Below are 135636 nucleotides of genomic sequence, written 5' to 3' on the forward strand. Positions count from 1 at the left end.
GTCATTGGGATACTGCTTCAATTTACTGAAAGAGTATGACAACGATAAAACCAAGATTCGCATCTGCACGCAGTGCCATCTTAACGCATGGACCCACCCGGGCACGGCCCGGGAGCCTCAGGAGATGAGGGGCCCTCACAAAAATGAGATCCGGCTAAAATTTTCTACAATTTACAAGGTAGGGTCTCAGAAATACCACTTGGCCCAGGAGCCCATGATGCTCTTAAGACGACCCTGTCTGCACGTTTCACGCGGACCAGTACCGCAACTGGATTTGAAAATTTACTTTTTCGCCTGCGGCCAGTGTCTATTTTGGTGCCCCCTCCTCCTCGTAATTTTAAACGAAAAAACAGTAAACTCAGCGTCAGGCACACCAGACCTCTCTGTGCTTCCCCTAGTCTCGCGCAGCTCACGGGCGGATACAGAAAATGTTTATTTGTTATTATTTTATATTAAAAAAATTTCAATCGTCGGGGTTCACACATATCGTGGCTGTTATTCCCGTATTTCGGGATCTGCACGCAATTATTTCGAGAGAGCGGAGGTTAATCCAAGTTTTATACGAAGGTTTTTTTAACTGACTGTGTGAAGATGAATTTTTGGAAAGAGAGAAAATTCAACTGCCTTTGCGGGGAATCGAACCCACGTCCTTTCACTTACCGAGTGAACGCACTTGACTACAGAGGAAACGAATATCTTAATCTTTCCTTGGAGCTCGTGTGCACTGTAAGGAACCGTACATGGACGGCCGGACCTGACAAAGATTGAGAGACTCATTTCCTTTGTAGTCTAGTGCGTTCACCTGGAAAGTGAAAGAACGTGGGTTCGATTCCTTGCAAAGGCAGTTGAATTTTCTCTTTCTAAACTTCATCTTCGCAACAGCCAGTTGTTAAAAACCTTAAATTTTTTATAAAATTTTTATAAAATTTAAGTAACACCCCTTTTCCTCTCGACCTCAGTATACGACAACTGTTGGTGAACAACAAAATATTATAAAAGTGGATGTTGCGGTTTTGTTCTTCCAGAGCTGTTTTTCGGACTGTCTTCATGTTACACAGGGCAATTTGGATCGTGTGTGGTTCTTGATCGCTATATATCGATCCTTTCAGGTGGGACTTCAGGCTCCCGCCGTTCCAGACACTTGTAATTTTCCCGCCTGTATGAGATGCTCTTATGTTTCATTTCTTAATTTTTTCCCCCGAAAAATCATGCCCTACCTCCCCTTACCTTTCAATTTTCAAAATGAAGTCATCTGTTTACTGTTTCTTCAGTGATTGTAGTACAAGTGATTTTTCTGAGTGATTTTTCTGATTTACCCTACCAGACAAATATACATGCCTACTCAAAAATTTCAACTATATCTATTTTTAGTGAAGCCCCCCTCTTCACTTGAGCCCCAGGGCAGTGCCCGGTTGGGCCCATGCGTTAAGACGGCACTGCATGAATGCAGCACGTAAATCTTCGGTAACTTGTAAGCTGGAACGGGAAAAATCTCATCTCAAATTTATTAGTGATGCTTTATTCATTTAAACGAGACAAATCAAACGAACACAGACATTGTGCAACTTTGATCAAAGCAATTATTGCATTATTTACACATTATTTATTGCATTATTTACGCATTATTTATTCCAACAAAAGACCCAATTATGTTCTAAATATTTTTAATTTTGGGTAATTTTTACGATTGGCAAAAATTTGAAAATGCGCACGCACAAGAGAGGAAGAAAAACTGGCGTTTTCCTTTTTCTCGATTTCTTTGTAGGGTTATACCATTGCTATCCATTTCCAAAAACGCCAAGTTGTACATTTGGTTGCATTCGGTAAATTTGGAAGGATTTAGGATTTGGAAGTGACGTAATCAATTTTTGAAGCGTTATAACTCATTATAATACGATAGTTAAAAAGAAATACGATAAACATGTTGGGGTAAATCGAGAAGCTATCCAAATAACTAGCATCTGCAACGAAAGACACGATTTGTTTCAGACAGACACATTTTATACTATGAAATAAATAATCGGTTTAAGGTTTGATTGGCATACATGAACGTACACGTAAATGTCAAACGCAAATAGATACGAGGTGTATAGTAGGTGTGTATAGTGAAATATAACATTTCTCGCTTCTTAGATGGCTCCTAACATCATGAGGAAGTGAAAGGTTTCAATGTGCGATATCTTGACGATTAAACTTCCTTTAGGCCGGGATTATACTATAAAAGTTTTGTAAAAGCTCTTTGATAAAAATTGAAAAATTCATCTAATATGATCACCGTTTGCATTTGCTCGAATGTAACCGATGCGCTTATAGGTGGTTTTTTTTAGGTTCTGTAAAAGATCTTTTATCAAACTATTATACTGTAATCCCGGCCTTAGAAACGTTGGAGATGTTTTGTTTCACTCATTAAATGCGGAACTAAAAGTTTCTTGGTATAAGTTGTAGATCAAGAGAATTATTAAAAGGAAAATTATTGCATAAAGAAAATAAAGATTGCATAAAAAATAAATTTTGTATTATATAATACACACCACACACACATACCTAGGTATACAGCCTTTAAAACAATAAAATACAAGATATATAGACAATATCTTCACAACATCCAGTCTTCTGTATATCTTGTAATAAAATACAAATTTGTGATCAAAATTTTATTTTAATACTTTTTATTGGATATATGTTTCTATGATCAACGGCTTCAAAGCTAAAGAATGAACAGGATTTATAAGTTTGCACCCTGTACAGCTGTACAGCAGTGGTTCCAAAACTTTTTGAACCGCTGCTCCCCTTCCCCCCCCCCCCATTTAACAAAAATTTTATTAGCGACCTTTCCCCCCCCCCCCCCCACATAAAATGACCATATATCTCGTTTTCCCAGGACATTCTTGGTTTTTTGGTTAAATTGGTAGAACTGTTTTATTATGTGATTTCAAACTGACCACATGCTTTTTAGCTTTGAATCCTGAGGACGGTATCATCAAGAGAGTCGCAAGTTATGACGGAATGCGTATTTTGCGCATCGTAATGGTGCAGTGCAGAGCGGATAACTTTTAACCAAAGTGAGGGTCACCATTACCAAACACAGGGCCCCGTGCGGAAATATTTTCGGGTTCCTTTTGTAGGAATAATAATTTCAGTTGATTTCTTTTATATTATTTTGAATAGTCATAACATTTTCGTAGTTGTGGCACAGCCACCCCTTGCTTCATTATGCAAAATTATTTTTTAACTACAGAAGTACTGTATTTTCTATTATACCGAGTACCCGGTGCACTCCGCACAATATTTTCAACTCCCGCCCTCTTTTTTCCCGATATTTTTAATCCCTCCCACAATGTTTTCAATGACTTCACTTCGTCATCAAAAGAGCTTCGCAAACGACACGCTAGCGTTATTAATTAGTTCATAATCTAAAATGTAGACTTTTTCCCTCTTACATTCACATACTAACTCATCGTTCTGTGTTTTTAATTTTTTAAAATATATGAAATATGTTAAAATCAGTTGATTTTTTCTTTCTGAATATACTCGTATATAATATACTTCTACAAATATTAACTCGATCTATTGATTACATTACTCTACACTAATTTTGTTTTCAAAGATATTTACGTGATTTTAGGATAATTTTGGGACGTTGATTTCAAATCTGGTGTTGGTTTTGTCAGATTAGCTCTAGTTTATAGATAAAGTGAAAATTAAATTTCAATGGTGATACCATAAGCAGTGAACAAATCACACTGAAACTATGCGTTATAAATAAATACAGTAAATCATTGGCAAAGATATTTCAGTGATTTTAGAACGCTGATTCCGAATCTGGCATTAGTTATGTCAGATTGGCTTTATAAGTTTTTCAGATAAAGGGAAGCAGCATACACAAATCACATTGTTGAGACTGCAGTATCTCACAAGTTACAGCCAATTCGGCAAAACCAACACCAGTTTTGAAATTATCAGCCTCAATGTACCCTAAAACCATTAAAATTTCCTTACGAACATGAAATTTTTGATGTTGTTGAGTATAGTGTTATTGTAGGTGTGTAGAGAATTTGATAAAATTATATTATATGATACATGTATATATATGGTAAGTAGCTGTTCAGCTGAGAAGAGAGAGAGAGAATTGAGGTAGTTTTTTTTAGTTTTGTCATATTTTTACTTACGTTGCGAGAAATTAAAATAAATTTCTTATTCGGACCTTTTCATTTCCGCAAATCTCTCGTGACTCCTCTGAATCATTAACGAAACTCCCCTCCCCGCCCACACTTTGGAAACCACTGCTGTAAAGTATATAAAAGCCAATAAATACGTCTTGGCAGGTGAGAGGTTAGTGCACCAACCTCCCTTTAAATCGGTCTGAGTTTGAAACCTGGTTAATGGACATCATGTGCTTAAAATCAGCGTTGGTCGACATTAATGAGCAATTTATTAAAAGGCGTTACGAGTCGAATACAGATGTCAATTTCATGAACGAGTGAAATGAAATATTTAGCGTGAGAATCCTTTAATCGCTGATGTGGTTTTTGATGGTTGAACGAACTGAGGCGGAGTAACGCAAATCGTTATCTCGCTTTCTCTCATTAAGGAAAAATATTATTTTCACTGGATAACCCTTCACAAAACACTACCGGAAGTTTTTTTTTTCAGTTCAATTATATACTGCCATTACTCTTTCACAGCTTTTCCTTTCCACCCGCCAAGGTCACTTTGTCTAGGTAAATAGATCAAGGTTTGTTAGTGCTACACTGCCAGCCTGTGCAATTTATTTACTTTATGCGTGCAGTATTTTCTGTATATTCAACTGATTTTAAATTTATGATATGGGATGTAGAAGTTCCACGTTCCTCCGAGTTTTGTCACGTGAAAGTCGCTGGGTGAATAATACTTGTGTATAAGTACAGTAGCTATAAAATAATCAGAATGAAAATAAATGTTAAAATTTAAAATATCGGTGAAAATATTGAGAAAGACTCAATTTCAGTGCTTGAGAATAAGGTTATTTCTTTATGTATTTTTTAAAAGTATGATAAATAAGTATTGTTTAGTAATTCTGGTGAAAAAAACAATTTAGAATTTTTTTTGAAATGAAGTAAGTGTACAAGATTCATTGAAAGACTGGTTATTTGTGGAGATGAAGATCACAAGGAAGAAAATTCATCACTGCCCCCACGAGGACACGAACTCCGCTCTCTCGCTTGCCGGACGAGTGCTCCACCATCTAAGCTATGGAAGCAGATAGATTATTCTTCCTTGTAATCTTCATCTCCACAAATAACCAGTCTTTCAATGAATCTTGTATTGACAAGTGGAGAGGACTTTTCTAAATGCATGAAGTGTAGTTTTTATTTCAAACTTTGTTGTTGATCACAGGTATTTATTGCATTATTTACTTCATTATTTATTCCAACAAAAGATCCAATTATGTTCTAGGTTTTAATAGATTTATAAAACATAATTGACGTAAAAGGATGAATCCGAAACAATAACGAAGTTGTATTGAAAGTGTAGAATATAATCATTAGTTATAAGTGTTGTTTATTCTTTTTTAAGGGCAAATTATTCGACGAAACATGGTCACTATCTCAATTAGCAGGACGATGTAACAGTAGTGACTAGGTTGACAGAGTTGACATTCCGAAAAGAACAGAAAACAAATTGGACACTTAATAATGTGCTAAGCCGGTACCGTCTACAATAGGTGGAACGATTACAGGGAATATACAAGTTTCCTGCCATAAATTCCGTTTTCCTGCGATCAAAATATAAATAGCATAGTATTTGCTAGCGAAAAAAAATAAAAATGGAAAATGAATTCTAGGTGAAAGTATGGTAAACCCTCAGTCGATATAGAAATATATCTGGATAAATACAAATATTTTGCCTGTTCAGAAAATCTAGCTATATCATCTTACTTTTACGGACTAGACTAAATAATATAATTGTATTTCGTACCGTGATATGGACGCAATATTTACCCCGAGAAACCGAGGCTCTCAAGATTCAGTAATCAACTCAAGTGGGATTCCCGATCAGTTTAATGGTAGTATAATAATAATACATTTTTCCTTTGAAATCAACACTCCAAAACACGTCCGGATTTTGTGGTTTTTTATTTTTGCCTTTATAATTGATTTTTCTTTATTTTTTTAATAGCGACAGTATCCACGTCGGATATACAAGAAATAGATATAAAAAATTATGTCTATAGCAAAATATATCCTTGTATATTCTAAAGTAAATTCCGTGATAGAACGGATGTGAAAAATTTCATTTCTTGAATTTCAGAACCACTATCAGAACCAAACATCATTGGGAAATTTTTGTCACACCGAAAATCTGATTAACTGTACCATTTCAATTAATATTTAATTGAAAATTGAAAATTTTATTAATCTGCACATAAGTGCCAATCAGGGTTGGCATTGTGTTAAAAAAAAACGGAAATAACAAAATGACTGTTCGGAAAAGTGAATAAATGTTAAATACAGGGGAAAAATAAATACTCATAATATAACGTGAAGAGGAAACGGAGAAAATAAAAAAAAAATACAGTGAAACCTCGCTATAACGATATTCTGCAAGCCAAGAAAAAAGTTCGTGTTAGAGAAATTATCGTTATATCGACAGGCAACATTGTCATCACGTGACATCAGATTTATGTTGTTGTTAGTATCGTTTCTAAATCTGCATTGTTAGCATCATCAGAAAACACGCTTTAAAATATTTATTCGTCACGGAAAACTGTAATTGATTAGTTGATAAATGAAATTTATTCAGATCCATTGCCCCTTTAAAGATGTTTATCGTATTAAACTTTTGTTGTTGTACGGAAAAAGTGGTAATACCAACAGCTTTATCAACATTTTCGGTGATTATGCAGTGCAAAACACCGATGTTATTAGACGCTAATTGCGAAAATGAAAACAAGTGAAGAAGTTAAAATTAAATTCAAGCCGATTTTGAGTGAAATATAAAAAAATAAAGTTGTAGAGTGACTTCAAAATCTCTTTAAAAAATGTCGTTATGGAGGGATTTACCGTAGTAGAGGATATCGTTGTATCGAGAGGTGTTTAACATTAGACTATAGGCAATTCCAAACAATATTCGAAAAAATATCGTTTTAAATCAAATGTATCAAATTTATCAAATGTAGAGAGATTTATTGTTATATCTCTCGTTTAGCGATCGATTATTAGATTATCGTTTCAGTGAGGTTTGACTGTACTAGAACAGTAAATAAAATAGAGGAGAAAAAAACATATATATATAGATAAATAAATGCAAGGTAGAGAATTTTTATGGCAAGAGAGAGCACGAGACTTTCACATTTTAGCATGTGCATTGAATAAGGCCGGGATTACGCTATATAAGTTTGTTAGTCCATTCATAAATCTTGGAAAATGCCACCAATAAACGCATCGGCTACATTCGAGCGAACGTAATTGATACGATTATTAGTTGTGTTTTTTTTTAAGTTTTACAAAAGGATGTTTACCAAACTTCTATAGTGTAATCCCGGCCTGAGACATGATCTTGCATGAAATTTCAATTAATATAACTCATCAACTAAATCCTATAGAAGAACCATTTCCTTTCTTCATTACACAATTGCACTTGATAAATTCAAAATCAACAAACTGGCAAAAAATTATTTTTTTGTTTTGTCAATGATATTAGGTTTTATTTTCGTGCTTTCGTGTGTATTTCTCATGATAAATAGAATATTCCACGATTTACTGATGTGATGGGAAAAGCTGCAAAATATGACGTACACGATTATCCTGTTAACATACATATTTTTCTGAACCCCGTGGTGCCGCATACATTGATTTACATCTCCTCTTTCAATATAATATCTTTTTATTCCGCAACAACCTGCTGACAAAAGAGATCACATTTCAACAGCATGGGCTATGGAAAAAAATAGTGTTATGAAGGGAAAAAGAATTATAAAACGCAGGTGCAATCATATCCTAACCAACCTCTACCCGGACTGCGGAAGGTCGAACGCTATTCATCCTCCTTTTTGAACCACTGACAATCATTTCAGTATCCATATACACACCAGCTTGATCTCTGTCTCTTCAATCATGACAAACGGATACCTGCTGTAGTCATGCTTTGTTTGAATCATACCTGAAGGATTTCGATTTAACGACTACAATGGCATCCATTGCTCAATCTGTTTCTTTAAAATTTTAAAGAAATCAAATTTTGTTTCATCAAATGATCAAAGGGTAAGATGTGATATTTTATATATCTCGTTGACGAACTTACAGGAATAGTTTTAATTTTTGGTTTTTAATATTGAAAGTTTGAATTTATATTCATTTTAAAAATTTGCTTCTATATATATTCACGAAGAACAGAATGTTAATTTTCAGTTATAAGAAATAATAGGTTGTAAAATATTCAGTTGAAACGTGTTTCGATATACTCTTTCTATACATTTCAAATACATGCACGCACAATCATACAAAAGTACAAATACACACTTAACGTCAAAATACAAAAGAATAAAATATAGACAAAAATTACAAAGAGAAAAAAATAAACATACACTTTGTAGCCTATAAGGATTTTGCAATCCTTCCATCAGATCTAGATGAGATACAATTTGAAGTTGTACAATATGCAACAACGTTGGTTAGCAGAATATTCGTTATTATATAATAATGTTTTCATCAATCATATATCTAATATAAATACAAGGCCACAACAATCAAAATGCCCAACGAGGTGGCTGAGAAAAAGATGCCCATAACAAATATGGATGTCATATATTTCTAAAATATAGCAACCCAATTAAAAATGGGTACTACTTATGGTATATTATACAATGCACATAAAAAATATTTTTGGTTGTCTTATTCTAAGTACGGATAGCTTCTCGATTTACCCCACCATGTTTATCGAATTTTTTTTTAAAACTGCCAATTGTGTTAGAATTTACTAACCCCGGAGGTAAGCTATTTATTCCATTTATTAACAACCACCCTATTAGAGAAAAATTCCCTGCGACACCACAACTTAGAATTGACCCTTACCAATCGATACTGGTGTACCCTTGTCAAAGCAGTCGATTGACGACGCATTAATAATTCATGGCCCATCCTATCCATCCCATTGAAAATTTTGAACACTTCGATCATATCCCCCCCCCCGACACCTGCGTTCACATCCAATATAAGCATCTTTTAAAAATGAATTCTCTCTTCATAACTCAAGCCCCGTGTGCCAACAAGAACACGCGTAGCTTTTCTCTGCACCCTTTCAACCAAGTCTATGTCCCTGTGTATGTATGGTCTCGAAAACCTTGCATCATACTCTAGTCCAGGACAAACTAAGCCTCGGAAGAGTGACTTTGGGGAACGCGAGGAGACATTTTTGAAAATGAATCCGAGAAATATTCATTCGGAAGAGTGAGAGATAGAAGTTTTTTTTTTGTCTTTTGTATTTGATAGAATTCATTTTTTTAAACAGTAAATTTATTTCACTTACAGCACATCATAATTTAATTTCTTTTTTACAATTGAGAGAAGTGGAATTTGTAACATTAATCGTATTATTAACGCTATGGTAATAGCTCAATATTTTTGGGGCTGTATAGGGGTAATTTTTTTTTTAAAAAAAGGGTTTTATTTATTTTTCGGACGTGAATATTGTGATATTTTTATATATCTAGCTGAATTTCTATTTTGGTTTTTTATGCACCAATTATTATTCAGTAATTTAAATTTTACAATCCTGTACATATAATTTTGTCTAAGTTGTTATGTGACTAGAAATACAGTTGTTTTTTCATATTTTAGGGGGGGGGAGAATAATACACAAAGAATAGTTTTTTTAAATCCTTTTTTGTATATAATATTTAAAATAACTACCTTAATTTCCCGTTGTAAAAAGCCGCAGCTTATATTTTTTTAAAAGTTAATTATTAGCTTTAAAAGGTAATTTTAGTGGTTTCTGTCAATTCAAAGTCACAGCCTATTCAATTTCTGATATTCTGATTTCGAGAAGGTTCTAATAATTTTTTTTATATAAACATTACTTCTTATACACTTTAAAATTTTTTTTTTTTTACTTCTGGATGATGTCTAATGCTTATCAGTAATATATATTATGAAATTCTCAAAGGAAACTTAGAAGGTAAGTTAAACGTACAAAGTTTATTTTTATTTAAATGTTGTTCTTCCGTTTTTGATTACAAATTACTTGCAGCTTATAAGAATCTGTGGTGTGTAAAAAGCCGCGGCGTTTCTATCAAAAAAAGACAACCATATAATTTTTTTATGGGCAGTCAGGCCCGTTACTAGGCTGGGCACCCGGGGTACTGCCCCATGGCCCCAAGCCGAATGAGGGCCCCACAAAATATTGTATACTTATTTTTCATAGTAATAACACTAATAATTCTTTCATGGGGGGAGGGGATCCAAGAAAAAGTGTGCCCTGAAGCCCCGAGAAGGTAAGCTACGGCCTTGTGGGCAGTGTATTATTTATTTTATCATAATTACTTGTTTTTAATTCTCTTTGGGTTACTTTTGATATACTAGTTCAGATATATTTGACATCCATATATTTTTATGGGCATATTTTTTCAGCCAACTCGTTGGGCATTTTGCCTGTTGTATTTGTATTTCAAAAGTTTTCCCTCGTCATTTTCCTGGATGCGGCTTATTTTCCTGAAATCACATTAAATATATCATATTGTGTGTTCAATGAAACGCGTATTAAAATTAAAAAATTACTATGAAAATTTTTTGGTCAGTTATATAGAGTTTTTCTTATCATAAAAATTGCTGGTTTTCAACCTTTTCCACCTTGCGGCAATCTGCACAAAAAAAAACCACCATAATTTTCATTGGATTGCTATCGTTCGCTGTCGTCTTTTTCTAATTCACTATGTCACACATCTTTATACTCCGCAAGCGGTCAAAAAACCGAAAGTTTACCTTCTTATATAAATAAAAAAAATTTTTTACATCAATTGAATTCAACATTTTATTTGAAAAAATATGGTAAAGTAAAAGAAATTATAGTAATGTAAATTATATTAATATAAACAAAATTTATATAGTTACTACTATATTTAAGAATCGGAAAAATGAAACATGAGAAAAAAACTAACTCGCGTCATACATTACATTTCCTTGAAAGCAGATGTTACATTTATATATAATAATATTTTTTGTTATTTTTTTATTGTTATTATTATTATTATTAATTTTTTTATTGTTATCATTTTACTTCTCTATACTGAAAGTTCATAGACCTTTCTCTTTACTTGGAAATTACTTCATTACAGAATACTCTTATTATTCTAAAAAATGTATCGGTTGTTCTGAACAAACGTATACAGTCAGGGCAGCAACCAGATACCGTAAACTGGGGGTAACTTTAGGACAAGTACTGCACAACTTTAAATATGGTATCCGTACTGTAATTGTTAACAACATGATTTATGGAGGGGGGGGGGGGAGATATAGCTATAGCCTTCAGCTTGCTTACCATGTTCAATTATTTTAAATTATTTATAAAATAAATAGGGAGAGACATAATTCTCTGTTGTTCTAAAGTTACCCTGCATTACGAGATAATTTTAGGACAAGAATTTTTTTTCTACTCTGAAAGCCGTACTCGTACGGCTGATTGTTACTCCAAAACTAGCCTCTAGAAATTCTACAGGAGGAGTTTTACAATGAAAAATGGTAATTTCTTTAGTATTTCTTAAAAACATTTTTTTGTTTAGTTTTCTCCCAGTAAAGTTCTTTTTTGTTCTTTAAAAATTTCGGAAGAACTAGAAATTTTATTTTTATATGGCTTTTAACAAAACTTTGTAAAAAACATTAAATGAACCTGAAATAAAAAAGTAAATAATAATAACAAGTGAAGTTGTAAACTACTTTTTCTTGAAATACAGGTGATGGGAAGTTGTAAAAAAGGTAAAAAATTCTTCACTTATTTACAACATTTTATTGAAACACAAAGATAGTTGAAAATTGTACAAGTATTAATTAAGATTAAGTTAAACCTATTTCTTCGTGTCGTTTAGAAACAAATCACCTTTAATTTTTTTAGGTATAAGAATTTTTTTCGTAGCTGGGTACTGAAGTTTATCCTTTTCGTTTGGCCACTTCCAATATTTTCCTGCCTTCTGCATACAACTAACTTCGAATTCGAAGTCAGACATTTATTTTATTTGTTATGCCAGGATGGAATCTTATACCGTATTTCACATTTCCAATCTTACCAAGATTTGGAAAGCTGCGTTCTAATGTTACCCCATCACAAATATATTATGTTCACATTTGATTACGTAAAAAACTACTTAATTAATATACAGAAATAATTCAAAAAGAAACTAGTAATTATAAAATTATAAATTGAATAATTACTTGTTTGTTTTCATTTGATGTTCGATTTTGACTGATCAAAGTTTTAAAAGGCTTCGCGAAGTTATGACACTCACTAAATAGAGAAGAAACAATGCTCCAACAATCAGAAGCATCGCTCAGAATATATTTAAGCATCTCAGCTCATTTTACCAATTGGTGTAAAATGTCTAGATCAAGAACATGGCGATAGCATGAAAACTAAGCCCGTCAAATAATTTCAGATATGAAAATAATACATGTGCTAATGTAACTTCGCCTGTCTTAAAGTTACCTCAGTTTACGGTACTTTGTTAGCCGGGGCAAGCACGCATTTTGGCTCCCCCGTGTAATGTAGAAGGAACAGTGAAAAGGTGAATTCGAAATCCCCCCCCCCCCACGCAAGTGCGACCCTGTATACAATGAAGATTTTTAAAACATTTTACGGTATATTAAAATTAAAGAATATTCAAACGTTCAATAATATTTCGATTATTGAATAAATATGTTTGATCAATATAACTGGTTCAATACAAGTATTATTATTATTGTTGTTATAATATAGAAGTAACTTATAAGTACGTGCACTGAACCGTTTTTAACCGGATGCAATCTTTGATTCATATGTTTAAGGATATTTTTCAAAATACTATTTTCATAGGTCTTTATGGTTGCAAATTGTTACACGAGGTCGTCATTATAATTCGTATCAAAAGTGAAAGCCACATAATACAACAATTATATTTGCTGTGAAATTTATGACAATACTGTATGTGTGTAGGTCACTGGACCTGTTATTGCTTTTTGATGGTGATATTCCGGTGTGTTATTGTTCACTGCAATGCATTCATCTTTTTTATTTTACGTGATAGCGTGAAAAAGATGGTTTTTTCCCTCATTTTGATCACCATTTATTTATTCGAATACCATTTTTCTTTTGTATTGATTGTCTTATCACATTGTAATAGGAGAGAGTTGGTCTTTTTGACTTACACATAGCTAGTGAGTTATAACATTATACGGACATATGCTGTTCACGCGATTCCACTGACCTATTGAGAATAAAAAACTGACCAGGAAAACTTACTTCGTCATTAGACACTATCGACACATAAAAGTTTCTGCATATAAATTAGTCATTTACATTCTTCTAAATTCTTCTGGAATTTTGCGTTTAGCATGGACATATAGCATTTAATTTTATAGAAATTCAATTTATTTTAAATTTATTTCCGTCAGATTAAAAATTATTAGTTTGAGAGATAACAGAACATTTTTTGAATCATTTTCAGATGAAGCAGCTACAGCTCGTTTATATTGGTATCATTTTTTTTGCTTTGGACTTTGAAAGTGATCAATTTGTTAAGTGTGAAGAAGCCGACTACGATTTGTCGACTAATACGAGTGCTAGATTTGAAGCATACGTTGACGATGAGATCGACGAAGACAAGTCATGGTGCCCATCATCATCCCATATATATCCTTGTACCTGTGATGGCCCACAGAACTTTCGTCTTCTTAACTGTGACCGTATCGAAGATGTATACGTCATAACGAGAGTGACGCGATCTATTGATGGCCCTCGCGGCTTTGGAAAATTCAGCCTTACCAATTCAAGATTACCAAGTCTTGAAACTAACGTCCTAACGTTTCTGCATTTTGAATACATTTACGCGCGAAAAAATACAGTGAAATTGGTTGAATCAGTTTTTTTCGAGTCTTCACGAAATTTTCTAAAACGCATCGAAATAGTACACAACGATTTAGAAAAATTTCCTTTTAAAGAACTCGCAACGTTTCCGAAATTGGAATACCTAGATTTAAAGTATAACTCACTGAAAAAAATACCAGATGATGCTTTTGGAAAATTTATAAACAGAAAATTGAAAAAAGTTGACCTGTCATTCAATAAAATCAACTACGTCGGATCGAATGCTTTTAAATACCTAAGTAGTCTAGAGCTATTGGATCTTAGCTTTAATCGACTTACGGTCGTCAACAATCACGCATTCGCGGGAATGCTACAAAACCTTAATCTAGTGTTGAACGTTGCTCACAACAAAATAATTTATATCGCTGAAGGAGCTTTCAACAATCAATTTTTCAAGTGCTTAAACATAAGCAATAATAATATTGGAAAATTCAGAGATCAGATATTCCGAGTCACACTGAAGAGAATGGGGGAACGTCGCAGCGGCATAATATACGCTTACGGTAAGTTAAGAAATATATAAAATTTAAGAACTTTTAGAATTTTTAAAATTCAAGAATCTTAAGAATAAAATTTTAAGAGAGAATTTAGAGGCTTTTAAATTTATAAGAAATTTTTAGCCAAAAAAATATTTGTTTGTGGGAAAAAAAAATTATTACTAAAAAAAGTATTCAATTGTTATTATTTTATTTCAAATATATATTTCTGTATTACTCTTTATCTATACGGCGTTATTTTTTAAACTTTTAAAATATAACGAAACATTTATTATAAAAATATAACTGAACGTTTTTTTTATTTCGATATTCAAACCACCTGTCATTCAAAATAATGAAAAAAAAAACAGTTTCTGTTTCAGAAAATTTTTAATGAACCTTAAAAATTAATTAATAGAAAAGATCAGTCAATTAATCTTCACGGATATTACTCGATAAAGTAATTTAGAAAAAAATTTCGAATTTTCTAATGAGCTTTGCTTAATGAGCCTAAACTCATGTTTCTGACAATAATCAAGTATGTATGGTTAAAAGATTTTTTCTTTGTTATCTTATTTATTTAGAAGATTATTTGGTTCTTATATATATATATTTTTCTCGGAAAAAAAATGTATACAAATTTCTGTTTGCTTTTTGTTACATATTTTCTCTTTTATTTATTCTGCTGAATAAAAGAAAAATGATCGGTCAATATCCTTTTGATGTTTTGTGCCTTTTCTATACGCTTACATGAGCTCAGTTCTAAGAAATGAGAACAAAAATATACTTGAATGAAAGGAAACATAGAGAGATGAGATATGATGCTCAAAAAAGCTGAAATTGTGCCTGAGGTTTTCAATCTGGAGTACAATTTTCTTTGGAAAAATATAGTTTTTCATGGCATGGAAATTCATCTTCTAAGAATATTCATTCTAATACAAGTCCCTTTACCATTATGTCTAATAAGAATTTTTTTTCGGATACGTAGAATAAATTTATGGATATTCTAGTGATACCTGAATTTTGAGTCAATTTATCGCTTATGGTATTGTAGTATACAGTTGTCATTTCTTTAGAATAAATATTTCCATATGTGTCTATACGCATTATAACTTTATTTCGTATTTTACAGAAAATCGATTCGTTTGTAATTGCGAGAACATGGAATGGTTATTGCGAATGCCAATTTCGTATCAAGCTCGAGCTGTTGGAATAGAATGCGTTGATCATGACAATAAAAAGATTCAAGAACTAAATCTCATAGATATTGGGTGCGTTCCGGATTGATATGCAATTAAAATCTGACTTTGGACAAGTGATTTCTTTCCATTTCTTTATTTAAAATAAAAAGTTTCGTTACAATGAAATTAAATTTCCTTAGATGATTGGGAAAGGAATATATTGCATATAGTTTTTTTGTTACGGGCTTAGTGTATAAATAGATGTGGGAATATACTCGATTTAAGCTTACCGATGCATATGAATAAACTAGAACAAGCAGATGTTTCGCTTTGCTTTTGTATTTACTTAAAAATAATCAAAAATTAATCATAATAAGTTTACCCAATATATTTACATGGTGGAAAAATGTTTAAATCCCCCGTGAACATTTACGTGAAGAACATATCGGTGAACGTAAAAAAGGGCTACATTCTCATGATCGTCAACGATTTCCCACGTGTGTATGAACGTCTTGAATTACTTAAATTCCACGGAATGCTGTAGAACTTATGGATATTCCGCAACAACCGCATAGCATTAGCTAGTATTTAACCTCCTCAATCCCAAGAGCAACTTTAAAGCTTAAAGTTAAATGGATTTTTATGATAATTGACTCTACACACACCGGAAAGTATTGGAAAAATACTGTATTTCAAATTTTTTTGGGTGGAAAAATTGGTGTCTCCGATAATAGACATTGTTGCACATGGAGGTACACTAAAATAATTTAAAAATTATTGAGTTATTGCATCACATTTAATATGATGTTAGTGTAAAAAAAGGTTATAGTTTTGACGAATAGTTATAATTCATATACATTATAACTACATAAATTATAGGAAAGTAAGAATTATCACAGACAGGACCGAATTAAGACGTTTGAAGGCCATAATCCGGCCTTCTAAAATTTGAATGGTTTTAGTGCGCCCCCCCCCCCCGCTTCCTACAAGTAAATTTTATTGAATCTATAAATGAAAAATATACATGCAGCGTGTGCATAGCAAACGGGAGTATGGCATTTTACTGGCGAACCGTTGATCCTAGAGCAGTTTCCCAACCTTTTTTTGTCTCATCTCCCTCTTCTTCGGAAATTTTTTTCTCCCATCGCCCTCCAACGCAATCTAACCCATAGGATCCTATGTTATACCCGTAGCTTCTACCGCCCCCCTGGAACATTTCATCGCCCCCCAGGGGGGCGTTAACGCCCACGTTGAGAATCACTGTCCTAGAGGTATACTTCCAATTAGAAAAGTACTCAGATATGCCATTCATATTTCAAGAGGTTGCATAGTATTAAAATAAACCTATTAACTTACTATACAGTCCCCATGTGGCCCAAAACGCAATTAGAACGTTGTTGCTCTGTCTCTCGTAATGCCAACAAAAGAAATTCCACGTTTCTAAGTGCAATATTCCCTGAGGTATTCTCGAATTCCAAAAAACGGAGGAAAGTTGAGAAAAAACAACTCTAAATGCGAAAAAATCGGTTTACCCGCATTTAACGCTGTTTTTTTCCAAATTTTTTCCGTTTTTCGAATTCGAATATCGCAGTGAATATTGCACTTGGAAACGTGGAATTTTTTTCGTTGGCATCACGGGAGAAAGGGCAACAACTTTCTAACTGGGTTTTGGGGCTCACGCCGACTTGTATAAAAAATTATTATTTTTATTTTTTCATAACTATACAACCCCTGGAAAAATGGATGATATATCTCAGTACTACACGTTATTTAGAAACTTTTTTTAATTGGAAGTATACCTCTAGGATCAACGGTTCACCGGTAAAATGCCATACCCCCTGTTTGGCATGGGGATCCGGCAGTCTTAAGGGCATGGTGGGCCCCCGGCCCAAATGATTTTTCTGAGGCACTCCCTGACAAATTTACATGTTTACTCTCAAAAATTTCAACCAGATCTTCTTTTTCGACGCCCCTGGGCCGTGCCCGGTTGGGTCCATGCGTTAAGACGGCACTGGAAGGGAGTCAAAACTGTCTCGCACAGTTAATAATTAACGTTAATTAACGATAAAAAATCCTTGAAACCATGCAGTCAATTCCCTAATGACTCATAAAGATTTGTGAATTCGGCAGAACAATCTTACTCTTAATGCGTGGGTCTCACCCGAACACAGCCAACACCAGCTAGAGCAGAGCTCTAGTTGATATTAACACAGCCCGAGGACTTCATGACAATCAGATCTGTTTACAATTTGCGACAGTTAGTATTCAAATTTGTAGGCAGGTATTTTTAGCTAGGTAGGGGCCCCTCAGAAAAATCAGTTTTCCAAATTGTCCAAGTGTATCCTATGATACTGTTAAAAAGGCATTATAGAAATTTCACGAATTTTCATTGCAAAAACTCAGCATTACCGTGTGTGATCACTACTTTACAATATTATTAGTTTCTTTGCATTTGTGCCATCCTTTTGATGAAGGGCTTCAACTACGCAATCAGTTGAAAATTCTAGGATTTTCTGCCGGATGTTTGATGCTGAAAAATAAAATTGTACATAAAAAACACATTTTGATTACTTTTTGTGGTACCCTTTTCTTCTGATGCTCTAAGCACGTGCTTATTTTGCTTAATGGTTATTCGGGCCCTGATCACAAATGAGTTTCGACATCATGCATAATATAGCTTTGTTAAGAAAGAATGCATCACTTTGTTTTTGAAAACGCTATAACCAAAAATGAAGTAACAGGTGTTGGTTCTTAATTGCTTGTCGGTTCTTCTATTTGCTCATTTAGACGAATTCGATATAAAAATGTGGTGATGTGAATTTTTCAGCTAAAATACACATCTTTCCATACTTAGAAATTTCATACGTAAAATCTGTAGATTTTCATACATAATCATCAATATACCCCCCTTAAAGAAGCTAACACTACACCTTATATAAAATTAATTTTTTGTCATCTTTGTTGCACCGTGTTTTAGAAAATGCTCATTATATATATATAAAATAGTTTGTTTCAAGTCTCATAAATTTTTTGAGAATTCTTTAGTCTTCAAATGTTTAATTAATGACCAGATGGTTTCAGCTACTTTCGTTTGATTCAGCATATCCGTTGTTTATATCAGATAAATCTGCCGAATAATTATTTGGTTGTGTTCGATCTTTTGACGCAATAGAGCTTGTTTCGAAATGTGTTTTTCCCATTAGTTTCCACGAATCTGCAAAATTTAGTCACAATCTTTCAGAAAAAAAATAAAGAACAGTGGTGTCTAAACGGCTAGGCCAACAGATTTTGCTCCCTGAGCCTCAAGTCTAAAAAGGGCTTCCACAAATTATTGAAAACTGGCTAATTTTGAATTTATATAAAAATTCTGAATTTTCATTAATTCTTGAAATTATTTCTTTCATAAATTCTGAAATTATTTCTTTCATAAATTCTGAAATTATTTCTTTCATAAATTCTGAAATTATTTCTTTCATAAATTCTGAAATTATTTCTTTCATAAATTCTGAAATTATTTCTTTCATAAATTCTGAAATTATTTCTTTCATAAATTCTGAAATTATTTCTTTCATAAATTCTGAAATTATTTCTTTCATAAATTCCAAGCGTTCAGTCATTCCTGAAAAATCATTTGTTTCAATTATTCCCAAAATCATTTGTTTCAATTATTCCCAAAATTATTTATTTTGTTAATTCCTGAAATTATTTCTTATACTACCAATTTTGAAACTATTTCCTTTACTAATTTTGAAAATGTTTGTGACTTTGACATGACATCTGGCGCACTTTTATGAAAAGATGAAGGCAACCAAATTACACTGGGAGAAGGAAGGGGGGGGGGGGAAATGACACATTCTGTAAAAATGGGAAGAATGATCTACATGTTAAAATCTGAAGAGTGGCACGTGCGTTGAAAATGGTCTTTATTGTGGCACGGTTTGGCTGAAGTTTGGAAATCTCCTTCCCTCCAGGGGGTCATGACCCACACTTTGGGAACCGCTGTTTTACGGTTATGGTAACAGGTGAAGAAAGAAAACTTTTTCAGATGGTCGTATCATAAAAGCGGCAAAATTTGTAGGAACTGCCTTCATAAATTCTAAATTTTAATTCTGAAATTTTTTCGACTCAAAATTCTCATCAATTCTCAATTTATTTCTTTCATTAATTCTAAATTTCAAATAGTTTCTGTTCAATGGAAGCTTAAGGCAGAGCAGCCCTTAGGGCATAGGCGTAGATAGACGTGAAAGTCTGGGGGGTCACGATGATGATTGCTGGGGGGCATGGTGGTGATGATGTCAATTCATATGTACGCATATACATTAGATCAGTAGGCTCCACCTATGACGCGGGAGGGGGGCAATGCCCTCATGGCCCCCGTATCTCCGCCCATGCCTTAGGGGTGTGTGATAGTTGCGGTCGCACCGGGCCCGGCATTTTTGAGGGCCGGGGAGCCTGAATTTTCATCAATTACGGAATTCTGAATTTTCATCAATTCTGGAATTCTGGATCGGAAATATTTTTCTTTCATTTATTCTGTTCATCACGTTTGTAAATTATTTCTTTCATTTATTCTGAGTTTTCATGGGTGCGGAGTTATATCTCTGCTAATTATTTTTCTCATTTTTGATTCATCGATTCTGAATTAACATCAGTTCTCAGGCAATTTCTTTCATTAGGTCCCAATTTTATATATAATTGGTTTTGATATTATTTCTTTCATCAATTTGAATTTTTTTTCTGTGAGAAATTTCCATTAAATTTTCTACCCGTAACAAATTCCCATTAATTTTTTTTCGTTAATTCAATGTATATATATATTTTTTTTTTTGCATGGAAATTTTCAGGATTCTCTCTCTCTCTCCTGTATATTTTGTGAAAATGTATGAATTTTTTGCATGCGCCAATTCCCACTTTCCCACAGAATATATAAAATCGGAGCTAAGGAGCCCCGAAATTATTAAGGCACCTCCAGCCCCGTTATTATTTTCGCACCAGGCCCCACGTCTGGTAAAGTAAAGGTGGCCTCCACAAGGGGGAACGGGGCCCCATCCCTGCCACCCGGGACAAATACCATCTTTTTTTGTTCTTTCATGCTATAAATACACTACAGAAGGATTAGAAGGGCCCGTGAAAAGTCTGGCTTGGGGGCCCGCCAAAGATCCCAGTCTAGGGGCCCTGCTCCAGGATGTGGAGGCCATGGCCCTGACTCAAGGGCAGTGGCGTAGGAAGGCGGGTGCGGCCCGCACCAGGTACCAGCTCTGAGAGGTGACAAAAAACTGCCGATTTTGTGTTAATGCACCTTTTGTTACATAAAATAACGTAAAATAATTTACATGGGCCTTTACAGTCGCTAATTGCAGCAAATTGCGGGTGAACGATGTGATACTGTAAGAATTTAGTATTATTGTGTGGTGCGTAGAAGGGGGGGGGGGGGTAGTTATGTCTCGTTTCTTTGAACTGTGTTGGTGCTCAAGTTATCAAACAGCCGGTCCTGGTGACCCATCATTTCATCCTTCCCACAAATATTATTCGCCCCAAGTCGTTCTGTGCAGCAAGATCATATTTTTAACTTGAACATCATAATAATACTCAAAAAATCGTCAACGAATAAGGCAAAAATATTATAAATACTAAAAAATTTCTTATGCATTTCGACACGCTATGGGTGCCGTCTTCAGAGGATAAGAATATCACGCTGACCGAGTTTCCCACTTCATTGATTTCCAAATCTTCAATCTCGGTTGCTCAGCGGAAAGAAAAACTATACGCCTGTCCAAGTCAAACATCGCGTCGTGGCAAGAATGAAGCGAAGCTCCTGCGTGTAAGTGAACTCGGTCAGCGTGATATTCTTATCCTCTGAAGACGACACCCATAGCCAGGGACGGCTCAAGCGAGGGTGCAAGGGGGTGCGGCGCACCCGGGAGACAGGTTGTAAGGGGCGAAACACTGCGCCCCGAGGAGGCGAATGCTCGCGAAGCAGTTTCTGACATTTTTGTAAATAACTGTTAAAAATCATATTTGATGATGAAGAAATTCTGGAGAGGTAGGGCTTCGCTGGGTGGTGCGCATGTGCAACATCGGGAGCCACAGCTTGGTAAGGAGCCAGATGGCAGAATTGCATCAAATCAGGTCGGAACGAGCGGCCCACAGGGACACCACTAATGCTAAGCTGCTTGATGGGAAGGGGGGGGGGACTGGATAGTGCCCTCATCATGGGTAAAAAGAGGAAAGAGGGCTGGATGTGCCGGACCGGGTGGCCTTCGAATGTATCTCGAGGGCTTCCCGGTCGGACACCTTCAGCACTCTCCAGTACGGACCAACTCAGCCGAGTAAATGGCTAATATCCCTAGCGGGACAGAGCCAGGTCCCTGCCTGGTAAGAAGAAGAAGAAGAAGGTTGTAAGGGGCGGCAGCGCAGCCTTTAGTTAAGACCCCAAAATTTAACACAGTAAAAATTTACATGGCATCACGCTTTTGAGTCATACCTCGACAACGGAAACGTTGAGAACATAGACAGAGACTGTAATACCAGAAATAAGAATGTAAGCAATCGAAGCGCGGCTCGAGATAAAATCTGTACCCGTGCGGGACCTATTTTGTGCGCTTCCTGCCTATTGCCCTTACCCCATAGCTCCTACATCGTGCGTCAGGGCCCTCAGGCTGGAATCTTTCGCTTAACCCAAGACAGATTTTCCATGGGGGGGGGGGGGGCCTTCTACAGTTAATTTATAGTGTGAAAAAAATTATAAGGATTTAGTCCCGGGCTCCGAAGCTCGAACCCTGTCAGCCCTACCGTTGGGGGGGGGGGTCATCCCCTCCCTCGCGACTTATCAAAACAAAATTCCTACTCCGTTTCATCTCGGCTTTTGCGCCCCTCCAAAGCAGAAAGAAAATTTTCTTTGATTTTTTTTCGGCCAATGAAACTTCTACCTATTCATCTCGAATTTAGCACTTCTCTTGAACGGCACCCGTATAGCCGCAATGGGTCGCATGGCCAAGCGAAGCCACTGTATTCTTATCACAATGCGCAAGTGTGCATTTTGGTTCCATTTGGTCCCATGGCCCCCGACAAGGGCGGAACTGACAGAGCTCTAGCCCTGGGGCACGAAACAATTCTCATAATTTTTTGGCTTATTCACGCTATAAATTAACTATAGGATATCCCGTGATAAGACTGATTGAGAGAGGGGGCTCACAGAAGTTCCCAGCCTAGGGGACCCTGCTCTAGGATAAAGGGGAAGGGAGGTGCCATGCCCTCGCCCAGAATTTGTTCCAGAATAGTCAAATAAAAGTAAGTCTCTGGAGTACCAGAAACACCTTTGAAAAAAATTTCGAAGTAAAAATAATCTCGTTATATATCATCTTTACAGGGTAAGTGATGATAGCTTACAAAAATAAGTGCTGTTTCAAGGATTAAGTTATCTGGCATTATTAAGGATGGTAAAAGATAATTATGAAATTAAACAAAAATCTACTTCAAAAGCGGGACGTATGGTCACGTGTTTTGCACTGTAAACAATATGATGTGAGGCTTTCTTCTGGAAAAAAAAAATCAGGTTTATCTCGAGGTCCCTTTCACTGAAGCCCTGTCAGCCTCCTGCCAGGGTCACCATTAGAGGCGGCGTATGAAGCTTCGCACCCGGGCGGCAGGTAAGCTCGAGCCGCCCCTGCCCAAAGCGTGTCGAAATGCGTAAGGCATTTTTTAGTATTTCCTAGTATTTGCCTTTTATTTGTTGTCTTATTCAAAAATTACTTCCTCAATAAATTTCATTTTATATTTTGGTGGGTATGTGGGAGGTGACAAGTTAAAACTTCCGCACCGGGTGCCACCATACCTAGCTTGCTACGCCACTGCTCAAGAGAAGATATTCGGGACCTGGGGGTCCAAAACTCGTCAAGGAGACGGTCTTTAGGAGACTTGAAAACAAATGATAATCACATGAAAAATAAGTTTCACTTGATAAACGGAAGAATTAAAAAGTTCAACAGTTTGCGAATGATACCCATTAAAATGCAAAATTCAAATCACCAGACCTGAAATGAATGAAGCGTTTTTTGCCCGTTCTGCAGCACTGCTTGTAATGGCTGTTCTATGGGTCAAATACTCAAAGGAGTTTTGGATTGATCGAATTAATTTTTCCTACAAAATTATTTTCAAAAAATGGTTATTGCCGTTTAAGTTTGTATCAACGTACATTAGATGGCAGCACGTTACATCAGTATTCTAATTAAATTAGGGAAAAAACTATCCCCTCTGTACGACCTTCATTTTATTGGAAGCAGATTATACGTAAACCATACGTGCTGAACATCGAGCTTATATTACTGGAGGGAGTATGATGTCGGAGGTCTTCAACTTGGCAGTGCTGAGAACGTTGTCCGCAACGTCATTCGTCGGAAGATCACGTGACTCGGTGAAAACACACAAAATCCCCGTTATTTTCTTATGGCATAAATAGGATTTTAAAACAATAAATGAAAAAAATAATTTCAGCATCGATGAGATAATTCTGAAATTAATGAAAGAGATAATTTTAGCATCGATGAGATAATTCTAAAATTAATTAAAGATAATTGAAAAATTAAAGAAAGATAATTCCAATTAAGGAAAGAGATAATTTTCCAAGATTAATGAAAGATAATTCCAAAATTAATGAAAGATTGGAGGAAAATCTCAGAATTAATGAAGGGAAAATTTTTCAGCATTAACGAAAGAAATTATTCCAGTATTAATGAAATAAATAATTCAATATATTTTTTTTAATCTTTTTAGATGAGTTCTCTCCATCCTTTTTTTTTTAATCTTTAAAACCCAATGTTCAGTGACCGAACTCATAGGCGGAGATAGACTTAGAAGTCTGGGGGGGGGGGGGGGGACACAGTCATTAGTGATGGGGGGCACGATAATGATGATGACAATTCATATATACATTAGATCAGTCGACTCCACCTTTGACGCTGGGTGGGGGGGGGGGAGGCAATGCCCACCCCGCCCTCAGTATCTTCGCCCATGACCGAACTGTATATTTCCCAGCCTAGGGGCCCTGCTCCAAGATATAGGGGCTATGATGATGTCAGTTCATATATACGCATATACATTAGATCAGTAGGCTCCTCTTTTGACGATGGAGTATACTCTCCGTATCACTGCCCATGCACCCTTGACGTTAACTACAATGGTAACGATCAGGGACGGCTCAAGGCAAAATTTCCACCCATGCAAGCCACCTTTTCGGTGCCTCTCCGGTGTATAAGTCAAATGATCCGTAAAACCCGCATATTTTATCGCTATGCGCATCCATCGAAATTCACAATTTTCTCTGCAATTATTTTATCCGATAGCTACATTCATAACCTGAATTTTCTTTTATCAAAACCTTTTCTAAACTTTTTCTACAATTATTAATATTTTCCTTCCGCCTGATTTTGTGCCCCTTGCTGCTGCACGTGTCGCATAGTACTAAAAGCCGCCCGTTGTTAAAGATCATGCCCCAACATGAGGAAGCAGATTTTCGTCATGAACCCACAAAAAATCTTTGAGTGGGACCCTAAGGCTGACTTTCAGCGGGGCCTCCTGATATTGATCATCTAGAAATTTATAATACGTATCAAAAATTAAAAATATATAAGGTCGATCTCGGAATCTCAGAAAGGGCCGCCTTTACCAGTAGAAGGGCCCCTTTGCGAGATGTTAAGTTTTACTAATTCGTTACATTATTTAAATAATTCATGTAAACTTTTATAGTTGATGTATGGCCACCGTGTTTTATACTGTGATTACTAAAATATATCATTTCTTTTTTGTTAAACACTATACTTATAGCACGAGTGCGGAAGGGGGGGGGGGCTCCCACAGCCACGGGCCCCGTTGGGTCGCACCAGTCGTACGATCAAGGGATGCTTGGTTCTGGAAAATAATTTTAATCCTTAGTTTCAGTAAAGAATAAAAATTCAAGTGGGCTTCTTAGGAAAAAATAGGATATTTTAATAAGAAAGAGTCGGGATGATTGAAGTTGCGAGAGAACATCAGAATATCTTGGAATATCAGAATATCTACTTTTGTAGGAGGATTTCGAAGTTAACCATATGGTGGCAGATGGCAGCACTACACATAACAAGCATTACACAGAAACAAACTTCACGTCAGGTTCACAACACATACACACACATTCAAACATGTACCAACTCGTTAGAAGTTCCTCAGAGGAATATGGACGAAGTGCATGTGGGGTTTAGTAGTACAGTGGAATCTCGATATCTCGAAACGTGGGTAACTCGACTATCCAGATAACTCGACACACACATCTATAATACTATAATACTACTTTCAAAGTAGGGGAAAACTCTTCAACTCGATACACATTTGGCTCAACTCCGCTTAAGTCGACTACGATTTTTGTCCCTTACCGCGACTGGTTTTTAAAATTACCTGTGTGTTACCAGTTCTAAGAATTTTTTGACATTGTTCATGGGTATTTCGACAATTTTTCGTTTCTTTGTTCTCTATGATGGGTCCCTTTTACGCGTTGGGACGGGGGGGGGGGGGCATGCATATGAAGAATGAATGTTTGAAACCTGTTGGCTGGCTTATCATTTTAGTGATGCTTTGAGGAAAGGTCTTTCATTCTTTTCATGGTCAAAAAAAGTGTGGATATTGTCAACATCCAATAGAGATGAAAGTCTTATCTATTGGGAGTTTTGATATTGTCTGTTGCGGGAGAAGGTTTACGGCGGAACGATTTCTTAAAAAAGGAGTAAAAGGAAACAGCTAAAGCTTGGTTAGACGCTGAATATGCCATTTGGATTTCATCGTGAGTATCAACGACCGTGAATACAATGGCTCCACGAAAACTTCATACTTGAACTTTAAAATCAAAAGATGAAATTTTTAAAAAACTAGAATCGAGTAAAACTCAGAGTGAACTCACCAAAAAAATATGGAGTTGCTCGGAACATTATTTCAACATTTGAAAAAATTAAGGAAAAAAGTTTTGTCAGCATTTGCATCTCTTCTTATGAACCACAATGTAGACGAAGAAACTCTTTTGTGGTTCAAATCCGCTCGATCTCGCTCAATCCCATAATCAGGACCAATAATTCAAGAGAAAGCAAAAGATTTCGCAAAAAGTCTCAATCAAGGTGACTTCACTGTGAGCAGTGGAAGGGTTGACTCGATTCAAAGAGCGTCATGGCATTGTTTTTAGGAAAGTTTGTGGACAGCATATCTGCATCTCAAGAAACTGCTGAAAATTGGAAGAATGATATTCTCAAACCAATGATAGAAGGATATAAAGATGCAGATGTGTTTAAGTGTTTAATTGTGATGAGACAAATTTATTTTTTCGCCTTTTGAAACTGTTAGTTATCGGAAAATCAAAAACCCGCAATGCTTTAAAAAAATGTTAAAACTCTTCCTGTGGACTATGATAGCAACAAAAAGATATGGATGACATCAGAGATTTCTGAACAATGGTTGAGGAAGCTAGATACAAAATTTTCAAGTGAGAAGAGAAAAGTTTTATTTATTTTGGATTAAAAAAAAATTGCACCGCACTCACATCTAAAAATAATAGACCGTTCAGCAATCAAATTATACTTTTTACCAAGTAATTTTAGCTATCCCAACTTTTTTGTAAGAATGTCCCGGTTTATCAGGTATTTTCACCAAAGCCAATTTGATTTTTTATTCTTCGTTGAAATCATGGATGTAAATTCTTTTTTTACTCAGAAATTACATTATAATAATTTACAAGTATAATTAAGAATATTCACATCTGACATATTTGTCATGCTAACGTTTTATTCCGTTGAGTCCACTGCAATTCGCAGTAATGCTTCGTATTCTGCCATTGGCATTTTTTTGCTGGTTTTTGCAATTGTTGGCAAATTTTTCCGTTGTTGGAATCCCGATTTCCGTATTTGTTTCGAAGGAATATGGTCAGCCTAACCAGAAGGAAGCACACGAGTTCAAGTATTGTATTAGCGCCATCTGTTACCGACGAACACAAACGATTTTGCAGAATTTTAATTTTGCACAATTATAATGTCAGTAGGTGCTGCCATCTATCGTTCAAAATATCAGTTTCCCAAGAAGAACATGTCCCGATTTTAAATACTTCGAATTAAGGAGCAGCACTCACTATAGGACAATGCTGCGATTCGGCCTACAGAATCAATTCTTTTCTGGTCCAAAATTTTGCCCAACATATTAATTCACCTATATTTAGGGCAGAGGTCTTCAACCTTTTCGAAGTCACAAGCACTGGCTGTACCGATCATTAAAATCAGGATGATTTTAATCCTTGAATGCAATTTGTACAAGATGCTTAATCGGGGCGTTGATTAAGTGATCGCGGGCACGAAATCGGACATTAGTATGAGTGCTTTAGGGAGCACCGTGGTGTTCATAAGCGACATGTTGAAGATGCGTAGTTTAGGGTCTTGCCCGAAGGGCACTTTTTTTCTTCTTTTTTGAAAAAAAATTCGTCCCTGTAGAGAGGACGCCCTTAAGAGAGCAGCACTGTATATAAATTTCTCAACTACAGGATATACCATGACCATGGCCCACAATATGTTGGGGGTTCCCGGGGCGGTTCTCAATCGTTTAAGGCTGATGATATTGGTATGATGATTGAAGTAAAAAAAAATTAATACCACACACAGCAAGTGAAAATACAGAATTGAACATTTTATTAACTATGAAAACATTATATATAGCCTAATTCTTTACAACATTTTCGACAGAATTCCTCAAAATATAGTCATTTAGCGAGAGAAAGACTCTTATTAATATTATGGATTTTTAAATGAAAAACGTAAAAATTCAAAGCACACAATTTACGCTTTCTGTCGATAACAAACATAATCCAATGCATTTTTTTTCTGCAAGAATAAGAGTAAATATATATATATAACAGGGAAATACAAAAAAAACCAATTATTTGAAGTGTTAGGAGACATTTTATATGTACATAATAATCATTTGCAAATAACACGGATAATTTGCATGATTCAAAAAACAATCTCGATAAATCAAAACAAATAAGAAAATTTATTCCTTATTCAGTAACAAAATAATACTTAAAAAATACATAGTAATCGATACGTATTTTAAATGCAATATTTGAATACTTCCTGCTGGGTCTTTAATTTGGATAGTAAATACTTGTGTAACGTGTTGTAACACAGATTTTAGAGAGAGATTAGATCAAATTTCCATGGGTAACTATCCTAAGTATTATGATATGTTTTTGTTTTTTCCTTGTGATTATTGGAATGTAAAATAAAAATTCGTATTTATCCAGATATTATATTACTAACGAGTTTTATATCACATCAAATTCATTCGGAATTGTTTTTATTTTTGATATGGCATATAAAGGGTGGTTCGAAAATTTGTGTAAAATCCTCGAAGGGAGAGAGAGATTATCAAATTGAATCATTGGCAAAGCATGACCTGTAATGGACGATGTTCCCGGTTATGCTTTTGAATATGATTAATTTTAGTATTTTCAATCATCCTTCGAAGTTTTTGAATGGAATTTCGAACCAGTATATAGAGGTCTTCAATGTATGGCCCGCAGGCCGCATGTGTCACTCGGAGCTTTCTGCCGTGGCTCGTCAGCACTTTTATAAAATAGCTAAAAACATTGAAAGACGATCAAATAGAAAAAACTTCGATAAAGAAAGCAGAGGCCACTGAAAGTTATATACCGCGGTATTTTGAATCGTGAGGTCTACCAGTAATGCTGTGCATTTGATGCCTTACCAAAGCCGTATTAACAAGTTGGGAACTCCAGGGCTCAAACAGTTTTTGGAGGACTTACATATTTCGGGCGAAAAAGTCGGTATCTCCAAAAAGTTACGCATGTTTTCCAGAATTTATGTAAATTCTATAGGCTAAATTAGTCTAGAATTTACAGAAATTCTGAAAAACACTTCAGTAAAAAGAATTATTTCCTTATTATTATTTCATAAATAAAAATTAGTTTTGAAAGAAATAATTTCAGAGTTACTGATAGAAGTTATTCCGTAATCGATAAAAATTCATAATTAATAAAAAAATTATTCCATAATTATTGAAATAAATAACTTCAGAATTAGGCGGCTTTTTTTCTCAGCCCAATATATCAAGGAAACCGATATTTTCTAGACATTATAATATCCAGAAAGTTCTGTTTACTTAATTTTAGAATTGTTCAAAAAGATTATTTCAAAGTATGAATTGAAGGAAATAATTTCGGAATCCCTTAAGAATAGTTTCAGAATTAATAAAAAAAATAATCACAAATTTTTCCAGATTTTTTGAAAGAAATTACTTCATAATTAATCAAAATTCATAATTGATGAAATAAATAATTTCAGAATAAATCAGTTTTCACTTATTCGGAGGTCGCCTTTTTCAACTCGAAACCTCGTTGGCTCATCTAAGGAGATGCCATTGCGCATTATATTAAGCCAGTGGTTCTCGAACTGTGCACCGTCAACCTTTGTTAAGGGAACCTTGGAGCGGTGCTCCTGCCAAAGGTGCTTTGAAGCGATTGTTTGTTAGACTGCTGTGGGGAGCCGCACAGCAGTCAACAAGCGTTGATAAGGAAAAGGGATTTCACGGGTGAAAAAGGTTTGAGAACTACTGTATTGAGCCCTTGTCAATCTGGCTCTTATCTCACAATTCTAAATGACGCAGTATAAGTTAGGCGGCCTAGGCTTCATTAGAAGTTTTGATTTGGCCTGCCGGGTCAGTTGCACTGCTCGCAAAAACTCTCAATAAAATACGAGGGTCAATTGCACTGGGCTCCCTGTTATCAGATGGGTTGGTTGCACGGGAGCGGGATAGATAAGGTTCACCGAACCATCTTATCTTATTATCTTATCTATAGCAGATCAAAGCTGGTTAAATAAAGCGAAAATAACAAATTTTATAAAGAGTAGCGTACCTATGAAACTCAAGATGGCTGGATGTGGAGATACGTTAAACGTAATTGAGAAAAGTCGTGGGGGAGAACGCTTTCAGTGTAAAAAAAAAATCGAAATTATTGTTTTTGCGGTTTTGTATATCTCAGTACCGTCTGTATTTCATTCACAAGCTCAAATCACGAGACTGAGAAGAATTTGAATAGTCAAATTATTTTTAACAGTTGTGAAACGAAAAACTGTTAGTGATTTCAGCGAGCGACCCAAGAAGTTAATAAGGAAAGAAATTAGTGGCGAGTTTTCAGGTTATGCCGAAAAAACAAATGTGGAAGACATTTCATTCCCGCTTTAACGCAAGTGTGCCTCATCCCAATGTCTATGTATTTATAGAAGTTACCAAACAATTCCAAGTTGATGTCTATGCATTGAAAAACAGTGGTCATATCGTGAAGAATATGACAGACAAGAAATTTGAAAAGTAGATGAAAATTTATTCACACACTTTATTTTGCTTGGTTCTACTCACTTATTCAGTATGCTATATGTGTTTGGGGAAATAATTATGAGTCCAACTTGAATGTTTTAATAAGTTCTCTGAAAAAAACTATAAATATTATTTTCCTCTCGTAACCTTACACTATCTGCCTATAATTATAAATCAGACTATAGATTTAATATCGAAAAACTATGTATATACTGAAGTGTAATTTTTATTTATAAAAATCTTACTTGGTTTGAAATCAGGCAATGCCCAACAAACACATGTCTTCGTCGAGGTTTACAGTATAATATTATACAACCTAAAAAAAACTAACCCAAAAGTATTCAATTTATTTTAATAATCTGCCAAATGAAATAAAATATGAAAAGAATTAAGAGCTTTAAAAAAACGAATTATTAATTATAATAATATTTTACTACAATAGGAAGGTAATTCTTAGCCCCCAGTATACAGTGTTGTCACACCAAGGCCTCTGTAATATTTGTGTCTGTATATCTTGTTTGTACTTGCTATTATATGAAAGTGTTTGCCACCACAGAAATATTTGTTTGTATACTCTGGACGGATCCAGCGATCCCTTGAGTAGAATATTGCATGTACGTACAATGTATTTTTCTTTTCTCTTTTTTTTCTCAATAAAATTATTATTATTATTTTTAAAAAAAACCCCGACAAAAAATGAAACAGAAATATCAGAATAGAACTCACGAGATTCCAATATTTGAAAGCTATTTCATATTACGGATGCAATAACAACCCAAAGAAATTAGGATAAATGATAAGGAAATTGAATATCTCAGATAAATTAGACGAGGAAATTTTATCCTGACATAAAGCAAGAGAATTTAAACCTGTAAATTTTTTGAAACATGTCAGTAACTATACGCCACAAAATGGGGTGGGGGGGGGGAAGCATCCAGTGAAATATTCGGACATAGATATCAAAAGTAGAGCACCGCAATTCGGTAGCCACGCCTACCTCCCACTGCAACTGACCCATCTCCGGCCTGCCGTATCTTTTTTAAAGGTTGAAGACCCCTGACATATTACCTATATATGTATATTGGTAATTTTTTTCCCGTGATAAGTAATTAAATTTTCAGATAAAATCAATCGGTGTTTGATTCAGTATGGGTTAGAAATTCAGGAAAGGGTATGAATTGTTGAGCCAAGCTCTATACAGTAATTTAATTAGATAATTTTCAAAATAATTATGCGAGTTCAGTCCAAAAATGTTTGCCGTTAATGTTTGATTTTAGAAACACGTATATAACGTTCATTAATTATTTAGTATTAATATTCATTTATTAACACTTGTCGCACACCATTCCAGCTAGATATTTAAAAAAAAGTATTTAAAACATATAGAGATATGCTGGAAATTGAAAATATGCATTCATAAATTTTCTTACACTTTTTAGACTGAACCTCGTCATGCAGTAAAAAACATTGCTTAATCGCTCTAAATACATCTAAATAAAACTTTAATGATATATATCTACACCATGTTCCATTGTGCGTTAAGCAAAACACAACTCGATCGTTTTCCGATTCGCATGGAATGTCTTTTATTCTATTCGTAAACGTGGGGTTTGTTAGCAAACAAAAATTACATCGCGATCTCATAATGTTCATAAATTAACTATAAATTATGCTTTAATGATTGATTCAAAAATTAATCCTTTTATTGAGGGAAAACAAATATGAATCTAAATAGTTGTCATTTGGCACAAGAATTCCATACTGATTATTTAAGAAGCTATTTTATAGTACGTTTAAACAAAAACTTTGAGGTAGTATATTTATTTTTTGCTTTGGATCTTTCATCATTTTTATCATTTTTGATCATTGTCGCACCACGATCATTTTCTGCACACGAGGGCTAATTAGACCGGGACCTACAATTTAGAGCGATTCCGAACGTCATCTTTTTCATATACTCATCGAGAGGTTGGTGCTTTAGTCTCGGTAGTCTCGGTGTGGAACACCCTGCGAAGCAATTTTTTCTGTAGTCATATCGCCTTTTTATTATATTCCTGTTATACTTATATTTTTCATTTATTCAATTACTTTTTTAAAAATAACAATTATTATATGTATATTTTTCTTACATTTTCTGTGAATTTTTTTCAGTTAATAAAATTAATTTGTGTGTTGTTAATGTTCATTTCCTTACAGAGAAGTAACCATATAATCAATACATAGTTTTGGACATTATTTTAGTTTTTCATGATGTTCTGATTTTTTTAAACGAATTATTTTTAAATTATTGCTTATTTAATTACTTTTTAAAGACATTTGTGATGCAATTAACATTTTTATCGAGTGCTAACTTTTGGAAGATTTCACAATTTTAAAAACCTCGTATTAATCCAATAATGGTCAAATATGATTCATTTGTTTCATATAAGAATTGATAATATTATGTAGCTTTTTTCAAACACTCTGCATAAATTCTGTTGATCAAATCATATTGGACAAAAGACATTGATTAATGTATAACAAAGATGAACATGATTAGCCCCACGTTTACAAAAGAACGTTTACCGAACGAAATACTCGTAGTTTGCAAGTTTGATATGCAGTAAACAATACACGCGCGTTTACCCTTATATATATATTAATAACAACATATATTTTTCCTCTACTTAAATTAAATCTAGATTTTACATAACTATCCTCATTTTTTTTAAATTTCTCTACAATAATCACCACACAATGACATTCACTTGAAATTAAGTTAAGTAGCAGCCCATTGTTATTATTATTGTTATTATCGTCATCATCATCATAATTTTTTTTAATATTTCCAAAAAAAATCTTCTTTCACAGCTCATATTTAGTAGCACGAGTGATTTATATAATAACACTTCGAATCGGAACCAGGCTACGCGAAACAGGATTTACACAACGTCCAGCAATGAGTAGAAAAATATTTTACCACAGTCAGTTGTATAACGAAAAAAATGAATATGAGCAACAATAACGGTTTTATATTTTTTTTGTAAAAAGTCAAGACGAGCAAATACATTGATATGTATGTATTCAAGATATGTTTCATTTGATATGACTTATCATCGATCATCAAGATTTTATACAGCTACATAAAAGTACATCTAACACCATACCGCTGCTCATGCCTTTGTGGGAAAATGCGTTTTTCTCGAATTGATTGCTTTAGTAAAATGGAGTTTCCAAGTATATATGAATATATATATATATCTAGTATATTGATATGTATTTGAAGTTTCATTGATATGTATTTGAAATCTCAATGATATGTATTTGAAATCTCAATGATATGTATTTGAAATCTCAATATATGTATTTGAAATCTCAATGATATGTATTTGAAATCTCAATATATGTATTTGAAATCTCATTGATATGTATTTGAAATCTCATTGATATGTATTTGAAATCTCATTGATATGTATTTGGAATCTCATTGATATGTATTTAAAATCTCATTGATATGTAAACGAAATCTCATTGATAATATTCAGAATAAACTGTACTAATGTACATTTTTTGTTGACAGATAGATAGAAGTAGAATACGTCTCTTTATTATATTTGAAAGTACTTCACACCACACGAACACTCACAATAACACACGACAGTTTGGAAAAATAATGAAATGCAGCGAGGAGAAGTGAAAATTATATCTTTCACATACATATTTATGTATAGCAACCGGACAAAAACGTCCGATTGTAATCTTCAATATTTTAAAGTACAGAAAAAATTGTCGTGTATACATAAATATATGCAACAGCAGACCCTACATTTTCTAATTTTCTCGTTCAGTACGTAACTCGGAGAAACTGTCAACATACTTTCACATGGCAATTGGTAGAAGTAAAGAGACAAAGATGAAAGCATTGGAAAATTCTCATGAGTTTGAGACAAATCGTTTGAAAATCTAAGAGTTATTCAGAAAATATTGCCACTATAAATCTAAAAAATATTTGATATCAGATTTTTTTTTTCTCAATCAATTGATTGATTATCTCATTCTCTCTAAAAGCGCCGATCACTCCCATAAATTTTCTTATATGTATATACACATAATATGTTCTGTTTTAGAAGTTGAAATGGACACAAAACCACAGACACGTAGAAATACTATAAAAATGCGCTCCTCAAAACATTCATTTTAAGGCAGTAGTAATATTAAGCAATCGAGGTTTTTGGCAATTGCAAACGCTGATATGTCTTTGACTGTTCCTTTATTTTCTAAGGAGACTGAATGATGATATCAAGAAGGATATCTAATATGTTTCAATGATATGTTGAGATTTAGCATTCGAGTGTGCGTTCGATGAACGCGTTTTTGCGGACTTCGAAGGGAGCGACAGGAAGTTGTATATCACATGTATACAATCGAATAATAGTATATATATATATAGAAAGGTTCGAGTTATGTCGGACGCTGTGCTTCTAAGAAATTCATTTTTCCCGTATTGGATAATTAATTATAAGATTATGGTACGTCGACTTTCATAACAACATTGTCCGAGGGACGATGTTTTCATATTGTTTAATTAAGTTATTACATAAAATATTTAGTTAACGAGGAAAAACTAATTACAACAATAATTTTTCGTTTCGAGATTCAAATTCACATTATTGTATGAATTTATTATTTAGGTGTTCTCCGGACAAAAAAGTATCGAGCTCAAATTACCAATATTTATATGACTGTATACAATTGATAGGGCATTATATTTTCCAGAAAGCGCTCTGGGCGATTCAACGATAGATGAATATCAGTAAATCAATAAAAGTACGAGCAAACAGAATATTAACAGATATCTTATAATATTTAATCCTATAAATATTAAACTAATGCTTAATTAATTATTGACGAAGGGTAAGCAGATATTGAAAGATAAATTAATATCTTAGTTTATCAGTATCAAATAATAATTCCTTGGTTTTTGAACTATACGGTTTTGACATTTTTGTAAGGGAATGTGAAATTAGAGAGGAAGTGTTATTATGAGATGAAGTCATTTCTTAAAATAGTACTGTTTTTAAATTTATTTTTTTCGGTAGCACCAATAATATGAAAAATTATTCAATTTTCGAATGAAAATACGGTCGTCGATATTTTTCTCTCAATTTATTATTTACTCAGAACGACATGTACATTTTCAATTAAAATACAGTATAATTACTGGAAGGCGCTTCTGAATAATACTAGCAACATTCTTGATGATTTCAAGATGAGTGTAAATTCTCAGTGCGCATTTGCATTATACTTCAGGAATTGAGTAAATTTCATGTAAAAATCAACAACGAGTTTCGGACTTGACACAATGGCAGTACTGTTTTCGTTTCCCGAGCACACACAAGATGTTCAAATAGAAACACGCAATTTTATAATTCTGAGCATTATTTCTGATTTCTAGTGTTGACTGATATTTCGAAGTTTATATTCGATATTCGTGTGAAATATCTTATCAGCTTTCTTTCTGTTGAACGAGATAAATGCAATATCACCGAGAAAAAAATGTCACCGCGTAGGCTAATTATGAATTCAAGTAAATGTAAAGATGGACACTATACATTTGATAAATTATTTAAAAAAATTGAAGAACCTCTTGGAGCTTCTCACATACCAAGTTGACATATTCGTTGTTTATCAGAGGTTCACATATTAATTTACATAACACTTTTTTAATATCAGTGATCCCATTCAGCATGAGCAAGCGGTTCATCACACATTGACACTTTTATACCATCACAAAAAATTCACAGAAATCGGTAAGTGGATTAACAGCATATATAACACCACAGCGAGATTTTGCTTTTTATGTTTTCAAGTTCTTTCAAGATCTTTTTGCCTTTTATTTCGCCAATAACAATATCTATAATTAATCTATTTTGGCAGCAAGGTAACTTAAATCTATAATGAATCACATCCATTATTAAGTATAATCAAAGGTATTGTACGTGTTTCTTAAAAAATATTTGTATTCTTCTATTCATAGCAAATTTAAAGTTCAAGATCATGAATATTTTTTTTTTATTTGTTGAAGTTTTATGCCCTAATGACAATGTATCACAGTCTTAAACAGTTAGACATAGGTAAAAAGAATATGCGACAGTTAATGATGCACCATTGAATGTGCTGAATCACTAATGTAGGCAATTAATGATTGATATGTATTTTTCAGAGGATATCTTGAATTTCTTCTCCGCACTAGATAGTTTCTGATAATTTACAAGATAATGTTAGATTAGAAGTTGGTTTCATGCACTGTATATATTATTGCCAAAGCTCGAAAATGACCAGTTCGTGAATCGGCCAATTTCATTGTAAATTGACCGGACATTTGGCCAGCCAGTTCACGAAGTGGTCCGAGATCCTTGCGCAAAGATAACTATGTCCACGTTAGCTATGGCAACCCATTAAACTGCAGTCACGATGCGAGAATCATTTTATTAATCAAAATTCGAGAGGAAAAATTATCGTCTATATTATTATGTTTATAGCTATTTCTATCTCAAAAAAATTTCCTCTTTTTTTTCTTTCTCTTCACATGGAGCTAATTTCCCAATCCGATACAGCTACTATATATAGATCGCACGTTGGCAATGAAAAAAAAATGTATTTGGCGCCTATCGGACCGTCTTACATCGAACTTTGACCAGGGATCTCCGGCTACTTCACGAATTGACCGGCGGAAGCCCGAATCATTTCTGAAAATTGGACTTTGGACTCTCTGCCTATTCGCGAATCGGCCGCACTTCGGGCTTTGGCAGTAACATATACATACTTGAAGAATGACGATGGGCCACTCCATTTGCATGCAATCAGAGAATCCACACACAAGAAACGTCAGCAGACTTAAATTTCCCAAGAAACTAAATTCTTGAAGTTTTTCTTACGTGGAATAAAGAATTTAATGCATAGCTGTATTAACAGAAACAAAACAATTCGCTCTATTTAGGTGGTATCACGTTCAGTTTCAAGTAATTACCTAAATTTTCTGTATAAGGACACTATGTCGCTGACTATTATGAACCGAATCCGACTTTCTGGAAACCGCTCCGTGACATAAATATGCATTAAAGAATCTCGTACATCAAAATATAACAAAAATACATGCATACGCAAACATGCAATTGTTGCTTTTTGAGAAAAAAAAGTATTAATTTTTTTTTCAATATTCAAAAAATTATACTTTTTGTGCTATTATTTTTCTTACTCTAAATTAGTATTATTAATTCCTTCCGTATACCTCACGGTAGAACGGGAAACTTTCGCTGCATTTTATTTACGGTACTTCTTTTCAACAAATTGTCGACGGGATAAGGCATTTTTCATTTCTCAAGCACAGAAGTCTGTAAACATTGCTAGGGGGTATCGTTCAACCCCGCGTTATAACCTAACCGCAGTATAACGGGATGTATAAAATGGATTTTAGTAATTCAATAAAATAACGGGAACATGATGGTGGACGCGATGCATCCTATCCAGAAATACCGAGGTTCTACCGTATACCGAAAATATACGGGAACTGAGTATTGATTCGCTTAGCCTCGTGTGTTAATACAGAATGTGATACGTTATACCAGTCTCCACACACGTTGCATATGAGGCAATAACGCATTGCTTGAAGGAAATGTTCGGTGTGTCTAAGTTATTAGAACGGAATTTTCGCAATGTAATCAGGAAACGCAAACAAGGATACTTAGCCCTTGCTCTTGGGAAACGGTAGATTCAGAGTATTTCTCACCAATGCGCTGACTGCACAAATCTCATCAGATTAATAAAAAAAGTAGTTTATTAATAACTTAAATCGAGATGATTTTTATAAACTGCTGCTAGAAAATAATTTTTAATATCATAATTAATAATTAATTCATAATTAATATCACACGCTATATTAAATTCCACAAATGTATAAGTTCAGTTTCTTTTATTTGGAACGTCGGATATTATACTAGTCATATAGTCATATTCCCTCTCATGTTTTTCACATTTTGAAAAATTCGCAATAGAAGCTCTTATATCCTAAAAAACCAGAACCATCATTAGAATTCAATATAAGAGTTATATGGAGGGGGGGGGATATTCAATACAATATATCTAGAAGAATATCTTCAAGCACAGAAGTATTGATTTATTAAAAAATATTAACTTCTGTTCTTTACTCAGGTTGAAATTAATTATTTTAATAGGATTATCAAAAATATACCATATTTATCCAATACCAATATTTATCAATTTTTTTTCATTATTTTTGAAAGTTATCATGTGGGTGTGGTTTTTTGAAATACCTACTCAAACCAAAATAGTTATTTTTTTTATCGTTTGATGAATGCAACTGAAAAGTATTATAATAAAGCGTTTTGCAAAGCAGATATCTCGCTGTGGTTGGTATGTAAATATACGATAGATTCCGTAATATATATAAGGAAATAGCAAAAGATGCGGTTGATGTTTTGAACAACCATAACACTATTCATAAAAGACTTAGATAAATCTCAAGGGAACAACGACGTTGCACGAAACTCACAAGTTCAAGAAGATAGGACTATACAAATTACAACGATATGATAGTAATGTGGGGGGCTGCTGAGAGAGCTGGGATGGACTCGCTAAAAATCTTTGATATGTTGTTTGCACATTCCCGAGAATGTAATGCTTAGCTCGATTAAACATCGTTTGCCCGCCCCATCGGGATATAGCTTGCCACAAAAATAGCTCCATACAATAAAGTCTTTGGTAGAATTTCTTTAAAATTTGCACATCGTTACGAAGGGTCTACTGGTGAAAATAAAAATAATAAACTCTAGAAAACCTGTTCAAACGACAAACATGCACACAAGAACATCAAAACTTTGAATTATTTAGCCACTTACTTGACTCGTACATCTAATACGCTTTAAATTAACATATTTTCTGATCACGAAATAACTAAATAGATAAGAACTCTGTGGCCAACGGCTCCAAACTCGTTTGTTACCGTTGGCTGATATGTTGTTAGTTGGCCTCTGTGTGGAATCATTCCTCGGGCCAGCCGAAATCTCGGCCAGCTGCTCGGAAGAACATTCGGTTATAAGGGGCGTAGAACTGTCTCAGTTTGTGTATAACTTCAGCCGAGACAATAGGATGCCTCCTGCCTTTACTTTCATTCAAACATTTCTCAGTGGTTTCGTTGCGAACGCAATAAAACCCTTTAGTCTTATTATAGAAAAAATTATCTTTTGATATTCTATGCGCGAGTCCGAGGAATTCTTCTATTCTCTGCACTTCTGGGAAAGGATCCCTTATCAGATCATCACCGTCCACGATATGTATTTGTCTTCTTGGAAATACTCTATGCCATCGCTCGAAAAATATAGAATACATACTTATTCGTACAGCTTTATAAGCCGCATTCACTTGTCCATTTGGGTTCAAGACTAAATCTTCAAACGATGCTAAAACTTTGTCTTTCCTTGCTTTATTAGCGGCCAGCTGGGCATAATCAGATATTAACCTCGTCACGGGATCGCGCACTATCAGAAGAAGTCGGATGCTTTCGTTCATGGCTCGAATCCTTGCTGGAGCGGATTCTGTTATAAAATAAGCGGGACTCTTCTCAATCGTTATTTGATCAGGAAACGAGTAAGGCATTCGTCTTCGATACCACTCAAGACCGCGCCGGTATTTGTCATCTTCATCGAAGAAGTGAACCTGCAAAGATCATTGTCTATTATTAGTCGATAACTCTTAATATCTCTCATCTGTTATAACATTGTCTCTCATCTCATATCAATATTATTTCCCCCGCTTACGTTCGTAAAATACAGTTCATTCCGTAATTATTTCGGTTTATATTCAGCCTCAAAAACATTTAAATTCAAACGCAGGATTCAAGGAAATGGATGAACTAGAGGTAAACACACGTGGATAATGAATGAGATAAAAGACTTTTCCGGGTCACACTGTAGGGAAAATCACTATTATAAATGCATATGGTTGTTATTCTAAATACTGTTCATGTCAATGGTCCAACAAAATGTAACTCACATTTTTCTGAATTAAAATACAAATACAAAGGCCACAAACAGGCAAATTGTGCAACGAGGTGGCTGAAAAAAGATGTCCATAAAAATATGAATGTCAAATATAAATACAGCAACCCAATATAAAAGCATATATTACGAAAGAAAAACTTATAATTAATAATATATAATACACTGCACATAAAAAAAGATTATGGTTGTCTTATTTCCAAGTATGGATAGCTTCTCGATTTACATCAATATGTTTATCGCATTTCTGTTCAAAAGTGTCAGTTGTGTTAGAATTCACGACCTCCGCAGGTAAGCTATTCCATTTATTGACAACCATATATTAGAGGAAAAACTCCCTGCAACACCGCAACCCGATATTGTCCCTTATTAAACGATACTTGTGTCCCCTTGTCGAAGCGGTTGATTTATGGTGTATAAATAGCTCATGGTCCATCCTATCCGTCCCGATGAATATTTTAAACAACTCGATCATATTCATAGACTGCATATTAGCTTACCCCCCAGATATTGATTTCCTTAAAAACCTCATTGTCTTTTTTTTTAATATTCCCACAATACATGTATCTTGCACACACATATGTGTGTGTGTGTGTGTGTGTGTGTGTGTGTGTGTGTGTGTGTGTGTGTGTGTGTGTGTGTGTGTGTGTGAAATTTAAGTAGTGTACGTTTTGCATTCTTCGTTGACAGCAATAGTACATCGTCGCAATACATGATTTATATATATTCATTAAAACATACAGGGTGCATAGTAAAGTCCTTATACACCCTTCAACTTTTGAACCAATGATTTTAGAGTATCCAAATAACGTGTCTTTTTTGGATGTCATTTATTGAGTGTCATTTATGGAGCTGTTTTTTAAAATTAAGTTAAGCGTATATTACATCCCATAGAATTTATATGCTGTTCTTTCCCTTATTTTCAAGGGTTTTTTGCGCACAAATATCTCGGCTATTATTGCACTTGGAGACTTTTTTTGGCACAGGAGAGACAAGACAAGAACTTTTTAACTGAAATTCAGAGAACGACGGATTGTATGAAAAATTAAATTTTATATCTCAGTACAGACGTATAAAGCCCCTAGTAACAAAAATGACATATCTAAAATAGGCACGTTATTTGGATATTTTTTCTAGTTGAAAGTATGTTTCTATAACCAATGGCTCAAAAGTTAAAGGGGTTCATAAAATTTTTGCTATGCACCCTGTATATTTCATGTTTCTTAAACTTACCGAACTCTCTCTCTCTCTTTGTGTGGTATATATGTTACGGTAAATGTGATAGATGCGGTTTTTATGCATAATTACCAAGCATTTTGGTAAGTTTGATATGTTTCCCTAAATTTACCACTTTCACCGGCGATTATGCATAGTACCCAAGAGTGGTTGGTAAATTCGATATATTTCCCTAAAATTATCACTTTTACCGGCGATTATGCATAATTCCCAAGCGTCGCGTCGTTGGTAAACACGGTAAATCGTACTATATGATATACCATACATGATAATTCATAAATGTATTTTATCATTACACCGGTATAAGACCGTAAATTTGTTATCATTACATCGGGGTGTGATCGTAAAATTTGTTATCATTACATCGGCGTATGATAGTAAAATTTTATATCATTATATCGGGATACGATCGTAATATCATTATATCGGAGTTCGACTGTATTCATCACGCATACTAGACTCATTTGTAATTTTTTTTCATATTTATCAAATTCACCAATTACACTACGTATTATCCTTGACCACAGATAAAGGTTGATAAAGTTCAAGTATTTATCAAATTTGCCAACGACACTTGGTTATTATGCATATTCACCGATGAACTTATCAAACTTACCAAGACTATTAGACAGTACGCATACCAACCGGTTATTATGCACAACAACCGATTTAACATTTACTGCAATATATATAAGATTCCTTTGTAAAATATTCGTATGAAACATGGAAATCAATAACGAAATGAATCATATACATCTATACACTACCTTCCAAAGTTTTCTCCTTTGATTCCATTGTTGAAGTGAGAGTTGGACAATGAACAAACTGAATAATTTATATAACAAACTTGAAAGCAAATAAGGTATATCGTCACGGAAAATATGTTTACCATCCAAGTATAACTTGAATATTTTAGTCTGACATCGAAATTTGGTTGAAAAGAGCTAGCAGGTACAAAAATATTAGCACAATTTTTCGACTGGAAAAAAAAATTACCTCATCGGACGCTTTTTGGATGGATGGATGTAAATTGAGGAATTCCAGTAAAGCTCTGGTACCACATTTCCTGACGCCGATGATAATGCATTGAGGTAACCTCCTCTTAGTGCGTGGAAACCGGACCCTATCTTTGGCTGCCTCGTACTCAATAGCACCTCGTTCAGAATCTGGACCGCTTCCTTTGTATGAGTCGAGGCAAATTAGGGGAGCTCTTGGATAACCCAAATAGACCAAATGCAGTGCAAGAAAAAATGAAGTCAAGAAAGCTAAAAGACAGAGGCTGTACAGTCTGCTTCGAGACAGATGACAAGTTCTTTTAAAAGGAGATTCACGAGTTATATAGCCCCAAGAGTGAGGCGACTTCACAGCAAAACAGCAAGGTGGACATTGAATATCTTTCTTTGTTGTCATGCTGCATTCACCCCATCTGTAATGAGAAAGCGTGAACCTTAAGTTTCGATTCAAAATTAAGAAAAATGCAGTCAAAATTCGTAAGGTCACTTCAGGAGACCTGATGAAGCTGATTGCATGAACGGAATGACTAGAAGGATAACTAAATAAAAGAATTCAATTAGATGAAGGAATTTTCAACAATTTTTCTTCTAATTTGTTTAGTTTTGGAAATGTTATTCAAAATTAAAGCAATTTAAGTGATTAAAAAATCTTACACGTTTAAAACTTTTGAAAATCCTGCTTCCATTTCCACGAAAAGCAGAACCACTGCATCCTATTAAACTTTTCTTGGAAAATGACATCGTTTTTTCGCTATGAAGTCATGTAGCATTGGAAACCAACGAGAAGTAACAGGCTCTACACATCGTTGCTTATTTAAGCTCTCAAAATCTTAAGAAACCTCTCTAATCTCAATCTATTGTTCTCCAGGGATAGATTCGATTAAGGGATTGTTCAAAGAACTAGTGCAAAAGGTGTTAGTGGTAAAACCCAAAGGGCATACTAACCCCTATGTTGATGGTCCTCTGAATCTTTGCAGCTTACAATTGGTTTTTCAAAAATAAATTGAATGAAAATATACTCAACTTGTGGCAGGACTCCTCGACTTTACAAGTCTTTTTTATTATGAATGCTGTAATCGACCTTATAAATTGTTAAAGAATCTCTTACCTTACACTGTATGTAACTCCTATTTATTTAGCCGGGACTTTTGCGAAGTAACCTTATAAACATCTTTTGAGCGAACGACCTAACGTGTTTCCAGAAGAGGGTCGTGCGAAATACAATTAATGATTCCGTTGGAGTGCAGCGTGAGAGCGAGTATACAGCGATCGAAGCTCTTAAGACGTCATTATTGAAGAATTCATGATAATCATAATAGAATATTGATAAAATAAAATCGTATCACCGAGCTTGATGCTAATACTCAACTCGACTGATGACACTCATGGGCGGAGGTACGGGGGGGGGGCCATGGGGGGCAGTGCTCCCCAGCCTCAAAGGTGGATTCGACTGATATAATGTATATGTGTATATATATTAATTGACATCATCATCATGCAATAATGACCGTGCCTCCCCAGACTTTCAAGTCTATCTCCGCCTATGATGACGCTTATGTCCACCATCACTACAGTGATCCTTTCACTTATACGCCTCTCTCACTTATGCGTCTTTTTTTTGTCCCCTTGCACCGATGCAAAAGTGAGAGATTACTGTACTTGCAAAGAGTCAGTCTTTCAAGAGATCTATGTATTCGTATATTATATAAAGTTCTTCCTTTGCATTACAGACCACCCTTAATCGATGTTACCACATTTTGCTTTCTCGTGTTATTAAAAGTGCTGAGAGAATTATAATTTATTTACCTGTTAATCTTATGGTGTTGATAAACCGAAAATGGCTGACTGTGAGCTCCATCAGCTTCACGACCAATTATTTTGGTTGAGGCACGCTATCTGGCATGTGCGTGCCTTGGATGAGTTCTGTATCGATGAAGCTACCCTTATTTCCCAGTTACTTTGAGTTTAATGCTATAGCTGTGCACGTTGCGAATGTAATCCGGTGAATATTGGTTTTTACAATACCATTTGACTTGCTTTTTATAGAATATAGCCGCTATTCTTATTCTGTGCACCGAGACAAAATAAACACAGAGAATCTGGGTCTTATAAATCCAAATATTTTTCCTGTAGATGCAAATTGGGAAAAATATGCCTGTAAAATATTTTTTATACACGATGCCACTTTAATTTCAGTCACAAAAATATTTTTCTGAGAAAAGGGAATGCTGTAGGACAGCGGTTCTCCACCGGTGCTCCGCGGAGCCCTTGGGGCTCCGTGTGCACTTCACAGGGGCTCCGCGGCCACTCGAGGATAATAAAATAAATCAATACATTTGATGAACAAACAAAAAAAAAGTGGCCTAAATGGTACCGCCATATAAATAATATGCTAAAAAGGACTCCTCGAGTTAAACAGGGCTCCACCATAGAAATTATACACTGAAAAGGGCTCCGCTAGTCAGAAATGGTTGAGAACCGCTGCTGTAGGAAATATGAAACATTTAGAAAGAAATTTTTATGCCATCCTATATGTAAGAGAATAAATACCACGAGGTATTGTTAGATCTAACGACTCGTACATAACAAATATAATGAAGATGATAACATAGAAAATGAGCTTCGGCACCGCCCTAAACAAACGAGTTACATGAATGGATGAAAAAGTTTCAGCAATCAAATGTACTTATATTCAAAGGAAAAACTGCGGACGATACAATCGACACTTGGATTTTTCCTGTGACTTGGCGTCCTGCCTAAAGTAATTACTAGTCAAAGGAGGGCATTCATTGCTGACGCGAGATCTTTTTTTCTTGTCCGATATCTTCTCTTTTCACCTGCTGCGTAAATGAATGCAGTAAATCCAGCATTTTTGTTGAGACGTTGCATATATCTGTGTCACCGCTAGTCATTCCTGAATCATTTAGCAGTAAAGAAATTCATTGAGCCCCTATGAGGTAGGTTAATTGGCTTCGAGATCACGCAATATAGACATCAGCGATAAGGTTATGCAGCTGAACTTTGTTCTTAATGTATCTTCTCGGGGATTCACCAAATTGATGTATATTCCAGCATCCACAGAACCAGAATAATTTCCGGAAATATATATTACAGTTTTTTTTTTCTTTTTTAAAATAAAAATTAACCGATCATTTTGTCGAGTTTGTTTCGACTCAGAGTTGAAGTTCTAATAGTAAGTCGTTGATTTAAAATATGTATGTATGTTAATCACGATTGATCTCTTGATGGATTACTGTTGAAATTAGTAAATATCTTGTCATACAGCATGCGGAATATTGGGTATAAGAAAAGGAATCTGGAGGCGACAAACTATACAAGCGCTCTTCGACATACGTGCGTCTGAAGTTACTCAAACTTTTCATGGTGGTCTTAGCAAATCTTAGATTTACCTTAGTCATGACCCAAGTGCCATATGAGTCAGTTTATGAGTTGCTAGCGTTCTTTAGGGCAGCAAAATCCAAAAAGAGGGAAGGATCAGGTGAAATACTTGAATTATTGGAATAGCATCAAAGACGAAAATGATAACTGACTCACAGTAGGGAAATCTAACCCCCCCCCTCCTCGTTGTTTTGGCAGGGTGGCTTGGGAGCCAGCTAACGGGGAGGTGGTGCATAGTCGGCTCGTGAGTGATCGTGACGAATTGTGTAAAGATGCCTAAGGGTAAAATGACGAAAGCCGACATGAAAGTCGAATTGAATCAGTTGAAAAAAAAGTGCGGAGCTTTAAAGCGACAGGTAGAAGAAAAGAACACTTTGCTCTTTGAAGCTGAATTAGAAGTGCGACGCTATAAAGAATATAAAATAAAGCACGACTACAAGTCCCTACAAGAAAAGTGTGAGGATCTGGAACATGCCCATACGGAAAAGAAGCAGCCTAAGACTAGTTTGAACCACGATGTGGTTCTTAAAGAGTTAAAGAGTTCCTAATACCATAGATGAATGGAACAAACTGCCCTCCACTATTGTTGACATCCACACGATCTCTGGTTCCTTGTTAAATATTACTAAATATCTATGTGTAAATCAACCGCATCCTCTTGTATAGGCCTCTAGGCCACCAATATTGTATAAACAAGTAAATAAATGAATAAAGTTAGAAAATTAAGAACTAAAGAAGAAGTTTTCTCAGACGGAAGGAAGCTTCAAAACAGCTAAAGAAAAATCAAGAGAAGATGCTTCAGTGATCACTCAGCTAAAGGGTGAAATATCAAGACATAGTGCAGAAATAACACTGCTTGTAAGATTGAGGAACAACCATGCGAAATTCATAGATGACGTAAAAGCAGAAGTGTCTGAGCTAAGGGATATGCTCATCGACAAAGAAAAATAAAGACATGCTTTCAGAACTGACCAAAAGACACGAGGAAGAAGTGAAGCAGTTCACTCCAAAGAGTTGAAAAAGCTTAGAGGCCTTTGAGGCTCTCCAGTTGACGCAAAGACAAAAGAACGAGGGCTCATATAGAAGAAACTTAGGGTCAATCAGCAATTGAAGCTTGAAGTGGAAAGATTCACTAAGGTCAATGAGGAATTGCACGATCAAGTGGAGAAAGTTGATACATTGAGCAAATCCATACAATGTTTACGGGAAGACTTGGAGCTCGTCGTGCGAGAGAATGACTTTAGACGGCAATGTGAAGATGCCTTAGAAGAAAAATTGAACCAAACCCATTTGGAAGAGCTGCTAGAGTTCTCACGAAGCCATACTCCAGGAGAAGTGAAGTTGGTCAGGGGGGTGTCATCAAAGGGATTGCCTACAAAAAGTGGTGAAAAGATTCCAAAATGTGGAAACTAGAGAGGATGATGCTAGGATAGCTCAGACAGTGGAAGAAGCAAGTCAAGATCTGTTTGAGACCTGTCTGACATTGAGAAGTGTGGTCCTAGGTAAAAATGGGAAAGAACAAGTGGACAATAAAGAAAAAGAGGAGCCATCCTGGGATGGAACTAAAGCTCCGGCGAATTTAGTGCCTATTACAGGAAGTAGTGCCCGACCAAAAAGTGTTCGAGGACAAAGCCGCGTAATTTATTCGTCGTAACAAAGATCGGGGGGGGGGGGGGTAATGAAGATATCGTCTGCTCGCTAAAAAAACACTAAAACCCAGCTGAAGAAGGAATCTAGGTAAAAGATTTTTGGGTGACCAATAAAGGCGCCCTTACGGCGGAAATAAAGAAAAGAGAAAACGGAGCGAGACTTGAAAAGGGCCTCAAGCAGATTTCTGGAGAAAAAAACTTCACCTTTGAAGCGTTAAAAGTCAGAAGAGCTAACCCGAAACTGATAGTCTTTGAGATAGATACAGAAGTCCAAGAATACGACTTGAAAGAATCGTTTGAGATAAAGAGCAAGGCAAATTCCAGACTAGAAGAGGGAAACGGCTTTGGATTGTGCAGGTGCCTCCACTCTCCCACATGAAGGTTATGGGATACGGCATTAGTGTGGGCTGGAAAAGCTACCGGATTTAGGAATTTAACCGGTCCCTCCAATGCTTTAAGTGTTGGAGATTTGGGCATCTATCTAAGAAGGGTAAAAATGAAGAGTGCTGCAAGCATTGTGGCCAAGTTTGCGACAAGGCAATAGATTGCCAGGCTCAAGTGAAATGTGTGAACCGTTCACATACAAATGAATTGCATGACACCAGTTACAAAATGGAGTATTCCTGCTCCAATAAGGCTTACCCAGTACTAAAGAAAGAACTGGGTAAACAGAGAAAAAGTGTCAACTTCCTTTAGGAGGAGACTCCACGAACTGGCAGGAAGAGTTGACAGAATTGCCCTTGGACTTGGGCACTCAAGATAGAGCAGCTACTAACTTGCTTTGTTCACAGACAATAAGTGATAGATGTGTGTGACACGGACTTGGACTTAGTTTGTGCGTGTCCACTAAAGGGTGGGAGGGTACGCTACTCTTGGTCAGGCATCGTAAAGTAGGTAAGTTCGTATTAATGCGTCTTGAAGAAATAAGGCAAGTGGTCTCTTTACTGCGAATTGCAGGGCATTAAATTGTCACGAGTGTACAACATAGTTGTGCCCAAAGTTTATTATGTGGCAAATAGTCGGTATAAATGTCAACGTAAATGCTACTGGGGCGATGAAACACTAACGCTCCAGAAGATAAAAAAAAAAGCTTCCACTCGGGACGGAGTGGGGCTTTTCAAGTATTACGTCATCATTGATGGGGGGGAGGGGGTTTCCGATTTGCTGACTTTTGATGACAAGGGGGAGGAGGGGGGTTTGGATAATGCTTACGTAATCAACCACCCCTTATGAAAATATGAGTTAGGATTCAGAGGGGCAGAGCTGATGACGAAATTTTGCTGACAAGGGAGGGGAGGGGGGTCAAAAATGGCTTAAAATTTGCTTACGTAATACTTGAACGGCCCCCAAGAGGATGCGATTGAAAATGACAAAGATGTTTTTGATATTGGACAAAAAACTAGTGATAGTGGAGGATTCAACAATAGAGCTTAGGAATTTGTTCCATTCACCAATGGTATGAAGAAAGAAGCTGTATATAAAGCAGTCAATTTAGTGTAGGGGTTCATTCGAACTTGGGAGTGGAATTGCTTGGCACTGGAGCTACGGGATTTTCCGTGGCATCGGCTTCCTACCCTCGCATGGTTCTAAGACTGGGTCGGGGGAGCGCGTACTTATGCATTACCATTTTGCAACAATGGTTCAAATGTACCGTTCAAAACACGATAAAATTGTATTGCAATCCGATTTGTTTTCACTATATCAAGATAAAACGGCTATGGGAATCAACAAGATGATGAAATAAAAAACAGCCTGCATCACCTTGAATTATACTTCACTGCATTGTCAGTATGACAGTGTACGCAAGATTTCATAATACATTGATGCCATACTAATAAAGATCGCAGAATAAGGTGTGTATGAAAGGGGAAAAAATGTGAATTGTTTTTCATTGTTTTATAAGGGAGACCGGGACTAGCTGGCATAAGGAGTAAGTTGACATACAGCTTCTCTTTTCTCCCGTAGTGAGCACTGAGTTCTAGTATTGCCACTCTCAAACCACCTGAGGGTATTGCATCATCCATTGTAGTTTTAGTGTGATGGGAGCTTCCAGAGAGGAAGGACAGCAAGTTTCCTGATTTACTGCCAGAAAGGAATTATTTTCACTTAGAGCTTTTTTGTGTTCTGTGAAGTCCATGAATATGTTGTGATGGGTTATTTTCAATAGTTGTAATCGATAGAGTGGTCAATAACGTTTTCTATTTAAGTGTTTAAATGCTTCATGAAACTTTTGTGAAACAGTGAGGCAGCCCTCTTGTGTAAAGAGTCATATTGGGGCAAGTTGGCATCCCAGCTGAAAGGCATGTTGGCATAGAACACGTGTCATATACAAACTTACCGCGATTTGGTATAACCGCAGTAAAATTGTGCGAAAATTACAACTACACCAGCACAGGTGAGCGATCGACCTACTTTCTTGGTGCACATGGAGCTGTGAGTGATGACTTTGTCTTGTTCTTCTATGTTTTTCGTAACTTTTTTTTTTCATATTCGTTTTCTTCTTCTAAATATTGAGCGATTGATGCACATCATTCTTTTTGTATTTTTGTATTGAAATAAAAGTTTTGTTGTTACTAACTTACGTTTATTCTCCAAACATCCTATTAACCATCATGATATACCAACTTACCCTAGAGGTTGTGCCAACCTGCTTCACACACACATATATTTGGGGTAATTTGTCATAGTTTTTAACATTTTTTTAAACAAAGTTGGTGAAATTGGCATACAATTTAGAGTGATATTTCAATCATTAATTTTTTTTACCCAAGGAATATCGCTATCCGCAGCATTGGTCACATTTGCTCTAAATATTACAGGAAAAATTGAAAATCAAAAAGTAAAAACTATGCCAAATACCCTGTCTTCCCTACATATAATTTTATACAGTTTAATTTGTCTTATTATAGTTTCAGTAGTTATGGATAAATTTTGCCAAGGCCGTTTCGAGATTCCACAAGTAATATGCTTTAATGCTAGGAAAAGGCATGGACTGGCCTCAGTATTCACCCGACCTCAGCCCCTGAGACTACCTTCTGTGGGACACACTGAAGGAAATTGTTTACCGCAACAATCCTTTGACACTCGACGAGTTGGAGGAGGCTATTTGTCAAGCTTGTGTGTCGATTTCCAGTGACACACTACAGAGAGTCACTGAAAATTTCCTTCTTCGTTTGTGACATGTGTGTTGTGTGAAAGGTGCACATTTTGAATCGCTTTTCATGTGAATGCAACGAGGGCTGCTTGCATTACACACTGGGTACAGTCTACGTATAGTAATGCCGCCTGCAGCGCCATCTATCGGAGTAATTTCTAACTAAATATTTTAGGTTTCTTTATTAGATTTTTACGTTTTTTTTAATAAACATACCACTAGTTTCATGCTTCTATCTACTTCACCAAACACCAACTCTGGCCATATCGCTATATTGCAATTTGCTACCATTAGTGAGATGGGTTGGAAGTGAAGGCGCTGTCTATCGGTGGTCGCCTCGAGTTCTCGTTAGGGAAAATATCTTATCTATATCCTCCCTTGGGTTCGAACCCGGGACCCTGACAACAATCTTCACGATGGTAGACGAACATCTTACCACCATGCCACTCGGGCACCATGCTTCTATCTATCATCGTTTCCGAGTTATTTGTTTTCAAACTTAGGGGTCCTTCGTGAAACACCCGGTATGTAAACATCAAAACGTCTCGAACACTGATTGCAAATTGGTAATGACAGGCATTTGAATAAAAAACCAAATAGACTTGCCAGTAATAATTTCCTGCCAACTTCACCTCTGATACACGAATTAGAAAGTCTTCTACTGCTTGTTCCCGTGATCCAGCCCATCTAAAAATGAAAGAAAATCATATAATATCGAGCCTATCAATTTGTCTTAAACATACAATATTAATTTCGCTCAGTGATAATGTCCAGAAACAACTTCGTGAGAAATGAATGAACCCTTAGAGTGACCGCAACAAAAATCGAAAATACACATCGTGCTATATAAAATATCAAAATTTCTAAAAAATGGTTTATTTAGTAAACAATTTTCATGGCTCTTATTTGTCTTAAAGTGGAATAATGATGGGGTAGAATCAGGATATCAAGTCGAAGTTGATTCTATTCCGCACGCTAAGCGAATCTCGGTCTTTGTTCTTTCATGTGCCGAGGGATAACCAAAAAGCGTCAAGAGTGCTTCGAAAAACAACAACAACAAATGACTGGGACACTAAACAGCACATTAGGAAAGCTTAGCTATCATCAACGTTGTCCATTATATCTGTAAGTGCAGCATATCTCTTGGGCATTTATCCAATTTTATTATTTGTATGGCTTGTACCCCTAACTAGCTTGTCCTTTTTCTATGTTATTTATTAATCAGCATTATACGTATATATAAAGGTCCCTGGGATGAGAGTGAGAAGATAAAGAGTCGGAGAATACAATATACAGAGAATGAAGAAGGGATAAGGAACGAAATCTTTCTCTTATATTTTGTTTTCTCTCGCCCACAAAAATTTCTGAAACTACGAGTCGCTATTCTAGTCACGACGAATTTCTCTTTGAGACTCTTCTCACATGCTCTTGAGAAGCAAACGGAATAATAAGCGTTTGTTGTCAGGTGGTATTTGGTAGAAGATATAAAAAAAAGACCTAAAGCGGAAAACGTTTCTGGTTTTAGGAGAATCGTTTGAAAAAGGCTGACTGCCCTTTACTCTTCTTAACCTTTTTTGCTTTTGTTTTGTTTTTGTCTTATGTTTCTATCCTTTTCTTTTCCACTTTATTCTTTCATTCTATGAAGATTTAAAGTGAAAAATTGAGCACCGTGTGGGGAATGCAGTAATCAGTCATTCGTTCTCTGGAAACAAGAACGGAAACTAAAGATAAAACTATGGTAAAGCTCTAAAAAGAAAATACCAACGATTTTACTTTCATTGTACAGACATCGGTTTACCAAAATAAAACTTCATGGGCAATAATCGAACTTTTCAAAACGAAAAAAAAGAATTTCCCTTTTTCTCACGTTTTTTTTAAATTCATTTTTAATACAGTAAAATAGGTATCTCATTTTCATTTTTTTATAATGATGTTATATTATTTAATTGCGATATAATGATGTTATACCGCAAGTTTATAATACTGCTCAGCGAAGAAAGTGAAATTCGCAATATTTCTTATGTACATTTTTGATTTTATGGTACCAGAAGGTGCTGAAGTATAAAAATATACCATATCATTTTCTTCACGTATCTGCAGTGAATATGGAATATCCGATAAGATTTGTACACAGCGATTCCCTCATCAGTGTTCAGGTTCATAATAACTATTTTTCACCCTCGGCGCTCTTTGCTCCTATTCAATGCTTATCCACGAGCTCCACCGGCTCCCCAGAGCTGTTTAACAAAGAATATTTTTGTAAAACCTTTCTCAGGGTCACCGCTCCGCGGCACCCCTGACAAAGGTTGGAGACGCGCAGTTTGAGAACGCCTACACTAACAGATCATATATCTGTTTTTCTTTGCGCATTGCAAAACCACAACAGTGGTTCTCATGGTGGAAATAGAATACAATAATGTTTGGCATAATATATTTTTATGTATATATGACCCTTTTACAGTTCAGATTAATAACAACTTTATTCGTAACCGCAGATGCTAATGGATTTATGGAGGCAATTCATTAGCACAAAAAATAAACTATCACAGACATAATGGATCCTTTTGTGCAGAACACAGTCTCAGTTTGGCAATGCACAACACATAAATATGATACAGTGTCATATTTTTTATGCTTCTTTACACATTCAAAATTTAATATACTTCTTTCACTACGATGCGTCAGTGATATAATAAAACATCATACGCGGAGAAGAACGTTCTAATTCAATTTTTGAAAATCAAATTTTCAAGACGGTTTCTATCTTTCAAGGAAAACAAAAGAATCCCGTCATAAATAAATAAGCAAATATCGGAGAGTAATAGAATTATACACAGAATACGGAAATAAAGGTTTCTTTTCTGGCAAAATATCTGCCATGCCGACGAAAAACGTGTGAAATTTACGCGAATAATTTATTATTATTATTTTTTTGCTCGCAGGGCTCTGTTCATTTGGTATTTGGAATGATCTTGGCACCGAGCCCGTTCTGGGAGGGTCTCACTTTTTCTCCGGAGAGGAAGTAGGTACGTCCGGTGGGAAAACCTCACTGAAAAGAAGTTAGCCTACTTATTGAATCGAATTCGAGGCGCGAATTCTTCACACATTTCCGGGACAGGGCAAAGCAAGAATCACGATGCCCTTCTCTCTTCTTCAGCTCGCCACTCGTATTGATTTTGGAACGATGTAGAGCAAGCACATACACAGCTATACAAGGAGAACTTAAAACTCTTAAGCCACGTGACATATTATGCTGGCCCACGCGATATACTTTTTCAGAATGGGGTTCGGAACTTGTAGGTGCTGCGGCAGCCTACACGGAGAGAGAAATACAATATAATCAATTCTTAGTAACGCGAGCATAGGTGGATGTGGTAGACAAGATATGTGTGTGTATGTGTTCGCATCTCGTGCTTTGCGTAAATAACTCCTACGAAGTCACGCCATGGCGGGAAATCAATTCCAGCTGGAATCGTAAGATGGCGCAAGTTGCGCACTTCGATTCGCTCTTTTTTTTACGTTTCCGGATGTACGTTATAGTAAAAGCGTAAGTAATACGGTTTGTGTGGAACGTTACGAAATACGTTAGTTAAATGTGCATGCAACAGCAAAACTCGTATATTGGGTTCGAAGAAGCAGTTATGCATTATTTATAAACCATATCGATCCTTTTGCGTAGGACGACGGAAAACGTGAATGTAATGTCCGAATGTGACCGCTGCTTGATCTCGCACAGAGATGTCTTCGAGTTCATCTTTAAGAATTCGACATTAAATTTTGTTTCATCTAACCGTCTTCAACTTTTCGCTTTAATTTAAGCTCACCGGTATCATATAGGAAAGTGGTATTTCTCAATTTTCTTCAGAAACACCCAGCTTCCGAATTCTTCGGGAAATGGTGAAAAGCTGATAACGATCGGGTAAATTAGGTCACTTATATTGAACAGACTATACATAATTTGGCTTCATTGATGGGATTGAGAGCACATTCCGAACTCGAAATATGTACACACACCAAGCATCGGTAAGTGTCAAGACCAACTGAAAACATTCTGCAGTTGAGGTCATGCACTGAAAAATCGTGACGAAATATTAAAGAATTAAGGGTAAAAGTCTGAATACGGCGTGGAAAGCATTGCATTTTAATCATATAAAATTAGCCCTAACCTTTACGTTTACCAGTTGTTCCCGGTTATCATCAATATGAAATGACCTTCTCGCGAACAGTTCAACTTTTACGCATAAAAATATGACTTGATATGCAAATAAAAATATGACTTGATATGCAAATAAAAATATGACTTGATATGCAAATAAAAATATATGCGGAAAATACATATACGTTCTATGTTGAAATGCTGGTTTTTTTTTTTCAGATTTACGTATCAATAACGTATTTTCAATAAAGTTAAGAGACAGTCAGTAAAGTCTCGATAATTCGAATTTTGTAAGTTTGAGATTCTAGATAATAAGAGGTGCTGAAATTTTTCTCAAAATCCCTTCTCAAAACATGTCTTTCTACTCCCCCCCCCCCCCCGCCCTTCCCAAGAACATTTTCCGTTTCATTTTTCCCATGAATGCGCGTATTCAGTTTGATGAGGTTTTGATGGAAGACCTCTGGAAGGGATTGGTTCTCTTTGCTAAGATCTTCGGCTGACCCCTGGAAAGGATTTTTTAGAGGCCTCCACAAATATAAAAAAATAACATTCATCTAGGGTCCCGGGACCCCTGTCCAGGTCAGTCTCTACAGGAAAGCTTCTATAGGCCATGGGGTCTTGGCAGCGATAGTTCGCAATTAATTAATCAGTTGAATTAGAAACAAAACAGATAAGAGCAATTACAAATACATAAGTTTAAAGGAAACAAGTTAGAAAAATTTATCGTATTTCATCAAATAAAGAATAAGCTCTAATTTCAATTAGAATGACTAATAGTCTCCATGCAAATAAAGGCTATCGCGCAAGTGGGACGCTGGAAAGCACCAGCCCGGTGCTCCGAAACGGACATTGAATTTTCGTAATTTTTTCTGTAAATATATTCACCATAAAATCAATATAGAGATACCCTCCTCTGAAGGCCTAGGGGTAGACCAAGTATTTTTTATGGTCTTTTTTCAGTAAAACAAACATGTTAAGCGTTTGCTATAGTTTTTCGAATAATCGTTGATCTTGCTCTTGTTCACCTCGGATTATCGAGACTCTACCATATCCAAATTTCATCATTTTTACGATTGCTACATTGATTTCTTTACACCTTAATAAAAAACCGGGTTAATTCAACATTTTCCAAGCATTTTGCCGATTGTGTGGTTATGTAATATATCACAATAAATTTTTGAAACAAAAATGAATCAATGGATTCACCTTTCCCTTCAAGAAAAATTCCGTACCTATGTATAATTGCCAACATTATTTTAACTGCACTGCTATACAGCAAAATCTTCATCTGTGATACGGACAAAAAATGTGGTCGCTTTCTTGCAGCTTAACAACAATAAAAAAAATCATTACCGCGTTAAGGATGCTGAATGTCATCGTGAGAATGCAAATGAAAACACGTACCATGGATAGGTTAAATGGAATTGGTTATAGTACATTAAAAGCCACGCGATGAATATAACGAAAGCAGCATTAAATTGGACGATATTCATATCTCTTAGCTGTTATTAAGCTGCTAACGTCTAACGTTCGAAATGCCTGGATAATTGCCAAGAAACAGGAAATTCACGTTGTACTCTCAGGATCGTTGTCACGGTGGGCATTCACAGTGGAAACAGTGAAAAATAGAATATCACATGATTTTATTTTTTAACACATAAAAACTCTATTATACCATTACTAAACGAAATTACATTATATAGAAAATTACTGTAGTGAAGAGACTCCAGAAAATGTCAATTTCTTCTATTTCAGAAATGGAAAGAAAATTTACGCGAGAGAAATCACTCATTGGCCAAATTTGTATATATTTGTATAGAAACATAAAAATATATTATTTTATTTTTATTTATTTATTATAAATAAAAATTATTATTTATTATTATTATTTATTATTATTTATTATTATTATTTATTATTATTATTTATTATTATTATTTATTATTATTATTTATTATTATTATTTATTATTATTATTTATTATTATTATTTATTATTATTATTTATTATTATTATTTATTATTATTATTTATTATTTATTATTATTATTTATTATTATTTATTATTATTATTTATTATTATTTATTATTATTATTTATTTATTATTTATAGCAGACAGGGTCGGTGGGTCTGCCTAGTCGCATAGAGCCGCTCTTCACGATTAGAAATAGGAAGATTGTTCTCTTGAAAGATTGAATCTTTTTACGAGGTGATTCAAAACTCAACTTACAAACTTTTAGGGGAGGTAGAAAACACATAGGAATATATGACCGGAAACCACAACCTGATCAGCTGGAGGATAAACGAAGACGCAAGAAATTACAATAATGGGTGGAAAAACTCTTTATTTAGCGATGCTTTACACGAGGACAGTACGTGTACACGTTAAGTTTCATAACAAGTTCTCAAAGTTCTTACCACGCATGTTGCAAGAATCTCCATCGTAGCTGCAAATGTCCGCAAAATGCCGGGTATTTTTGGAAGGGTTTGATAATCAATGCGTAGTTTCATCACATATCACGTTCTGATCGAGTAAATCAATTCTTTACTTGATTTACACACTTAATAATCTCTACTATCTCTAATCATCCCGTGATTATGATTAAATTTCAGAAATGTAAAATTTTCACAGAAAATCACGTAACTCCGAAATCGCGCAACTTGGGGTAGCGTAAGTCGAGGTATTACTGTATTATAATCTGAATAAAACTATGTTCACTTTCATAAAAATGATTTAATTGAAAGTAAAAATGTGAAGATCAAGGAAACATTTATTTTCTGGATATTATGCTGAGGTGAACTCAGAAATAAAAGTCATCTTGTCTCCGCCGGGACTCGAACCCAGGCCCTCTTGCATGCTTGCCCGGTATGTAAAGGATTAAAACTTAACGCCGTTTAAGCTCAAATATCTCGTGAACCACGGCTATATAAACACTTTTAATTAGAAAAATATTCATTCAACGTGACTATTTTAGATATTTCATGCATTTTACTGGGAGCCGTATATATATGTACAAAAATTTACTTTTTTTCAACAGTCCCCTTCTGCAACTTCAAATTAAAAAAATTGCCCTATATTTTCAGAGCTCAACAAAACAATGTTTCTAAGTTTAATACAGTCTAATCCTGTTTTAACGAATATCGTTGTAGCGAAAAAATCTCGTTTTAACGAACACTTTTCTAATCCCCCAGATAAGTTTACATAGGGACATTTTTAAATAACCTGGAATTCCTTTATAACGAAGTGATTTCTACGGTATCTTGGAGGTCGTTGTAGCGGGATTCGACTGTATTCGCTGAGATGTTGTTGATTGAAAGTTAAGGGAACATCTCAGAATTTAGAAAAATTTCAACAAACTACAACACATGTTTCAAATTTTTCTCGAATTTGTCCTTCTGTTGTTTTTTCCTTAATTTTCAGCGAATTTCGAACTCAAACACCTCGGCTAATATTGCACTTAGAAACATGGAATTCAAATGAAACGGCAACAACTTAGTAACTGGAAGTTAGAGGACGGAGGAAAATTAAATTCTGTATCTCAGTTTATGTACGACTCCCTAGTAGAACAACTGACATGCCTGAAATAGACACGTTATTTCAATACTTTTTCTAATTATAATCTTCTAAATTTTCTATTTCTAATTATTTCTATCACCAAATGGTTCAAAAGATAAAGGTTGTAAAAGGATATGACCCCTATAAATAATTATCGGTGAATGTGATCAGTGCGGGATAAACAAAAATTCATCAGACTCATCGAAATGACTGGTAATTGTGCGTAATAACCGGATTTATCACTTTTACATGAGCATGTACTGTACATTGAAACTTATCCTCTTTGCGCTAGATATACACATATGTGTACCTTCATTTTTAATGGTTTTTAATGATTTCAAATGGTTTCAATGATTATTTTTTTCAAGTTAAGACTTGAGGTATGTGTGAGGGTACCTAAAGACAATGGTCTTAGTGAAGATATATTCACCCTAATTAATTAATTAACTAATTTTTTTCTAAAAAAAATTATAATGGTTAATTTTGACTCAGGTTTGAAGAAATTATATATTTGAGACTCACGAAAAATAAAATTTAAAATATAAAGAAGGCAAAAAGAATAAGTGAGAAAATCATAAATTTAATAAAAAATACATAATATTTAACAATACAGTACATATGTTACTGCCAACGCCTGAAGCGCGGCCAATTGGCGAAGTGGCTGGGAGTTTTGGACAAAGTCCGATTTTCAGAAATGTTTTAGGCTTTGCCTGGTTAATTCGTGGAGTGGCAGGAGATTCCTGGCCAAATTTCGATGTGCTGATGTAAGACGGTCCGGTAGGTGCCAGACCCATTCTTTTTTTCATTGCCAACGTGTTGTACATGGCTATATATAATAACTGTATTGTATTATCTGCATGTGACGAGAGAAAAAACTGAAAATAATAAAATATAGACATAGTTTTTCTGTCAAATTTTGAAAAAAGAAAAGAAATAATTTGCGCATCGTGACTGCAGTTTGATGTGTTGCCATAGTTAACGTGGACACAATTATCACGAAAAAATACTCCAACTTGGCGATGACCCTTGAATCATGCCTTTTGTTATCGGACTATGACCACTACCTCCTATGTATATAGGATAGGCCATAGCACTACCTCCTATGTATATAGGAGGTAGTGCTATCGCCCAGGGATCTCCAGCCACTTCGCGAATCGACTGGCTAAAGCTCGAAATTCGGACTTCATCAAGGTCAATTTACAACGAAATTGGCCAATTTCCGGCTTCGGCAGTAACATATATATTCAATATAATTTTTGAACAAAAAAAAGGGATTATTTTACAATGTAAATTCGGAAAAATAATTTCAATTCAATTTATAATCACGAAGTTTAAAATAATCACGAGTTAATAGTTTTTCTTTAAAAAGTTGAATTATTTCAAAATATTTCCAAAAATTAAAAAAAAAAAAAGTAAAAAGATTCATTATGCACATAAGTAAAACGGCCATTTATTATAAATAAGATTTATATCGTACATGCATCGGTAATGTTAAAAATGAAACATGGTTTAGAATAAGGAAGACTCGATCTTTTCTCGAGTATTTATATTCTTGTTATTGAAGGAAGGGAAAGTGGGCTGAATGAGGGAAAAAAATAACTGCATTCCGTTCCACCTGTTCAATTCCCATTCTGCAGATCAATAAGACATGAGAGAACGTTGGGTTATATTGGCTAAATGGCTATGTATGTTGGTGAACCATTCTTCTAAAAAAATAAAATAAAATAGAAGCGGTTTTTTGTTTTTTTTGAAGAAAACTTGAACTATATAAAAAGGAATCTAGATTTTTCTTTCTCTATCGCGTGCATTTTTGCCATCGACTACAACGTTTTACAAATCATGTTGAAACTACTAAAAGACGTTCATGAAAATCAATCTTATATAGGCTATACTTCACTGTCTAGCTTATAATGACTCAATATTATTATTAGTACGGGGGAAAAGTGTTATGAATTTTATAATTTCTAGACATTTTCAAGAGATTTCATACCTTTTAACATGGTGAAAAACTATGCTCTCTAGTAGAAATATAATTAAAAATACTAGTTAATGATTGATTTATTTCAAATTTTTTACACAAATTTTTGATTACATATATACACTATTTAATGTCAGTATAAAATTTTACATATCTCTAATACTCATTTTTTTTACAAATTTCCTAAAAAATTCATTAAAAACAGTTTGTGTGCATGATTCAATGTAATTGAATAAAAATTGATTCAAAATAAAGGAAACTGTTCGGTTCATGAAATGAAGCAAAAGATAGAGATTTCATTAACTCTATCTTATTTAAAATTAAATTTTAAATTTTAAATTCTGAAAGTCAAAAAATTCAAATTTTAAATAACATTGAGGCAATGAAATCTCAATCTTTTGCTTCATTTCAAGAACTGAACAGTGTCCTTTATAAATATTTTGAGTCAATTTTTATTCAACTTCATTGATGTCATGCTATTTTACAATGCGCGCAAGCTGTTTTTAATGCATTTTTTTCAAAATTTGAAAAAAAATTAAGTACTAGAGATATATGAAACTATACTCTTATGTCAGTTTAAAGATAGTATATATAATAAAAAATATGTGAAAAACATTTTAAATAAATCAATGGTTAAGTAATATTTTTAGTTATATTTCTACTATATAACATAGTTAAAACACATATTTTAAAAGGCATGAGACCACGTGCATTACTATGATTACTCTATTTCTTACTGCAGTAGAAAATTTCTCATTTAGAAAGAACGAGGCTGCACACATTTTGGAATAGAAAATTTTGGAATATGGGTAAATATATATCTTCGTAGAGTATTAAAAGTTACAAAATAAGAGGCTTTTAGCTGATATAAGTCTTGGTTGAATGATTACCCTGAACTGGTAACATCAATGTCCATTCATAATTTGTTTATAGTATTCTAGTTTTGTAGGATGCGTCGGTGCATTACCAATTAATACAAGGGTGCTCAAACTTATGGAGAGTGCGGGTAATTTCATTGGTTTGGAAGCGTGCCGTGGGCCATTTGAGTTATCTCGAAATGTGTCTTGAGCCACTCAGGTGATCTGAAAGTGCGCTGCGGGCAGCTTGAGATTATCTAGATATATGCAGTGGGCAGTTCAAGTGATCTGGAAATGCGCTTCGAGTGACTTAAATGATCGGAAATGTTCCAAGAGCAGCTAGTGATCTATAAAAATGCCGCGTGCCGCTTAAAAAATGTAAATGCATCTCACGGAACACTTAAGGTTGTGAGTTCGATTCCCTCTCATACACAGCTGAAATTTTGGACACGTTTAAAAAGAAATACGATAAACATATTGGGGGTAGATCGAGAAGCTATCCACACTTAGAATATGGCAACCATATATGGCAATATCATATCGTGTATATATATAGTTTTTAGTTTTTATAATTGCATTTTTAATTGGGGGGGGGGGGTTGCTGTATTTTAGAAGTATGGCATCCATATATTTCTAAAATACAGAAATATAGAAATATATGACATCCATATTTGTTATGGGCATCTTTTTCTCATCCAGCTCTTTGGGCTTTTGCTTGTTGCGGCCTTGTATTTGTATCTCATTAGTGATCTGTAAGTGTGCTGCGACCCACTCAAGTGATCTGGAATCATGCGGCAGGGCACTAGAGTAATCTGAGAATGTGCCGCCAGTCACTTGAGTAATCTGAGAATGTGCCGCCAGTCACTTGAGTAATCTGCAAATGTACCACGGGTCAAATAAGTGAACCGAAGGTGTGTCGCGGGGTCGATCAAGTAATGTGGAAATGTGCTCGGGGTCGCCTAAGTAATCTGGATATGTGCAGTTGACAGCTTGAATGATTTGTTTAGGGGTCATTGGCAGCTTTAATGATCTGGAATTGTTCAACGGGCCACTTGAATGATTTTAGAATCTTTCGAGGGGCCACACTTGAGTGGTTTGGTAATTTGTCACGGCTCACATTTGGCTCGTAAGCCATAGGTTGAACATGTATGAATACCACATTGTGTCGACCCGGAACGGGAAAGGGCGTTATTCATCTTTCAAGCACAGGAGAGAATAAACGGTGTTTTTGTCTTCCATATTTACCCTCTTATTATAACCAAACCATAATAAATAAATTATTATATATTATTTTTTGCATTCAGTATACATATTTTTGCATTCAGTATACATATTTTTGCATTCAGTATACATATTTTTGCATTCAGTATACATATTTTTGCATTCAGTATACATATTTTTGCATTCGTATATTCTTTTTTCTCTTCTAATTCACGCATTTTACACTTATTATTGATTTGCAAATTCATTCTCAAATGCTACGAATGTTATTATGCACAGTTTTTTGTTTGTACCGCATATCATGCATTATTTGCGCCGTATCACATATATTGTTTTTATATACATATATAAATGATTTGTATTATTTCTATAAAATAACTGGCATGATAGTGATAGCAATATATTCGATGCTGCGGGGTACAAAGTGGTTATATCTTATATCAAAAATGAGCGGGACTGCGGATCGATTCGTTTCGCAGCATACCGTCCACAATATGTTAACAATATCTTCTTTCTTAAAAAAAAATTCTGTTACGAAACAAGCACTGCTGGACGAACTATGGAGTATCCATTGGGTAGATGTTTCACATGACATCTCCAAACATTTTTTTTTTAACACACTGGAAGAACATTCGCCTCAACCTGTGATCCACGAAGACGACACAGGCGGTCTGCAGGCAGACATTGTAAATCAATTCCAACTGAACGAAAACTATTGAATTGATATAAGTTCAGTAGTACTTCCATGATTTAATATAGAAAATTAGACCTTCGTTCTTATGTATATATATATATAGGGTAACCATATCTGAACTCCTCTCACCTTTATTATTTTTGATTGATATAAACGATCTTCCTAATTCCATCAATTAAAATATCAGAGTCTTTGCAGACGATTGCGTCATCTACCAAACAGTGCACAACGAATCCGACCAAGCACCTCTCCAAAATAACCTTAACATTATATCAGAATGGTGCTCGTCCTGGCAATTACCCCTAAACTCTTCAAAAACAGTTTTTTTATGGAACTTACTCGCAAAAAAGACTTCCCCCCCCCCTTGATTTTTCTTAACTATAACTTTCTTATCAATAACTCTTTGATCACTGACGTTTCTTATTATAAATATCTGGGTGTAATTATTTCTGCCGACCTCCGTTGGAACCTCCATGTCGATTACGTGTTTCACAAGTGTCTCCAAAAACTCTTTTTTCTTCGTCGAAACCTTAAAACTCCACCCGTCACCTCAGATATCCCTGCTTTCAAACCTATATCCTTCCTGTACTCTCATATGCCTGTGAAATTTGGGACCCCTCCATACTCTCTCCAATATAGACAAATTAGAATCTATTAAAAATAAATCCACCCGCTTCATTTTAAACTGTTGGTCATCCTCCGCCTCGTTACTGAACTAACCATTCCAAAAAATTAAAACCCTTCTTTGCATCCACAGATTGTTTCAATTTTGGGACCGTTCAAGTATTACGTCAGCATTTATAGCAACTTTTGACCCCCCCCCTCCCCCCTCGTCAGCAAAACTCGGACCCACCCTTTCCCCCGCTTGTCAGCAAATTTTTGTCAGCACTTCCCCACCTCCTAATGCATATCGGGATCAGATAATTACGGGGGGGGGGGGTGTGGTGCGATCCCCGTTATGCCCCCCGATGATGAAAAAATATTTAAAAACAAATTAAAATAGCTTTATATGTGTTATTATAATCAATTTCTGTTAATTTCAGTGCTATTTGAAGGCTAAGAACACAAAATTTCTCTTTAAAAAATTCATTGTGACCCACCCTCTAAGTCACAAATGCTAAACTTAAGGCCCACGGGTCAAATGTGACCCCTCGGAGCTATCTGATGTGGGCCACCACCTCAAGCCTAATTTTGTGAAAATGAACTAAGCGTCACACTTACAGATCGCCTAAGTGACCCGTGACACAATTCCAGAGTATTTAAGTGGCCCGTGACGCATTTTCAGATCACTCAAGTAGGCCCGTGGCACGTTCACAGATCAGTTAAGTGACCCGCAACGCATTTACAGATCACTTGAGTGACCCGCAACGCATTTACAGATCACTTGAGTGACCCACGGCACAGTTCCAGAACACTTAAGCGGTCTGTGGCACATTTAGAGATCCCCTATGTGGCACAGTTTTGGAGCACTTAAGCGGCCCGCAGTGCAGTTCTACATAACTCAAGTTACCCACGGGACATTCCCAGATTATTTAAGTATAGCTACAGATCATTTGAGTGACGCGCGACACAGTTCCAGAGCACTTTAAGCAACCCGTGCACATTTCCAGCTCACTTGAAGGATAAGCGGGACATTTAGAGATCACTAAACTAGTTCTATAAGAATGTCAGTTCAGAGGGCCACAAACTAGCGAAAGATTCTTCTCATTTTTGATACATCCACTAAGATGCCATTAAGAATATCTCATATTTTTACAAAGGGTGATTGATGACGTAATCATTATTCAAACCCCCCCCCCCTTGTCATCAAAAGTAAGCAAACCCGAAAACCCTCGCCCCTCCCCTCCATATCGATGCTAACGTAATACTTGAATGACACCTTTAGTTTCTTTTCTCGAACAATAACCGATTGGAACAACCTCCCATCAAACATTATTGATGGTACAACAGTTTCCGATTTCTTTTTCAACATCAACCGTCTCCTCTATCAAATTTCACCATTGCATTCCGTTGTATAGGCCTCGGCCAAGCCATATTGAATAAATAAATAAAGAGCTGCTGTGTGTGTGCGTGCCAATCACAGTGAACAAGAATTTGTTTCAATGAAACATTCATCATGACTTGGGTGACCATATTCATTCAGGAAAATACAAGAAATTGGGAGCATAAAATACTGAGCGTCGGACATTTTCATCAAAAACGTTGCCGTAAGTCGAGAAAACCGTCAATTATCGCTTAAAAATTATCAATTGGTGAGTAAGGAAAAATTAATGGAAATCGCGTGAATTTTGAAAGTACTTCACGAAAATAACTTAAAACAAAACAAATATTATATACCTGAACTTAAATGTCTTTTATTTACTGTACAAGGCATATGGTCACACCACTCACGCTGTAAGTTAGTGGTTCATCGAATTGTTTCAGACATTTTACTGATCCTTAGGTTCAGAAAGGTTTAGAAACGCTGGCTATAATATACGGGAAGTCACGACCATTTCACCCGGTAAGTATTCTTAAATTTTGCACATGTAAAGAATCCTTTAAATTGTTCCGTTACATGGGAAATATTACCGTTTGAACTTTGAGTAATGTTATTATGGAGTTGTGTATTAAAATTACGAGAAACAAAATTAAGAGAATTCAGTCGCATACATACCCCGATTTACGTTACCCCGAGTTGCGAGATTTCGTAGTTACGTGATTTTCTGTGAAAATGCACATTTCTGAAATTCAAGCATAATCACGGGATTATTGCTGAGATAGTGGACATCATTACCGGCCGTATTCACCGACAGCGTTTAAACTACAATCGCAGGTAAAAGGATTAGCGATCATCACGGAGTGGTTAAAATCCTCAATTTAACCAATCCGTTTCGATCTTCAATCCTTTCATCGGCGATTGTAGTTAAAACCGTGTTGGTGAACACGGCCGTAAGTGATTATCAAGTAAAGAATTGTTTTATTCGATCATAATTAATTATATGTAATGAAATTACATTAATTTTTGTGAGGCTACACACAGCATGTAAAGATGAAAACTTTGCTGGGATTTAGAAATGGAATCGCATGGCTTCTTTGGTATCTGCAATTTTTTTTTTATTTTAAAGAGAAGGCTACAATTTTTATACCTCAAGTCCAACGCCAGTTTAAAAAATAATTTGTTTAATGTATTGCTCTTTGATGACAAAATGCACTTGGTCTGCAACTTTCAATCAACTTCAACACATGGCCGAAATTTTTTCCTTCACAATTCAAACACGAACATCTCATTTCTTTCGATTGGTCAAGGCGTTATTAAAACATTCAAAACGGGAAGAATCACATGATTTTCATCTGCCCACATTTTAGAGCGCAAATACAGATCTTAATGCAATATTTTTTGCCGGACCATATTGCAGTTACAACGCAATTTAAGTTTATTAAGAAGCTCCATAGAAGAGTGCTACAGCATTAAAGTCACAGTAAGAAAAAAAAAGATAGATATTCCTACAAATTTTGGTCCCAATCAACTAATATTTATATGCATTTTTATGAAATTCTCCGATTTTCGTGCTTTCGACTCACGCAATTATGACCGGTTTCACGTATTTCGGGGTATTACTGTACAAGATTCTAGCCTGAGAGATTGACAAAACTTTTTTCTATAAAACTGTTCATCGTATATCAGATCTCTACAACCTATGTATGCTAAAGTTATCCCCAATGGTAATCATAATGGGCATACTTTATTTTCAGTGACACAAAATTCAGTAAAACTTCGTTATAATGACAGTTCACAGTCAGAGAGAAAATTGTCGTTATAAAGGAATTTCAATTTTTTGCACTGTAGAAACATATAAAAGGGGAAAGAGAGAACACACAAACTAGATTAATTTACCTTTCTTTTTCCTTTTATTTTGAACTACTTTTGCCGAAATATGCAACTAGAGTTAACTGCTTATGCATATACACGATGTTAATTACATAACAAAACTTTGCACTTCGTGAAATGCAGCAGTTTCTGCAACTGGAGTATTCGTTACATTATAAAAGTGTCTAATAACACTTAAGGCAGAGAAAATGATTAAGACCTGCTTACCCTGTGTCCAATTTTGGAAGATTCGAAGAAAGGAAATAGCGGGGGAGGGAGGGGGAAAGAATTTTTCAAGGGAAATAACAACGATGTCAAAACCAGAGACCGTGCCCCACCTGCCCAGTCAACACACCTACAGATAAAATGAAGTTTTTTTCCATCTCCTATATAGATAATAAGATCAGATACAGCATGTGGTCTTATCCATGGGAAGGTGCTGACATGTCCCGTTTATAAATGCTTATGAATATTGTGAAGAGATTTTAAAAAAATGCCACTCTTTCCATTTTATGTATAATTCTTAAAGAAAGTGAAAGCAAAACATGCTTTACGAGAATTACCGTTGTCGTTATAACGAATGTGTTCTGAATGAAACGAATGTTTTCATTCATAAATACCTCGCTATAAGCGAATATTTTTGTATCTTTAACTCTTTGACAATCACTTGCGAATTACTCGTAATAGCGAGATTCTCGTTATAAGCCGTACTCGTTATAACGGATTTTTATTGTAACACAAAAAAGAAAATTTAGGAAATACATATTTGTTTCCACATTTGGAAGTCTATACGCATCGAACATTCATAAAAGAATTAATGAAAACATCAATCATATCGACAGCTTTCGCGGCCGATGAAGTTTTATGAAAAATAACCCTTGTTTTCGACCCTACGCCTACGGTGGCCCGAAAAACACTTAAATGCATCGAAATTCTTCAAAGAGTGTTCACTTTTAATGATCATTTTTGAATTCGATGACAAAAACCCCATAGCCGCGCTTCCATACCACCTACGCGTTAAATATATTCCAAATATTCATGTTTCCCTTAGCGATTGTTATAATGGAATTTTAACGAACTTCGGTTATCGTTAAAACAAAAGTCCTTATTCGTTCAACCAGCAAACTTCATACAGTTAAATCGAATAAGCAAATACTTTCTTTAGCGGTTCTAAATTAAAACGATATCGAAGATCGGAAAGCATTATTGGGTTCTATTCCAATTTCTTCCACAAGATAGTCGGTGGGTGAATATAGATTATGAAAAACTACGCATAACTCTAGAGAAATTTTAAGGTTTTGACTATACTAGAAACACATTTTTCATCTCTTTCTCTTGGTACATCAATTAAAAATAATCCCATATCAAAAATAATCCATAAAATTGTGTATTAAAATGAAAATGGATACACATAAATGAAAAGGTTTTTCCGCGATAACCAAGTAAGACCTTTTTCACGGAAAACGTTGAGGAAAAACCATGCTTTCCAGAAAACAATTTCCCGTAAAAATTGATCTTGGGTAATTTACCAGAAACACACAAACCATAAATTGGTAAAAAGAAAACCTACCGTTTTTTGAGCTAGAGCACGTGTCGACTCGGAAGCTTGTCGTGACTTGCACGTGCAACGTTTTTAGATAGACACTAACGTCGTCTAGGATGATACTGAGCAGCTGCTTTGGCACGATCGATTGCGGTATCTCCCTCGGATGGCGGTCTGCAAATCAACTGAAATGAGGTGGATGTTGTTTTTCCGATATTCTTTGCGTAAATTATCAGAAACAACTTTCGTCCAACCCTTTGAGGATCCATCGTAAAACAAAACTGACGGGGCTTTGAAACGAGAACGGCTCAAAATTAAAAGCAAGAGAATAGACTTCATCTTATCTTGCACGCCTTGCGTGTGTGTTTCTTGGGACGTGCATGAGAGCGGACGGAAGCCAGGAGGCGCTAAAAGCCAGTCGCCTCTCTCTTCTCACACACACACTCTCTCTCTCTCTCTCTCTCTCTTCTCTATATAAGCTTCGTTTTAAAGATTTATTTTAAAGAACGGAACGTAACGTGTTATTTTGCCTCTCGCAAAATAACAGCGAGTTGATTAGCTATGCGAGAACAGAGAACATTAAAGGACGGATATGAGGTTAGTGATGACAAAACCATCAAATAACCTATATGTTTTGCACCGCTGCGTGCTCGCGTTCCATCAGAACAGAAGTCTTTGCGAAGATGTAATTGTAATTTGGGAAATGTGTGTAATGAAGATTTCCGACGATATTACCGCCGCAATATGATCATACCTCAGCTAACGAACGCCTCGGCTTACGAATTTTTCAGCTAACGAACATTTTCGTTGATATGGATGCACGCGCTAACATAAAACAGTCCCTTTCGTGATCTGAATATTAACTCCAACCATCGTCAGAGAACTACTGTCACTCTAGACCGATTAACTCATGTCCACTTCGGAATCGTTTGCCAGATGTGCCTTCGCTCCTCTTTCTGTAAGTTTTTGAACCGTTTTATGAGAAATGAAGCATTCAGCTAATAGAAAATGCATTGAAAAAAAGGAGCTTATGTTTTTAGAGCACGCGCTCTTTCAGTGCGAAACTCTTAGCATCAAACTGAACAGTCTGAACATTCTAGGAGCGGTGTACAGACAGATCCGCTCATGGGGAATTTGGAGACACTTGCGCAAAACAGGGGTCCTTTTTGCCCTCTGAATACAGCCCCTATACAACTCCTATCCACTTCAGGAAAGGAATAAAAGAAAGGACAGGTAGAGAAAGAAAAAAAAAGAAATTTAAGAAGGGGGCTTGGTTGTGTATGTGCTCAAATGGTCCCCAAATTATACTTGTGCGGAAATGAAGTTGTGCGTATCTGTCACTAAGTCTGCGTGAATGGGGTAAAAAAATTTTCAGTACCTAATTTTTTCCTATAAATGAAAATTAATCCAATTTTGAAACTGTTCATTTTAGCCTTTCGCCAATTTTTGTCTTTTTTTAAAGCACTTCTTGGCGTTTTTAAAAAAACTATCTTTAAAATATTTGGCACTTGCTGGAACGAATCAAATGATTTTTCTTCGAACCTATTCGAAATCGTGTTTTTGTTTACGAAGATTTCGGCTGTCGAACTGGAATCCGGAACGAATTATCTTCGTTAGAAGAGTTAGAAAGAAAACTCATATTACAGTATCACTGCAATATGAAAGCATTCAAGCCTTTCACCACCCATCTCATTTCCTGTGTGCGTGTGTAGTGGAGTTTATTTTATTCTCCACAACAAGACCTCTTACGTAGTGTTAGACCTATATACAGTGAAACCTCGCTACTCGATACAACGATATTTTTTTAAATCGTATTTGAAATCGCGTATAGCTCCTCTCGATAGAACTATATCCTTTACTACGATAAATCCCTCCATAACAATTGTTGTGCTACAGGGGCAACTACTTTACATGGGCAATACCTAACCGAATATAAATTTAATTCAACATCATTTAATTCAATTTCATCAACTAATCAATTAAAATTTTTTGCTGTGAATAAATACTCAAAAATGCATTTTATGGTAGTACTAATAACGACAATTCAGAAGAGATGCTAACAGCTGCAAAAATTTGACGGCACCTGATGACAATGCTGCCTATGTGATAAGCTTTCTACAACAGTATTTTTTCTTGGTCCGCAGAGTATCGTTATATCAAGGTTTCACTGTACAGGCGTCTCTAGCTTTACACGATTAATTGGTTCCACAAAATAGTCGCGTAAGACGAAATCGCGTAAATTGTGTTGAATTTAACATGGGAAAGATAGGGATAGGGGAGTTGGTTTTCTACAGAAGGATTAAAAAAAATTGAACCCAACAACAAAGAAACTTTTTCTAATGAATTAATTATTCAAACCTATACTCAGCCACCTCGTTAGGCATTTTGCCTGTTGTGGCTTTGTATTTGTATTTCTATTTGAATAAATTTCGTGAATTTAGGCAATATGAATCAATTAAATTAATACTTTTTCCTGTCTTCACTACTTCCGAGTTATTCTAGTAAGTGTGGATGTTTTCTTTCCTGAAGAGCTCGGTATGATAGGCTGATAACTCTTTTTAATGAAACAGTCGATATTCGGTTGGCAAGCAGCATATTTCGTCGCCTTATGAAAACCTGAGTAGCAAAGACAAATAATTCCGCATATTTCTAGCAAATATGAAAATTAGTTTTGCTGGAATTGCTTTTTTCGATTAAATTTCTCATGGCATTGTCAACGTGTTACCAAACGTTTATCAGTGGATTTGGTGATTGGTATCTGGGATTTTCTCTTATATTTGTCTTACCTATGTGTCATCAAATCCAACATATTTCATCCTCAAAGGATTTAACTATGTTATATCTTCAATTTGAAGCCCATTTCTAGGATTAAAGTTAAACTCCAAGCCGAATTTTGCAGGTTGGAATTCCTAAAATCAATTTTAAAAAATCACGTTATAGCGAGGGATATCTGTAATATTAAAATTAATAACCATTCTCATATTTCGGAGATCGTTATTATTTTTTACGTTTATGACATTCATTGTAATGAATTTACACATGCAATGAGTGCTGCTATTTGATGAAAATAGAAGTAATGAAATCTAATAACATATCATGGATTGAAAGACAAATAGTAATCACCTGTATCATCGATCGCTGTTTAGGCAACAATGATCAACACACGAACAGGTATTATAGATTGCGGGTCAGGCCGCTTCGTTTCCTATCTCTTTCTCTGCTCAATGTTCATAGCCCTCTATTCATTCAAGATGAGACCGGGTCATTGTTAAGCAGGATTTCTGATAGGATTCATGAATCATCGCCCACATGCCGTTTCACACACAAAAAGGGGAACTTCATAGTATTCCCTCTTTTTTTTTTAGTTTGTTCCTTCCATTCCCTGCCGAGTTTTGCGTAACGAATTTTATATAAAAGAGGCTTTATACTGGATCATGGAAGGCTCCAATATGGACTCCACTCATGGAGTTTCATAATTTTTTTTATTTTGTTTCAGACTCATTGCACTAAAAGCGACAAGTTGAATTTTTGTATTGCAGTTTAATTCAGCTATAACACACACTCACGTCAATTGTCGACTACTGTAAATCCGTCGGAAAAATTAGACATGGCCGCTAGATTTGACGCCAAGTGATTTGACGAATAGTTTTTGTGCCTAGCCTCGCGTGGTAGGTACTGACTTCATGGCCCCCATAAGGGTGGGGCTCTCAGGGCTCTAGCCTGGGGACCCGGGGGCAGTTTTTGAATTTTTTTGTTTTTTCGCACTATAAATTACGAACCAAGGCAGCGAGCCTGGTGCCCAGATGGGGAGAGATATTAAAACCGAAGTCATATCATTGGATTTGTGTATTTACAATTTGTATCTGGCGATACCATTGCTTTTGAATTGCGCTGCGTACTTCCTGAGATATATCAGCGTTTAAATAATTTCGTCACGCAACTTTTTGCGAATGCTCCCAGTATCATCAGATGATATGAAAGACGTATTCACGTCAAAAATATGTTCAATAATGTGTTCAGCATTCAACATCATTAAAAATTTCATTGATATGTAGTATAACTACGGTCAGTCATAAAGCCACTTCCAGAAACTCATTTCAATCAAAATTACTAAAATCACGAAAAATCCGAACTTATGAAAATGACACAAAAGTAAATATTTAATACTGTATTTAGGTATAAATGAGATTCCATATTTTATTATGGGCATTAGTTTCTTAATTTTTTCCAGCCACCTCGTTGAATTTGCCGGTTGTTGCCTTTTAAGTTTGTATTTGTATTAAAATTTGAGACGACTACCTTCAAACGACATTTTTTTTTAAATTTTTGAAAGTTGTTTTATTAATTTATTTGAAAGCGTTTTGTAAAGAAAAAATTCAAAACTGTTTTATTCTTGTACCTACAACATGCAAAAACAAAGTTGTGGCTGAGTTAAATCACTTGGGGCAATGGTTCTAAAGCAACAAAAAATTTTCAAGCGACTTTTTTTTTTGGAGATTCGTTTTATCGTCATTTTATTTGCGTGCAAAACATAATTTGCGTGCAAAACACATGCAAGATATTTTTATGAAATTTTCAAAACCGTTTCAGATGATATTAGCCGTACAATGAACAAGAAAATACGGCTATATATTCAGAATTTAATATTTTATAGCTGTTCAAACCATTTATTTACCACATTACTAAAAGTCGTATAAGAATAAAATGATAATAAATATAAATAAAAATATCGTGATAATAATAAAAAAACTATCATGTAAATTATTTGGTGAGTCATTTTTGATTCTAATTAATGGCTAAAAATTGAAACTACTGTTTTTTCAAATAGTTAGTACATAACAAATTATCTAACCTGGTACTTTAAAGTACCGTCAGCAGATAAAGGATAAATATTTAATTTTTTTGCCAAAATTCACGTGTATTATTTCACGAAAATTTACATACTTCAAAGAATACTTAGTTTATCTCAAAACTTCAGTTCATTGCACAGCCATAGCAACATATAGCATCAAAACTATTCCAATACAGTTGTCAACGTGCAATATTTGTCGTAAGCACTGAAAATAAATTAATTTCGAGTAATTATATAAAATATCTCAATAAGTGATGAAAACATTTCTGAAATTTCACTGGAGATTTCCTAGTTATACTTACTTAATCATAAGATTTTACTCATTATACTTAAACCTCACATTTTTAGTGAAAACCGTACTATTTTATAGAAAAGTGCCTCGAGGGTAGTTAGTCGCCTGTATTTCAAATTTAATATGAAAATCCATCGAGTTCATTTCCGACAAAAGTATAGATACAGGTTTGCTTATATTCATCTAAAATTCATACATGAATCGTTTTCTTTCAAAATATATACTAAAGAATATATCCATACACGATATCCATTTTATTGTAAAGACTAAAATAAAAATGAATATGAAATGCACAACATGGTATGCGAAAACGTTACGGGTAATGGAGGGATTAGGTAGCTCGCTCCAATTCTTTTTGTTCATACATTCGGTTTTTTTTCGGTTTATTGAAATGAATATAAATCACAGCGCGGGTTTATTTATTTATTTATTTCAGCCGAGAGAGCATATAAAGAAAAACGTTTTTTCTCTCGAAAGTTTTGTGCCCAAACATTTCAAAATTCCAGCAGAGACTAATGGATGGGGCGAGAGAGATATGAATACAAGATTGATCCTATGTCACGTAACACTCTAACGCTTTTATATATACAGTAATGTAGAAATTTTTATTAGAATCGAAAGTTCAAAATTATCACGGGTGTTCTGTAAGTCTTAACGCGGCTTTTATCTCATCAACCGTTCGTCGTAGAAATATGGCTCTAACTTTATAAAAATGCTCGAAATATATTCAGAAATCACTCTGTACCAGTTTCGAGTGTGAAAATATAGTGTCATAAATAAAAAATATATAAATTTTTGTAAGGAAACCCTGAGCTAAAAAACCATAATTGAAAAGTTGTTGCCCTGTCTCTACCGAGGCCAACAAAAAAAATTCCACGTTTCTAAATACAATATTTGCTGAGATATGTGAATTCAAAAATTGGAGAAAAGTTAGGAAACAACAGCATAAACTAACGGCCAATGCTTCTTTCCCTCATTTTTGCTGTTCTTCCTATACTTTTCTCTTCGAATTTTGAATTCAAATATCTTAGCAATTACCGCCCTTAGAAACGTGGAGTTTTTTGTCTGCCTCAGAAAAGACAACAACTTTGTAATTGGAAGTTAGAGGACATGGGGACCTTCTAAAAATGTAGATTGTTTTTATTTTATTACACACTGTATTTTCACTCCCGAGACTGGCACAGAGTGATTTATAATAATAATAACGTGATCCTCACGTATTCCCAAGGGATCAGCATGATCCGTCCAGGGAATTTGTTAGTTTGTTTTCAACACATTTTGAGCATTTTTTAAATTTGAACCATACCTCTACGATAAACGGTTGATCAAATAAAGGCTGAATTAGGACTTACAGGACACCCTTTATAAAGTTGAATTGCATGTTTTTATCAAATGGAAAAGGAAGAAGGACAATGTCTGTTAAAGTTTGTGATATGCAGGTTTTTCTTTAAAATTTTAATTGAAAATGCAATTAAATATCACGCACACGGTGTTTCGCGGTATTGATAACAAGAATACTATAGAAAAAGAATCAAAGAAAAAACACCAAACATTCGAATCTCGAAATTTGTATTGAATAAAATGTGGGAAAAACGTGTTACGAATTCAAAAGAAATCCGGGTAAGAAAATCTTTTTTTTTAAGAAAAATGGAAACTAAAGAAATTCCTGAAATCGGAAAGCTTACGTATTATACTTTTAAATCTTGAAAAAAAAAATCCAAGCAATAAAACCATATAAAATAAAATAAAATGAATGTCTTCTCTATTACCACATCGAAATAAAGAGATATTTTGGAATTCTTTACAAAAATTTTTCTCTGTGTGTTTCAGGAAAATTCGATGGAAATGTTTTTTCCCCTCCTTATTCTGTATAAAAATATCTAACCGATTTTGTAAGATACGGTTAAACACATCCATGTAATTAAGCCAATAAATAATTTACCCCTGCATTATATATTGACATTTTTATGATTTAAATTTCATTCTACGTGGGATACGCTGATATCTACTTAAAATTCTAGCGATACCTGACCTAATACCATCTTTAGTGGTCACGATAGGTTTCGATATTTAACGGTGCCATGTTAACTAGCCACCATGTCGAAATAATACAGGTTGTATAAGCCAAAGGTTATCCAAAACTAACAGTTTATAGTGAGAGAACCACATGAGATTAGTTATACATAAATTCTACTTGAATTAAAGAGAAAACTGCTTAAGTTTATTTATACGTTAATGAAGTTCAATTTGAGAATCATCGGTGGCTTAAACGAATGGCCTAATCAGATGCATAAACGGTAGTTGATGTCTAGCCAAGTATTTAGTAGGATTTTAGAGGTGATATTAAACCAACTACTGCAGAGATGCAGGTACGCAAACATTTTAATGAGGCCCCAAACAAAAAATTTCAATTGCGTTATGTTCGGAGATCTGCGAGGCCAGACAGTGGGGCTTTCTCGCACGATCCAACGTCCGGGAAAGGTAGGTCTTATTCAAAAACTCGTAGCATCTCTATGAAAGTCTGGTGGAGCGCCGTCTTCCTGAAAGATGGAATTCGGAGGAATCTATGCAGCAGCAAAGTTCCCCAATATGTCAACATTGATGTGTCCTATCACTGGTATTTCTGCAAAAAAAATAAAATAAACCGATGATCCCATTTTGTGCATTCCCATGTATCCCTAACCCCATGCTGACTGGCAATTAGCGCGAATGCTGCGAAAGCGTCTCAAAGCAGTTGCCGCAAGTGCGCACATGTGCGACTTCAGTAGAAAACTTGGATAAAAAAACTTTGAGATCCTCTATCGACGACGCAGCACTTTCATCCCTTAAGTACGGTGGTTCTCTCAATATAAACCATTACTTTCGAACCACGACCATTAGTCCGGACACCCTGTAAATAGCAGTAAAATTTTATATAAGTCCCTGTTATGACACGCGCTACATAAACATCAAAGGACATAAATTCTGTGGTGTATGATATCTCGAAAAAATTGTTTTTTGATCTAGTAGTAAGTCTTGCTAATTATAACTAATTGGAAGTGAGATAAATGTGCAAATACGTGCGTACGGCTAAACAACATGCTGATGTATAATATTTTCCTTTGTATTTGTGTGTATGATTTATTTTTGATTTTTAAATGACAATGAAAATGTCATTTAAAAATCAATCATTTTTATCTCAAAAATGTGATTTTGGAGTTGTCATGTTCTGACCAAACACCACAGAATTATGACTCTAGAAATGGTATTACTTAGGTTCTCATGAGATTTCTTTCCTTACTGATAAAAACATCGCTTAATTCTTCCTATACGATACCTGAAACTTAGACATAGAACTATAAAAGCCATCATCACAGATTCATAATAGATAAATTTACTGTGCCGCACGTAGTTCTCAGGATCGTTTTTGTAAATGGAAGTTGAGAAAATATCTTCTCTCTTATTGATATTTCCTTTAAAGAAATCACTGTATGTACATCCCTATCATATACAATGCATGCATACGCGCGAGATACTGTAGCATAGCATCGATTGCTATTAAAACACAATAGAATTTCCGCATCGCAAGGCCACGAGAAAAGCAGCGGAAAGAGTGGAATCGATCTTTAACCAAAGTGAGGTTCTTCTAGTTAGTACTAGACCGACGACGTAAGAGCAACATAGTTCTTCTCTGACATTTATATAGCAAAGAAAGGTAGCGAGCAATAGAATCGACCAAAAATTAGCCTTCTTCTAGCATGTAATGTTCCAATCAGTCCGTTAAACAATCAGACGTACGGGCTCTGCTTCAATTACCTTGATTATCCAGCTCCCTCAAAATTACCTACTCTTTCGGGAACAAGGGATCGAGTACAAAATGAAATTCCTATTCTCTCGAGCTCCGAATAATACAGTCAGACCCGCTTATAACGAAAAGATCGTTTTCATCGAAAATACTCGCAAAATCCGTTTTCAAATAAAAAAAAGGTAAATTTCGGAAATTGAGTGATAATATTAAGTTTATATCAATACTTGATGTGTAAAATATATATTTATTTATTTCCCATTTTTTTTCTATTTGACTTTAAACTTTAAAGGGTAAAAACTTTGTTTTTTTTTATTTTTTCGTCAAAAAAATAAGAACATATCACATAGGAAAGGAATAATTACGCTGAAGATCTCCAAACAGAAAGAGTCTGTATTGGAAATGGATGTTTTTCTCGGCCTACGACACATCTATCTCTACAGTCGCCACCTGGTGGCCAATTGCTGAAGTTTAGAGAGGCTAAAATGTCTCTACTCAGCCAATCACGTGTTATGCATGATATGTGCGCTCACCCGGAGTGCAGAAGTCCCGGTTACAAATTCCGGTGGAGACAATCAACTTTTCTTACCCAAGTTCATTGCGGAATAATAGACAGAAAAATCTCTTGATTTGATCTGTATTGGAAGTTGAGTAAGGGCAAATTAGCCCTTTTGTCAATTCTGATTTGTCACTCTTTGTTTGATTCCCATGCTCATTCCTCCCTTCTAGACGAAATATTGCTGTTCCTGTGCATTGACAACAAACCTAAGGGGGTGAAAAACCTTTTGTCGGAACCATTTGATTGACAGCCGTTCCTCGTCAAGTGCATTAACCTTGTCAAACTACGTTGTTTCTATGTTATATTGAATGGTGAAATTTTTTTTCCTTTGGAAACACTCGTTAAATCCGAGCTACCGTAAAAACCCGCTCACTAAAAGTGACAGAATTGCTATAAAATTAGAATTGCACCAAACAAAATGCATTAATTTGCTTGTTAAATCCAGACTCTCGATAAAAACGGGTCCGACTGTATTCATCCACCCACATAAACCTTTCCTTTTCTCTCCTGACCATCGGAAACCATTGTCTTTTGCCATCAGATTCCACAACGATTCAATCACGTCATTTAATTAACATATTTATTAAGGGAGAGTAAGCATAATGGAGATGATAAATGTACATGGTAGGTAATTAAAAAACAAACCGGGGAGAAACAATTTATGAAATTAAGCAGCATGAAGACACAGTGTATAATCCAAGAGATTCGCGAGATCTAGAAAATTCGCATTCGTGTATTTAGATTAACTATAAAATAAGAAAAACCACTTGAAACACAAGAGAAAACCAGATGCTTTGTAGTAATATAATTAACCGTAAACTGCTTTACAAAATTAGAAAATATATCTTGGGTTACATTTTCTTCTTGTAACTTAATTACATTAGACATCTACGTAATGGAAGTTTTAATAATCTGATTTGAAAAATATTTTACCCCCAGTTATATTTTGCACGGAGAAACAAATGACAATAAATCATACAGAAACTGTGGTTCGAGTAGTAATGTTGGCGTTAATTTAGTTTTATTACTTAGTAAACATGCCTTACATCATTTTATGAAGGTTTTCGGTTAGAATGTGAGTGACGAAAGAAATTCATAAGGCTAACGAAAGTGCATCTAATTAAAAATAGTACCATCGAACTGTTGATGATGATAATGATGATGATATAACTAAAAACCATTTGCTTAATTAGCATGAAAGCAATTTGAAGGGAAAAAAATATTCTATCTTACAATAATCTATCATATAATGTCGTTGTAATGTTTTTTACGGACGCGTGCCTGGCTGTTTGCCCATTAAGCCATGGCCACACTCGTGTGTCAAGGCTGGCCCAATAGTCATTCGCAAATACAGTAGAACTTGGTTGAATCGAATTTTGGATAATTCGAACTTTTTACAATTCCCCTTGAGTTTTCTATCTAATTTAATATTGAAATTTCCTGTTTAATTCGAACTTTTTCCGAATTTTTTGGATGATTCGAAATTGGAGCAAAAAATTATAATTTTTGTATGAGCAAATTTAGTTTGGAAAAATTCTACAAGAACCCAGACTTTGTTTTTCTCGATCAATTCGTGAAACAACAAATTTTTAAAGACAAAATTTAAAAATGCTATATTTTTCTCTACTCTTTTTTTTTTTTATAATTTAATGCCCCAATTTAATTAAATTGTTCAGCTGGAGTACATCGAGACTGTGTACCACGTAATACTGATTGTACTTTTCAACCTATAAATCAAGGTGCAACATTTCGTTCAAAATCTGAATGTTTTTGTCGTCATTAAGAGCAGAGCCGTCTTAAGGGCATCATGGTCCCCCGGGCCAAGTGATTTTTCTGAAGCTCTGCCTGGCCAATTTTCGAAAATTTCAACCAGTTCGCGTTTTTGTGAGGCCCCCCTCTTCTCTTAAGGCCCCGGCCGTTCCCGGGTGGGCCCATGCGTTAAGACGGCACTGATTAAGAGTATGGAAAGTATCGAAATACGTTAATTAAAGTATATTTCCTTGGTAGCGTAAGAATAATAAGGAAAACAGTTTTGTAACGGATGATCATGAATTTTTTCCGTAAATCATGTGTTGAACATGGTCAAGAAATTCTGCAGTGATGCTGATTCTAGAACAACGAAATAATGTAGCAGCTGAGATCAATTATATATAGTAATTATAAACTATTAACATTTGGGAAACAGTTTCGTAACTGAAGGTAAAATTTTAATAATTGATAATTAATATCCCATGTGAATGTTGATTATTACAGTGTGCAATTTATAGTCATTTTACAGATCCAGCATATATTAATTGGATAATTCGAATTTTGAGTGATTCGAACATTTTTTCAGTGACTTTGGACTTCGAATTAGCCAAGTTCGACTGTATTTGCCTCCTGCTCTGTAATTGTCTTTACCTGATACAAAGAAACAGTATCGGCATAGACTGGCTACACACTGTCCCAGCTTGGCGTAATATTTCTTGGCAAATACTAGCAAAGAACAACAGAACCGGTTTTTCCAGAACACACTTCGCGTTGTGATTGTTGCCATTCTTCGACCAATGTGAGGCCATACAGATTGGAAGACGAGGAATGAAGGTCACTCCTTTGACTTAGGTTGGAAGCTGGAAGGTACTAGACCAGTCTTGCAATACCTACCATCCTCCAACATTTGACGATCATAGCCAATGATGGAGCGGCTACACTACTTGCCAGTGGCACGTATTGGGCCAGCATTGACATGAGTGTGCCTATGGCTGGGGTAGATTCATTTTAACTGACTAGGATGCACGAAGTGATTCACCATATTTTGAATGAAGAAATTCACAAATGGTGTACAAGCTGTGTTTAGCACCAGAGGTGGATTTAATGGTTTTGCCGCCTGTGGGCTACATAAATTTTGCCGCCTTTCTCTCATTCCAGTCTGATATTTTTGACCACTCATTCCTCAAATTCGTCGTGCTGGGCTATCACCCGCTTAGCTTTTCCCCTGTAAATACGCCTCTGTCTCTAAGTCACTCTTTTGGTCACTCACATGCTTCCACATTTTTTTTCACTCTTTTGGTTGCTCACATGCTTCCACACTTTCTTTGCCACTCTTTTAAAGGATCACTGACCTCGTTGTTTGCTCTCTAGGTCACCTCATGCATATGCGCATGCAGGATTTTCTCATGGGATGGAGATTCGTTTTTTACCTCAAAAAAAAAACCCATTAAAATCCCCGCCCTTGATAATCCCTCCCTCCCAACGCGTTCCAAATGCTCCCTCGTGATAACACACTCTGTAGGTCACTCTTTTTGCCACTCTAATGCTTACACGCTCTCTAGGTCACTCCCCTACTCACATACTTTCTAGGTCATTCTTATCACTACGCCCATGCTTGCACACGTTCTAAGTCACTCTTTGATTGTTCACCGACCTAATCCCTTTCTCTTTAGGTCACTCTTTTGATCATTAGCATTCTTACAAACTCTCTAGGTCGCTATTTTGTTCTCTCATTTTGTCTCTTGCTCTGTAGGTAATAACTCTTTTGGTCGCTCACTGACTTGATCCTTTGCTCTCTAGGTCACTGACTTGGTTCCTTGCTCTCTAGATCACTGACTTGATCCCTTGCTCTCTAGGTCACTGGTTTTTGTCCCTTGCTCTCTAGATCACTGACTTGATCCCTTGCTCTCTAGGTCACTGGTTTTTGTCCCTTGCTCTCTAGGTCACTATTTTAGTCAGTCACATGTTTGCAAACCATCTTGGGCATTCATTTGGTCACTCACTGCCCTGGTCCCACACTACTTGCCCAAGATCAGCCTTGGAACGCATTGGGCCAGCCTTGACGTGAGTGTGGCCCTGGCTTATCCGGAAAGTGTTTTCCCAATGATAACATGCTTTAAAATTCGTATGTAAATATAGGTAGGTCGTACAATGTGCATATTAAAATATAAGTTAACATGGTACATAAATAAATTTTATACATCCCTTGAATAACCATAACTTAACATTCGCGGTCGTAACTAAAATAGAGGAAGGAGGCTGATTAAAATATTTTTGCCAAACATTGCCAAGAGATTCAAATATTGTTCGTAATCGGGATAATGTGTATATAAGTCACACAAACGTTCGTAAGTCGAGGAGTGGCTCTATATGTATTGTATTGATTAAAAATTAAAAAAGCTAAATAATCGTCATTTTAATGAATTGTTTAGTTCTCTCGAATCAGGACGTAATTATTTTAGGAAACATTCAATCATCAAATGAATGTTGAATCAAAAAAAAAAAGCTTAAATATGATAATAATTTTAATGGTCAGAGAGAAAGGGTTAACAAACTTGGGGTCCTGTGAGAAAATATTCACAGGACCCCCTTCAAAAGACGAATAATTCTTGTTTATTCGTTGTATCATTTGAAATATCCATAAATATTTGCATAGTTACCTTGTTTTATTATTACAAAAAAAAGAGTAATTTTTGTGCACATTTATACTATACTGCATTTTTTCTTACATTAAGCATTATATTACTCTCTCTCATTTAATCCTTTATTTAGCGTGAAATATGGTATTGATATCTGGACTTGATGTTTCATGACACTGATAAAAACACCGAATACGTAACACTGAATGTTTTTCAATATGTAAAATACTAAAAAATATATAACTTGGTGTTACTTTTCTTTTGGCTCTAACGTAGGGATAGTACATTATCTGATGATGAGTATTCAGATGCCTCAATGTTTCAAGTTACCGGCTCATACCAGAGAAATAAATAACATGTGGATCTATATTCCACTTTCATCACAGCTGCCAGTCTCAAAAACGCTATCCACTAATTTTTGAAATGTTCTAACGTGAATAGCTCGGCCATTCTTGCAAGAGAGTTGGGACTATTTCTACGACACAGATTTGGTCATTTGGCACCTTTAGACTCACAGTCGAAAGGTGCTCAGTAGGATATAGGTCAGAGATATCTCCAGGCTAGTCTAATTCCCAGACATCCATTTGAAGATATCAGCCCGAGAAGTATGATATATTGACCGATTATATTGAAACAGAAATGGACTCTCACTAAATTGTTGCAACAGTGTGATCAGAGAAGAATTGCCCATGATGTCACCATATGATGCTGTGGTCCAAATGCTACGCAGAGGAATCAAAAAGCTGTGTTCATACTTGAAAAAAAACTACACAATATCAGATCCCCTAAATCCACTAATCAGATCCACTAAATTTCAGCAGTGTCCAGATAGCATATAAACAAACGCTACATTCCTAGCTACATTATAAAAATTTGGCGCATCGTAATTTGCCGGCATGAGTAATGAACCATTACTTCACTCATAATGAAATCTTTGCCGGGGACGTTTAACAATAGATATAATTTATTATATTTAAATCCAACATCCCCAGTTGGTGCTCGGGACACACGTGACGAAGGTTATGTGTTCGATTCCCTCTCAATCCTATAAGAGTTTTTCTTTCACCTTTGATTCACTAATAAATGCTTTCATTTCTCGTCAATGAACTTCGAAATTCAGTTTCACCATAAACTCTGCCCCTCGTGACGTTTTGTTATCTTTCTTGCTCGTAGTAACCAATCACCGGCGTGATAATGCTTCTTGTGTTACTATGAATGTAGGGACTGTAATTACGCGTCTGGATACACTCATAATCGTTGCGTGTAATGACTAGAAACTTCTCGCTGAATAGTGCGTATGATTGTTATAAGATTGGAATGAAGAAACATTTTGATTTAGATGATTAAAGAAACTGGAATAATACAGGGTGATTCATAATGAAATGTGCGATTACCCGATGCTGCAACAGCTACAGTTCTTGCAAGATACGGACCGTAATTGCAATCCATTAGGTAGATTTGCTCATAACGTTTGTGTCTCGCTACTTAGGGAAGTGGCATTGGCAATAGCACGTGACTTTTCAGTGAAAATGACAGCGTCTGCAGTGGAAGACGTTTTGCATTCTTGAATGGAGAAAAATTGAATCAGTAACTGTTATACAATGACATTTCCAATCCAAGTGAAAAATAAAGTTGTCACCGTCGTTCTGCAACTGCGGCATCAACTAAAGACTTGACATATCCAGGAAAGAGAAGTTCCCTCGTGTGAAAAAGGCTATACTTTGTGTTTTTTATAGACGCAGAACTAAAACAGACTAGTCACGTAACGCACGAAATCGTCTACGTCCCTTCCCTTGGTAGCGGCACACAAACTTTATGAGTACATATACCCAACGGATCGTAGTTATGGTCCTTGCCATCAACTGTTTTTAGATTACCACTGTTTACAGCATCTGCAGAGAGAAACTGCATACTTCTTTATAAATCACCCTATATAATGGACGACATGAATGGCGAAAATACCACCCTAGACTACACAGAAACATATTTTGTGGGAAACATGAACACAACGTTATATAGTTTATAATACACTTTCCATGGAAAGAAATATAAAAACAAAAAGCATATATCTATACGATTCTGAATTTTGTGAATGAATAAACAAGTTCCAACGTAGTTTATTCACATCGCAATATACCTGATTCCGCAAGAGAAAAAAAAAATAAGGTATGGAAATCAAAGAAAAATAAATGTTTATAAGAGCAGTAGCGGGGCAGCAGCACTATATCATTCTTCCCAAGAAGCTCCGTTCGTGCCCAAAAATAAGAAGAAACGTGCGCTGGAAAATACAGAAAACCCACCCCCTTCCCAAAATCATTTCCATAAAAGGTTCGCGAGAAGTTTCTTCGCTGATAACGTGGTAGTGTTTATACCCAAAATAGGCAGGAAAAAGATTTCTTCGAGCAGAAAAAAAAAAAAAAATCTCAGCTTATTTTTTGTTGCTTTTCTTGAATATACCTCAAAAAAAAAAAAAAAAAAAAAGGAAAGTGAAAATTTCTTTGATGGTATTTTTTTATCATCCAACAGTATATGAAGTAAAAGAAAACTAAGACTATATTTCGTGCATGCATTAAGTATAAGAGGGTGAAGTGGAGAAGAGAAATTGAACTCAACTCTGAAGCTATTCACGACCACCCGTTCCTGTAGCTGTAGAATATACACCTGCGATTTCTCACGGTTTATCGATATCTGCTTGAGCGAAATGGGGCGAGGTGACGCATACTTTAAGGACGGCCACTTTCATTCACACCTTCCTCTATTTTTACGTTTTTATATTATTTTTTTTTTCTTATATACTTTATTTCGTACCGGCTTATAACTGTACAAGTGTTGTGGGTGTATACTTAGTGAGAAAACTAAATTTTTTTCCTTTTACCTTAACTCTATTTTTTTGTTTTTTTTTTTGTTTTCTATAACATAAAGCTCGTAAAATACTTTTACAATAATCGAAGGAAGTGTCGGCGAAGAAAAAGCGAGAGACTAGAACCAACAAATAATAACCCTGGAAAAGCTTTTAGTCGGCTCAACGATTTAGTTCCAACAGAGTCCGTGAAACAATTTTATTATAGGGCGAAAATATGTTGCAGTATTTTTGTTGTTTTTTTTTTTTTTGGATTTGTTTGTGGATTTCGAGCGGAAAAAATGAAAGATTAATACACTTTTAAGAAGTCCTTCAGAAAACCGTCAGGCTAAATGTAGGAATGGTAGAGATCTCATACGTAGGAGATTCAAAACTCTTAGAACAAACTTTAAGAGATATGAAACTTTAAGAGAACGTAGAAGACACCTAAACAAACGCTTTTTGTCACACAATGTGCGGTCAGTGGCGTGTTCACGGTGGGCTAAGCGGGCTATGACAAAAGATGGTAAGTTCAGAGGGGTAGAAATTTTGAGGAATGAGTGGCCAAAAAAATTAGCAGAATGGAAGAAGGGCTACAAAACTTTTATAACCCTAAATAAATCCGCCTCTGCCGAGCAGTGCCGTCTTAACACATGGGCCCACCCGGGCACGGCCTGGAGATCCCAAGACCAGGGAAGGGGGCCTCATGGAAATAAGATCCGTCAAGAATTTTCGAGAGCAAGCGTGTAAATTGGTACGGACAAGCATTTCTAGCCAAGTAGGGCCACAAACATCAACATATCACTATGTCCAGGGACCCTACATTCTCGCAAGACGGCCCTGTTGCCGAGACAGTAAGGGCAGTAAGTTTGGTCAGAGAGTGACCTAGAAAAATTGCAAGCACGTGAGTGGTCAAAAGAGGGACTTGGAGCTTGAGTACGCACGTGAATGAACAAAAGAGGGACCTACAGAGCGAAGGGTCAGGTCAGTGAGTGAACTAGAGTGCATGAAAGCATGTGAATGACCAAAAGAATGTCCTAGAGCATGTGTAAACGTGTAAATGATCAAAGGAGTGACCTATAAAGCAAAAAACCCTGTCATTGAGATACCAAAAGTGTGACCTAGAGAATGTGTGCAAGTATGTGAGTCACCAAACAGTGTGCAAGCATGTGAGTTTCCGAAGCAGTGTGCAATCATGTTGAATGACTAAAAGAGTGACTTAGAGAGTGTGTGAGAATGGGAGTGACCAAAAGAGTGATTTAGAGACACAGGTGTACTTGCAGGAGTAAGGGGGCGAGGTCAAGCGGGTTATAGCACAGGGTGGTGAATTCGGGGAAAAAAGAGTAGTCAAGAAAATTAAACAAAATTCGTGTAGCTCACAGCCAGCAAAACCAAGTGCGTCTCTGTGTGTGTTCGAATCTCAATAGCAGAGGAGTATTTTACAAGCTTAGTTATAAGCAATCACACAATTGCAATTGGAATTTCGAAATGGATAGCTTAAAAATTTATCATGCGTTTGAGATTTAAATATATCTAATGCCGAACCCAGAGTGAGGCGACCACGAGGTACGGGAGTGCATAATAGAGACTAGCGACGAAAAAAAAACTGTTGTATTGTTTTATTCTACACCGCACATACTTGAGGAGTGAGACAAAGAGAAAGAGGCCACTCCACGGGGTGCGCGATTTGAACACTCCTGTTTGTTTCCACCGCGATCTGCTGATTTTCGATATCTACTGATTGATTGTGTTTCTCCCTTTCCCTCTTCTGCAGAGGGATCATCGTCATCACACCATTACATTTCAGAACCCCTCCGGACATTTTCTCTGTCTTCTTTATCTTTTAGTATGTGCAGACATCTCTTCCTCCACCCCTGTGCATTTTTTTCTTCCTAGTCGCTATTCTTTGATTCGTATCTCTTCGCTCCACTATGATCGCAGCCTGACACACAGGGCCGTGTCAAAGAGGCCAAGAGCCTAGGACATGAACTTTTTCGGGATCTTTTCCAACTTTACAAAAAATTTGTAAAGGTAAATACTTAATTAAGCCGTGTGTATACTGTGTTCATCACTTGATGATTCTCGTAAAACGCCAGGGCTATCTAGGGCTCTGTAATGGATCATGCTAATAGAGCGCTCGTCTGGTTCCATGGAAGGAGCCATGGAGGAGCCATCATCTTATATCCTCCAACACACTCACGCATGTGAGTGAGAAACATAAATAGCAATTATTGCATCCCTATAAAATTTGTGTATCCTCCATTATTGATCAGTCGGATCCTATACCACTGGGCGGTCGTGTGGTCATAGCGGTGGATTCCCATTGCGAGAACCCGATTTCGAATCCCACTGGCGGAGCAGTGATGGTCGGCTGAGGTGGGGTTTCCGTGACTAGATTTCGAGGTGTGAATGTGAGCCGATCTTCCCGTTCAAAAGTCTTGCGGACAGAATCTTGCACAGAGATCAACAGACCTACAACGGTACAAATATTCAATCATCACACTTCACTAATAGTTTAAAAATTAGATGGCAGCCCTAAAATTCCACGCAACATCATAGACATTTGCTCGAGCGAAATGGGGTGAGGTGATGCATATTTTAAGAGCGGATACTTTTATTCACACCTTTTTTTCTCTTGTGTTTTTAAATATTATTATTTTTTTCTTACATATTTTATTTCGCATCGGCTTATAACTGTATAAGACGGCTTTCCTTTTTTTTTTGTTTTTTTATAAGATTACTCGTAAAATACTTTTACAATAATCGAAGGAAGCGTCGGTAACAGAGAGAGAGAGAGACTAGAAGCAACAAATAATAACCCTGGAAAAGCTTTTAGTCGGCTCAACGATTTAATTCCAATAAAATCTGATACAATTTTATTATAGAGAGAAAATATGTTGCAGTGTTTTTGTTTTTTGGATTTGTGTGTGTTTGTGGATTTCGAGTGGAAAAAATAAAATCCTAATGTGTCTATGAGGATCTATTTCTTCAGAAAACTGTCAGGCTGAATGTAGGAATGTTCGAGATCTTTTTCGTAGATCGGTTCAAAACTCTTAGTACACACTTTAAGGGATAATAGAGAACACACCTAACCCAACACTTTTCGTTGCACAACGTGGGTTCGAATGGCAATAGCAAAGGCTGTAGAGAGTGCTTTTAGTGTCTAAAACGGCACTTCAACAGAAGCAAGTACCGTATTTGTTCAGATGGATTTGCTGCAGTATGTGCCATCAACCATCTGAGGGTAAATGTGGTTGTAGCATGATGAAGTAGGTTTGTTTGGAATGCGGAATTACTTGAACCCTAAAGCTTTTATGGATTGGAAACGGCATATTACATGTCTCGATACCTTTTTGAGGGATCATCTCCTGGGCGTTATAATCGAATTCCATTGAGAGGAAACCCCTGGAAAGCTTGTCACCAAAATTAGTTCATGAATGTGTCTTATTTAAGTGTATGCCCTCCCCTAACACTTCACATTCACTGACGAAAAATGTTTGTCTAGCGGTGTTATGTTAGCTCTTAAAAATTTAACCAAGAGTTTTCAATCACCCTGTATTTCTAACAGACTGGTTCCATTTGTCCTAACGCGGTCATTTTATGAACGCGAGGGTTAATCAAGAATGCTAATTCAGTTAAAGGTTGAGTCCGAAGAGTTACGCAAAGATGTCTATGCTCAGGCCGAATACGAACGTAGGTTTGTTGCTCAACAGAAAACAGTCTGGCATCCAAGAGGTTCATTGAATGTAGGTTCAGTTTCCAATGACATTGAAGTACAGATGTTTGGAATCGGCTTGAAACTTCAATTCTTGGTCTATTCAGCCTTCATGCGCATGAATTCATGGCCGTGACACGGGGCCGGAACTAGAGAGGGCAAGGAAAAGGGCAACTGCTTCGGACGGCAGATTTTAGGTGGACACATAGAATACCTTTATAAAATTGTCGAATTTTGAATTGGTGGGGCAGCAAAATCATATTTTCCCGAGCGGCAAAATTTTTCAAAAATCCTAGTTACGACCCTGCCATGACATGTAAAATTTTGGGATTCATCAGAACCACCTGAACAAGTTCGGGAGCCTGGGACAAGAATGGTTTTTGCAGTTCCTTCTAAACTTTCGTAAAAAAGCATGCAGAGGGAAAAACACTGAATTAAACTGCAAGAAAAGTTCGTTCCTTACTTAGTAATTCTTATGAGTCAGTAGTGTTAACTGGGGCACTGCGATGGACCATACTAATATGGAGCTCGTCCAGTCCCACAGAAGTCGTTTGTTTATTATCAAATGATACACTCACATAATGAGGGTGAATAGCATAAATAACTAACACAATAATTGTATTCCTATAAAACTTCTACGTTCATTAGTACGGATCACTCGGTCTCCTTGATGGGTTTTGTCCTTGCTTTTAATGTATATTTCTGTACAAATCAAATAAATAAATGAAATAAGGTTTTAGGCTCACAATCTCATCAGAAATGTGAACCTAATTGTGTGTCTGGTTATTTAGTTAGTAACGTTTATCGCATCTGTGTAACTCGTGACAGTCTCGCATAAACATTACTTTCATATTTACCAGAAAATACGAATCTCTCCTTTAGTAAAGGTCATCGGATATATGTCTTTTTCAAGTCAAACGAATTAGGAAAACTTTAGATTCTAGAAAGAAAAGATATATAATGAAATTTTTACAATTGTTTCTCCGCGTAGAAGCGACCGAAAGATACATAGGTTACTTATACAAGGACCTCAAAAATAGAATAACTACTTTTGGGAGAAACTAGAGGCGAATGTTTTCTTTTGTAGAAAAACATCGATTGGTTGGTCTGCTACTGCCTTCTTTTCGTTCCCAAGGACACACTAGTTAGAGCAAAGGCGAAGTTTTCTCGTTGGTCGTCGATGTTAGGAAAGTATCCTCTTGAATATTTGATGACTGCAACCTCTGCCGCCGCCGCGACCGAGGAGAATATTGGTGCGAGTGGTGGCGGTGGCAGTGGACTACATAGATATCCACCATCAAAGCTACAGAAAAATCCAAATATATTTCTTTCATGAAAGTAGAGCGGAAAATTTCTTGCCTGCAGTTATTTTACAATTGTTTCCTTTTTTTTGTTGTTCTCTCTCGGTGGCCTACTCTGGGAAAAATTGTTCTTTACTGTAATATACACGAACATAAGTATACTGAGTACACCGAATATATTTTTCCTTTCAAGGATGTCAGCGTCGTTTGCAATATGTTAGAAAGATGTTTTTCCACAAATATTGTTGGTTCTCAAGTGTCAACCTATTGTAAATCCCGTATCGAAAATATAAAATCTACAAGAGGTTGACCTCTCAAAGATTTATAACATTTAAATCCAACCATTCTGGCAGGACGTTCACTAACAGGCCTTTACATGCAAAATGATGTTGAATAAAGACCAAGAAAATTTTTCGGGGCTGTTGCAGAGTCACTGCCGCAAGTGTTCGTTTAGCTTAGAATGCAAGTTGGTAGAGTGAGGTGTCTGTAGGTAAACGTGTTAACATTTTGATTGATGAGCAATTTTCTTTACTCATCATGTTATTGACTAGCTTTTGATTTTATCTAACTCTATTTTTTATCCTTGCTTTGTTCGAATCAGTTAATTACTATTGCAATAATCTTACTGGTTTTGAAATTAAAGAATGAATTCTTGACCAAGCAAACAGCACCACTGATTCTATGAACCGTGACACAATGACTACTACTACTTTACTGCACACCAACTCCGGTTATATCGCCATACAGCAATTTAATACCGATCGAGTTGATTCGGAAATCTTTTTCCTTCGAGAAAGTCATGATATGTTTCTGTCCTCGGCTTGGAGTGGACTTCCACCGAGAGCATATTCAAACGACATCTATCAGTGGTCGCCTCAGATCCGATAAGAAAAGAACTTATCGGTGTCCTGCCTGGGATCGAACCCGCGAACCTGACGGCAGACGAGTGTCTTACCACTGTGCCATTCGCTCCCCGCAATTTGAAATTTAACCAAAGATGTAACTAGCTCTAGATAAGCAGGGCCGCAACAAGGGGAAAGTAGAGGAATCTGGTGGCCCAGGCACTAGACTAGAAAGGCAAGCGCCCGAGTGTCGTGGTGGTAAGATGCTCGTCTGCCACCATGAAGGTTGCTGTCGGGGTCTCAGGTTTTTATCCGAGGGAGGATGTAGATAAGATATTTTCCCTAACGAGCTTGAGGTGACCACCGATAGACAGCCCCTTTATTTCTAACTCATCTCATTAATGGCAGTAAATTGCAACATAGCAATATGGCCAGAGTTGTTGTTTGGTAAAGTAGACTAGGGAGGCACTGAGTTTACTTTTTGAATAATGGGGAAAGAGGCGACAGAAGCAATTTTTGTTTCTAGTTGCGGTTCTGTAAACAAGACAAATCTGAGTTTGCTGTTATTATTGATCATTTTTGTCGCACCACGGTCATTTTCTACACATGGGGGCTAATTGGACCGGGATCTGCAATTTATTACCGATTCCAAACGGCAGTGATGGAAATTTTTGCCTTTTACCGTACTCACTGAGGGATTGGGGCGCTAACGCCCTAAGCGTGGGACTCCCTATTATAGTAATCTTTTTCTGTAGTCATGTTGTCGCCGTATCTGTTGTACCTCCTCGTCAATTAAGTTTCTGGCAAGGACGAATCGGGTATATAACCCGCAACACCTCTAAACCTACTTTGGTACTTTAAGTGAGTATCTTATCGACCTGAGCTACCTTGCCAAGTTTGCCGCTTTCAACGCAGTATGACTTCGAGATTATGAGTTATGCTGATTTAATTTCACTCACCCAGAGGACGTCTTATGTCCAACAGAAAGTTAAGAATTTTTAAGAAATATGTTGATGTGATATCATGTTTAGCTAAAAAAGACGAAATTTTTGATGTATGGAAATTTCAGAAAAAATGTCGCATTTCAGGGACATGAGAAAACGTGGATATATTGGAAAACGGGAGTGCCGAAGGTTATGCTGTGTGTGGATACTTCAGGGAATCAATTTCGTTAATGCCTTTTACGATAAAAGTGGATTGCATATAGAATAAATTATTAACATATTAAACACCCAATATTTCTTAAAAAAATGTACAGGGTGCATAGGTAACATGACGTATGGTATTTTACTGGCGAACCGTTGGTCCTAGAGGCATTCTTCCAATTATAAAATGTATCCAAATAACGTGTAGGACACCGATATGCCATTCATGTTGCAAGGGGTTGTGTAGATATTAAAATTAAAGTATTAACTTTTTATACAGACACCCTGTACTCAAGAACTTAATTACCAAGTCGTTGTCTTGTCTCTCCTGATGCAAAATAAAAAGAATTCCCCGTTTACAAAGTTATATATTCAGTGAGATATTACAATTGGAAACCGGAGAAAAGTTGAGAAAAAACAGCGTTAAATGCGGATAAACCGTTTTACCCGCATTCAGTGCCGTTTTTTCCCCAACTTTCCTCCGTTTTTTGAATTGGAAAATCTCAGTGAATATTGCACTTGAAAACGTAGAATTATTTTAGTTGGCATCAGGAGAGACGGAGCAACAACTTTGTAATTGGGTTCTTCAGCACAGGGTGTCCGTATAAAAAGGTAGCATTTTTATTTTAACATCTACACAACCCGTTGCAACATGAATAGCATGTCTACTACTACTACTAAACCATACATGTACTTCGTCCATATTCCTCTGCGGAACATCTAACGAATTGGTACATGTTGGAATGTGCGTGTACGTGTAGTGAAACCTGACGTGAAGTTTGGTTCTGCGTAATGCTTGTTATGTGTAGTACTGCCATCTGCCACCAGTTTTTTCTAGCTATGAGTGAAGTGTAAGGATTGAATAATTGTATCGTCGTAGGCCTGTTGCTCTTTGTGGCGAGACTTTTCAATGGGGGATCGGCTCGCATTTGCGCCTCGAGGTTGGGAACCACAGGAAACCAACTTCAGCTGCCGGCTGAAGTTGAATAGCATGTCTGAGTAGTACACGTTATTTGGATACTTTTTCTAATTGGAAGAATGCTTCTAGGACAGTGATTCCCAACGTGAGCATTAACACCCCCTTGGGGTGATGGAATATTCCAGGGGGGCGGTAGAAGCTACGGGTATAACATAGGATCCTATAGGTTAGATTGCGTTGGGGGCGATGAGAGAAAACCAATTCTGAAAAAGGGGGTGATGGGACAAAAAAGGTTGGGAAACTATGTTCTAGGATCAATGGTTCTCCAGTAAAATGTCATACGCCCTGTGACCTATGCACCCTGTACAGTACCATCACAGAAGAAATGAACGAGCTCTTAATAATATTTTAACTAACGTTATTTAACATTGTTCTGTTTTAATGCTCGTATATATAAATACAGTAATTACCTTAATTATTATTACTATTATTAAATTATTATATCATTTGAAAAGTATCTGCTAAGATATGCAGAATTAAATTTTTGTGATTACAGCACAAATTAAATTTTGCGATACAGTGTGGATTTGTTACGAAATTTCAGTAATGTGCTCTTTTCGTCATTAAGATTCTTAATACTCTTTAGGTAATAGCTAAGAGATTTTCGGGGGTTTATTATAGACGCTGCAAAAAGTCTTACTACGAAGAATTACGAGTAAATTTAATTTAGATAAGCAAGAAATCGTTAGAGTATAACATCAGTACGCTCTTTTTGTCTGGGAAGAAAGTACTTTTCATCAGATAAGGGACATGTTACTCTGAACATCGTTAGCTACGCTCCTTACACCGTGTTTCGGGATCCATTAACATTCCTAATGGCTGCATCACAGAAGAATAAAGAATCTAGAAGATGACATCAATCACTATGTGACCATCCTTCTCGTCCTCTAAGAACGTAGATTATTATTCGTGTTTAAGAAAAGGAAGTACCTAGGGCCGACATTCTCCCCTTCTCACAGCTTCTGTTCGGCTTTTCCGGAAGCCGTCATTTAGGGAAATCCTTCGACCACGAAATTTAAGCATGAATCAGGTACTGTTAGATTCTTTTCCAATGATTCATTAGCTAATGCGATATGGTGAAATGGTTTACACAACGAAAATTCTAAGCAAGGAGGTATCTTGTCGAACGTGCTATTTAGTTAACCATTCGGATTCACGAAAATTGTCAGTTCAATTAATGAACAGTCATACTTATCCCTGAATTGTATTCCCTTCAGACTCATTCAAAAGAACTTTTGAATTAATTTCACGTTGTGTCTCCGTAGTATTCCGTCTAATACGTAATGATGAGGATATCCAGTGAAAATCCAATATTCGATGCTCAATACTTTGAGGTACTGAATTAAATTTTAACTAAATCGTCAGTCTGAAGGAAAAAACGAATACAAAGTAAATTTAAAAAAACGTTTTTCGAAATTTTTAATTTTTTTTTATGAGAAGAAAATTATGGCTAAAATTTTTCATTATTGTTGGTAACAATATCTCATTTTTGTTAACATGATAACAGCACGTTGTTAATAATAGTTGATCATGAATAAAATGGATTCATTATCAGAGGGTTTTTGTTTCTTTCTTCAAATGGTGATTCAATGAATCTATACTTCATTCTTTATTTAAACAAAATCACAATGAAAAGGTTATAATATACAGGGTGGACAAAAAGTCCGTAGAAATTTTAAAAATTTATAAAAACCGGAAAAATTACCGAAATAAAAAACGGTTTGCAGGGTTAGCATTGCTAGGTCACGAGAATTTTTTTAAGACAGGAAAACTCCCCTAAAAACAGCCGATAGGTGGCGCTGACGTACACAAGTCAAAGAAAAGATACGCAAATGACGAAAAGAATGCCTCCAAATCGTTTATTACAGCAGTATGTGTTCCATGATCACCACCACAGGGGATACGACATTGCAGACGAGTCACAAATCTAGCAACGCAGAGCGCAGCAGGTACACATACACGGTTTATAACGGTGAACTGATTGTGGATTAGGAGCGCAAGCTCTTATAACCGTCTCCTTTGACCACCGAAGTCGCTCGTACCAGCACTACCTATCCTCTGTTTTTTTTCCTGTCTTGAAAAAATTCCCGTGAGCTAGCGATGGTAACCCTGCAAACCGTTTTTTATTTCGGTTATTTTTCCGGTTTTTATTCATTTTTAAAGTTTCTACGGGCCCACCCTGTATAATATTTTCACTCAAATTATAAATTAATTTTTATTATTTCATCCATCTTCGGTGAGGTTAAATTATTAAAAAATGATATCATTGAACACTAGTTATTAATCAGATCATCGGTAATGATCTGCCCTTTAGTAATGTCTCCAATATTTTATGAAAATGTAATTGATGACTTATAATGCTATTTGATAAATTATAGGCATGAACACTATATTTTTCTAGTATTCATGCATGCTCAGCAATCGACATGCGTGTTTAGACACGAGAACAATGCATTTGAAAAATAACGATCGAATTATTTAATGAATGTCTTTAGTTTTTGAACTCACAAAGTCACGTGAATTAATACTTAAGAAGAAAAAATCACCGAAAGGTCAATCGCAGACGAAATAAATATGTATGCTGGATTTATTGATCTTGAAAAAAGTTTTGACAGAATTAAGCGAAATGAAAAATGTCTGAGAAATCTTAGAGGAAGTAAGATCAGATGAGAAAGATGTTAGACAAATAAAACATTTCACCCAGAAAACAGAAAGCAGATTTGGAATAAACAATCAAATGTCAGATTGAATTGTGATAAATTCAGGAGTCAGACAAGATTGTCCCATTTTACCTTCTTTCCACATTTACAGTTGTATTTCAGAAGCTCCAGAATAATAAAAGAGTAAAGCTCGGCAGAAAACTTCAATAGCATCAAATATGTAAATGACATCGGAATTATCATTGGACGAAGGAAAGAACTTGAAAAGCTCTTGTGAGAGAATATTAACAAACTGCGGAATGAAAATTGAATGAAACTAAATCTAAAAAAACCCCAAAATTAGTTATGTGTTCCAAGACAACTTAAAACAATGCCAAATAGAAACGAAAGAGAATAAATTTTGCAATCAAAATCTTTGTGATATTTTGGAATGAAAATAACTGAAGATAAAAGATGCAAGAAAGATAATGAAGCAATAAGTTGCAATTGCAAAAGAATTCACGTAAAAAACAAAGTAAAGGAAAAAAAAGCAAACCATTATTTTAATGAAGACATTCATTCGCGTTAAAATAGAAAGACGATGATTCATTAGTAATTCGCCAGATTGCGAAACCTAGAAGCTAAAAAAAGAGACCTGGAGAAGAAATTGAATGTTTCTTCATACAGTCACAGCTCTATTTTACCAACACGTTTTTCCGAATTAACTGTTCAAATCCATTCGAGTTGTTGAAAACGAGCGTCGACTACACATTGCTTGGCACGATAGAAGAAGTTGTTAAGATTCAATGGTCAGACAAAAGCACCAATAATGAAGCCTGTGCTATTGAAGCATACAAGGGAAATCACAGCTTGTTTACAAAAAATTATGTTAAAAAATGGGCATTTTCCTTTTGTCTCAAGGGATTTTCAAAAAAAAAGCTGTCTCTAATGGTCGAAGAATAATTTAATGCCCAAAATAATGCAAGAGAAAATGGTTTGAAAACCATACAATTTTGAATAACTGCTTCATGAAATAGGGAATAAGTAGTTGATCTTAGAAAAATTGTGCCAAATAAGAAATGCCGACCATACCCATGATGACTCGTGTCCATCCAGCACCTCCTAGAGATAGAAGGCCTCTGCAGTGTTTGCCATAAACGTCATTCACACTACCTAGCAAGTTTGCCACATTTTGAAACACAGCATCCTATTTCGTTTCTTCTTGTTTTGGAATAGAATATTCCTTATTGGCTCACACATACCGCATAGTGATTGCATGTGGGGCATAGAAATCGCCAATTCTGAGCCCGATCATTTCTTTTCCTTACAACGATGATACTGGCACGAGCAGGGAATTTTTTCCCTGAATATTCTGAGGGGAAATGGACTACTTACTGACACAAGCAGACTGAACAGGCCTTCTATCTCTAGGAGGTGCTTTTTCATCTCGGAGAGAGCCCTAATGCGAGAGGGTAACAAAGGATGCATTGATATAATATTTTATTATCAAAATTTTCAACGGGATTGGTAGGATGGACCATGAATTATTAATACGCCGTCAATGGACTGCTTTGACAAGGGGACACCAGTATCGATTGGTTAGGGACAATTCTAGGATGTGATGTCGCAGGGAATTTTTCTCTAATAGGTTTGTTAATAAATGGAATAGCTTACCCCCGGGGGTAGTAAATTCTAACAAAATTGACATGCTTAAAAAAAGAAATACGGTTAACACGTCCAGAAACTATTCATACTTAGAATAAGACAACCATAAATATTTTTTATGTATAATATTGTGTATATATATATATTTGGTGGCTTTTTGTCAGCCACCTCATTGGGCATTTTGCCTATTGTGGCCTTGTATTTGCATTTGTATTTGTACAATTTGAATGATGATGGTGGTCTCCGGAACGATATATCCAATCAAATAACAGTTTTCTAAATCAAGTTATCATCAAGTGCTTTCAGGTGTATCATCTATTTCCCTAATTTGGATACACTAAACAGCGTAAACTTTTCGCAAGAAGTCTACCAACAAATTGGAGAGAGCAAAAAAACACATAAAAAATGTGAATTCTCCTCGGCCTATGACTACTGATCAAAAAACTATTATAAAACTGCAAATTTGTGGTTTTGAAACTTCATAAAACTGCTTAAATATAAATATTTTAATAAAAATCCATTGATCCAACGTAAAATTAAATTTTCCAATACGATAAAAAAAAAAAAGAAGTATCACAAAATACAATTATTAACACTTGTTTAGATGAATGGAGGTAAATTGTAATTTCTGTTTCTCAAAAATTTAACCACTTCATGTAAAGTACAGATGACTGGATACCAAGCGAAGATAATTGGAAAGAAATGTGCCCGGAAAGTGCGAAGTTGCTGGTTCGATTCCCCACAGAGGAATGTGACTTTTCTTTCCAATCATCTTCGCTTGGTACACAGTCATCTGTACTTTGCACAATTAGCGGACAAGTTCATCGTTTCATTCACTTCATGTAGTTGTTGAGACCTGAAGAAGTCAGAAGAAAATAAACAGAGTGAAAACTTATCCCGAATATGTTGAATGAATCGACATAATACCTTAAAACAACCCCGTTTTAAGGTTAGAAATAAAATAAATTTAAACCGAGTTAAGAAAGAGTGAAAATTTTCATCTGGTGACGGAAGCACGTACGTATCTCTTGTCCTTTTTCTATTCCACGCTGCTTCCAAGATGAATTTTTCTTGATATGGCCCTTCTGGGTGTTAAAATGAATTGTGCGCTCCGTTGGTAAAACAACTGTCAAGATCTTAGTTTCCAAAAGAAAAAAAAAGAACAATAAATACTGCAGAATTTACCAGAGCGGAATACACCAAAAGTATTGTGTTGCATCAATTATCAGATAAACCAGAAAAATGAACACAGTTTTAGACGCTCCTCTCTTTAGTTCAATTATCATACATTAAAAATTCGAAGCATCACAAATTTACAATTACATTAGAGTTCAAAGTATGATCATAACTGTGTTATAATTGTGTGTTTACTTAAAACGTTTTGCCAGCCGAATTAGTATTTGATTTGATTTTCTTAATTTTTTTCTTGTTATATATTTTCGCTTCTGATTCTTTAGTTTAGAGATATCAACCATAAAATTCATGAAAAAAAAATTTCCTGCATGTTTTCTGGCCATGTCCATAGAAATGACATTAAAATTTAGAACAAAAAAATTAAATTTTATTCTTCGTTAAAAATAGGTTATTTAAAAAAATTAAATTTACGTGATAAGAGCTGAAATGAATGAACTTTTTTTTCGTAAATTAAGTTTGGAATCTCACGCGCCCAGAAAAAAAATCAAGTGCTTTTATGAAAAAAAAAAATTTAATTAATAAAACTGATGTTCCTAATTGGGAACATCATTCATTAACAGGTTAAATCATTGCGCCTATAACAAAGTAGGACAAAAAAATGTGAGATCAAGCCAACAATGGCAAATAGCCCTTGAGGTCTTATGACACTATTATTATTGAAACATTTTGTAAAAAATTCGAGCATCAAAATCAAAAAGTGGCCACCTGGCTGTCGAATTGTTGTCATACCAACCACCGGTTCGAACTCCGAGAGTTGCATGAAAGCATAGCAATTCATATTCAGGTCTACACTTTGTAGCTCAGTGCAGATACCTCTGGTGTACAAAATTTGACTTTCATTCGACAAAAAAATTACCAATTAAACATATAAAAACACAAAGATGAACTCTAGTCATAAAATTCCCACTTTTTTAAACTTTACTAAATGTCACACAATGATGTTTCACTGACATTAGGTCCACTCACGTCTACTCATCGACTAGCGTAATTCTAACAACATTCTTATGGGAAAAATGTTGTTATATGTGTTTCGGGAGAAAAGATACGTGAAATATTTTTTGTGAAATGTTCTCAGCGCTTTTGAATTTCACATTAAACTCAATACAGGGATTTGTAAACTTTATCATAATACAATATATTCGAAACCCTCTTTTCGCACCAAATGCCATTCCAGTTTATTTTCTCATTCAAAACATCTAATCATCTACCGTTTATAGTAATAACGCACCATTTAGGATCTGAAATCTCTCTCGATAACGCTATAAAAACTCCAGATACTCGACATAAATTCAGTAAAATTATTAAGTATAAGTTAATGAATAAAAGAAACCACATACGGAAGAAAAATAAGGTCCATCGGGGGGCACTAACTAACTTTATTTACGAAATTGGTGAATTTCAATCACTTCATTGCTTTTTCCATACGTGGCAGTAAGGGAATGATGATAAACCATACGAAAGACAGACTTCTATAGATTATTCGATTGGGTGATGAGAGGTATATTCACCCTGTGGCCAAGACTCTCTTAAGGTCCTTAGAGACTTCCGTAAAATTCTTCAATTCTTTTAGAGACTCAATTGCAAACTATATTTGTAGGGGAACAGATGGATGGCTGCATACGGCGGGATGCGTATCATCAATAATTTACCCAGGAAAGGTAGTCGTATGGATTGTTGTTGTTATAGCTGTATCTCAGCTTTACCGCGAGTAGCAAGAACGTGATCTTCGGAAAAAGAAAGGCTACTAGTACTGCTGAAGGTTCATCGCCTCAAGAATTTTTCTAGGCCATGCCGGGGATCTTATTGCTTCGTTTGGAATTCAAGCCAGGTTTTCTGCGAGGATATATTTCGTTCACTTACGAAGCTTTTTCGTGGTTGAATTTTTCCTTTCCCCCCCCCCCCCATATGCCCCGTTTCACTTTGATATAATAATGCTTTCTTTATTACCGCTGTTTCCGACGATTACGGCCGATGATATTTTTTTACCCTGCTCCTTATTGTTATTATTTCTTTTACTTTTCTCCCTCGCTCTCGTTTCTCTAATTCATTCAACGCCACACACAAAAGGGAAGAAAACTGCGAGATGTATTCCTCGGATTCAAAAAAAGTTTATTAATGGAAAGAGCACAAAAATATGGAACGAGAGCCCAAACGACCAAACGAAAATGAGAGTTCATTTTTCGCAAACGGTATTAGAACTTCAACTCTCCAAGCTAGTCCAACTAATGTTCTTATATATGGGAATATGTGGGCTAATGGTTCTTGATCATGCAACCAAAACCTCTTTGTTTGTTCATTTCCTTATTTCGGTAAATTGCGTAGATCAATTACATCCTATAATAACAAGGCCGTTGGGAATGATCGAATACTTTTCTGCAAAAATGAATATAAGGCTGTTGATGGAGCCAAAATCAATTTGAAACACAAAATATATCTTCTGGCAAGACCAAAATACTATACAAAAATACCAAGACGATCTTCCGTAAAAAATTCATGCTACTCAAATTCAAGCGTAATCACGGGATTATTAATGAGGTGGTAAAAATTATTAAGTGATAATCAAATAAGAATTGAGAAGTATGAGCTGAGGAAGCTATTAACAATGAAAAATTTGTCGTGATTTAGAAATCCAAACACTTGTATGGAATTTTACATTTTAGAAGACTATTCACAATTTCATATCTGAAGCATAATATTATAAGTCTTAAAAAATTTGTTTATTGCCTAGTTCGTTGTTAACATAACGCATCTAGTCTGCAACCCTCAATTTATTTCGACCCATGGTAAAAAGTCTTTCCTTATCGTCGAATTTCTTTTGGTGCACCATTAAAGGCGTTCTTTCTTTTGCAGAGATCTCAAAAATACCAACTTTTTCCTTTTTTAAAGACCGGCCATAACGTAAGTTAAATTTTATGAAAACATAGGCAACGAATTTTTATTTTCGTTTGATATGTTTTGCTAAAATATCCGCAGTTTTGATTGCATTTTGTGGAAAAAGCCACGTATTTTTCCCCAAATTTCGGTCCCAATCAATTGATATTTTTATGTATTTATATGCAAAAATTGTAGCTGGCTAATATGGTTACCGTCGGTCACACCTGTCAAGTAACTTTAGGTATTACTGTACTGGAAATGTAATTGTGAGAATATTCTCATTATTTCGGGGTTGTTTGAATTTGTAAAACATTAGAGATTATTTTTTTATCACTTATATTTTTTAATGGTAAACACGTATTGATTCAGATTCATATTGACGGAATCGAAAATCTATATATATAAAAATGATTTCCTGTCTGTATGTCTGTGTTCGTGTCTGTGTGTGTATGTGTATGTTCTCTATATAAATCTACAATTTTAGACCGATCTCTGTAAAATTTTGTGTATATAGCAAACAGGACCTAACTGGAACTTTAAAAGTTCGTCAGAGATGGGGAAATGCCCGAAATCGGCGAAAAACTGTCGAGCAACAATGGTTTCTTGACCTAAACAATGACTTTTGGAATGTTTACTTTGGTTATCGTGGTTTCAAAAAAATGCGTTTCCACACATGTTTACTCCTTTACAACGGTTTGTCGCTTCTTCAATACTTCCAGTATATAGAGATAACCCGGGCACAGCGCCGGGTATTATAGCTAGTTTAAAATAATCATTTAAATTTTTTCTTTGAACAGTAAATACGAACATGATGCGTTTTTTCTATCTCGAAACAACATTCGAAAAATTTTCGACAGAATAAAAAGTGTTTGTAGAGTAAACTTCACTAAAAAAACTTGAATTCTTTCCAAAAAAAATAAGAAAACATCTTGGAAAAAGTGTAAAAGAGAGAAATATCAACCGTTTTTGTATTTTCGCAATAGCTCTTTGAATAAGCAGGTCACTCTGTATAAAAATGAAGAGTGGACATCCCAAAAGCAATCTCTCGACTCGATTTCACGTATCTTGGACTCGATATATAAATCCGTTTGGATTAGGATAAAGATGAATACAAGTCGTCTGATCCCATCTAGCGTGATTCGAATACTAACGATTTCTGTAGGACGACAAAAATCCTATTCACCTTCTGTTCAATTTTTGTTTTTTGCAGATGGTGAAATTTGAAATTCGAGACACGGCATCGAAACTACACGTGCACGGACAAACCAAAGCCAGATGGGCATCGATATTTATATGTATAAACTTCGGACATTGCTATCCACATATGGTGTTGAAATTTCTCAAAAAGATGAAAATGGAGGAAAGAATTTATTGATTCACTTGCAAAGATAATAATTCAATAATTTATTGATTACTTTACCGAAATACACAAATAAAAATACAAATTCCACAACAGGCAAAATGCCCAACGAGGTGGCTGAAAAAACATGCCCGTAAAAAATATGGATATCAAATATTTCTAAACTATATCAAAAATACAGCAACCCAATAAGAGTATTAATTATAATATATTATAATACAATGCCCATAACAAAAAATCATGGTTGTCTTATCTAAGTATCGATAGCTTCTTGATTTATCCCAATATGTTTATCGTATTTCTTTTTAAACGTGCAAATTGAGTTAAAATTCACGACCCACGGGTATGAGCTATTCCATTTATCCACAACCCTATTAGAGAAGTTCCCTGTACCCTTATGTGCTCTTAGGTGTACCCTTATCGAAGCATCGATTGACGGTCCATCATTTGAATAACTCATGGTTCATCTTATTTATATCGCTGAAAAAATTTTGAACATTTCCATCATTTTTCCCGACACCTGCACTCTCGTCCAATGTAAACATATTCAAAAAATCAAGTGTCTCTTCATAGCTTAAGCCCCGTGTGTCATCAAGATTACGCGTGGCTCTTCTCTGCACTCTCGACCAAGTCTATGCCCCTCTGTAAGTATGGTCTCCAAAACCTTACGTCATACTCCAGTCCAGAACGAACTAAGCCCCTGAAAGGGGGAAGGATCACTTCAGGAGATCACGAAGAGATCTTTTTGAGAATGAAACCAAATATTCTGTACTCTTTTTTGACTAATGCTGAACAATGTTGATCACTGCTGAAAAATGTAGGGGAAGCTTAGATTTATTGTCATAGAAATTTCTGACTGTATTTACAAGTATAAGCGTATAAGGTTTCTGACCAGCAAATGTTATATAAAAACCATCCAACATCACCGAAAGTATGTCAGAGTATGCAAAGAATCTTCCTTTTGAAAACAAAGTGAAGATTTATTGTGAATTTAAAGGATGTAGTGTGTGTGTGAGAGGGTCTCTCTAATGTGGATGAAAATATTATCGGCATAATAATAAAAAAAATAATAATCACAAACAATTCATCTATGAGAAAGTTTTCACGGCAATAATATGATTATTGAGGTGAAGCTGATTCTAAAGATTTTATGTCCACAATAGTGAAACTACACTGCCTGGCCAAAGAGCATGCGCATATTCAAGCACTATATTCCATCACCTTCAGCATGAATTATGCTCGTATTCGTCAATGGCAACTAATGGCAATAAGTTATTGAGGTCAGACAATATCCCGGAACTCATTTTAGACTTTTAGACTGTGGTTCAAGACAGAGTTGCGTTACTCTTTAAATTCCCCTCTAAGAAATTCCACGGACTTACGATTAGATATTGGTCTGGACTTTCTGATGACTAATTAAAATATTGGAATTCATGTGTTTATATGATGGCTCGTGTTCATCTAAAGTCTACATTAATATTATGACAGGCTTACAATGCGAGATGTGAATAATTCGAGAATGAATAAACGCATTTTAATTATGACAAACTCGATAATCTTCTTAAGAGAAGCAAATATTCATAATAGATGAAACTGGTCATTGAATTTGCGGAGATACCCAGGTGAATCAATTTCTCTAGTTGCACAGCATTGCTGACCATAAGTCAGCGCAACAGAAGCAGCTCCGGATCAAAACATTCTATTCTGAGGCTTTGGTGATAGAAACACCGGTACAGTACAATATACCAGGACTTTTCTTTGGCTACGGAAGGCGCATTTAATGTTGGAAACTACTGTTCGAGATATAAATAAGCGTTTAATCAGTAGAATAAGAATTACTTGACATTGAGGATTTCTAAAATTTTGTTTTCATTTTTATCCTATCTCATATTCAAGATATCGATGGGATTGTCTACAAATTTGCAAATGACCTCTTCCGCTTTTTCGCGGGCACTTCGTCCGAATCTAAAGTATGTTGTACCTACAGAATGACATAAACTTACGACGAAGTGGACAAAAGAGCCACCAGGGCACTAGTAGGTATACAGGTGGCTTGAGTTATTAAATTAAACTTGATTCTCTCGATATGTTTTCATTAGAAAGTCACACAACCGCTTACATTCCCGGCATACGCAATTATCAATTTACTTCCGTCATTAAAAAAGCATAGATGTCAACAGATGTCGGATTATAATCCAAGATTATCAGTCCGATGGGGTAGAATGGACCATGAACCATTGTATTTACTATTTCGTATACACCGTTAATCAAGAGTTTCGACTAAGACACACCAGTACCGTTTGGTGAGGGACAATTCCAAGTTTTGTTGTGTATCAAATAGTTTTCTTCTAACAAGGTTATGAATGCATGGAATAGCTTACGTTCTGTTGTCGTAAATACCACTACAATAGACACGTATAAAAGAAAATATAATAATCATAGTGGGAGAAATCGAGAATCTATCCACAACTAGATTATGACTGCGTACTGTGTACGTTTTTATGGAAATTGTATCATCCTTTCTCGAAATTTTCAAGTTTTTTCATTTATTTCTTTGTAATTTTCCTCAATTTGGGGTTGCCGTAATTAGAATCTACGAGCATTCATATTTATTTTATTGTCACTTTTTCTTCAGTAACATTTCTTTACATATTGTTTCATTTTTTTTATCTTATTTATTGATTAATTTTTTTCCGCCAACTTTTAAAGCATATTCTCTGTTGTGACCTTGATTTTCTATTCGTATTTGATAAAAAAAAATCAACATTCTGTAAAATGCGTCCATTCTCCTTGCATGTTATAAAACGAAGACAAGTTTCAGTTTGAAAAGACGAGTTAACTCGTGACCGGTCAACAATGTGTTAAAGCAATGTATATGATTTTCTATGGCTTTTACATTTTTAAGCGTTTTGGGGAAAGTCATACCAAAGAGAAATTGCCACGTACGGTATTTAAATAATTATACGTTGAAATTTAAATAAAAACCATGTTTATACGCCAAGATTATTTCAAGCGGAAATTAATATGTGAGAGATAAGGGGTGGTATTCACCGACATGGTTCAAACTATAGTCACAATTTTTTGATGACATGGATATATTGGTTAAATTCGGGTTTTTAACCAATCTATCTTAATCTCTTATCCAAAAATTGTGACTACAGTTTAAACCACATGTCCGTGAATACAGCCCACTATCTCTAACAGTCCGCATCGGACAGATTCAAGGTGAAAATGTATTAAATTAAGGAATAAAAACAATTTTAACACCTTCATGGTTATCCATGTTTAACTTATGTTAATTACGCTATCTAGTTGAGTAAATAAAACTACTTTTTATTTGTGAATGTCAATAAAAATGTTAAAAAAACGCATTTTACGAAAATGATGAAAAACATTTTTAAATGATGTTTTAAAAAAATGTGTTCTAAAATATTGTTAATCCAAGAGTTGTAATTCGCGATAACTACACGCAAAACTCATTTGAGTAGCTTTTTAAAATTTCGTATCATGCGAAAAATTTTAAGATCATAGATGCGATATCAAAAATGATGTAATAAGTGAAATTATTTTGCATTGAGATTATATTAGAATCACAAGACCAGAAAAAAATTGTTTTTTTAAATTTAATCCGTTTTTTTAACTATTAGCACTGTACTAAGAACTATGTTGAATATAATAGTTTATGATAAAATGTTAAATCGATTATGTGTGATAATATTTATATAATAGAATTTACACTCACCTCGGATGCAGTAACTGCTTTAAGTTTTCCAGCCATCGCTAGATGAATGCAGAAACAATCTGTGCTTCACTAGATTTTCAGAACCACCGGGATTAGTTTGAAAAAAAAAAACTTAAAAAATATTTTTTCACAATATTGTTGACTACATGTTATATTGGATTACGATATGGAAACAATACGAGCATGCTTTTAATAGTCACATTTTTGCTGTATGTGGATTGATATTTCTTCTAAACTTATTTCCGGCCATCGCTCATGTTATTATAACAATGTGTAAAACTGCTCCAACTTCAACAAATTGTTGAGAAAATGAAACATACAAAAACGTATTTTCTATATGTATCTGTTTTTTTCTTCTTCAGGGAACCTGTAATTAGTAATTTAATGGCAAGAAGCTTGAAAAATAGCCATTTCTAAGAGTATTTTCTGACAATATGCTCCAAAATTTTTAATAAATGATGACGTATTTTGACACTTAAATTATTTGTTGAGGATGCATACCGATTTAAAAACTATAGAATGCTTTATTTTTCCCCTCATTACTTCTATTCAAGACATTGATTCCGATAAACTATTAAGACTAGTTTATTCGAGGAATTTTGTGTCATGTGTAATTATCAATGAATGTGGTCATTTTGAAGCTTAAACTTTAAAAATAGGAACCGTTAGGATTTTTGAAGTTTAAAATAGGAAAAGCAATAAATGTGAATTCTCCTGTCGTTAAAAAATATCGATTTTTTTTCTTTTATTCATATTGATGAACAGTCTCGGCAGCTTTTCGGATGCATTTGATATACAAGGGATGACTCGTGGTTAGTAATAGTGACTCGAACTAAACACTGGTGATAATAGTAATGATGAAAGGCCGTTAGTGCAGATCTGCAAGCATGTTACCGGGAGTTCACAACTCGCTCGCTAGCACAGTTGTTCTTGTTTACCCTCTGGCGCATCAATTGGAATGACAGCCAGTGCTTTCTGGATTCCACTTGCCTTTGGCTTCCCCCGGGTTAGTCACGTGGTGTTCGGGAATGCCTCTGATTGGTCAAGAGCCCTGGTGGTTAGTCTAGAAGAGGCAGCACGGACTTAGCACCACCCATTGCAAGGACGCAGCTGAGAATGAAGAGGGAAGCGATGGATGGAGAGAAGATGCTGCTCGTAGAATACATACGGCGGTGGAAGTGGGTCGTGTTGAAGGCAAAGTGTGTGTGTGTTGAGGATCCTTACATAGGATTCTTCAAGATATTCTAGTTTCGCGTGGGACTCTGAGCTGAAAGAATTTTTACTACGGTAGTACGTCGTAGTGTTTTTATTTTTGTTTTTTTACTCTCTCATCTTAACTCCTTCTTACTTTCTTTCTCAAGATGGACTTTCATTTTTCTAGAGCTTCATCTTTTACCATCTCATAATCCTCTCTCCCATCTGTTTCGAGAAGCTCCTTGTAAGAAATGACTGTTGACTTTCGTCGAGAGAGCTCTAGGTTTTCATCTGTAAACTTAACAAGACTATTTACCGCAACCTTCTGAGGCATAATAAAAGTGATATAAGCATTACATTGAACAACTTCAACATTAACGTTGTGTAAAGCCTCTTATATTTGTTTTTCGAACAGATTTCAGATTATTCTTCACAATTTTCAACTTTAATAATAAGTAAAAATACAAAAGATGGTCACCAGTTTCAAATAAGCTTATGTAGAATCAAAAATCGAAAAATAACGGCAACACAATAAATACATAAATAAATACAATAATTTAAAATAAAATGAATTCACTCTGTGACGGCAAGTAACTAAGGTTTCCTTCCAGTAAATCTATAAGGATATTCTTATCCGTTAAATCAATGGAAATAGTCGTACATTGCATAAAATTTTGTTAATTTATGTTTAGGGTTATAAAATTTGTTTTACTTGACTTATATTTTTTACATACAATGTCACAATGACTGAGTTGATGTTAATTTTATATATACGGGGGGATTCCATAATTACCCCTGCCACATTTTAATGGTAAACTGTTAATCCTAGAAACTTATTTCTAATTAGAAAAATTACCTAAATAACGTGTAGAACTCAGATACATCATTTATATTCCTTGCAAAGGGTTGTATAGTTATTGGCATATAAAATTTAACTTTTTATACTGACACACTATCCTCAAAAACGCAATTAGAAAGTTGTTATCCTGTCTCTCCTGAGGCCAACAAAAAAGTTCCACGTTTCTTAGTGCAATATTTGCTGAAATATTTGAATTCGAAAACCGGAGAGAACTTGGGAAAGAACAGCATAAACGAACGGACAACTCTGCTTTTCAACATTTATACTGTCCTTTCCAACTTTTCTCCGATTTCTGAAATAACATATCTCAGCGAATCTTAAAGACGTGGAACTTTGTTGTTGAACTTCGCGTTTTTTGTTGGCCTTAGAAGAAATGGGGAAACAATTTTTAACTGAGTTTTTGGAGACAGGGTGTCCGTATAAGGAATTAATTTTTATATTTTGATAACTACGCAATCCTTTGCAACATGAATGATGTATCTAAGTTTTACACGCAGTTTGGATACTTTTTCTAATTGGAAGTATGCCTCTAGAATCAACGGTTTGCCAGTAAATTTCGGCAAGGCAAATTATGAAGTCAGTTCCCTGTATATTTATAGTATATCTTATGAATGTAATCAAAATTATGTACACATTTTTTTATGATCAATAATTTAAATTTGAAGTAACCTTTTACAAAAACAAACAGAAAAAAGGATCTTCCGTTTTTTTTTTAAAGTTAATTTTCAAGTTGATACGAATTCCCTTTTATAAACGAATAAAGGTGTTTGATAACACTGTCGAATCAAGCACATCTTGTTCGTTTCTTAGCATAGTTAGCGTTATTGCACTGAAACCAACAGTTGTTTCAACGTCATTTTACTGCTAATTAGTAACAACAACACTTAAACTGAATGAGGATGATACCACATCATCATTTAATTTAGTTATTTGTGATGAAATTCAACTAAAATGATACCATCTAAGTCTAAGCATATGTTTATTAAATTTATCAAAATACAGTAGGTCTTATAGAAGTTATAGATAGATATTAGCTACTAACCAAACATTGACGGTTTTGTGAGGTATTTAACAATAAATTATGATGATAATACCTCACGCTTTTGATTGAAGTGAAATACATATACAGGCGTCCCTCACTTTAAGCGATTAATTGGTTCCGCAAAATAGCCAGGTAAGACGAAATCACGTAAAGTGAGTAGAATGGATTGGGAAAGATTGGAATAAGGGGTTGGTTTTTTTCTTCAGAATTATTAAAAAATTGAACCCAACAGGATTTTTTTTTTAATGAATTAATTGTTCAAACTTATGAATAAATCCCGTGAATGTAGGCAACATGAATGAATTAAAATAACACTTTTTTTTCTGTCTTCACTACGTCTGATTGATTCTAGTGAGCATAGATGTTTTTTTCCTGTTGAACCTAATATGATAGGTTGATAACTTTGTTTTATTAATGAAACAGTCATGATTTGACTGTTAAGCAGCATTTTTCGTCCCCCCTATAAAAACTTTAGTGGCAAAGCCACAGAATATACCGCATATTCCTCGCAAATACGAAAATTTTAGTTTCACTGAAACCGCTTTTATCGATTAAATTTCTCATGGCATTGTCAATATGTTACCAAACATTATTCATCAGCGAGATAAAGTGCGCTTTATCTGAGAATTTCTCTCGTATTTGTCTTACCTATGTTATCGTATTTCGTCTCAAAGGATTTAACTATCTATATATATAAAATTGATTTTCTGTGTGTCTGTGTGTGTAAGTTCTATATACAAATCTACAATTTTAGATCGACAATTTAGTCGCCAAATTTTTCATATATACCAAACGGAACCCAACTTGAACGATAGGCTACTTTAAAAATTTGTCAGACTTGGGCAAGTGCCCGAAATGGGCAAAAAACTGTCGGACAACAATGGTTTCTGAGCCTCAACAATCACTTTCGGAACGTTTACTTTGGTTACCGTGGTTCCCGGTTCCCTAGCAATGCGTTTCAGACGTGTATATGCCTTTATAATGGTTTGCCACTTTTCAATAGTCGTCAGAATCATCATCAGCATCACTTCGAGGGTGAGGCAAAGAATGATTCCCATAGAAATCAGTGTTAAAATTGCCGATTTTACTGTATAAATGCGGAAATTTAGTGGGGGTTTCCTGCCACATCAATAATTTTAAAAATAGTATTGAATTCTCGATTTCTGAAATATATTGAGTTCGCTTAGAGATATACGAAGCCCAGGAGATTAAATATGAAGTAATTAGCCGGACCTACTTTTGAGTTGGATATTCGTGCAATAACATTGATTTCAACTTTTTATTTGTATCTTCTCAAGCTCGAAAATGAAAATGTGTCTGTGTTGTCTTTTAATACTCAACTGCATAAATTCATATAGTTTACGATGTTTTAAAACTAATTATGGGCCAGTAAAGTACATCGAAGAAATTTCACAGCTTTGAATAAGTATTTTTGGAAGCAGAAATAGGCAGATGGATAACTTGAAGTTCGGGGGGGGGGGGGGAATCGAAATACCTAGCCCCCCCCCCTTTAAAAAAATAGAAATAAAATATTTATTCGTTTCAACTTTTCTTTAAATCTGGATTTGTTTCTGTTAAACGTGCAAGCCGTCATATTGGTTAACTTGGACACGGTTTTTATGTCCCTCAAAGAAAGAGGGAGATATCACGTGATCCAAAAAGCCTCAATGAAGAAAACCCGGGCAGCGCCTGATATTATAGCTAGTGATATATATATCTTCAATTTACAAGCCCATTTCCAAGATGAAAAAAAAACTCCAAGCCGAATTTCGCAGGTTTGAGTTCCTAAAATAAACTTTTAAAAATCGCGTTATAGCAAAATCACGTAAAGTGAGGGAGGGATACCTGTAGTCCTAATCCGGAGCTAATTTGCACCCACATGAATGAAGGAAGGCCGGGACACCGCAACCGGACTTATACTATTACCTGGAATAAAGTGTGTGTGCCTAATTATCTGAATGCGTATGTAGTGTTGTGTCTGATTTTTCATTGCTGCCATCTATGTTTCAAATTGTGAATAAAGTATAATTATTGATTATTTTTACCGTTATAGTCCTATTGCTTTCTACGGCGATACTTTTCAACGGGGAAAACAGCACGCATTCGTGCGTCGAAATTGGGAACATAGAAAACCAACTTCAGCCGATCATCACTGTGGCTCCGGTGGGGGTTCGAACCCGGGTACTCGTAATGCGCGTCCGTCACTATGACTTTACTCTTGCAGGAGTCACTTTACGGCACTCGGGAAAAAAGGATTCAGTGATACCTAGCGCATATTCTAACGAATATTTCCGATTCTGCCCGACAGGAGACGTTATCGGTCAATTCATGTATTTGAGTTACTGATGCATTCGCCTTTCTGGATATATCATTTAATCATTTTTGTCGCACCACGGTCATTTTCTTCACACGAGGGCTAATTTTTTAGACCGGACCTATAATTTATTGCCGATTCCGAACTGCCGGCTTGTTTTTTATACTCATCGAGAGGTTGGTGCGTTAACCCCTCGATGGGGGACTCCATGCCGTAGCAATCTTTTTCTGTGGTCATGTCACCGTTTCTGTTGTACTCTCGTGTCAGGAAAGTTTTCTGACAAGGACGAATCGGGTATCGAACTCGCGACACTTCTAAACATCGTTTGGTACTTTAGGCGAGTATCTTATCGACCTGGGCTACCGCGTCCCTTTTTGGATATAGTTTGCTAAACATATTTGTTTGATTTCAGCTGTAACTTTTGTCAAGAAAGTTAAATTTTGAGTCACAAACAAAATAGCGAATTCATCAGTAACTCAAAAACGCAAGTTGACGGATAACGTGCCCTCTCGAGCAGAATCGAAACTTTTTCAAAACATTCATTAGAATAGCTGCTAGATAACGTTGAATCCTTTTATCAGGAGTGTCTTTAAGTTACCCCTGTAGGTACAAAGTAGCCCCGGATTACGGTCCTGAATTTTCCAGTCCTTGGGAAAAAAAACTTTTCGAAATACTTACACTTTCCATTTTTATTAGCGATTGTTTTTTTAGCTCTTCACATATTCGCCAACTTTAGAAAGTACAGGGTGGTTATAAATAAACTGAAACTACTCAGACGTATGTAGCGCCCATTCTGATTGATGGAGGTATTTTGATGAAACTCTCTCTTGGTATATACATGAGACATATGCACCATGGGAAAAAGAAGGATTCAATAAAAAAAAGTTCAATTTTTGACCACCAAGTGAAAAAGTGACACTTTTTTAACGAGGTTATCCTTATTCGATGGTCTAATAACATATATAACTACTTTCAATGAAATACGTCCACCAGAACGGGTGCTTCATAGGTAGGAGTAGAGTGTCAGTTCAACTATACTGACATTACTCGGACCTATGTAGCACCCGTTGTGGTGAACGTATTTCATTGAAACTTGCTATATATACATTACTTGGACCATAGGAAAAAGATAACTGCGATGAAGAAGGGCCACTTTTTCACCTGGTGGACAAAAATTGAACTATCTAATATTGAATCTTTGTTCCCCCTCCCCATAGTCCGTATATCCTATATACTAAGTTTCACCAAAATACCTCCATCAGAATGGGCGCTGCTTACGTCTGAGTAGTATCAGTTTATTTATAACTACCCTTTATCATGTGTCTTAACTGTTCATTCTGTAGGGGGATTTTTTACATTAATTAAACATATATTTCAGAAATTCTCATTCAAACGAATTAAAAAGAGGAATTGTGCCTGCACTCGACGTAAAGAAGAGTTTTATAAGTGTTTTAAACTGATAGTTATCGAAATTTATAATTAACAATTGAGTTCTTGTGCTCATTTTTCATCACTAGTTATCAAATATCAAAACCTGATAACATTAGTTTGCATTTTTAGACAGTTTTAGGAAGATGTCTTCTCCAGGCTGTGAAACTGTCGAAACACATAAATTAAGTTTGGAAAAATTTTTTACTTTTATAATTGGTTTAAATAAAGAGTTTTCGTAAGATGTATGAAAGTTATAAAACAAACTAAATTCCCACATATTGTTATAGTTACATATTTGAAAATGTGGTGTGATACATCTTTTTCATAATAGTTTTGGCATTTCACTTTAAATTACGTAGCTAATTCTTATCCCTTCTATTTTTACAATTTTTCCTCACTATATTTGAAAATTATATTATTCACAAATGCACTATTACAGTATTAACATGCAGTTCTGGAAGAAAAACAAAAAAAATACAATATTTCAATAAGTTTTTTGATGTCGCTCTAAATTAAAAATGGAAATATGATACACGCGCCATATATATTTTGAAAAATAACAATTTCATATTATAAGTTGAATAAATATGCATCAAATAATAATAATTCAAGTTAATGAGTACCGTATTGAGAATATACTTAAAATAATAGAAAAATCCACACGCGAGATTTACAAACATGACATTGTTATCGTAGAAAATAATTTTAATTGCAAAATATTCGCTCCTATATTTTTTCTCCAAAAGAAAAACATAGAAAATGTATTCCGAATATTTGTAGCGTAAAATATATTATTACGAGAAAAACTCACGAAAGTCCATATTTTTATTTATAAAAGATACATTTATATTCCGGTGAGAATTCAAATACCAATTCAAAATGACGAGACAAAAGGAACAACATGGACTTCAAAAAATATTCGACAAAAAACGCGAGAAGTCTTCGATTCTGAATGAAGTGTTCGTAAATATCCCATGAGTTTTTTTTCGACAAAATAAAGGGTACAAACTTTCTCTCTCCTATAATCAAGTTCTGGTAAACAAGCTAGACATCGTTCAAGTCTATGATAACATATAATACGAGTTTTTGTATTGCAATACCTAATCTATTTATGCACGCAAATAAGTGAATTTTTACCTATCCGAATTTCTTCCTATTCTTCAACGGAAAAGTTACGTGTCTATTGCAGTTTGAAAAAAAAATCGGAACTCAATAAATATTTTTTGGGAAACTAAATTAAAACTTGTTGGAAAATAGAAATTCCACTACAAAAAAAAAAGCTGATTCAAAAATGAACAAATACTAAATATGTATACGGAGTGTTTTACGAAAATTGTCTGATATTGATAAATAACGATTGATGTCGAGAATTAATTTAGAAAAGGAAAAGGAAATAATCGCAAAAATGTGTGATAAATTCAACTGTGACAGGGACAAAAATAATAATTGGGAAAAAATATATAAAAATTAAAATTCTTAGACAGCTTCCATATGAAAAAATTGAAATTAAAAAAAAAATTGTGCCTCTCTGAAAAAAAAAATCGACCTCATGACACTTAGATAAAAATTGGCCGTGATATCGGTGATTGAAGGTTTGATGCTTGCCATTTTTTGAATCCCTTCAATTTTTTGAGACAGTTATGTAACGGTCAGAGCGCAAAAAGTAGCAAAAATCAAAACTGTCGACATCTCGTCGAATTTTCATTCAAAATGCTCGCGGTAAATTTATTTCGGTTTTATATAGAGAAGCGCTAATTTTGCTAATTGACATTATTTTCCTTGAGAGCTGCGTAAAAATTTCAATTTTTATATTTCGTCTAATTATTATTACATGGTGGTGTGATTCCACAGCTGAATTTCTCTCTTTTTGTTCGTAATTTTCTTTTTGTATATCATTTTAATTTTAAATTAAACTGTACAATTTTTATTACTTCAAAACTCTTCGTGAAACACCCTGTGTACACATGTACTTTCTGGTCCATATACCAAATATTCACGCGTACATTTTGCTGTACATTTTGAACTAAAATTTACAGCAAACAGATGTTATTACCCAAATTCATGTAAATTGACTTCGCTTAGCAGAATACACGTATAGTTAATATGTGGCAGTATATTGATAGAAGAGATTGTCGTATTACATACAGAGAAATATTGGAATGCTTATATTATTGCAATTGAATAATTGAACTCACAAAGAATATAATCTGACTGTTCTTATCCAACAAATTAAGTAATTTTCTGCTAGTGTCATGTTAGGCTAGCTTTGTACAAGTCCTTCGATAAAGGAAGACAATAGGAACTCATTTGTGTTACGGAAAGTCATCATTTTGTACCCGAATCGATAGCTTCAGGAACGATATGTGGGAGGGAGGGGGGACTTCTTTTAAATGACGTTATACCCTTTACTCTTCTTCAATCCATTCCGTATATTCAACCGAATCAGATGAAGTACCAACCTTTTGCGTTGCATCGCTACAATTTAACAAAATCTCAGTCACCGAAACGCTTTGTAGTTAATATGCTCTTGCTGGTACTGTTCAAGCCTATATCATTATATTTACACACGTAAATATAATGTTAAAGTTAACGTGATGATCAAAGTCAAGTATTTCCAATCATACCGACATCTAAGCGTATTTCTAATGTTAACAACATATCGAAGAAAGATATATAGATGGCTTTTTTCTCAGCCAGTGATATCAAGGAAACAGTTATTTTCCGGATATTATGCTGAGGTGAGCTCGGAAAGAAAAGTCATCACGTCTCCGCCGGGACTCGAACCCAGGCCCTCTTGCATACCGGGCAAGCATGCTACCATCTACACCACTGGAGACACATGAATCTACCTTCCTAATTTCACGCACTGTGTCGTGAGGCGCTGAAGTAGAGGCAGTAGTAGCCTCTCTTAACTTCAGGAAATGGCCCCCGGGTGGGACGGTTTAGAGAGATATAGGTGGCTTTTTTCTCAGCCAGTGATATCAAGGAAACAGTTATTTTCCGGATATTATGCTGAGGTGAGCTCGGAAAGAAAACCGTCCCACCCGGGGGCCATTTCCTGAAGTTAAGAGAGGCTACTAATGCCTCTACTTCAGCGCCTCACGACACAGTGCGTGAAATTAGGAAGGTAGATTCATGTGTCTCCAGTGGTGTAGATGGTAGCATGCTTGCCCGGTATGCAAGAGGGCCTGGGTTCGAGTCCCGGCGGAGACGTGATGACTTTTCTTTCCGAGCTCACCTCAGCATAATATCCGGAAAATAACTGTTTCCTTGATATCGAAGAAAGTTTCGTAATATTTGTTCATGTATCAATAAACAAAAATTGATGCATGAATCGAAACAAATCAATGGATTCTGTTACTGACAGAACCATTTACGTCTATAGACACATTCTGCTTGTTCTTTTAAATGCTTCTTTTTAATAGAATTATATCGAATATAATTTTATTAGCCTAATGAATTTAAACAATGATTTTTTAATAAAAACACAGTTTTCTTATCGTAATATCGTATATCCTGTTCGTTATCTTATAAAACTGGAAACTTTATACAGGATTAAACATTGTGCTAAGTGAATTCCGAAAAGATGCAAATTAGGTTTTAAACTGTTAATTACAGAAACATATTTCCAATTACAAAAAGTATTCCAATAACTTAGATACATCTTAGGTATTTTATGTTTTTCATAATGGGCTGTATATGTATCCAAATATAAATTTCATTTCTTACGCATTCCCTTTACCTTACTAATAACTTACATCTAGAAAAACTTTTGGCCTGCGTTTAATGAGTTCCATGTTTCTAAGTGAAATATACACCGAGATATTTAAATTTCAAATTTTATGATTTCACTACTGGTTTAGGTGTATAAGCATAATAAAAGTATTATAAGCAACTTTTAGCAGTTCTGAGAAGCACCCCCCTCCCTCTAGAGCATGGGCGGAGATACGGGTGGTCGTGGGGGCATTGCCCCCCCCCCAGCGTCACTGGTGGAGTCGACGGATCTAATGTATATATGTATATATGAGCTGACATCATCATCATCATGCCCCCCAGCAATAATGACCTTGCCCCCCCCCCAGACTTCCAAGTCAATCTCCGCCGCCTATGCTCTAGAGTACAAGTAAAATGTTTAAATATCTCATACCTTGAAGAATTTTCCACTTTTTTTTTTTTTTTATATTCACGTATTCCCAAGGGATCAGCATGATCCGTCCAGGGAATTTGTTAGTGTTAGATTAGAAAATATTCATGCCCGAACAAGGATTCGAACCCAGACCGGCACAGTGAGAAGCTAGTTCCCTGACCACTCGACTGCCAGGCGGCGAACATCAAATCATGGAACTTTTTCTCTCTAACTCATTGAAACGCAAGACAAAAAGTATCCAGTTATGTTCCAGGTAAGGGAGACTGTATATAAATAAAATAAATTTTGTGTTTCAATACGTATACAGCCTCGCGTAAAATGAATGACATTGTAAGATCAACACGGTGCTTGAATACCTTCTTTAATTGAATAGTAATCAATGATATTCAAAAGTTGAACCGTTGAAGCATGTATAGAAAATATTTATTTTCCATCTAAATTTAATAGTTTTTAAATCAAGGAAGAAAATGTTACTTAATTTTAAATTCAAAACGAATCACATGAAATATAACTAACTTCCAAAACAGAAAACATAATGCAAATGTTTATTCCCACGAATGAATTGAAACAAAAATAAATGAAGAAAATAGAATGTGTCAAACTTTAAATTTCAAATCACATCAATATTTCATGATTGTCTAGACGAGTCATTAGTTTTCAACTTCATTTGCTTAAAATATAAAATTCCATTATCGGCATTCCATTACTGTAAAAATGACCTTTAATGATTTAGTTTTCTTCATCTTATTTATTCAAATTTCTTCCCGATGAAGGAGCGAGTTTTTATTCTACGTAAAAACTAATTTTAATATTGAGATGAAGAATGTTCAAGAGGAAATAGAATTTCGAGATAATTAAATGGAATACATGTTTTTTCCTCAGATCAGATTAGATCAAAAGATTTAGTTGTAAACCTACACGAGTACATACGAGAAAATACACTAATATATTTCTTTTTACATATCTTAATCATAAAAGCTACTCCAATTTCTTTATACACTGATCAATAACAGACAGGAAAAAATTAATTGAACTTCTTCGATTTGAAATATACGATATTTTCATTAAGAATTAACAAATTTCAAGCAAACAAGAACAGGTGAAGTTTAATTGTTTTTCTATCCGCTATATCTCTAAAGTGTTTTCTTTTCCCCCTTATAATATAATTAAATATCATCTTCCTACCATTTTTATTATTATTGTTATTATTCGTTTTTTTATTACCATTATAACAATAGCTGCAGCGATTCCCTACCTATCCAAATACGCCTCAGGATAAGTAATAACGAAGTAAAAATTATGAGATTTTTTTCCCTTTTTCTCTGTCCCTGGTCAAACAATACTTCTTTTTTCTTTTTAATATTTTCGATTCAATTAATTATATGCGTACAGTATTATAAATTGATATACACAATGAAACTAAAACATTTGCTCCAGGGGTATAAGGGGGTTCAAAGTCTAGAAGAATACGCATTTTTGCCTGGAAAAAGAAAAGGATATATTATTCTTATGAGATTTTTGAATATCTTTTGGATTACGCAAACAGTTTATAGAAGAATTTTGAGATGTAAAAATAAAGACCTGAACTTGAATGTTGTTATAAGATATATATAAGAAAAAATTGCGTTGCGTTCTTATAGATGTAGAATAAATTAGCCGAGGGTAGATTTAAGTTCAGTTTAATATAAACTAATCTTAATTAATGGTTCTTTTTACAAAGTGAATTTAAACCCTTTACAATAACTATCGCCAAAGAAAATTTAAAATTCACCAAGTAACTATGATGTATATTCATATAACCAACATTACTTCTATTTTTTTTATAAATACGTGAACCCGTAGACAGTATTCCAAATCACACCAATGGTGTATTTAATGAGTTTGAACATGCGGATGTATTTGCATCGTAACTACGTACACGAGCAACTTAGAAGTGAAGTTGTTCCTAACTTCGCATGTGCGTAGGTCGAGGAATCGGGGAATATCTGCACATATCTTAGTTAGTTTTTTTTATAAGGTTTGTAAGATAAAATATTATATGCAGGGTGGTAAGGGTCGACCACCCAATAATACACGAGTGATTTCTAGTGAAAAACTAATGTGGAAAAGTGTTTTCAATATACACTTAAAAATACCAAAATATGCATTTGGAAAACCCTAAAACATTTTGGCACTTATATGCCAAATTTACATTAAGAACACCCAAACATGCATCAAAATCCCGCCAAATATACACTGAAAATACTGAAAAAGTTGACAATTCCAAAATATGTACCAAAAGTGAGAAAATACGCATTAAAAATCATCATGAAAAAAAAAATGTTTTTTAAAATGAGCATTTTCTATCTCTTAGTGCATATTCATTCACAAAAAAAATATCCTCACATATGTATATAGGCCTACTGCATATGCAAATAACTTCTACGTATTTTTTATTTAGGCATTTTTAAGTTATAGTTCATCGTAGCTGCTCAGTAACAAAATACCAGTAACAAGAAGTTTTGAAATTGTCGAATTTCGAAGCTATTTCTAAATAAAAACTTTTGACATAGAATATCTCTAGAAATAGCATCACAACAAAACGGTTGATATTTGAAAAATACTGTACTTCAAACATCTCTGTTAATTCACTAAACCCCCGCTTGTGGGGAAAAGACCGATGTTGTGAAAATATTATAAGCAATATTTATTAAAATTCATTTTATTAAAAGTGATTGAACTTTTAAATAAACTTTCAAAAATATGTACTTATTCTGGAAATATTTGATTTCATGCATTTATATGCATTAATGCTAAAAAATATCAAAATACGCTTATGCATATGTGCATATGCATTTGCATCTAATCCGGGCTCTAGTTATAACGCTTTGGAAATTGATGACGTCACTTCAAAATCTTGCCGAATTCCCCGAACGTACACCAAACGTATAATTTGGTGCTTTTGGAACTAATAACAATGATGCAACCCTAAGAAAAATTGAAGACAGTAAAGCAGTTTTTTTTCCTCTCTTGTGTGTGTATTGCACTTTACAAACTTTTAAGCTGGTGCTATTACGTTTTTCTGCAAAATTGCAGTTTTTGAATTCATCCGAGAGATTAACAAATAACTTAGTACTTACTGCCCCAAAAATTTAGAATTTTTGCAGAAATGTTTACTCGCCTTGTGTTAGTAAAATTAACTTCAGGTTTAGAAATTAACTCATAGGAAGTATCTTTAAAAAAATGCTGAATTCAGATTTTTCGAAATTTACACATTTTTTTCTAAATTTAAAAATTCATAAAATTCTAACGAATAATCAGATATTGAAGTTCGATGTTCATTTTACTAATACATGTCGTATAAATATTCTTACAAAATTTCAAAATTTTTGGTGGAATAGTTTTTTTAATCTTTACGGATAAGAGCTCAGAAACTACAATTCGAGAAAATCGCATTCAAAGTATTTTTCTTGTATACATTTACACTATAATTCATTAATTATTTCTTTTATTTTAAAAGAACAAATTAACCCGATTGACTCGAAATTTTTTGTATTCGATTTTCAATTGCATGGAATATTTTTAGAAGTCGAGTTTGAAAAATCGACTTCAGGGTCGTGACACCCCTTTAATAAATAAAGTATCACTAACGATTTTGAGATGAGATTCTTTTTAGTTTGTTGAATTAAATCGATCATAGTTACAAATTGTTATGATGATGTCTAACAAATACAGTTTAAAATTTTTACGGCATCTTATTTATGTTATGAGTGTGTGTATGGAACACTATAAAAAACCATATTTAGAAAAACAAACAGTAGAGAGATAGCTTTCATTTTGAAAATTTAGAGCTATAAGTGTGGAAGGGCATGATTTTTCGGAAAAAAAATTAAGACATGAAATGTAAGAGCATCTCAAAAAAAAGGTGAAATTAGTAGTGGCTATGGCGGTGAGAGCTTAAAGCCCGTCTCTGCTAAGAGTGACCCGGGGCAACAGTCTTTTTATAAATACGCCACAAAATGAAAATTCATCTGAAAAAGTGACCAGATTCTGCACGAATAAGTCTTGTCAAAATCTTTCTTATGAAAAGGTAAAGTATAAATTTATATTAACATTTCAGCGTGATAAAAATCAATACAGTCACAAGGAAATTAAAAATCTTCGTTGCTGCATGTATAGATCGGTATGAAAATGTGACTCGATGAATAATCAATAGAAAAAACCAGAAACCACTAATCATTTCGAATATATCAATTCATAAAATAATTAGTTTGATTAAAAATTCCTGATTGAATCGTTGTTATTATTTTACTGTTTGCACCAGTCACCTTTGTCAAGCTACAATTTTTACATCCTTCATTGAAGCTTCAGTGTCAATGCAACCGTGTCAATGAAATTTTAAAATTACTCAAAAAATATTGCCCTGTTTCATTGATCAACATGTAATCTGATTAAAAGACAGTAAAATAATGATTGCTCAGTAAACACTATGCATGTATGCACCTTCCCTCAAAAAATTTGAATTCATAGTGAAGGAGAAAAAATTACCCGTTTTGGTAGCAAATTGTTTTTGGGAAAACAATTTTTCTCTCAAATACAGCCTGATATGGCTAACACTTTATAAATCTAGTGATGAATTTGCCAATATAGTGGGGTGAATTTATTACGTAATAACAAGGTTATAAAATTACTCTTCACGAAGGGTGAAGCGCCAATCGTCAAAGAAGACAATCGAACTTGGCTTCTAACATGATTGAATATTTCAGACATTTTCAAAAAGCCTACAATCCTCTGCTGAGGAAGAATTTTACTTTGGTTGGGGTAGTTCGGTGCGTAACTGACCATTACAAAAAATGACACGTCATGAAAACTCAAAACGTTATAACTCATTAAATATTCGCCGATCCTAAAACGGAAAACACTTTTCTGTACTAGTTTTTCACAAGAAATCACGTGTGTAATTATTGAGTGATGGATAGTTACCTCCCTGTATATATATATGTATTTGTTTTTATAAAATGAAAAGATCTGTGACTGTCTACTCTAAATAAACACAACCCCACTGATAGGAAAATCATCGCAGTGATATTACCGGAAAATCTCTTAGGACGAGGTATACTAAAATGATCTACGTCACTTACGTCTTATATCATAAAATAAATTTTCATCATGTCTCCTACTGCAGTCGATCCCGCTTACAACGGTCTCACTTGGGATGTTTTCCCGCTTAGTACGACCTATTTTCATGCCCCAAACTCTAATTCTCATTAAAATTTCCCATTTCAAAAAACGTTATTTCACTCACAATGTTTTTCCATAACGTTTTTTGAAAAACGTTACAAGTGGGATCCACTTGAATTTATTGTCTGTTCTGAAATAAGGAAAAATTCACAATGGCTATTCCAACCAACTTTAAACGCGTTTTTAACTTCGACGTGTTTTAATTTGTTTCAACTGAAACAACAGGTATCTGAGATAAGTAATACTAATGAGATTCGTTTGGTGATGCGAAATAATACACGTGCAACACGCACACGCCTCTGAAACATTAATCGAACCCACTGTCATAGTTTGCTATCATAAATGCTGCTCTGATTTTCAAACAAATTTAATTTAACCACAAAATCATTTTAAAGACAAGTGTCTGCCCTCCAATGTTGCAAACCCTCGAAATATTCGCTATTACGTTACATCCAATGCTATAGAATAACATAGGGATTACAGTTTCTAGCGTTATGACGTACTTCATGTTCGCGACCAATCAAATATCAATTGGTTCTTCAGTTTTTTTTAATTTAACTAATTCTTTTTTTCATTTCATATCTTCAATTTCAAGATTCAAAACTTATTTTGAAAATTTATTTATTTTTATTATTTGAAAGAAACAAAACTGCTGTAAATAATGATACAGGTTTTGTTTATAATGATTCTTCTTACCATTGGAATAATCAATGTCCAAATACTCTTCTAAAAACAAAGTTATTAAGATGTTGTTTGTTTCGCAGTCATTTTCAGAATAAAGTTTATACTTATGTTTTACTTTGCTTAAAACTATTTTTCGAAGTACATGAATATGGTAATAAAAGAACAACTTCCTTCCAAATTGTTCTGTCGAACCCTTTGTTATGTATCCAAAACAACTAATTTATTTTCCGTAAGTTTTCGAGAGAAAAGCCGAATATAATAAGAGATTAATAGACGTCTGCTTGTGTTTTTCGTGGTGAATAATTTTCGTTTGTTCTAAAGAAAAGGATGTGGTAATTATTTAGAGCTTAGAATATATTCGAATGCGTTCATACTTTTTCAAGAACCTCAGAGTTGTCCATATTGAATCCGTATATCATTAAAGGTCGACTTTAATTTGCATTTATTACCATACCAAAAACACAAGCATGTCTTTTTCAGTTTTAATCCCCAAATTTGTACGCTTTTCCTCGTAATTGATGTTTTTTTAAGGAATGTCTGAATTTCATCATCGAATTGGATACCTAATTTACATTCACATAAAACGGATTTTCAAATTCATTAATTAGAATAAAAGAAAATATTGAATGCGATCAAAAGCATAGATTAAGTTTCCTTACATTAATCAATTCAGTATGTCTCGAAAAACTATTATTTTTCTATAAAAAGAAGTAATGTAGAAATAGATTTTGGATTAAAGAACAAATGATGTGAACAGTAGATTTATTGTATAGAAAATTTTTGTTATTGGATGATTTCTTACTCTAGAAAATGAAATTGCATTTGTGCACACCATTAAATGAGCAATATACAGTAAACCTCTCTTTTACGGACAGTAGCAGGACGAAAAAATTCGTCCATAAAGAAGGGGTGACTGTTAATTAAGGGTTTAAAATGCATACTTCTATTAAAAAGGGGGAAATTACCATTTGGTCGCAAAAGAGGGGTGACCGTTAAGAGAGGTTTTTACTGTAATTAACTTCGCATATTCTAATTAATCAGAAGTGAAACAAGAACACATGATTATTGTTTTGTGCTCATGTAGTACGGAAATATAATTAGTCTGGGAAGAGTTAAAAAAAACATTGAAAATTATCAATCGATTTCTATGATTACCAGTATTTATTATCTTCCGCATGGGGAAAAATACTTTTAGAAAATGTTGTTTATCTATTGTCTTTTCTGAAATATGATATTAACATCAAAACTATTGTCATACTTCTCTCTCTTCTCGAGTATAAATTTTTATCGGGAACATTCAAAACGTCATTCGCAGTGAATAAATATCTTTGTTTGTGAACTTTGATGTTTCGCAGTTGCATTCAAACAAAGGCACGAAAAAAAAACATAAAATGTTCCATATAATATGCCCTTAAACAGAATTAATCAAAGTCTTGCAAAATGTTTTCTTTTCGCTCAAAACTAATGATAACATTAAAGCTTTGTCAGTGGCAGATTACTTTCTGTAACGCACGTAGGTCCCAAAAAGCAAGCAACAGTTCTTTTTACTCTTTCAGTTCGTATTCATGTCATCCACAGCTGTGGAATCCCTTCAGGCATGTGTGGTAAACATGTATACCGAACAAGTTTTCTATTTCCTGTCTCGTATACGAACATCAAACTTTACCCTTACAGGCATTTACAACAACAAAAAAAAAACCTTTTCTTTTTTCTCAAAATAAAACTCTTTTTCGGTAAAACAGCCTCAGGACTCTCGAATGAAAACGAATTCAATAGTTCATTTGTGAGAGCTGCCATCTAAATAGATTTCAGAATGGTGCTTTCAAATTATGATTGTCATCTTTAATTGTGTTTCGAAACTTTCCTTTTATAATAAAATGACTAATAATTAATATACCGGGGGTTTTTCACCAGTAGACTCGAAAACTATAAAAATTCCTCAGTCGATTCTAAACTTATTAGCAAAATAAGAGAAAGGATCAGCAGAAAGATTAAAATTGAGCTACAAAAGGATAATTGGGAAAAATCGGTTCTCAATCAAAAACAGCAGCAATTTTTTAAAAAGTTGTGACTCTATATAAAACCGAAAGAAATTTACTGCATAACATTTGAATGAAGATTCATTGAGATATCGATGATTGAAATTCGTGATTTTTGCCATTTTACGACCATCTCTGCATATCGTTCGAGACTTTGTCAGTTTGAACTTGAGAGGTAACAAAAATCAAATACATATTTCAACCATCTATATCTTGGCATATTTTCATTCAAATGCTACCGGGTCCGTTTTTGTTGTTATACTGTAGTAGAGGGTATAGAGATTTTGTTATGCACATTAATTTTAATATGCACAAATATTAGCCGTTTTAGCCTCGGCACATTTTTCTAAGAAGTAAGGAAGCGGAAAAAGACCAAAAATGTTCAGGTCCGGAGCCCTAGAACTAGTCTAGTTCAGATGTCCTTAATTAGGATTACCATTTTTCCGCGGAAATAGTGCCGCCCCCATAATAGATTTTAACGGTACAAAATCCGGAATTGACTATTACCAGTATGAATGCTTTTTGCGCCCGAGTGATGCTATGGTAAGATACTCGTCTACCACCGTGGCCGATCCATGGATTTGATCCTGTGCAAGAACATAAATAACGAGTTCTTTTTCTTACCGAGCTTGAGGAGGCCACCGATAGATGACGCCTTCATCTCCAACCCAACTCGTTAGGTAGCAAATTGCTGTATGGTGATATGCCGGAGTTGGTGTGTGGTAAAGTTAATAGTATAAATATTTATATTCTTCATCAAACTTTTATTAATGGCCTTCCAATTACTTGCCAACTTCCAATAAGGTCTTATATTCGATTTGGTTTTGCAGTCCATATTTGGCTAGCGGACCACGGGTTGATCATATATGGTATACAGTTTTGGGATTCCATACAACAGGAAAATTTTTACAACGAATAAATAGCTGGAAAGAAAACTAATTTAGAGTTAAATTGTATAATGCTAGTTAATGCTAGCGTTAGAATCTCTATTGTCCGTAATGTTTTTATTATTTATTTTTAGCAATTTTCCTCACCCAAAGATCATCTGAAATCAAAAACAAACACATAGGACTTAAATTTCTCATTTCCAATTTTCGGCATTATAAAAAACCTTAAAAAAAAATAGCAAACTCTCTCTTCTGTCCCTTCCTTCAAAATAACCCGAACACTTTGATTGGTTCGTCGACAATTAATTACAGCATCCGGGAAACTGGGAGCTTAAATACACCCTGAGGAAGCCGGAAAATTGAGTATGAGTAAAATATGCATGTGCCTATAATCAATCCCTCGGGAAAAACATATCGGACAAAGAAAATGAAGGGAAAAATAATATATAAGGCGTCGGGATGGGGGGGGGGTGTATGTGAATAAGAGCGTAAACGGGGAAACACTGGGTGTTGGAACGGAGTGATCGTTCCTAGCATATATACAGACAACAACCCTCCCTGCCAAGGCACCATAGATCAGTGGTTCGTATTCCCCTTCCTAATTATCTGTTCAACCCCTAGGCTAATAAAACGAAAAGGGAAGAAGAGGGTACCATGTCCCAAAGGATAATTCTGTGGTTTAGTCAACGGGTAGAATTCGAATTTCACGGTTCGAGAATAGACATTGTATGTAAAAGTATTACAGTCTAGTTTCCATGAGAAACGACAAGGTGTCTAGCAACATTGCAGTTACAATGTTGGTGAATAATGTCTTCGGACGTTTCACGCATTAGTTTTCCGAATTATTTTTCCATAGAATCATATTCACTTTCTGGAACAAAATCGGTTAATTTACTTCATCTGGAGTAATTCGTTTATAATAAGGATGTTTTCACTATAAAAGCAGGGTAACTATATGGCCAATGTTTTCCGTGGGCACATTCCAGTATTTTCACGGTATTTTGGGTGTCACAATTTTTTTTTGTGAGACCGTCCCATTTTTCCCCGTGTTTTCAACGAAACCTGCCTGATTTTTCATTCTTTGGTGAAGTTAAAGATTAAAATATCATTTTCCCAACTTGTAAATTGCATTATGATACTTATGACGTAACCTACTCGCTCCAGACGTACACATACAGGGTGGTTATAAATAAACTGCACTACTCAGACGTATGTAGCACTCATTTTAAGAGGTATTTTGATGAAACTGGGTATATAGATATAGGACATATGGACTATGGGGAAAAAGAAAGATTGAATAAAAAAAATTGTTCTATTTTTGACCACTATATGTAAAAAAGTGTCACTTTTTTATCGCAGTTATCCTTTTTCGATGGCCCAAATTCAATGAATACGTTCACCATACTGACGCTACATGGATCGGAGTAGTGTCAGTATAGTTGAACTGACGCTGCTAAGCTTAATTATACTCACACTACTCCGCCCGTTGTGGTGGATGTATTGAAACTTGATATATATTTATTTGGACCATGAGAAAAAGATAACTGCGATTAAAAAAAACCATTTTTTCACCTGATGGTCAAAAATTTAACTATTTTTTATTAAATCTTTCTGTTTTCCATAGTTCATATATCCTATATACCAAGTTTCATCAAAATACCTCCATCAGAATGGGCGCTACATACGTCTGAGTAATGTCAGTTTATTTATAACGACCCTGTACGTGTACCTCAATTTTAACGGATATAAATATTTTTTGATGATTCTTTTTTTCAAGTTAATACCTTAGTTACACATATGTATACTTTACTCAAATGGTCCTAGTAATGATATCGGCTCACATTAATGAATTAATTTTTAAAAAATTGTTTTTATAGGGCATTTTGACATACAATAAGAACAAATCAATCAAAAAAGAATTTTTTAATAGTCAGTTTTGGTGCAGGTGGGAAGTGGTTATGTATTAATCTCACATATATGTTATGTTTAACTTTTTTTTTTCGTAGAATTCATTTTAATGCATCGCAATTTACAGTGGAGCTTAATTTCCCACAATTGCCGATTTTTCTTTTTGGTTATTTTAGTAATAATTGGCAACTTTACTCACCTTTTGCATCGTTTCTGGAGATTTCCCGCATTTGAGATACCGATTTTCCCTGTTTTTCTCGAATAAATATGGTCAGCCTACTAAAAAGATCATTTGACAATTTTTTAGAACGCATTACGGAATTTCGTGCATGCGCATTGTCTTCTATGATTTTGGAGCATGCAAACAGACGCCATTTTTCAGCTGCGTGCGCATTTGGTGTCGTGTGTGAGAATGTGTAATAAAATCGTGAAGACTTGTTCGCTTAATGACGGCAAGAAATGAGACACAACAGCAATGATTAATTGCCAAATCTATAGAATGTATGTTCCGAATGTCGTGAGAGAATGGGTGAGACTTTTCTTCAGAAAAGCTAGAAAACGAGCATGATAAACCATGCTCACATCAACGATATGAATACACCAATGATCTTGTGGGTATGTTAGACACCATGACTCTGACGTTCTCATGGCCTGCCTTAAGCAGTTTCACCCATTCGTGAAATTGTCCACACCAGTCATGGCATCCCAATCATAATCTCATAGATCTGGGAATGAGCAACATTTTATTGTCAAATTTCTTGAGATAGGACGCAAATAATTCACCTCATCTAACAGGTAGCGGGTAGTTCAATTTTCTCAAACATTTAGATAATGACATGAAGCACTCACAATGCAGACATGATTCAAAATGACGTTTGGCGTGTAAGAAAAAAACACTAAAATATCACGGAAAATCCCGTTTTTAAAAAATTACAAAACGGCTTTAATTTTATTAAAAAATCTCATACACATCTGTACGGTCTTTGTATGTAAAGGGTGTCCTGTAAGTCGTAATTCGGCACCTTGTCAGAGGTTCGTCGTAGAAGTATGGTTCTACTTTTAAAAATGTTAAAAATGTGGGCAGGAGTCACTCTGGACCAGTTTCGACAGTGAGCGCCTGAGTGGCGTGGTAGGAAGATGCTCGTCTCCTACCGTGAAGATTACCGTCAGGTCCCAGGTTCGATCTGGGGTAAGAATATATGTAAGATATTTTATCTAACGAGCTTTATTCGACCACCGATTGATGACACCGTCATTTCAAACCCATCACGTTAATGACAGTAAATTGCAATCTAGCAAAATTAGCGGAGTTTGTGTTTGGTGTTTCGAGAGTGAAAATACAGCGAGTCATAAAATAAAAAAAACTAAATTTTTTTATATAACTCTCTCTAACTTCCATCTAAAAAGTTGTTATCCTGTGTCTCCTGAGGCCAACGTAAAGTACCACGTTTCAAAAGGGCAATATTCACTGCGATATTTGAATTCAAAAATTAAAGAAAAGTTGGGAAAGAACGGCATAAACTAACGAACAACGCTCCTACCCCTAGTTTATGGTGTTTTTCCCGACGTTTCTCCAATTTTTGAATACAAATATATCAGCTAATAGAAACTTGGAACTTTTTTGTTGGCCTCAGGGCAACAACTTTCTAATTGGAAATTAGAGGACAGAAGGGCTGTATAAAAATTTAGATTTTTTTTCATTTTATGACACTGTATTTTCACTCTCGAAACTGGCACAGAGTGATTTCTGAACACATTTGGAGCAGTTTTAGACTAGAAGCATACCTCTACGACGAACAGTTGATGAGGTAAAGGGTGAATTAGGATTTACAGGACACCCTGCATACGTGAAGAATAAGAAAACAAAAATAAGATGTCTCAAATTAGAACTTTTCACTCTCTGCATTTTCGTAACTTTATTTTCTCCACCTCTAATCTCCATAACCTGAAACTATTTTCCTTCTTGGTTCATTTCTATGTTTAATAGAGATACTCATTTGATACGAAGCGAGTTTGGGGCTCATCTTTATGGATGCTCACGGTTCTAGAAGCGTTAGTGTACCAGAAAGCGAGAGAAATGAATAAAAACTCAAAAAATATATTGTTATAAGCTTTGTTGGGGGAAAAAAACTGATAAGAGACGGAGAAAAAAATGAATTTGAATATAAATTATTTCTCTCCGCGAAATTCCAATCGAACCTCGTTAGGAAAGGAAAGCACATTTCCTAAATAATTCTATGAGAAGAGATATATACTCCGAAATACCTTTCTGTTTTCGATGTATATTTATGCCAAAGAATTCCAGAGCAAACTTGAAATACTTAGCTATTGTTATATGTTTTAGATACATATTTGCGATGTTCTTTTATTTAAGGTGTAGCAGAGAAAAGTTCGGTTTCAATCATTAATATTAATTAACACTAATACCGGTGATTAGATTCACAGTCAAAATGTAACAAGGTGGATACTTTTGAAGAATTGCCACCTTCGTTTCAAATCCTCCAATTTAGGAGAGTAATAACTAGAAGAATAGTAATTATCGCTGGCAAACGCATAAATTTTCCTGGATTCGTTTTATCGGATTTTGAAAAATAAATTTACTGCATGATGGTGAGAAGAATTTCGAAAGATTTTTGGAGGGAATATTATCGGTTTTGCAAGATTGTGGAAGAAATATTTCTTCGAACTTTTAATAGAATCGAATAAAAGCACATCTTTTCACTAATGCATGTAGTGATGTGATTTGCCTGGATTGTCCATAATTGTTTTATTTGTCTGTATCTTCAAGACACCAAATAGATATTTCGATGATATTTGGTCATTGAAAAATTTTGAATTTTCCCATTCCATAAAAAAATCAAAATTCTATAGAAAAGAATAGTTTACATCAATGCGTAATAATTTCAAGTCCTTTATTTTAAAGTGTACAAAATATAATTTATTTTTATAGAGTATTGATATTTGGAAGAAAAATTATCGTTTCAAAGAGTGAGACGGCTTTTTCTCCGCCAAATATCCGCCAGACCTTTTCTGGATATTATACAGAGGTGCACTTGGAAAAAAAGTACATCTGGTCTACACCGGGAATTGAACTCAGTTCTTCTAGCAAACCGGACAAGTGCACTACCATATGAGGAAGACAAGGTCGTGTCTCCAGTGATGTATATGGTAGTGCACTTGCCCGGTTTGCAAAATAAACCGTGTTTTATTCCCAGTGGTGACCGAATGACTTTTCTTCCCGTGTTCGCCTCGACATAATATCCTGGAAAAGTACATTTCTTTGATCATTTCAAATTTTTCTAATAATTCAAATGATAAATTCTATTCATTAATCTAAGTGCCGCCTAGTTATAAAATCAATACCCTGTGAACGTTAGCGAGATTCCGCTTTAATAAATTCTAGCTACAACACACGATGACCCATAAAAATAAAAAAAAACATATCATAACACATTAATTTATGACTAACTTCTTACTGCTAAGTTGGAAGCTAGATGGCTGCACCTACTGATTCTGTGATACGTACGATGTTAGTCACATGCACATACTATGATTCCACAACATATTATTCCGCTGATGACCTCTTTGGAAATGCAACGTCAGTAAATTAGCTTAATGGTACCAGAATTTTCGAAAATCAGTTAATAGCTTGCAATCAGAAAATCACCCCCCATTTATGAAAATTATAAAGATAAAACTCGGTTTTATAAATCTCCAAACTTAAATGATACAAAATTTTATTTCTAATGAGGAACAGTTTTTCAAATCATCTCATGACCAACTTTAATCAAAGCTGTTTCATTAAATGTATTCCCATCTGCTTCTCAAGAGATTTTATGAAAATCCATAAAATTTTATCGTCTGTGGAGTTCCCATGCTTATAAAAAATTTGCACTCTTGCTATACATATATTCCATCTTAATTAATCTATTCAGAGGACGTAAGCTTAGAGAGTCAAAAAGAGAGTTTCGGGTACATTTCTAGTTAATCACTGAGTTCCTTCGATTTAATTTGGAAAAAGATTAAAATATTATCGATTATAATCATAGTACATAGGCTACTTAGTAAAGTTGTTTCAATTATATTCAGAGAGAAATAGGTGTTAAAGTGATATTTTTCATTATGACGTAATATTTCATTATGAAAATTCATCTATGCTTTTTACGAAATTTAAGAAAAAAGTAATGGATTATTGCGTGTACGGTATATTCTCAGTGAGAATAGAACAAATGAAGTTCCTGAATTGTTTGCACACTGTGTAATTATGTAAATTACATGTATTTCGATGAGAAGACGCTGCGAAATTCGCAATTTTCGACTTGTTTAATGTGTTTATTTTTGCCAAGTTGGTGCTGGAGCAACTAAGGTCCACTCTTTATAGGGTTGGCGAGAGCAGCTCCCCTCAGCCTGGGTTAAGCCTCCTATGAGGAGGGACTTATAAACCCGAATGATGACATAAAACTAGAGTAAGTTGAATATGCATAGGTGCCCATAAATTCAAGAACGGTCGGCATATGATGATAAATGTATTAATTTAAAATAGTCAGACTTGAACGAATTTTATATAGAAAATATTTTCACGAATATACAAAAAGGCCATTTTCAGGCGAGATTGAAGCAAAACATTCATAACAATAATAATTTGAATTCCGTCGCATGTCGTAGTCTGTTTAGTGGATAATGTGTCAATTTCTCATTTGCGTGTGCACGTGCACACACACGCACACATGCACAATGCTCAAATGATATCTTTACAAACATTCCTTACCATTTTTTTTATTTGTAAAAACTTCCAGTCGCCACCATTGTTTCATGTTTCACTTTCAAAAACAGGAAAAAAAAACTTAGCTATTATGCAAATAGCTAAATTACATGCAAAGCGAACTATTTCTTACACTGCCGTCTTCACCATTTATCATCATTTCAGCAATTTCGCGATGTCACGTGATTTAAAAGCTTTACATAATCCTCATTATGTAATCCTCTTATCTTTCTTATTTGTCTACCGATGCTGTTAGATCATCGTTTCTCAACTTTTTTTCCTCGCTGAGCCCTCTCTGGTATATAATTTCTATGGCGGAACTCGTAGGCTTTTTTTTATTCATTCATCAAAGTTACTGATTTATTATTTTAAAATATTTAGTTATTTTTATTTTCAAATTCACTGTTTTTTTCTTTACACGGACGTGGAGCCCCTGGGGAGTGCACATGGAGCCCCAAGGGCTCCGCGGAACACCGGTTGAGAACCGCTGTCCAATCGCTCTCAAATAAATTATGCGTTTTAAAAATTAAATTTTTGTGTCCGTCCTTTGTCGTTTTATTTATAGAGATCAGTATAGTAAGTGCTATTATATGCTGAAAATATTGACGGTAAAATTCTTCTTTGTGATTTCAGTCGTTACTCTAGAACACTTGTATTTGTTTTTATGTAACGAAGCACAGACACAAACTTACACGTAAATACAAACAAATAAACGTAAAAAACATACACTTTGTGACCTCAAGGGACTTAAGGTCCTTCCAGCAGGTATACAATGCGTACAACATTATCGAATATGTTTCAAGCAACAGCTTATATGAAGACGAGACACGTCGCATTGTATATTTTTTTGTGTATTTACGATTTCAGTATACTTTATATAGTTAAATTATAAATTATGAAGATCATATAGCAATTGTAGGACACCCTGTGTAATTAAATTACCTAATTTATCATAATACCTATTTATCCCGATGAAACTATTTATTACACGCTAGAAATAGATATTTCATATTTACGTATCGAGGAAGATGCTCAAAGTGACGTAAGAAACGATTTTCATAATTGCCAGTCATTTTTTTTTTTTAATATTGAGGGGCGACGAAATGCTACCCAATACGTCGTGAGATAATGGCGAGTCCTGTTAATAAGAACAAAGACGCGTTCAACTTATTCACAAGAGCTTGGGAAACCACTGAAAATTGAGAGCAACTAACAACCGAACGAAAATCTCCATGTTTTCAGACACTGTTAAGCCAAAGTTGTGAAATTGAAATTCAATTCAATCTTAGCATCGAACTTAAATCCTTTGCATGAAAATTTAATATACACTCATTCACACTGCTACATAGTTTCTGAATGTTTTCGATGAACACCATTCATATAATCCTTCTTTAAAAGTTAGAAATTCACTCTAATACTTCTGAATTCTTCGAGGAATTTCAAATATATCACCTAGAAATCTTCGACGCGTAAAATA

General features: G+C 35.1%; 2 protein-coding genes and 2 non-coding genes across 6 annotated transcripts; 2 read left to right on the forward strand and 2 right to left on the reverse strand.

The window, feature by feature from the left end:
* The first annotated feature begins 8042 nt into the window (after nucleotides 1-8042).
* LOC149085113 (uncharacterized) lies at nucleotides 8043-15929 on the forward strand. The gene is made up of 3 exons (XM_089233925.1): nucleotides 8043-8243; nucleotides 13670-14591; nucleotides 15697-15929. The coding sequence occupies exons 2-3, from the start codon at nucleotides 13670-13672 to the stop codon at nucleotides 15849-15851; spliced, it is 1077 nt and encodes a 358-aa protein (XP_089090051.1). The 5' UTR covers nucleotides 8043-8243; the 3' UTR covers nucleotides 15852-15929.
* A 12542-nt stretch (nucleotides 15930-28471) lies between these two features.
* Nucleotides 28472-108611, reverse strand: LOC149085114 (heparan sulfate glucosamine 3-O-sulfotransferase 5-like). Of its 3 annotated transcripts, XM_089232925.1 has the most exons (5): nucleotides 107673-108611; nucleotides 74447-74559; nucleotides 52254-52334; nucleotides 43429-43858; nucleotides 28472-40855 (listed from the first exon to the last, which is right to left on the reverse strand). In XM_089232925.1, exons 4-5 carry the CDS (start codon nucleotides 43840-43842, stop codon nucleotides 40181-40183), a joined length of 1089 nt encoding a protein of 362 aa, XP_089089051.1. In that variant the 5' UTR covers nucleotides 43843-43858; nucleotides 52254-52334; nucleotides 74447-74559; nucleotides 107673-108611; the 3' UTR covers nucleotides 28472-40180. The 3 variants fall into 3 exon arrangements, with proteins under 3 accessions (XP_089089051.1, XP_089089049.1, XP_089089050.1); XM_089232923.1 differs by lacking the exon at nucleotides 74447-74559; XM_089232924.1 differs by lacking the exons at nucleotides 74447-74559; nucleotides 107673-108611 and adding an exon at nucleotides 69530-69828.
* An 8664-nt stretch (nucleotides 108612-117275) lies between these two features.
* On the reverse strand, nucleotides 117276-117349 carry TRNAT-GGU (transfer RNA threonine (anticodon GGU)). The gene has a single exon. It is a non-coding gene; the product is annotated as a tRNA-Thr (tRNA).
* A 302-nt stretch (nucleotides 117350-117651) lies between these two features.
* Nucleotides 117652-117725, forward strand: TRNAT-GGU (transfer RNA threonine (anticodon GGU)). Its single transcript has one exon. It is a non-coding gene; the product is annotated as a tRNA-Thr (tRNA).
* Nucleotides 117726-135636: the final 17911 nt, after the last annotated feature.

Source organism: Pholcus phalangioides, unplaced genomic scaffold (genome assembly GCF_987345545.1).
Source record: "Pholcus phalangioides strain wild (caught in Gottingen) unplaced genomic scaffold, Ppha-v1.0 ptg000007l_1, whole genome shotgun sequence".
NCBI classification, from domain to species: domain Eukaryota; kingdom Metazoa; phylum Arthropoda; class Arachnida; order Araneae; family Pholcidae; genus Pholcus; species Pholcus phalangioides.

What these genes read in the sequence shown, in the direction of transcription:
- LOC149085114 (XM_089232923.1), bottom strand. Translation starts at nt 43,842, where the DNA reads ATGACAACAAAGAAAGATATTCAATGTCCACCTTGCTGTTTTGCTGTG. An exon ending in TCCAAAAAGCGTCCGATGAG is followed by an intron (nt 40,856 to 43,428) that starts GTAATTTTTTTT and finishes TGATCTTTGCAG; the next exon opens with GTTCACTTCTTCGATGAAGA.
- LOC149085113 (XM_089233925.1), top strand. Translation starts at nt 13,670, where the DNA reads ATGAAGCAGCTACAGCTCGTTTATATTGGTATCATTTTTTTTGCTTTG. An exon ending in CGGCATAATATACGCTTACG is followed by an intron (nt 14,592 to 15,696) that starts GTAAGTTAAGAA and finishes CGTATTTTACAG; the next exon opens with AAAATCGATTCGTTTGTAAT.